At 42.4% G+C, this 115,044-nt stretch overlaps 3 protein-coding genes across 3 annotated transcripts; 2 read left to right on the top strand and 1 right to left on the bottom strand.

Moving 5' to 3' along the window:
* The first annotated feature begins 4,809 nt into the window (after window positions 1-4,809).
* zgc:171971 (uncharacterized protein LOC569690 homolog) lies at window positions 4,810-34,700 on the top strand. The gene is made up of 9 exons (XM_060939570.1): window positions 4,810-4,895; window positions 12,165-12,333; window positions 12,912-12,958; window positions 16,802-16,950; window positions 17,041-17,165; window positions 28,082-28,184; window positions 31,629-31,885; window positions 31,972-32,124; window positions 34,370-34,700. The coding sequence occupies exons 2-9, from the start codon at window positions 12,166-12,168 to the stop codon at window positions 34,514-34,516; spliced, it is 1,149 nt and encodes a 382-aa protein (XP_060795553.1). The 5' UTR covers window positions 4,810-4,895; window position 12,165; the 3' UTR covers window positions 34,517-34,700.
* Window positions 34,701-41,466: 6,766 nt separating this feature from the next.
* tfam (transcription factor A, mitochondrial) lies at window positions 41,467-78,332 on the bottom strand. The gene is made up of 7 exons (XM_060939571.1): window positions 78,097-78,332; window positions 76,837-76,964; window positions 64,996-65,066; window positions 58,318-58,467; window positions 43,296-43,391; window positions 41,918-41,974; window positions 41,467-41,828 (listed from the first exon to the last, which is right to left on the bottom strand). The coding sequence occupies exons 1-7, from the start codon at window positions 78,177-78,179 to the stop codon at window positions 41,571-41,573; spliced, it is 843 nt and encodes a 280-aa protein (XP_060795554.1). The 5' UTR covers window positions 78,180-78,332; the 3' UTR covers window positions 41,467-41,570.
* Window positions 78,333-79,101: 769 nt separating this feature from the next.
* On the top strand, window positions 79,102-97,181 carry ube2d1b (ubiquitin-conjugating enzyme E2D 1b). The gene is made up of 7 exons (XM_060939569.1): window positions 79,102-79,335; window positions 87,490-87,553; window positions 87,660-87,691; window positions 88,928-89,005; window positions 89,093-89,198; window positions 92,731-92,824; window positions 96,700-97,181. The coding sequence occupies exons 1-7, from the start codon at window positions 79,312-79,314 to the stop codon at window positions 96,743-96,745; spliced, it is 444 nt and encodes a 147-aa protein (XP_060795552.1). The 5' UTR covers window positions 79,102-79,311; the 3' UTR covers window positions 96,746-97,181.
* Window positions 97,182-115,044: the final 17,863 nt, after the last annotated feature.

Genomic DNA, 115,044 nt, shown 5'->3' with positions numbered 1-115,044 from the left:
CCAGCACCTTATTGGTGATGTACTATTTAACCCATAGCTGGAACCCAGGCAGGTGCTACGACTCCAGGTCCAAGCAGACCTGGGAGCAATGGTGATTAAGGGCAATGGTAACACCTCTTTCCCCAATACTCAAGTCCTCCTGGACCTGAGACTCCCCACTGGTTGCACTTTAAAGTCATACCCAGGATGACTATATCACCTGAACCTAGGATAATACTAAAGCTGTACACCAAAATTCATCCAAATCTGTTCACTACTTTTTGAGTTGCGTAAGGAACAGGAAAACAAATTCTGGCTCTACACACATATCTGGATTTGCATCAAAATCTAATCAGTTGTTCTTTGGCCCATGGCTCACCTTTCCTCAGAATTTCATCAAAATTTGTCCAATACTTTTTGAGTTACATTGGGAACAGACAAACAAACAAATGGAGACAAAAACGTAACCTCCAACAAAATTGATAGACTTAATAACAAACACAATCTTTGCCTCATAGATACACAAAATGAACATGTTGCGACCGACAGAGAAATACTGACATCTCTTGGTGTCCGATGGTAAAAGAGCACTGCTTTAATAACAGTATGAGTGCTGAAGTAAAATGAATGACCCCGAAACAGTAGTTCATGTTCTTAATGATGAGTTGCCTATAATGGACACATTTAGCTAGCAAACCTTCAGCTAACAAATCAGCTTATGGCATCTGGCTCAGCAGCACCTGGGCTTTCCATGCTACATCATATGATGTCCTCAATGTTGTAATTGTAAAACATCCAACAATCTTGAACAAACAACAAATTTGTAAGACTCATGAGACTTGTATGGGTTTGAGTTCCCTTTGTAAGCATTCTAAGTAATACATATTATATAGACACGAGTGCTTTACTGGGAAATACGCTACTCGTATTTTTCATACGAGCTACAGCCGGGACACTGAGAACGACAACCATGACATATTTTTCAGTATCCTCACTCCAGGGGAAATCAGTGAATTGTTTTGATAAATTTGGGTACTTTTTGTTTCTGAAGGTGTCTGTATAATAAAGAGAAAAATCACACATTGGCTTGAAGATATGAAGTTTATCTTCTCGTGTTGAAAAATTTGCATTTTTCATACGAAATATGTCGCAGATCTGAGTGACATACTTCCTAATATTTCACTCCAATGACGTCACTCCCAGTGTTTTTCCTCTGACTTGACACGCATTCTCAAAATGGTGAACCGGTTCAAAATTAAAATTACTTTGATTAACTTGCATTTTTTTGGTAGATGTGTCCATATAATATAAAGAATATTATACGGCGGTGCAAAGATACTAAGTTTATCTTCTCGTGTTGTAAACTGGTTGAATTGACAAAGTATGATGTAGGAATGGGGTGGCACGGTGGTGTAGTGGTTAGCACTGTTGCCTCACAGCAAGAAGGTTCTGGGTTTGAGCCCAGTGGCCAACGAGGGCCTTTCTGTGTGGAGTTTGCATGTTCTCCCCGTGTCTGCCCAGGCTTTGTCTGGGTGCTCCGTTTTCCCCCACAGTCCAAAGACATGCAGGTTAGGCTAACTGGTGACTCTAAATTGACCGTAGGTGTGAATGATTGTTTGTCTCTATGTGTCAGCCCTGCGATGACCTGGCGACTTGTCCAGGGTGTACCCTGCCTCTCGTCCATAGTCAGCTGGGATAGGCTCCAGCTTGCCTGCGACCCTGCACAGGATAAGCGGTTACGGATAATGGATGGATGATGTAGGAATGTAGACTGTTTGCTATCTAGGAGATTGTGCCTCACGGATCAATCCGGGAGCAAACTGACACAGACACAGCTGTTCAGAGATGTCATCTCATCTCATTATCTCTAGCCGCTTTATCCTGTTCTGCAGGGTCGCAGGCAAGCTGGAGCCTATCCCAGCTGACTACGGGCGAGAGGCGGGGTACACCCTGGACAAGTCGCCAGGTCATCACAGGGCTGACACATAGACACAGACAACCATTCACACTCACATTCACACCTACGCTCAATTTAGAGTCACCAGTTAACCTAACCTGCATGTCTTTGGACTGTGGGGGAAAATGGAGCACCCAGAGGAAACCCACGCGGACAACATGCAAACTCCGCACAGAAAGGCCCTCGTCGGCCACGGGGCTCGAACCCGGACCTTCTTACCGTGAGGCGACAGCGCTAACCACTACACCACCATGCCACCCTGTTCAGAGATGTTTCTCAGTTTATTGTAGGACAAACATGAATATATATCCACAATCAAGAATGTGTTGTAGCTTTGTGATTGGATGATGATGATGATGATGTGATTGATGATGCTAAGTTATCTATGTATGACAAGGTAACGTAAATGAAGCATTACACCACTGGTTTGGACTACACTACTGTCTTTAAGAAGAGAGACATTATGTGCCATTACATCACCCGTCAGGGTCATAATCTTATGAAAGAAAAAAGACAATACTGGTCAATATAACCTTCATTAAGCAGAGAGCAGAATGTGTGAGCAAAGATAAAGCTCAAGGATTTAACTAACCAAAACAAGTAGCAATCAGAACAGCCTGTTCCAGTTTCAAGCATGCCAAACATATATTTCTATCAAGTAATGCTTGATGGGTGGTGCAGTGGTTAGCACTGCTGCCTCATAGCAAGAAGGTTCCGGGTTCGAACCTCATGGCCGACGGGGCCCTTTCTGTGTGGAATTTGCATGTTCTCACCATGTGGGTTTCCTCATGGTGCTCCGGTTTCCCCCAAAGACATGCTACTCTGAACTGTCCATACCATAAGTGGCTAGCTGGCTGTACTGATTGAGCCAAGGGACTCAACTTCTGGATGGATGTCATTTCTCTTTACTCAGCTAAGCGGTTCTTGACATAATATGGATTACTACAGTTGTGGAATAGGGCTATTTACTGTATTTTTTTATTATTGACTGTTTACCGTTTGATCTCAAATGCATTATGAAGGCAAGAAATTACACTAATTACCTTTTGACGGGGCACCTGTTAATTGAAAAGCATTCCAGGTGACGACCTCATGAAGCTGGTTAAGATGATGCGAATAGTGTGCAAAGCGTCATTAAGGTAAACAGTGGCTATTTTGAATAATCTAAAATATGAAACTTTTTTAAGCACTTTTTTGTTTACTACATAATTCCAGATATGTTCCAGATGTTATTTCATAGTTTGGATGTCTTCAGTATTGTTCTACAATGTAGAAAAGAGCCAAAAATACAGAAACACCAATGAATGAGTAGCGGTGTCCGGTCATTGCTACCAGCTAGTGGCCTAGTGGTTAGTGTGTCCACTTCTCGATTGTGAGCTCGTGAGTTCTATTCACAGTTGGGTCATACCAAAGACCATCATAAAAATAGTACCTACTACTATCTGGCAAGGCACGCTGCAATACAAATGTGAGTGGGGAGTTAAACTCTCGTGGTTACCATAGGACTAGCCCCCTACTGTAACCATAACTATGTGAAAGGCTGAGGGAAACGGAGATCGGTGCCGCTACATGGCGCGGGAAGGACTTTGACTTTTTTTTGTCCAGTCATTGCAGGCTAGGTCAATGCTTAGCATCATTTTAGCCATGGACAGAGCGCAAAGCCATAACGATCCTCGAGTTACACCACTGGAAGTGTTAGTATGACCCTATCTTTTAGCGTTAATCCATAAAAAATAAATCATCAGTCAAATTCTGACCAAGTAGTGTCAGGTCAATCGTCTTTTTTTTTTTCAAATTTTTTGCTGAAATTCTTTTCGGGGCGGCACGGAGGTGTAGTGGTTAGCGCTGTTGCCTCACAGCAAGAAGGTCCGGGTTCGAGCCCTGTGGCCGACGAGGGCCTTTCTGTGCGGAGTTTGCATGTTCTCCCCGTGTCCGCATGGGTTTCCTCCGGGTGCTCCGGTTTCCCCCACAGTCCAAAGACATGCAGGTTAGGTTAACTCATCTCATTACTGTATCTCTCGCCGCTTTATCCTGTTCTACAGGGTCGCAGGCGAGCTGGAGCCTATCCCAGCTGACTACAGGTGAAAGGCGGGGTACACCCTGGACAAGTCGCCAGGTCATCACAGGGCTGACACATAGACACAGACAACCATTCACACTCACAGTCAATTTAGAGTCACCAGTTAACCTAACCTGCATGTCTTTGGACTGTGGGGGAAACCGGAGCACCCAGAGGAAACCCACACGGACACGGGGAGAACATGCAAACTCCACACAGAAAGGCCCTCGCCGGCCATGGGGCTCGAACCCGGACCTTCTTGCTGTGAGGCGACAGCGCTAACCACTACACCAGGTTAGGTTAACTGGTGACTCTAAATTGACCGTAGGTGTGAATGTGAGTGTGAATGGTTGTCTGTGTCTATGTGTCAGCCCTGTGATGACCTGGCGACTTGTCCAGGGTGTACCCCGCCTTTCGCCCGTAGTCAGCTGGGATAGGCTCCAGCTTGCCTGCGACCCTGTAGACCAGGATAAAGCGGCTAGAGATAATGAGATGAGATGAGATATATCATTACACTGATATAATATATTTTTATGAGATGGCCTTGTTGAAGGTTTGCCTAGAAACATTTCATTTTTAGTCACAGTTCAGGCAGTACTCAGTGTACAGTAACCTAAATAAAAATGTTGACATATGATCTATGTAAAGCATACAAATCGATTATGTATACACAATCATCTTATAAACGATTAATATTATAATTCGTGAACGTTGAAAAATAACTGCTGTCCATCATCACAACAGCTCTCAAGAACAAACCGTGTTCCCATAGCCATACAAACTAGCCAATAGGAGCTCGTTAAATCTGGTCACATGATCAAGGATTGGCAAATCTGCGCATGCTAGGAAGTTGTGAGAGCTCAGCCGTCAGAAAGATGTCGTAAACATAGCAACAAATATGTAAGTTTTAATATGTTAAGCAAAAAATGTTTTTTTTTTTTATTAATTACGAGCATTTTATGCCGTGGGTGTTTATTTGTTTGTACTTAAAAGAGAACACCAGTGTTTTTGTTTAGCAGTGCTCGTATAGCCTTTTGCTAACGAAAATGAAGGCTGGCGCGCACACTTCCAAATCCACAACGGCTCCCCTTTGGAGCTGTAGTGCACTACATGGAACGGAGAAGGCAGGAGGTCATGACGTATGTAGTGGACTTATCGAGGGAACACGGGACGCATTTGGGATTCAGCCTGGAAAGTAACGCCCACTCTTTGCACAGCTATAGATAGAGCTTGAGGACTTCCAGTGTGTGTATTTAATATAAGCTGGTGTTATTATTGTTTTTGTTTGTTTTTCTTCATGAAAAGACCAAACACGCTGTAATTTACCCCATACTCTAGAAAATAGTCCCACAATACAGCTACATTTTATGTATTTTATAATAACTCCCACTTTTCTGCGAAGGCTTTCCACTAGATTTTATAGAATAGAATGCCTTTGTCACTATACACATGTACAATGAGATTAAAGCATCTCCAATAACAGTGCAAACAGCGTGGAGAGAGAGAGAGAGAGAGAAAGGGGGAGAGGGAAAAAAAAGGGGGTGGTGTAGGGGGGATAAGGTGCACAGTCCTGAGGCGTATGTGCTGTGTTACACATTATGGAGTGAGGTATTGCACATATAAAGTATTGCACAGAGACAGTCACATTATAAAATAAAATATTACACATTATGAATTATTGCAAGGTAAGGTAAGGTGCACAGTCCTGAGGTGTACGTGTTGTGTGTAAGGCTGGGCATACACTGTGCGATTTTTGGCCCGATTTTGACACGATTTTCACTCGTGCGACTATTTTGGAGATCGGGCCGATTTTGGGCTCAATCGTGCGTCTCGAATCGTGTAGTATACATGGGGTAACGACAAGCGATTAACACCTCACGACCTCCTCCCGATCGATCGGATGAAAATCAAACCTGTTTGAAATCCTGGTCGCCCGTCGTGAGGCTATCGCACTGTTGAAGCAGTGTCACGAGCCGATTTACCTCAACCTGTCACACTACACATGCGCGAACACAGATACGGAAGAGAAAACAAACACTGAGCAGCACTTCCGGTCTCCTCTTCTTCTTCACGTAATATTAGAGATGGGATTTATGGCTCTTTGATGGGATCCGCATCTTTGTGATCCGTTCTTTGAAAAGAGCCGTTCAAAAGACTGGCTCATTTGGCTCTTTTAAAAAATATTTATTCAGTTTTAAGAAGACAGCGTCTAAAGAAGCCACATCCCTCTGCTTAGACAGTGACATCAATATTTCTGGACATACCTTTTATATAAAGCAACCTAGACTTAGGCCAAGTTTACATTAGACCGTATCTGTCTCGTTTTCTTCGCGGATGCACTGTCCGTTTACATTAAAACGCCGGGAAACGGGAATCCGCCAGGGTCCACGTATTCAATCCAGATCGTGTCAGCTCCGGTGCTGTGTAAACATTGAGAATACGCGGATACGCTGTGCTGAGCTCTAGCTGGCGTCGTCATTGGACAACGTCACTGTGACATCCACCTTCCTGATTCGCTGGCGTTGGTCATGTGACGCGACTGCTGAAAAACGGCGCGGACTTCTGCCTTGTATCACCTTTCATTAGAGTATAAAAGTATGAAAATACTGCAAATACTGATGCAAATACTGCCCATTGTGTAGTTATGATTGTCTTTAGGCTTGCCATCCTTCCACTTGCAAGTGGTAAGTGATATGCGCTGGGATCACACACACAGCGGCTCAGTCCCGAATCACTGCTCGTGCGCTTCACTCGCGTGCTCTGTGAGCTGCGCAGGGCCGGAGTGCGCACCCTCCAGAGGGCACTCGCTGTTCAGGGCGGAGTGATTTGGAGCGCAGGATGCCTGCGGAGCCGAGCGTATCCGTGTATTGGCGTTGCTATGTGCACGTGAATCGTGTATTGGCGTTGCTGTGTGGACACTAATCGTTTTAAAAACGTTAATCTGATGATACGGTCTAATGTAAACCCCACCTTACATTATTGTAACCCCTAAACGCTCATAAATAACCATTAAAAAACAATGAGGGCTTCAATGAATGTCCATGCAGAACGGCTTTTCTGTAAAAAAAAAAAAAAAAGAACCCACTCAAGAACATAGTTATCAAGAACGCAAGAATATTTTATAGAAAAACACTTGTTTTACAAAAATATTTAAGTCTGAGATACAAAATAGATACAACTAGACAAACAGATAAATAAATAAAATACACAAAAATAGAACAAACAAAATGACGATAGAATAAATTAAATGAACGTCCGTGCAAAGTAGTTTTCCCACAATATTATCATTAATATCACACAACATTATAAACTATCTGAAACACAGTACAGAAAAAGAACGACAGAAAGAACGGCTCCCCCAGCTCGAGACTCGGTTCTCATCGTTCATGCCTAGGAGCCGTTCAAAAGAATCGGTTCGTTCGCGAACGTCACAACACTATTCACGTTGCAGTTCCGGATACAAGAATCTGGAAGTATGGAAGTACAGTGTGAGCAGTCAGATCGCATCCGAGCATCGGATCGTATAGTGTGAGAACAGGAATCGTAAGCTGCGTGCTGTTTACCCCTGCGATTCACTTGTACAGTGTGAGCAGCAGCTAAATACCGCGATTGAAAAAATCACACAGTGTCTGCCCAGCCTAAGGTGAACAGTCCTGAGGTGTATGTGTTGCGTTTCACATTATTGAGTGAGGTATTGCACATCTATAGATAGAGCTTGAGGACTTCCAGTGTGTGTATTTAATATAAGCTGGGGTTATTATTGTTTTTGTTTGTTTTTCTTCATGAAAAGACCAAACACGCTGTAATTTACCCCATACTCTAGAAAATAGTCCCACAATACAGCTACATTTTATGTATTTTATAATAACTCCCACTTTTCTGCGAAGGCTTTCCACTAGATTTTATAGAATAGAATGCCTTTATTGTCACTATACACATGTACAATGAGATTAAAGCATCTCCAATAACAGTGCAAACAGCGTGGAGAGAGAGAGAGAGAGAGAGAGAGAAAAAGGGGGAGAGGAAAAAAAAAGGGGGGTGTAGGGGGGATAAGGTGCACAGTCCTGAGGTGTATGTGCTGTGTTACACATTATGGAGTGAGGTATTGCACATATAAAGTATTGCACAGAGACAGTCACATTATAAATTATTGCACGAGAGAGTCACATTATAAAATAAAATATTACACATTATGAAGTGGCGGCATGGTGGTGTAGTGGTTAGCGCTGTCGCCTCACAGCAAGAAGGTCCTGGGTTTGAGCCCCGTGGCCGGTGAGGGCCTTTCTGTGTGGAGTTTGCATGTTCTCCCCGTGTCCGCGTGGGTTTCCTCCGGGTGCTCCGGTTTCCCCCACAGTCCAAAGACATGCAGGTTAGGTTAACTGGTGACTCTAAATTGACCGTAGGTGTGAATGTGAGTGTGAATGGTTGTCTGTGTCTATGTGTCAGCCCTGTGATGACCTGGCGACTTGTCCAGGGTGTACCCCGCCTTTCGCCCGTAGTCAGCTGGGATAGGCTCCAGCTTGCCTGCGACCCTGTAGAAGGATAAAGCGGCTAGAGATAATGAGATGAGATGAGACATTATGAAGTATTGCAAGGTAAAGCTGGGCATACACTGTGCGATTTTTTTTCAATCGTGGTATTCAGCTGCTGCTCACACTGTACGAGTGAATCGCAGGGGTAAACAGCACGCAGCTTACGATTCCTGTTCTCACACTATACGATCCGATGCTCAGGATTTCAAACAGGTTTGATTTTCATCCGATCGATCGGGAGGAGGTCATGAGGTGTTAATCGCCTGTTGTTACCCCATGTACCGGTATACTACACGATCCGAGACGCACGATTGAGCCAAAACTCGGCCCGATCTCCAAAATAGTCGCACGAGTGAAAATCGTGTTAAAACCGGGCCAAAAATCGCCCAGTGTCTGCCCAGCCTAAGGTAAGGTGCACAGATTTGAGGTGTATGTGTTGTATGTAAGGTGCACAGTCCTGAGGTGAAAATGTGTTGCGTTTCACATTATGGAGTGAGGTATTGCACATTATAAAAGTATTGCATAGAGAGAGTCACCTTATAAAGTACTGCACATTATAAATGAGTAAATAGTAAAACAGTAAAGTAAATAGACTATAAAGTCAGAGCATATCCGAGTTCAGGGCAGTTATGGCTTTTGGAAAGAAGCTGTTGTTTAATCGATTTTGGAGTGTGACTGGATGGATCTGTGTTCCTAAGAGGAAGTGAGGTCAGGTATTGATGTTGGCTGAGGAGGCCAGAGGTCAGTCAGCATTCCAGTTCATCCCAAAGGTGTTGAGGTTAGGGCTCTGTGCAGGACACTCATCTCATCTCATCATCTCTAGCCGCTTTATCCTGTTCTACAGGGTCGCAGGCGAGCTGGAGCCTATCCCAGCTGACTACGGGCGAAAGGCGGGGTACACCCTGGACAAGTCGCCAGGTCATCACAGGGCTGACACATAGACACAGACAACCATTCACACTCACATTCACACCTACGGTCAATTTAGAGTCACCAGTTAACCTAACCTGCATGTCTTTGGACTGTGGGGGAAACCGGAGCGCCCGGAGGAAACCCACGCGGACACGGGGAGAACATGCAAACTCCGCACAGAAAGGCCCTCGCCGGCCACAGGGCTCGAACCCGGACCTTCTTGCTGTGAGGCGACAGCGCTAACCACTACACCACCGTGCCGCCCTGTAGGACACTCGAGTTCTTCCAATCCAACCTTGTCAAAACATGTCTTCATTGGAATTTGCTTTGTGCACAGGAGCATTGTCATGCTGGAACAGGTTTGAGCCTCTTCGTTCCGGTGCAGGGAAATTGTAAAGCTTCAGAATACAAAGACATCCAGTACAACTTTGTGGCAACAGTTTGGAGAATATGGGTATGATGGCCAGGTGTCCACAAACTTTTGACCATATAGTGGCTGAAGCTTAAAAAAAGGCCACATTTAGAAGTTTGTTGATCGCATTTATGGTGTTCGTTCAGTCATCTTCAATAAATGATTTATGGTTTAAATGACTCATTTGTGGACAAATTGGTAAACAAATAAAATAGGTTAATTAGGAAAGGTTGCAGGCGAGTAGAAACTTTGGGATGTAGGATTAAAGAAGTCCGGCAGATGAGCAAAGTGAGATAACTGTATTAGATACGTCGACTAATCAGCGTCACCACCGATCTCTTCTACCCATCAAGCCATCTGTTTGTTTTTCTTCATAATTTCACTTTAGATGTTTAATAAGCGATCAGCAAAATAAGCAAAGGTTGTATATGAGAGGACAAGATGACAGAAAGAATCACAGCTATACGTTTTTATGCCCACACATTTTCTGTATAAGTACAGACCGTGCCAATTGATGATGTAAGCAGAATGTGGTACTGTACTTTTCTGGAAGTGTCGTATTATTCTTAGATGAGTTTCATATAATAATAATAGTGGCTCATACAAGTATTGGTAGGTAGGAGTAGTAAATGTAGCACAGGTCTATTAAACATCCATTTATCATTTTCTAGTAATATCCTCTAAACAAATGAGTTAAGGTATCCATTTTGGCATTGAGTGGAATCTCTATGATGATTATTTTAAGATATTTTTGGGGCTTTTTTCACCTTTATTGGATAGGACAGCGTAGAGACAGGAAATGAGCGGGAGAGAGACGGGGAGGGATCGGGAAATGACCTTGGGCCGGAATCGAACCCGGGTCCCCGGATTTATGGTATGGTGCCTTATCCACCTGAGCCACGATGCCCCTGATGATGATGATGATGATGATGATGATGATGATTATTATTATGCACCACCACCACCACCACGGAATTATCTCCAGGATACTGTGTATTATTCTTTCCACGTTCACTGGATATGAGCAACAACATGCTCTGATTGGCTACTGTACTACTCGGCTATCAGCTCATATACTATGAGTAGAGAAAAACAAAACGGCAGAACGTGTTGCTGAACCGACCGAGGACGAAATAAAAACTCTACTCGAAAACAAAACCCCAAAAAATACAAAAAAAAAAGGACAACAAAATATGGAATGAAAGTATTTGATGGTAGGAACGTACACTACCGTTCAAAAGTTTGGGGTCACTTTGAAATGTCCTTATTTTTGAAAGAAAAGCACTGTTCTTTTCAATGCAGATCACTTTAAACTAATCAGAAATGCACTCTATACATTGCTAATGTGGTAAATGACTATTCTAGCTGCAAATGTCTGGTTTTTGGTGCAATATCTCCATAGGTGTATAGAGGCCCATTTCCAGCAACTCTCACTCCAGTGTTCTAATGGTACAATGTGTTTGCTCATTGCCTCAGAAGGCTAATGGATGATTAGAAAACCCTTGTACAATCATGTTAGCACAGCTGAAAACAGTTGAGCTCTTTAGAGAAGCTATAAAACTGACCTTCCTTTGAGCAGATTGAGTTTCTGGAGCATCACATTTGTGGGGTCGATTAAATGCTCAAAATGGCCAGAAGAATGTCTTGACTATATTTTCTATTCATTTTACAACTTATGGTGGGAAATAAAAGTGTGACTTTTCATGGAAAACACAAAATTGTCTGGGTGACCCCAAACTTTTGAATGGTAGTGTATCTTTTATTTTATTTATTTTTCAATAATTATAATTATAGCATTTTTCAAAAATTGCTCCTGTCATTTTGCCAGTTTGTTTACATTCTTTATCTTTAAGCATTAAAATTTGTTGAATTTTTTTTTTTTTTAAGACTGGTTCAAAAGCTCAAAGAAGTTTGAAGATGACAGAACTGAAATGTCCAGTTAAATAAATGTCTAAAGCTATTCTATACCTCGGCACGACAGCAAGACGGCACTTTCTACAAAAAACAACACTAAAGTTAGTTTGTGCAACCACTTTTTAAGAAGTCCGGCGAAGCAGAAATGATTTTGTCGGACATTTTGTATAAAGTTTTTATTTATCGAAGTTGCAAAAAATAAAAATGCTCCATTTCTCAAAATCCAGTGAATGTGGATAGAATAAAACAATTATTTCACTCAATCTCGTTGTACATGGCTTATAGCCGACTCGGTGCTACGCGCCTCGTCGGCTATCAGCTCATGTACGACTCGAGTTCGTGGAATAACTGTTAAAGTAGCTAAGTACTCTCATTGGAAAATAAGTATTTGATTTACAGAATGGCAGAAGGTGGTGACGGAGAACCTGTGGCCAGTTCATCTGGGACTCTGCGCCCGGCATTCTCTTTGGGAAGAGGGCTGGCAGGACGCTCGCTACTGAATCCTCCACCTCCAGGCAGACTCACATCCCTACGCTCCAGAGACCTGACACTCGGGGGATATAAAAAGGTCACCCACACTCACTTATTCACATACAATTAACATGCCTCTATGTTATATTATTACATTACAGGCATTTAACAGACGCTCTTATCCAGAGCGACATACAGCATGCCCAGAGCAGCCTGGGGAGCAGTTGGAGGTTAGGTACCTCGCTCTAGGGCACTTCAGCCATTCCTGCTGGTCCAGGAAATCAAATCAGTGACATTTTATAGTCCCAAAGCTGCTTCTGTAACCATTAGACCATGGCTTCCCCCATTCTTCATTATATGAAATATACATTGGTGACCTGTTGCCAAAGCTGATTATTGGAAACTTTAATCATTGGGTTTCAAGCACAGACCTTCTTACTGTTGTTCCATGCAGTCAAATGAAATTTAAATGATCTTGCACATTTTTTAATGAAAATATTTTAATTTCTTAAATGCATTTATTCAAAGTGATCACACTGCATCGACCGAAAGCAGGATTTGAACAAACACCCTTATGGAAGCTCTTCCTGATGCGTCCAGGCGACCAGCACATACTTTATATAAAGTATACGCAGGTTTAAAATATTGACTTGAACGGTGTTCTTGTTTCTGCAGAAAACATTCGTGCCGAACGTCCACTCCATTCGTAAAAGCAAAGACGAGTAAGTATCTGCGTGAAAATAATCGTCAGCCATAGGGTTGCAAAATTCCCGGGAATTTTCAGAGTGGAAAATTTCCATGGAAATTTTGGGAATTAACGGGAATTTGGGGGAACTTTTGGGAATTTTCAAAACCAACTTTACTTAAAAATTGATACAAAAAAAATAAGGTCCTTTTATTCAGATTAGGATATTTCTCTGAGGTTCTGTTCAGAAGAACATACAAGCAAAAACAAGCATGTAACTAATTAAACAACTGAGAAAATTAATAACCACCAAATGTTTTACAAAAACAATAGGGGTTTTCCCTGGTACATGTATAATGAATTAAACAATAACCTTAGACTTTGTGAGAACTTCTCTTCAAAAGCAACTTTAACTCTACTTATGATTTTGAAGACTGCTTCCTGTAACTTTCTTTTGTTGACTGATTATACTTCAACAACTTGAATTCCTTTTTCATTTTGCAACTGGTTTGTAAGCCATATCCTGTCAAGTAATTTGCTTGCAAATTATCGGATTAGAAGTAATGATTAGAGTCTACAATGCTGTTAAAACAATGACATTAAAATAGCCTTACTCCAGATTCAAAGAAAAAAGTGCTACTAATATATTTTACAAGCAGCAAAACTTATTTCAAGACTACTAGCAATTAGAAATTTTAAATTTTACATTTTTATATATATATATATATATATATATATATATATATATATATATATAAAATGTGTGTGTGTTATTTACCAGCTGGGAGGCCAGAGTGCGAAATATGGGGGGGTGCGGGGGGGTCCGACCCTCCCAATTAACCCATGAGACCCCCTGAAAGCCTCAAATGCTAAATTGTGGGGGGGTCTCAAATTTCATTAAAATAAATAAAATAAAATTATAATAGTACATATTATTGTTACTAATGGTCATTAAAATGTTTTCTAAGCTCACAATGCCATAGGCCTATTCAGAATTCAATCACTGGCCAAGCGAGCCAGCTGTCTAGTGCCCGTATGTAAATTAGCCATGCGCTGAGGTGCACACGCCAAACAGACGATAGAGGTAATAGAGTTGAGTTGAGTACCGTATTGAAAATGGCTAGCAAGCGAAAGCAAGAAGTTGAGCCAAGGCATATTTGGTCTATTCTAACTTAAGGTAAGAGGCTAATTTTCAATCTTTGCAGTGACTGAACTGTGATAGATCTGATTGTGGGCCTTGTGGTTGGTTGAAGCAGCTTAGCCTTGTAGTTGAAGTGGGGTGGTTGTGCATTGGCCTATGTGTGTGCGTTGGCCTGTGTGTGTGCGTGAGTGTGTGTGTGTGCGCGAGAGAGAGAGAGAGAGGAGAGAGAAAGAGCGCACCCGCCGTGGTGCTGTGTGGCTTGTTGTAGGCTGTCTGTAGCATCCACTGTGGTGTTTTTTTTTTTTCACCTTGAGTTTGTATTTGCACAAAGACGTATCTTTCTAAATGATCGTAATCGCTAAATGGATGGTTAAATAGTGTCATACAATTGGTCACACTGCAGGCTTTCAGGTGCACCGGTTGCGTGACGAAACCTTTATCATTTATTCAGTCGCTTTTGTAAACGCGCCAGATAGGTAGCATTTGTTATTGCGTCTGCACTGTAATATAGGCCTACAACTTTGCATTGAAGAAAAAATTTTTTGCGCAGAAATTCGGAGATGGGGACCCCCCGAATATCGATGGGTATTTCGCACACTGTGGGAGGCCCATATCGTGAAATACCGTGACCGAGGTCTTGAAAGTACTGAGCGAGGCCCTCTGGGCCGAGGTCACGGTATTTCACCATACGGACCGACCTTAAGCTGGTAAATAATAGATTTATTTTTTTCTTTATCAAATTCTAACAGAAAACGAGAGCACCCGAAAGGGAAACCCAAGCCGAAACGCCACTTTGAATCCTCATTCACGGCTGTAATGCAAATGGCTTCCTCCTCGGTATACAAGTGCACTTCCATGGCAGGAAAAAAAACTACATTTTGCCATCTATGTAGTCCCCTATTTATACAAAATTGAGTCATTCAGGATTCAGCCATGTTTTTGCTCAGCGTTAGCAAGTTAGAGGTTTTTAGCTTTCTCCTGAAATGTTTTCTTTTATTTCTTCTTCCTCAGGGTAGTAAAACTCGCTTTCGCTGTGAACACTGTCGTTATCGCTATCCATGCTGTAAAATTAATGCTATTCTCCTGAGAAATGCTGGCAAAAATTTATATGATTTTTGATAATCTTATAAATAAATCTTATAAAAAAAAGAGAAATGTTGACAAAAAATGCTACTGGGCAATTCCATGTAAATATCAACCTCACCATGCAAAAATAAAGCAACATGTAATACATCAAAACCACTCCCAGAGATATCACCTAGGCCTGTATTTTACAGATGTGAATAAGCTGAACCAATTTGTAACCAACCTAATGTGTCACTGTCAGTCTTTCTTTCTTATAATGTAAAACCCAAGCTAAAATCAACTTTGATCATGTGCAATTCTATATTATTGGCACAAGCCACAGAAATGTATGCTAAAATCCACAAAACAGCAAAACAATAGCCATCCTAAATATTATTTAAGAACTTTGATAGTTTTAGCTGATATTTAGAGAGTTTTTCAAAGGGTTATGGTGGTTAATGCTGATTTTTTAAACATATGCCATGTCTATTTCAGACGCGTCACATCCATAACGGAATTTCGTCACATCCATAACGCTGACTTTTCCTTCCGAAAATCTGCATGAAATACAAAATATTTTAAACAAAGATTTTTTAATATTCACCTTGGACCCCTCTATCAAACGGATATCTCCATTTCGACATTAGGTTTACAATTTCACAGAGTTTGATAAAAATGTACAGTCACCCAAGAAAAGTGATACTTTTTCTGTCACATCCATAACGCATCTTTTATTGGCGTTTTCTGGCATGCCCTAGATGTACTATGGGAATTGTTCTTGTTCTATCACTTCTCCAGTATGGTACAGCCTTAAAATATGCAACACCTGTTTAAATACTGGGAGACAATAAAACATGCACTGGGTCATTTGTTGTCATTTTGAGTTCAAGTGTCCCGTCCATAACGCTGGAATTGCTCTACTATATTTGTTGTTGTGAATGAGCGAGTTGCCAGAGGTCCATAACCGGGGTCTGTAACTGGGGTCCGTATCATAGGATACGGACCCGCTCACCAGCCAATCAGAGTGCAGGATTTGATGGAAACCACATCGCGAAATAAATAATCCCTGTTATTTTATGATGTGATACCTTTGTGATTAAATCTGTAGACAAGTCAAGTTTTGTAAAATTTTGTAATAAAAATGGTCAAAATTGAGTTTTTGCAAGATTTTTAGAAATCACTACTTGTTATGCAGATGAGTGAGATTTCCAGTCAATTCTTACCGAAGGGTACTGTTGTTATATTAAATGTTATTATATTTAGCGTCTTGGAATTTCCCACAAAATGTAAGAATGGCAAGATGCTTTATTTGAAGAAAAATCCCTAATTGAGATTGAGAAGAATAATTTTTCACTGAAAAATCTGAATATAATATTAATATTGAAAAACTAAAAGCCTTTTATTAATTGGTCTTTAGCAATATGTCCTTAATTAGCACAAAACAGTACATAATTGAAAGAAAGGCCTAACATGGGTTTTAATTAGTTTTTCTGGGTGATGAAATGTTTTAAAATGTTTAAAACTTAATAAATGCCAAAATTGAAAATTCCCGAAAATTCCCAATATTCCCAGGCCCTTCAAAATTCCCGGAAACTTTCCACCCCTTCGCAGCTCTAGTCAGCCATATTTAACATATTCAGTGTTCAGCCAACTGAGCCCTTTCGTTTCATGCAGGTTAAAAGAGGAGCCTCGTACCACGCCGAAGAAGGAGAGAAGAGAAAGGGAAGACCGGCAGAGAGAGCGCAGGCGCAGAGAGAGACCTCAGACTATTCAGTCACACTCTATTTTTGAGCAGGGTCCTGCAGACACCTTCAGGAAAACAGGTAAAGCATGCAAATTATTTCACACCAAAATCAATCAAGAGTGCAGGAATAGTACTCCGTGATGGTAGCAGTGGCACTTTTATTTTGCAGGAAGTTGGGGGACCACAAATCTCAGCGACTATGATCCTTCAGTTGTTACGAGGAGTATTAAAAAGGAGAGGAAAGTTCCAGAGGACGATGACGACGGAATTTTAGAAAAACTTCAACGAGATGATGTAAGTTGTAATCATTTTTAAAAAAATTATTTCAGGGTTCCTGTGGCAGCCGCATGGAATAGACGCAACATACACGTGCTCCTGCTCGTTTCAAACTTTTTCACTCCTTCAACCATTTATTTCACAACCAAAGTATTTGCCTCGGTCACAACCGGCTGTACGTGCTCCTACAGCCGGTCTACGTGCAAAAAACGCAAGAAACGCACGGAGGGCGCGTGTGTGATGTGCTGATTTTCGAGCCATAGACCGGCCGCAGAGGTTCTTTGTCATGTCAAACAAACTGTACGGGCGCTTACGTTTTTTTCAGGTTGCAAGACAAACTTACGGCCAACGTGCGTCTTTCTCCACGAACAAAAAAAACCGCAGCGATTTGGGAAACGCCAAAAATCGCACGGCCAAAAAATCGTACGTCCGGTTGTGACCTAGGCTATTGAAGAATTTGCGCAATTATTTTATTTCACAGGCGGCACGGTGGTGTAGTGGTTAGCGCTGTCCCCTCACAGCAAGAAGGTCCGGGTTCGAGCCCCGTGGCCGGCGAGGGCCTTTCTGTGTGGAGTTTGCATGTTTTCCCCGTGTCCGCGTGGGTTTCCTCCGGGTGCTCCGGTTTCCCCCACAGTCCAAAGACATGCAGGTTAGGTTAACTGGTGACTCTAAATTGACCGTAGGTGTGAATGTGAGTGTGAATGGTTGTCTGTGTCTATGTGTCAGCCCTGTGATGACCTGGCGACTTGTCCAGGGTGTACCCCGCCTTTCGCCCGTAGTCAGCTGGGATAGGCTCCAGCTTGCCTGCGACCCTGTAGAACAGGATAAAGCGGCTACAGATAATGAGATGAGATGAGATTTTATTTCACTCGCACCTACTTTAAAATGGCTTCAAAGAGTGGCAAAGGCGGAAAAAAGGACGATTTGTCGACTAGCTTAACGATGGAGGCTCTCTCGACACTACTGAACCAGCACCGCGAGGCATTAGCTACAGACTTCAGGTCCTCTTTCAGCTTGCTGGAAACGAAATTCGACCAAGTTCGGTCCACTGTAGAAGAACATGGCCAGCGTCTGAGTTCACTCAAGCTTGTTTCTGAGGACCTAAGCCAGCACGTCAGTGAGCTGGAAAATGTCTGCTCCAGCCTCCGTGAAAGCAACTCCAAGCTAACCACTCAAGTCGTCGATCTGGAAGGACGGAACAGACGGCAAAACCTACGCATCCTTGGCCTAGCGGAGACTACTGAAGGAGGGCGACCCACGGAATTCTTCTCTGATCTGCTGTGTGAGGTTTTTGGGAAGGAGATGCTTTCCTCCCTGCCGGAGATCGATAGAGCCCACCGTTCACTGGCACCCAAACCGGCCCCGGGACAGAGACCGCGGCCGGTCATTCTTCGGTTTCACCGTTACCAGATAGAAGATCTTCTGATTCGTGAGGCTAGACAGAGGGGGAAACTGGACTACCGCGGCCAGCAGATCCGTATTGTGGAGGATTACTGCCCAGAAGTTTTGAGCCAGCGTGCCGAATACAGGGAAGTAATGACGGAGCTTTACAACCGAGGACTCAAGCCCTCACTACTGTACCCCGCTCGGCTCCGTATCACACTTTCCAGCGGGGAGAGGAAGTGGCTGCGATCGGCGGATGAGGCACGGAGATACAGTGGTGCTTGAAAGTTTGTGAACCCTTTAGAATTTTCTATATTTTTGCATAAATATGGCCTAAAACATCATCAGATTTTCACCCAAGTCCTAAAAGTAGATAAAGAGAACCCAGTTAAACAAATGAGACAACAGTATTCTACTTGGTCATTTATTTATTGAGGAAAATGATCCAATATTACACATCTGTGAGTGGCAGAAGTATGTGAACCTCGAGGATTAGCAGTTAATTTGAAGGTGAAATTAGAGTCAGGTATTTTCAATCAATGGGATGACAATCAGGTGTGAGTGGGCACCCTGTTTTATTTAAAGAACAGGGATCTATCAAAGTCTGTTCTTCACAGCACATGTTTGTGGAAGTGTATCATGGCACGAACATAGGAGATCTCTGAGGACCTCAGAAAAAGCGTTGTTGATCCTCATCAGGCTGGAAAAGGTTACAAAACCATCTCTAAAGAGTTTGGACTCCACCAATCGACAGTCAGACAGATTGTGTACAAATGGAGGAAATTCAAGACCATTGTTACCCTCCCCAGGAGTGGTCGACCAACAAAGATCACTCCAAGAGCAAGGCGTGTAATAGTCGGCAAGGTCACAAAGGACCCCAAGGTAAATTCTAAGCAACTGAAGGCCTCTCTCACATTGGCTAATGTTAATGTTCATGAGTCCACCATCAGGAGAAGACTGAACAACAATGGTGTGCATGGCAGGGTTGCAAGGAGAAAGCCACTGCTCTCCAAAAAGAACATTGCTGCTCATCTGCAGTTTGCTAAAGATCACGTGGACAAGCCAGAAGGCTATTGGAAAAATGTTTTGTGGACAGATGAGACCAGAATAGAACTTTTTGGTTTAAATGAGAAGCGTTATGTTTGGAGAAAGGAAAACACTGCATTAGAGCATAAGAACCTTATCCCATCTGTGAAACATGGTGGTGGTAGTATCATGGTTTGGGCCTGTTTTGCTGCATCTGGGCCAGGACGGCTTGCCATCATTGATGGAACAATGAATTCTGAATTATGAAAGTGAATTCTAAAGGAAAATGTCAGGACATCTGTCCATGAACTGAGTCTCAAGAGCAGGTGGGTCATGCAGCAAGACAACGACCCTAAGCACACAAGTCGTTCTACCAAAGAATGGTTAAAGAAGAATAAAGTTAATGTTTTGGAATGGCCAAGTCAAAGTCCTGACCTTAATCCAATCGAAATGTTGTGGAAGGACCTGAAGCGAGCAGTTCATGTAAGGAAACCTACCAACATCCCAGAGTTGAAGCTGTTCTGTACGGAGGAATGGGCTAAAATTCCTTCAAGTCGGTGTGCAGGACTGATCAACAGTTACCGGAAACGTTTAGTTGCAGTTATTGCTGCACAAGAGGGTCACACCAGATACTGAAAGCAAAGGTTCACATACTTTTGCCATTCACAGATATGTAATATTGGATCGTTTTCCTCAATAAATAAATGACCAAGTATAATATTTTTGTCTCCATTTGTTTAACTGGGTTCTCTTTATCTACTTTTAGGACTTGTGTGAAAATCTGATGATGTTTTAGGTCATATTTATGCAGAAATATAGAAAATTCTAAAGGGTTCACAAACTTTCAAGCACCACTGTATGTCGACGGCCTCCCAAGTGTTTCGCGCACATCATAAAGGACTGCTTAGTGACTGTGGCTGACGGATTATTGTGGTTCTTAACTACTTTGTTTGGCCGCTGTCATACTTTGTTTTTCCCCTTATCTCTGGCGGCGAGGTCCTTCCGCCTCCGCCGTCAGAGTCAAGGTTACCATGACAACTAAAGCAGCGGCGGTGTGAGTATTTTCCTCTTCTTTAAACTTAACAGACTATTCTATCGTGGTAGGAATAACACTAAGTTCACTGGTATTTTTTTTTTAAAGTAACCATTTATGTGTGTAGTCTTCTGTACATTATTCAAGGCCACATATGAGACCCATTGGGGCGCTGCTTTTCCTCCTGTAGGGTTGTGTTCTTAAAAAGAGCTGTTGACATAGGAGTGTAGTTTATGTTCTGAATAATAATGCGGGAGCTGAAGATGGTACTACAGGAAGAATTCTGTTAGGTGGATAATGGGAGTTTTGAAGAGCTTGCTGCTATGTTCTTTGGCAGCTGTCTTGTTGTGGGGGGGGGGGGGGGGGGGGGTCAGAACCTACACTGTTTTGGAAGCCTGTAAAAGCCCTGGCCGCACACATACTTTGTGTTCTTTTGAGTTTATTATGTTATCTTGGGACCGATACCTGGAGTATTGATACCACCTGTGCTTACCTACTAGGGCTGTAACAATATGCGTATCGAAATCGCGATACGCAGAGCCACGATCCGTGTCGCGATACAAGAAGGCAGAAGCGCGGTACACCCTTTCAAACTTCTCCTCAGCCCAAAAACAGAGGTGCTTCCAAACTTCAATTTATGAATACTTTTTTATTTAAATTACATTTTAAACTTACTTAAATTACTTTTTTTTTTAATATCTATTAGTAAGTCGTTTTTTCGCCGACCTGCGACAATCTTCTGCGAGTCACGCAACATCCACACTCGCCACTGGCAGAGCATTCATTTCTTTTAAGCGGTCGCCATTCTGGTTGCGACGCGGGGAGCGAATCTGTAAACAAGCAGCTCATTGGCTGGCTAGGTGTGCCACAAGCCAATCACAATCACTTGACCGGAAAGGCATGCAGTGTTGCCAGATTGGGCAGGTTTAGGTGCTTTTTGGCTGGTTTTGAACATATTTTGGGGTGGAAAACGTTAGCAATATCTGGCAACACTGAAGGCATGTCTGCTTGGGCGGAAGCCTTCTGCGGCAGTTACACTTTGACACGCGAGCAATGTTTCACCATAAAAATTCCATAATTTCCATCTGTTTTCCGCGATCACAGAAAATCATTGGTCCTATGAGAGTGAGACAGTGAGAGAGCCACCCCCCCCCAAAAAAAAATCTTAATGGATTTACACGATTTGGAAAAATGACTTTTTCAGAACCGAAAAAAAACAGAGCTTCCGGCTCAACAGTATTATTTTGAGAAATAAAACAATCTTTGGATATACATTTGTTCATTTTTGCATACATATTACTCATTCTCTGCAGTGGTCTGAATTATTTGTTATTAAATAGTTAATGTAAGTAAGTAAATGTTAATAAGTCAAATTTACTACTTTAAAAAAACATTTAAAAAAAAATCGTGGGTGTATCGAATCGTGGGTCAAAAATCGCGATACGAATCGAATCGTGAGTTGGGTGTATCGTTACAGCCCTATTACCTACCCATCTTCTCTGTTAAGCCTAGGTCACAACTGGCCGTACGTGCTCCTACGGCCGGTCTACGTGCAAGAAACGCACAGAGGGCGCGCGTGTGACGTGCTGATTTTCGAGCCGTAGACTGGCCCAGAGCCTAATCTGGGGCGCGTAATACGCGCTTTTTATCTGTCGCACATCCACTTTTTGGGCGCGAGAGTGATATCGCGTATCTATTCATTTTGTCGCGCATTTATAAGTAGAGAGCATGTAGTCGCGTTTTACTGAATCTTGTGCGTATCAATTTGTCAGCACCAGCTAGCAAGCACTGCGGTAAATACAGCGTTGTTTACACACCAATCGGAAAATATCGGAAAGGACCGAAGTATTCCGAATGGTTTATTTAGCGGGTAAAACAGTTTTGTGAACTATTATATCATTGGTCACTGAACCGGAAGACAGTGTATCTCAGCCAATCGTGTGAAGTGTTTTAAACATACCCAAAAGCACATGGCATATCATTCTATCTCATCCAAACATAATGTCAAAACGCGTGGTCACGTTGAAAGACCTTTGGACGAAAATAAGGAAACAAAACGAAGACACAGAAGTGACACAGGAGTGGGTATTATGTTATTAATCATATTCAAATAGTAAAGGTGCTTAGTTGATATATAAGACATATATAAGTTTGTGTACAAATTAGTGCTGTCAAGCGATTAAAATATTTAATCGCGATTAATGTCGCGACTGTCATAGTTAACTCGCGATTAATCGCAATTTAATCACACATTTTTGTCACATGAAAAACCATTGTAATTCTCTTATCAGCATAAAAATGTGAATGGGCTTGCTTTGTACCAATGTTTTTTTTATTGCAAAGCATAACGCGTCTTGACACAGCCACTGCAAAGTGAAACCTAAGCCGAGCACCGGGGCTAGCAAGAGAACCATGAGTGAAGTGATCTACTGCTTGAGTTAGTTTATAACTCTAATCAGAGAGACAGGTTACACAGTGATGGTAGGCTTGACATGCTTGATTATAATATAAAGTACACTATTATATTAACTTGAAGTTGTTCGTTGATAAATATTGCATTGAATCTGATCTTTACTGTTTCAGCTCACTTAACACATTTTGTACTTTTACACTTTCTGTCTGTTGATGCGTCGCGCTGTCCAATCAGAGGCGGCCAAATTTGCATATTACAGGAAGGATTTCTGGGATAGCATTGAGTTTACAGTTCAGAGGGATCTGGCTTCTTTCGACGCTGTCTTCTTAAAACTGAATAAATATTTAAAAAGAGCCAAATGAGCCAGTCTTTTGAACGGCTCTTTTCAAAGAACGGATCACAAAGATGCGGATCCCATCAAAGAGCCATAAATCCCATCTCTACTATCGCGCCCTGCCCGCGCTGGTTTTTTGGGGAGGGCAGAGGACTCTGGCTGTGCGGGGCATTACAGTCTAGCTGCTATCGTTTTTCTAAGCAAAGTCTCTGTTCCAAGTTCCTGGCAGTTTCAAAAGCTTATGAAAAACCTACATCATGTCACAGAGCGTTAATCTCGCGATAAAAAAATAATCACCGTTAAAATTGAGTCAAGTTAACGCGTTAACGTGACATTTTTGACAGCACTAGTACAAATATGATCTTAGAGTAATTATATGACAGTGTGAAGACATACTAAGTCATTTGATTCTGATTGATAATGGTTTTTGAAGTTTTAATTTGATATTATTTTCCTAATGCCAATATACAATTAGTTTGATAATGTTTGGTATTATGTAAGTTTTATTTAAAAATATTATGAAATATATTTAATCTGTTCTTGTGTAATTGTAGGTACTGTAAGATTGTAAATGATCGAGATTATATACTTTTTAGGAAGTCTGAATTTTGAGATTATCTCCAGTCATTTATGTCAAAATCTAGTTTAAACATGGGTAGATTGTTTAATGTTTTTCACTTTCATGAAAGGTGGTCTGAACAAAACAAATATGATAGCATTTTTAAATATTTGATAGTGATTTTATTTTATTCAGAAAGTCAGATTTTTCATCTTATTATTAAAGGGGAACCGAGGGCAATATAGAGAGTAAATATAACAATAAAACACACATTGATGAACCTTATTCAAGACTTACAAAAGTTTTTTGTTCTAAGGTTGGAAAGTTAGTGTTTTTGAAAGTAGCTCGAGCAAACTATTTCCGCAGTTTGAACAACCCGCCATGATATTAATTTTGTCCAATCAGAATGCACGTTCACTTTCTCTGCGTAACACTCATGACGTATGTATGTGCCCAGTTGTGTTGGCTCATTGAGGTTGGGAATAGCACATGTGAAATACCTGTTTCTGCCTCTTGCGACGATTTCGCAAGTCCACGGGTGGCGCCCATCTCATTGCAGCAAATAAATTCTGCTGGACTCGTGAGCAACTCCACGTTACGTTTTCCGCACGAGCACCACGCCGTGTCACCTGCACGCAGACGCTCTGCCCCACGCTCGCCATGCCCGTGGTCAGCATCAGTCTCATCCTCGCCGTCATCCGAGCTTTCTTCTCTTATTTCATCACCGGAGTCGAGAGTACCTCTCCTAGGTTCAAACTGGTACCCTTCTAAGCCATAGCCCGCTTGCAGTGTGTCTTGCGGGATCTCTTCGTATGATTCGACAGAGCTGTCGCTTTCACTTGATGCGCCCGATGCCATGATTACACGCTTATCTCCTCTATTTCGGAGAGTTCCGCTAGTGCAGTGGGTAGCGCTGACGTCACGGTCTTTTAAAAATGGCGACTCTTGTGCGGTTTAGCGTATAAAGTATTATATTAACAATTACCAAGATATTTCGTTGTTTTCTAGTATATAAATTTGATAGAATACTTAAGAATACGTTACTTTGTCACATCAGCAACTGTATATATTATATTTTGTACCCCTTTAATTAATAGTGGCAAGACTACATGGATTTTAGACTTAACTATATCAAATGATGTAATATTAACCTAGTCATATTTGAAATGCAACGTTATACTACTGGTGGTCAAATTGGTAAAAATAGGCTAGTCACATGATTTATAGTAAAACAGTAACCTAGTCATATAACAGAAAACTAGTCATATTTGTAAGGTTTTGCAGTATATAATTCTTCATATAGTTTTTGATCTAAAATCTTTACATTTTTAAAGTTCAGATCTGATCATAATGTTTGTGCAAAACTATAAACTGTGGATAAGTGTTTGCTGATATGGTTTTCATATCACTGCATTAAAGGATATGTATAGTGCCATAATTATATTATATATGAGTGATTCCACGCTTATGGGTACTGAAATGGGGACATGAACTTATTTTTAAAAATTCACCTAAAACCATTTCTTTTTTTACCATCAGGTCACAAAACATGTAATCTTTAATGAATGATATGTTAAAAGATAACTTTAATTTTCTGAGATGTAATAAAAACATATTTATATGCCAAAGTCAAGCCTATGAGTTCCAAAATGATGTCTGTTACATTACTTCTGTTACGATTGTCCATCTCGCGTCTGTTACAAATGAATTACAATCTAGCTATATACCATGTTAATCTTATTGAAAGAATGTGTATGTTTATTCTACTACACATGTTTATTAATTATATTTGCTAAAACATCACCTTCCTAGGTTTCAAAAAGTAATTCTACATTGTTAAAATTGAGAATCTATATGTCCACAACACTTCTGTTACGTTCTGACTTTGGCATATAAATATGTTTTTATTACATCTCAGAAAATTAAAGTTATGTTTTAACATATCATTCATTAAAGATTACATGTTTTGTGACCTGATGGTAAAAAAAAAGAAATGGTTTTAGGTGAATTTTTAAAAATAAGTTCATGTCCCCATTTCAGTACCCATAAGCGTGGAATCACTCATATATATATATATATATATATATATATATACACATCTGATATGAATGTTTGTTACATGTATTTAGTTTTATTAATAAAACTGTTCTGTTTATAGATGTACTCTTGAAAATATCTACCAATGTATTACTTCTGTCCCCACTAACTGGAACAAATGAGGGATATTTTTACCCATGTTAATATTTTCTGTCCCCTGTTTCTACAACTAGTGAGGGATCTGTCCCCCGTTTTCAAATTCCTAGATTAGGCTCTGTGGCCGCAGAGGTTCTTTGTCATGTCAAACAAACTCTACGGGCACTTGCGTTTTTTTTCAGGTTGCAAGACAAACTTACGGCCAAAGTGCGTCTTTCTCCACAAACAAAAAAAACCGCAGCAATTTGGGAAACGCCAAAAATTGCACAGCCAAAAAATCGTACGTCCGGTTGTGACCTAGGCTTTAGGGAGAATGGCTAGTCCCTTAAATTTTCTGAGCTGGAATGTCAAGGGTTTAAATCACCCTGTTAAAAGGAGAAAGGTTTTTTCACACATCAGGCAATTTGGAACAGCCGTTGCTTTTTTATAAGAAACACGCATTCGTGGTTCTGACAATTCACATCTGATGTCGCGGTGGGTGGGGCAGCATTTTCATTCTACTTTTCAGGCTAAGGCCAGAGGAGTCTCCATTCTTATTAACCACAATATTCCCTTTGAACACCATAATGTAATAGCAGATACAAATGGTCGCTATATTATTGTCTCAGGGAAATTGTATAATACTATGATAGTGTTTGCCAATATATATGCTCCGAACGTGGATGATGTGGGTTTTCTAAAAGGTTTCTTTTCCTCTCTTCCTGACCTGAGCTCATACTCTCTCATACTTGGTGGGGATTGTAACTGTTGGCTCGATCCTGTGCTCGACCGGTCTTCTTCTAACCCTGGTCTAATGAGTAAATCTGCATCACTTAAGGGGTGTTCACACGGCAACTTTTACTCCGGTGTAGCACCGGGGCTGCCCCGGTAGAGCGTTCACACGGTACAAAGTTATCCCGGTGTCGCCCCTGAAAGCTGCTTAAACCGGTGCAAATCTAACCCTGCTCGGGAGGTGGTTTAAGAAATTTACTCCGGAGTAAATGCTAGTTTGCGGGGCAGCACCGATATAAAATGGGCCGTCTGAACGCTACAGGGGTAGACTCGCTACGCGTGAGGAGAGTTGATTACATACGGGCATTGCATAATTTGCATCCTGGTATTTTGCGCTTCCAAAATGGCCAATATCAACAACAACAGAACTGCGTGTCTTCCAGTGTTGCCAGATTGGGCGGTTTTAAGTGTAACAAGTTCAGTTACACAAATTGAAACGTAGCGATTTTCTATGCTATGGAAAGTCCACACTATAATGACAGGCGTACTAACACCTTCTGCGCGCTTCAGCAGCGCATTGATACGGAGCTCAACTTGTTTCATATCACTGGTCATATAAACCTATGTAAACAGGAAAAACGCGGAAGAGTTTGGTCGCATCTAACTACAGCCCCAAAAAATACCATTGGCCATACTGAGCCTAGCTACATTGCTAACAGGAGTGACAGAGCGTCTGACTGCGTCTGACTGACTGGGAGGTCGCGCAAAGCTCGGAGAGGTACGGAGCAGCTCGTCTCAATTCAGATAAGAGCATATTTCATTATGGAAGTACGGTGGACTGTTCCTTTAAGCAAATGTTTGAAAACTCCGGATCTCCTTCCTTCATGGTGGCTGCCATATTTTTGTGCCGCACGGCACATGCGCAGAGCTGATTCGATTCTATATTCTGCGCGGAATGCGTAAATGTCAAGTTCGATTTTAGATTTACGAACCCGAAAAAAATGTCGAAAAACCGGCGTTAAAAAAAAAAATTTCAACCACACAAACGGCACTCACCCGGCCGGTGGACCGGAAACAGAACATTTTTTAATAATGGCCTAGTGGGAGGGGAGGGATGTTTATGTTAAATCACTCTGAAAAATGTACAATGTATGAGCACGTATGTATATGTGATGTATGTAAAATTCAATAAAAATATTTGAGTAAAAAAAATTATTTCAGTAAAATTCCTGTTTAATTAATTATTATTATTATTATTATTATTTTTTTTTTTGCTTTGTAGTTCATAGATGACCCTGGCCTGAAAAACGATCCCAAGCAGACACCAATAAGACTTCCACTGCACCAGTCATTCGACTACTTGGCGACAGAGAACTCGACATCTCGTAGGTTCAAAAGCTTTTATCAGAGCAGTATGAAATAAAGGAGTAGGTTGAAGTGATGAAACGCATGCAAACACCATGGTTTATACACTCACCGGCCACTTTAATAGGAACTTGTTCTCGATTCTAAGATTCCTGTTTTTGGCTGGCAGGACTGGAACCCAATGTGGTCTTCTGCTGTTGCATGCGGAGATGCTTTTCTGCTCACCACGGTTGTAAAGAGTTGCTACGAGTTACTATATCCTTCCTGGCAGCAGCTCGAACCAATCAGGGCTGGGTTTCCCAAAAGCTTCTTAACGCTAAGAGCTTCTTAACTAGGAGAGGGAGTGTTCATTGTGATGCTCGCTCTACCATTTAACGATCTTTGTGCTACGCTGCTTTTGGGAAACCCACCCCTGGCTATTTTCCTCTGACCTCTCTTATCAACAAGGCGTTTGTTTCCACCCACAGAACTGTCGCTCACGCAGTGTTTTTTGTTTTTCGCACCATTCTGTGTAAACTCTCGAGACTGTTGTGTGTGAAAACCCCAGGAGGATCAGCAGTTTCTGAAATACTCAAACCAGTCCATCTGGCTCAAACCAACACTTATGCCACAGTGAAAGAAAGTCACACTTTGAGATCACAAGTTTTCCTATTCTGATGTTTGAAGCAAGCATTAACTGAAGCTTTTGATTTGTATCTGCATGATTTGATGCACTGTGCTGCTGTCATGGGATTGGCTGATTAGAGAACTGCACGTGGGTGGGTGGGTGCTCCTAATAAAGTGGCCAGTGAGTGTATACTTCAGCAACTAACCTACTACTGACCTACCTACTGCTACTCAGAGTAAAGAACTTGCTTAGAATGACTGCTCCTCTACCACTAACCACAGAAATCGTGTGTTTAGCAGTAGTTTAGGCTTATTCATTGCAAGTGGTCGCTCTTACAAAAGGAACGGAGATTAGCAGTAATACATGAAAATCACAATGCTCAGAAGTGGTTTGACTTCATTGCCTAGTGGAGCTGGATAATGGAGCGCATACACAAACTGCATATTTACCTTACTTTTTGCTACTTGCGTTAATCTTATCAATACATGTACAAAATATCATGACTTGGTAGCACTGTCATCTCAGAGCAAGAAGATTCTGGGTTTGAACCTACCAGTTGAAAGAAAGGGGTAGAGTTTGTATTTGCACATTCTCCTCGTGCCCGCGTGGGTTTCCTCCAGCGTGTGGATTCGGTCAACTGGCGACTCCAAGTTGCCCTTACAGGTGAACACGAATGGTGTTTGTCCCCATGTGTTAGTCTTGCGATAAATTGGCGACCTGTCCAGGGTGAACGCCACCTCTCACCTGAAGTCAGCTGGGATTGGCTCCCAGGACATTCCAGCAGGACACTGACCCTAAACATACTGCTAAAGCTACACTGGAGTGGTTTAAAAGGAAACCTTTAAACATCTTGGAATGGCCTAGTCCAGGGGTTTTCAAAGTGTGGGAGAGTCAGCCCCCCCTCAGAGAGCAAATAAACAACAGCGCCCCCCCCTTACAATTTTTGCTGTTGCTATACTTAATGTTCTATTCGTATTTAAAGAAATGGTTGTTGTACACATTTTAAACATCTGCTTTTTTAAAAACATCTTGTTTTTACACATTTTAAACATCTGCTTTTTTAAAAACATCTTGTTTTTACACATTTTAAACATCTGTGCTTTTTTAAAACCTCTTTTTTTTTTACACATTTTAAACATCTGCTTTTTTTTAAAACATCTTGTTTTACACATTTTAAACATCTGCTTTTTTAAAAACATCTTGTTTTTACACATTTTAAACATCTGTACTTTTTTAAAACCTTTTTTTTTTACACATTTTAAACATCTGTGCTTTTTTAAAACCTCTTTTTTACACATTTTAAACATCTGTGCTTTTTTAAAACCTCTTTTTTACACATTTTAAACATCTGCTTTTTTTAAAACATCTTGTTTTTACACATTTTAAACATCTGTGCTTTTTTAAAACCTCTTTTTTACACATTTTAAACATCTGCTTTTTTTAAAACATCTTGTTTTTACACATTTTAAACATCTGTGCTTTTTTAAAACCTCTTTTTTTACACATTTTAAACATCTGTGCTTTTAAAACATCTTGTTTTACACATTTTAAACATCTGTGCTTTTTTTAAAAAAAAAACATCGTTTTACACATTTTAAACATCTGTGCTTTTTTAAAACCTCTTTTTTTTTACACATTTTAAACATCTGTGCTTTTTTAAAACCTTTTTTTTTTTACACATTTTAAACATCTGTGCTTTTTAAAACATCTTTTTTTACACATTTTAAACATCTGTGCTTTTTTAAAACCTTTTTTTTTACACATTTTAAACATCTGTGCTTTTAAAACATCTTGTTTTACACATTTTAAACATCTGTGCTTTTTTTTTTAAAAAAACATCTTCTTTTACACGTTTTAAACATCTCATAGCATCATTAGCTAGCACCTCATGGCAGACAACACACTGTGGCAGTGGAGCATCTTCAGATCCAGTCCATGAAAATCCAAACTTTAAATAATCGTGGTCATACTTCCTTCTTTTTTTGCTTGGCCCAGACTCTGTCTCCTCACTCACTGTAGCTTTAGGTACTAAAAATCGATCCATTTTGTCTCTGGCAAAGGCTAGCTGAAGTTCGCTAAATGTCCGCAATAGTAACTTATTCTGGTTTATTTTTCCTCACGTTGCGCCCCCCCCCGAAGAACTCTGGCGCCCCCTAGGGGAGGCGCGCCCCACACTTTGAAAAGCCCTGGCTTAGTCAAAGCCCAGACCTCAATCCAGTTGAGAATCTGTGGCATAACTTGAAGATTGCTGTACACCAACGCAACCCATCTAACTTGAAGGGGTTGGAGCAGTTTTACCTTGAGGAATGGGCAAAAATCCCAGTGGCTAGATGTGCTAAGCTAATAGAGACATACCCCAAGAGACTTGCAGCAAAAGGTGGCTCTGCAAAGTATTGACTTTGTTGGGGGGGTGAATACCTATGCACACTCCAGATTTCTGTTTTTTTTTTTCTTCTTAATTATTGTTTGTATCACAATAATAAAAAAAATTGCACCTTTAAAGTGGTAGGCATGTTGTGTAAATCAAATGGTGATAACCCCCCAAAAATCCATTTTAATTCCAGCTTGTAATGCAACAAAACAGGACAAACACCAAGGGGGATGAATACTTTTGCAAGACACTGTCCAAACAGGGCTGCTGTGGAAATCCTTTTGTAGTGTTAAACTTCAGTTTGACTTTTGAGAATGATGTATGTAAACCAGGACTTGCCACTGAGGTCGAGAGGTTTTGGGGTTAAAAACCAAATTTTGAGAAACCTCGCTAATGAGTTACATTTAATGATCTGTGTTTTGCTAGTATTAATTATTATTACACGCATGAACACCCATCCTTTATCATATAACATTATTTTCACAGTAAAGGAAGCGTCATCTGATCACACTTGTTCAAAGTCAGTAAAAACACACGAGAGGATCCCAACACAAACTTCTGCACGTCCTCAGCCTCCGAGCGTCGGAGATCTTTTCCAGCAGTTGAGCGTTTCCGAGAAGGAAGAGCTTTTATTCATCCAGCTTCCGGATACCATACCTGTCCCTGTTAAAGCTCTAAAAAGTGAAAAGTCTGTGAAAAAACGTGACGCTGAAGACAAGCGTGCCTCTCATGTCAAAGCACATGTAAGTCGAACCTTCAGGATTCGTTCTATACATTTGCTCAGAAATATTTTGAATACTCGAACGTTCGTTGTTTTGTCATGCTTTAGGATGCGGGGGAGAAAGAAGGTGCACCTGTTCTCTCAGACTTCACAGAAGGATGCATAGGAAAAATGCGCGTTCGGAAATCTGGCAAAGTGCAGCTGGTCATAGGGGATATTACAATGGACGTGTCAGAAGGAGCAGCTTTTTCTTTTCTGCAGGTGAGATTACACACTGCTGCACAGGTGGACGAGAGTGCTCCGAGAGCACAATAGCTCCCGCTGGTAACTATGCCGTAACTCTGGTAAAATGCGACTGAATTGAATGAAATTGTAATATGCAATTACATATTAATATATATATTTTTTTTATGTTTTCATTTTTCACTCTACCTTTATATTTTGCATTCCATATGCACTTATATATATTATATGAAATATAAAATACAACCCCGATTCCAAAAAAGTTGGGACAAAGTACAAATTGTAAATAAAAACGGAATGCAATGATGTGGAAGTTTCAAAATTCCATATTTTATTCAGAATAGAACATAGATGACATATCAAATGTTTAAACTGAGAAAATGTATCATTTAAAGAGAAAAATGAGGTGGTGATTTTAAATTTCATGACAACAGCACATCTCAAAGTTGGGACAAGGCCATGTTTCCCACTGTGAGACATCCCCTTTTCTCTTTACAACAGTCTGTAAACGTCTGGGGACTGAGGAGACAAGTTGCTCAAGTTTAGGGATAGGAATGTTAACCCATTCTTGTCTAATGTAGGATTCTAGTTGCTCAACTGTCTTAGGTCTTTTTTGTCGTATCTTCCGTTTTATGATGCGCCAAATGTTTTCTATGGGTGAAAGATCTGGACTGCAGGCTGGCCAGTTCAGTACCCGGACCCTTCTTCTATGCAGCCATGATGCTGTAATTGATGCAGTATGTGGTTTGGCATTGTCATGTTGGAAAATGCAAGGTCTTCCCTGAAAGAGACGTCGTCTGGATGGGAGCATATGTTGCTCTAGAACCTGGATATACCTTTCAGCATTGATGGTGTCTTTCCAGATGTGTAAGCTGCCCATGCCACACGCACTAATGCAACCCCATACCATCAGAGATGCAGGCTTCTGAACTGAGCGCTGATGACAACTTGGGTCGTCCTTCTCCTTTTTAGTCCGAATGACACGGCGTCCCTGATTTCCATAAAGAACTTCAAATTTTGATTCGTCTGACCACAGAACAGTTTTCCACTTTGCCACAGTCCATTTTAAATGAGCCTTGGCCCAGAGAAGACGTCTGCGCTTCTGGATCATGTTTAGATACGGCTTCTTCTTTGAACTATAGAGTTTTAGCTGGCAGCGGCGGATGGCACGGTGAATTGTGTTCACAGATAATGTTCTCTGGAAATATTCCTGAGCCCATTTTGTGATTTCCAATACAGAAGCATGCCTGTATGTGATGCAGTGCCGTCTAAGGGCCCGAAGATCACGGGCACCCAGTATGGTTTTCCGGCCTTGACCCTTACGCACAGAGATTCTTCCAGATTCTCTGAATCTTTTGATGATATTATGCACTGTAGATGATGAGATGTTCAAACTCTTTGCAATTTTACACTGTCGAACTCCTTTCTGATATTGCTCCACTATTTGTAGGCGCAGAATTAGGGGGATTGGTGATCCTCTTCCCGTCTTTACTTCTGAGAGCCGCTGCCACTCCAAGATGCTCTTTTTATACCCAGTCATGTTAATGACCTATTGCCAATTGACCTAATGAGTTGCAATTTGGTCCTCCGGCTGTTCCTTTTTTGTACCTTTTAACTTTTCCAGCCTCTTATTGCCCCGTCCCAACTTTTTTAAGATGTGTTGCTGTCATGAAATTTCAAATGAGCCAATATTTGGCATGAAATTTCAAAATGTCTCACTTTCGACATTTGATATGTTGTCTATGTTCTATTGTGAATACAATATCAGTTTTTGAGATTTGTAAATTATTGCATTCCGTTTTTATTTACAATTTGTACTTTGTCCCAACTTTTTTGGAATCGGGGTTGTGTGTGTGTATGTATGTGTGTATATATATTTTTTAATATATATAAAATTTACACCGGTGTAAGATATATCGCAACAAAATACATCGGTGCAGCATCGATGCAAATATGTGCCGTGTGAACACCCCTATAATCTCCCTTTGGGCCTTGTGGCCAGCAGGGGAGAAAAGCAGATGTCAAATCGTTCTACATTTCTGCTTGTCCAACACAGTGTTTCTCAATCCTGGTGCTGTAGACCACCAGGCTTTGCATTTTGGTGTTGTTCCTTCTCTACCTCAATTGAGTCTCATTAACTAGCTGTTCAAATGATGACACAGTGTCACTAGAGCACAAATATCAAGAATGGAGCGTCGAAGTAAAAAGTTTACAGAGGACACACACAGTACAATATGAACATGTGTTTGTGTGTGTTTGACAGCAACTGGTGTGCGTGCGGCTCACCGAGGGTCTGACCGGTGACATGACGGTGCTGGGGGACGTCAGACACAAGCTGGTGTGTTCCCCGGACTTCGAGGCTCTCCTAAAAGGGGTCAAGGCTCCGTCACACATCCGGCCACTCTCTTAAATACCACTCATCTAGGCTAAGCTTTCCAGACAGCCTACAAAGTCGGACATTTGTAACGATCATGACTGATTTACAGAAGATAAGTGCTCTCTGTATACATGAGAGACAGGACGTTACTGTATATATGCATGTTGTTTTGAATGTCCTTTGATTATTACGTTTTAAACTCAATTTTATGAGGTGACTGTCGAAAGTGAGCGTCTCTGAAGAAAAAGGAGAACAATTCACTCCTCACAACAGGTAATGGAGTCATTACCAGCATGTTTATTTGCACACTATGCATTAACGTATAGTCCTTTTATAGTAAGGGAAAGATGTATAAACCTGTCACTAGGGGTCGTGACCATACATGGGGTCGTCTGATTTACAAACAGGGTTGTGAGAGAAATTAATTCGTTTTAAATTAACATTACGAAATTCGAGCAAGCACCGTTTGAATGAAAATGCGTCGGCTATCGCGATACTGAAGTAAAAAAACAAAAAACAAAAATAGATCAATTTTTCAGTCCATCCGCTTTCTCTGACTCCGTGGAACAAAAGATGTCGATGAAACGGACACCGAAACGTTTAATGAATAACTGATTTACAATCATGATGGTGAAGAACGAGCAGAAACCAACATGCGTGAGCAAGTACCCAGATGTTCGTTTTCTGTGCACTGGAAGTGATCATTCACTTTGCAGTATTCCATAAGAATCTTTCACTTGGTGATAAAAGCATCAAAATTGGCATGAATAAACGTCCAGGACCGAGATTTTCAGAAAAGCCCATTAGCCACCTGAAAATCCAAGATGGCCACCGCATCTAATCTCAAAAATGTTTTTTTTTTTTTTTTTACTGTAGAACTTGAATGGTTGGATATATTCTAATTGTCAAAATATTAAGATGTATGTATTTTGATGTGACATTCAATGATGTCATTTAAAAAAAAAAAGGTCAACAAAGCTGCTAGTTTTCAAGATGGCAGCCATTTTTTGTTTATATTACACACATACTGTTCAGGGGCGGCACGGTGGTGTAGTGGTTAGCGCTGTCGCCTCACGGCAAGAAGGTCCGGGTTCGAGCCCCGTGGCCGGCGAGGGCCTTTCTGTGTGGAGTTTGCATGTTCTCCCCGTGTCCGCGTGGGTTTCCTCCAGGTGCTCCGGTTTCCCCCACAGTCCAAAGACATGCAGGTTAGGTTAACTGGTGACTCTAAATTGAGCGTAGGTGTGAATGTGAGTGTGAATGGTTGTCTGTGTCTATGTGTCAGCCCTGTGATGACCTGGCGACTTGTCCAGGGTGTACCCCGCCTTTCACCCGTAGTCAGCTGGGATAGGCTCCAGCTTGCCTGCGACCCTGTAGAAGGATAAAGCGGCTAGAGATAATGAGATGAGATGAGACATGCTGTTCAGGTCAAAGTTCCACCTAATTGGAGAAGCTTCCTCCAAGACAAGATTAGATCAGCAGAGCAAATCTGTGTTGGTGAAGGCCTGTGTGACACATTCTCACCATTGCAGTGTATGCCTTTGGGACTCTCAAGGATGCAGGCCTAGAAGAGCTGTGGATTGAATTTGGTCAAGGTCAGTCCATCAGGTGGCTGCCAGTTCGTGACATGACAAACATTCTAGGCCCTGAAAAATCCTGTGGCATCCTGCTCTTTCATGCATTCACTGGGTGTGATGTGGTGTCAGCCTTCCGTGGTAAAGGCAAAAAGACTGCTTGGCAAACATGGGAAGTGTGCCCTGAAGCGTCTGGTCTCTTCCAGAAGCTCAGTCAGTATCCACCAGTAACTGATGATGCAGATCTCAGCGTGCTTGAGAAGTTTGTTGTCACAACCTATGACAAGAGCAGCACTGCTGATGGGGTTGAGGAGGCTAGGCTTGACTTGTTTGCTCAAACACAGAGGCCCTATGGTGCCATCCCCCCTACAAAGGCATCTCTTGCACAGCACATGAAGCGTGCCACGTACCAAGCAGCATGCTGAGAGCCCTGCCAACTGGGGGTGGCAAAAACAAGGTGATGTTTGGCAAGTAGTGTGGACAACACTTCTGCCAATTGCCCAGAGTTGTCAGCAATTGACAAAACGTGGGTGCAAGACAGAACGTCACGGACGATGCAAGTGCTACCGCTTTGGCCTCAAGTGCACACAGCTGTATGCATGCAAATGTGATGATTGAAAATTAGTTCAGTTGTGCATCCACCCACTTCGTAGTCATTTTTCATGTATACATCAATCATAACACAAAGCATGGACTGAGCCAAGTCCTCTTCTGCTCAATTTGTGAAAAATCCTAAATTTTCTGTAATGCTAATGTCAATTCTTTCATGCGTATTCCATTTCAAGAATAGGTATCAATCAACATACTCCTCAGTCAAGAGTTGTGAAAGTTTATAGTGTTTAAGCATAGAATTTCGGGGGCGTCGTGGCTCAGGTGCTATACCATAAATCCGGGGACCCGGGTTCGATTCCGACCCGAGGTCATTTCCCGATCCCTCCCCGTCTCTCTCTCCCGCTCATTTCCTGTCTCTACACTGTCCTATCTAATAAAGATGGAAAAAGCCCAAAAAAATAATATTTAAAAAAATAAAAAGCATAGAATTTCAAAAATTTATACTGCTTGAGTATACGCTTCTATTATAATACTGCCTAGCTAGATACTACATCAAATTCGGAGCCGTAGGACACTATTTTTGCAATTACATTGCTTCGGTCTTCACAATTTTGACTTTTTAAATACAGAATTAACTCATCCATATTCAAAAACCTATATTTTGATGTCTCAATCATCAGAAAATGTATTAACCAGTCACTTTCCAGGTCAAAAACTGCATAAAATGGCTTTCACGGGCAGCCATCTTGAAAAAATGGCCGACCTCTTGGATTTTCCAATGGCTAACGGGCTTTTTGTAAAAAATAGGTCCCAAAGATAATTTGTGCCAAATTTGATGCTTTTATCACAAAGTGAAAGAAAGATTGTTTCATTAATCTGCAGCACTAAAGCGGTGATCAGTGTAAAGCTATTAAGTAAGGAATAATTAATAGATTTTTTTTTTTGTATGATTACTGTTCTAGGACACTAAGGCCATGTACACACGTAGCCGGGTATTTTTAAAACCGAACATTTTCCCCCCTCCGTTTATAAAAATGTTTTATCCACACCACCTCGTCTTCGAAAAAAATCCCTTCCACACATAACATCTGCGTTTTCAATCACATTCATAAGCATTCCAAACCTGTAGATGGCATTATTTCCCCAAATCCTACCCCCTAATCACATCAGAATAGCCCTCTGTTGGCGTCACTTCCGCCTAAACATAAAACATGGCGCCAAGCTCGTTCGTCTGGACAGACTCGGAGACAGAATTGCTTCTAAACACAATTTTGGAGTATAAACTTCAAAAGACGCAAGAAAACGTTGATTGGGAATCTTGTCAGTAGTTGGGCTTCTAAAATTAAACGTGTAAATAGCACCTGCACAATAATTAACGCTTTCTAGGCGCTACTCCGATCCATTACTCTGTCCATGCTTAATCTGGCTTCTGCGGTAAACAAAGGTCGCACGTTTGACGTCAGGGCAGATTTGTTGTCATTTTTTTGGCGCAGATTGTGACGTTCTAAAATGCAAACCTCCGGTTATCTCTGTCTACACGAAAAGGCATACACGGAGTTTTCAAAAATCTTCACTTTGCCCGGAGTTTTTTTTAAAATATTCGTTTTTGATGTGTTTTCATGTGGATGACCGGCCAAAACGTAGAAAAATATCTTCGATTTAGCAGATACCCGGCTACGTGTGGACGGGGTCTAAAACCCATCAGGATGGGGATGGTAACTCGGCTCCGCAGTGGGCGAGATCACCCCATCCCAGTGTGGGTTGTTTTCCTATAACAACAAAACCATGTCCTCTCACATTTTATTCCTCACCCATCATTCAAAGCTGGATATGAAAGTAGAAATGAGACATGTCCTTTCAATAATATAAATAAAAAAAACAGAAGCACAGCAAAGTCTCGCCTGCTCAGAAGCAAGCGAATATAATTTCACATTGCATTAAGACAAAAGATCAAAGTTCACATTAAAAAAAAAAACCCTGGAAGAGAAGGCCTCTTTAGGGCGGATGTTAAAATATGGTCTGGGCATGTGATCGTTTTTACTTTGGGAGATATCATGAACCGTCTAAGCTTTTCATTGAATTTGTCAGAGGTCAAAGATCGAAATTTAAAAATTCACCCCTGGGGGGAGAAGCCCTCCACATGGCGAATATACATATGCAGTACGGGCACAGGATCACCTTTACTTTTAGAGATATTTGAAAACGTTGAAGTTTTTAGACAGACGGACGTCCGGAAAAGTGACGGCTACGCAGGCGAGACAAAAACGCAAGTTCATCTTTCCCACTAGACAGCGCAAGGCATGAGGAGTCTAACAGTTATTCCACAAAATCAAGTCGTATATGAGCTGACAGTTAGAATGTATGAATGAAGTAACTGTTTTATTCTATCCACATTCACGGGATTTTGAGAAACAGCATTTTTTATTTTTTGCAAATTTGATAAATAAGAACTTTATAAAAAACGTCAGCCAAAATAATTTCCGCTTACAATGTAAACAAACTGGCAAAATGACGGTAGCAATTCGTGAAAAATGCTAATAATTCTTGAAAAAAAAATTCTTAGCATCAAAAATACTTTTATTCCATATTTTTGGGGTTTTTTTTCATCCTTGGTTGGTTCAACAACACGCTCCAGCAACACGCTTCACCATTTTGTTTTTCCTCTACTCACAGTACAGTGGGGCAAAAAAGTATTTAGTCAGTCACCAATTGTGCAAGTTCTCCCACTTAAAAAGATGAGAGAGGCCTGTAATTTTCATCATAGGTACACTTCAACTATGAGAGACAAAATGAGAAAAAAAATCCAGAAAATCACATTGTCTGATTTTTAAAGAATTTATTTGCAAATTATGGTGGAAAATAAGTATTTGGTCAATAACAAAAGTTCATCTCAATACTTTGTTATATACCCTTTGTTGGCAATGACAGAGGTCAAACGTTTTCTGTAAGTCTTCACAAGGTTTTCACACACTGTTGCTGGTATTTTGGCCCATTCCTCCATGCAGATCTCCTCTAGAGCAGTGATGTTTTGGGGCTGTCGCTGGGCAACATGGACTTTCAACTCCCTCCAAAGATTTTCTATGGGGTTGAGATCTGGAGACTGGCTAGGCCACTCCAGGACCTTGAAATGCTTCTTACAAAGCCACTCCTTCGTTGCCCGGGCGGTGTGTTTGGGATCATTGTCATGCTGAAAGACCCAGCCACGTTTCATCTTCAATGCCCTTGCTGATGGAAGGAGGTTTTCACTCAAAATCTCACGATACATGGCCCCGTTCATTCTTTCCTTTACACGGATCAGTCGTCCTGGTCCCTTTGCAGAAAAACAGCCCCAAAGCATGATGTTTCCACCCCCATGCTTCACAGTAGGTATGGTGTTCTTTGGATGCAACTCAGCATTCTTTCTCCTCCAAACACGACAAGTTGAGTTTTTACCAAAAAGTTCTATTTTGGTTTCATCTGACCATATGACATTCTCCCAATCCTCTTCGGGATCATCCAAATGCTCTCTAGCAAACTTCAGACGGGCCTGGGCATGTACTGGCTTAAGCAGGGGGACACGTCTGGCACTGCAGGATTTGAGTCCCTGGCGGCGTAGTGTGTTACTGATGGTAGCCTTTGTTACTTTGGTCCCAGCTCTCTGCAGGTCATTCACTAGGTCCCCCCGTGTGGTTCTGGGATTTTTGCTCACCGTTCTTGTGATCATTTTGACCCCACGGGGTGAGATCTTGCGTGGAGCCCCAGATCGAGGGAGATTATCAGTGGTCTTGTATGTCTTCCATTTTCTAATAATTGCTCCCACAGTTGATTTCTTCACACCAAGCTGCTTACCTATTGCAGATTCAGTCTTCCCAGCCTGGTGCAGGTCTACAATTTTGTTTCTGGTGTCCTTTGACAGCTCTTTGGTCTTGGCCATAGTGGAGTTTGGAGTGTGACTGTTTGAGGTTGTGGACAGGTGTCTTTTATACTGATAACGAGTTCAAGCAGGTGCCATTAATACAGGTAACAAGCGGAGGACAGCGGAGCCTCTTAAAGAAGAAGTTACAGGTCTGTGAGAGCCAGAAATCTTGCTTGTTTGTAGGTGACCAAATACTTATTTTACCGAGGAATTTACCAATTAATTCATTAAAAATCCTACAATGTGATTTCCTGGATTCTTTCCCCCCATTCTGTCTCTCATAGTTGAAGTGTACCTATGATGAAAATTACAGGCCTCTCATCTTTTTAAGTGGGAGAACTTGCACAATTGGTGGCTGACTAAATACTTTTTTGCCCCACTGTATATGAGCTGATAGCCTAGTAGTAGAGTAGCCAATCAATCAGAAGGTGCGACTGCTCATATCCAGTGAATGTGGAGAGAATAATCGGGGTTGTTTAGAGGAAGTGAAAATGTTTATGACCCCCCAGGTATAGTCGTTCCAGGTAGAGCGCCGCACAGTCTGTATACAAAATTACATTTTTATATTATACAGGTCAGACATTTGAATTACGTTCCCACTTGATGTCAGTTTCTATTTTAATTGTGTAATATTGTAATTATTTATTTTTTTAATGTATTACCTGTTTGAATTTGAGCAACGCTGTCTAGATACTTCATGGTGCTTGTTTCTTTAATAGAAAACGTAGGTATTTATTAAGTAAAGATATGATACAAAACACGACTGCTAGGACTTGTGAGCGTGAAACAAACGGATGTGTTCTACAAAGCAGAAAAAAAAACAACTAAGTATTGCAGTTACTGATAGCTTCATAATAAACAAAGGTAAATGCAGTAGTCGTATAAACTCAGTCGATACCTGATGATTAACGGCTGGTTTTCACAGTACCCAATGTTGACTGCTGTTAACACCAGGGACAAGCAGCACTAATCAGGGAAGTGTGCACCCCTCCAAAGCGGTTTTATTAAGGACGGCACAACCCTTTTCTTAACGCACACCTTCCCACTAGTACACACAGCACTCGCTCACTCATTTCTTAGTGCTACTCGTTGGAGTTTTTCTTTCAGCGGTAGCAGTCTTTTTATTTGCTGCTTTCTTGGCAGGTGCTTTGGTCTTTATCACTTTCACTCTAGATTTCTTTTTGCCGCCTTTAGCCGCCGCCTTCTTACGTCTTGACTCTTTCCGTCGAACGAGATCCTCCCTCCCAAGTTCAGTCATGTGCTCCTCCCATGCCTTCATCTCATTTTTATAACGTATTTTATCATCCTCTGCAAGCTGCACATATATCTAAACACACACACGCGCAAAAAGCAAGCAGTTAGATGTAGATCAACTTAAGCACATCTCGAACTAAATTGCAATGAAATAGCACTTGCTTGTTTCTGTGGTGAGGACAGACTCGTCCACTCCTCAAAGAGAGACTTCATTTTGCCCTGGAAACAGAGGAAATAGCTTTAAATATACTGTATTACAATACCATACCGTATACATTTTAGCTAGGGCTGTGCTCGTTTGCCATCAGTTGCTCACGATATCGTACCATATATATCGCGATATATCGAGTTAAACAAGTGTCTTTTAATGTATTGTAAGCAGAGGACGTGAATACGCTTGGCGCCAAAATTATTCAATCAATGAGTCTCGAGACGGGGCGGCACGGTGGTGTAGTGGTTAGCGCTGTCGCCTCACAGCAAGAAGGTCCGGGTTCGAGCCCCGCGGCCGGCGAGGGCCTTTCTGTGCGGAGTTTGCATGTTCTCCCTGTGTCCGCGTGGGTTTCCTCCGGGTGCTCCGGTTTCCCCCACAGTCCAAAGACATGCAGGTTAGGCTAACTGGTGACTCTAAATTGAGCGTAGGTGTGAATGTGAGTGTGAATGGTTGTCTGTGTCTATGTGTCAGCCCTGTGATGACCTGGCGACTTATCCAGGGTGTACCCCGCCTTTCACCTGTAGTCAGCTGGGATAGGCTCCAGCTTGCCTGCGACCCTGTAGAACAGGATAAAGCGGCTAGAGATGATGAGATGAGTCTCGAGACGAGGCCATGGAGACATGGGGGACGCAATTAGCGGCTTGCAGCGTCTGTAGCAGAGTGCATTGAAACTTAATCTACTGATAACAACATACCGATTGAGCCACTTCCAGTTGATATTATCCAAGCAAACTTCAGATTTGGGTCACCAAATGTCTAAAGATATCATCTACTTCGTCATTTGTTGTGTTTCAATAACAAAAGTCAGACAATAAAGGCACAAATGAGAGATATTGGATACTAATTAGACAACAACCAACCATTACGGCATGCTGCTGCCTTAAGACACTGGTTCTGATTGGCTGGCTTATAATACACCAGCCAATCAGAATGAGGGTTTCAAAAAGTAGTTTGGATCGAAAAAAGGCTCATTTCTAGTGCGCATGCCCTGAGTAACTGGAAGCGCCATTTGTAAATAAAAACGTTTTTGGTTGGAACAGGTTGCAAGCATGAATTTCTGCCGATTTCTGGCATGAAACCTGCTTTAAATCAAGTGAAAATTGATGACAACCTGCTACAGAACCGAGAGATATGCGTGAAATGTGTCATATATGGGATTTTCGATTTTCAAGTGAGTAAACAATATCGTATCGTACCCCCGAAAATCGTGCATGATCGAGTATCGCGAGCTGTGAGCACAGCCCTAATTTTAGCTGCACGAGGCAAATCATTAAATCACCCTTGTATGATTTATACTGATAAATGTTGCATCCAAAGATGGCTCTTTACCGGCATAGTACTTCCTTTTGCTTCTTCAAAATGCTCTGCCATGAAAATGTTGAAGGCTGTCCTGGGGCGCTTGGGCTTGCCGAGACTGTTCAGTTCCTATACTTGGAACAAAACAATTCTGTAAATGTTATGTGCAAAAAAAAAAAAAAACACACACCGAGAAAGCTAATCAGAGAGCACACACCAACAAGGACAAGAGTCAACTTTTCTATGAACTGCAAATCTATAACTGCAGCCATTTATGTTTGGATATATTTCCAAAACTATTAGAATTATGTGCTTACATGTGTATCCCAGAAGATTACTGGTACCTGTGAATGTGGATCGTGATCTGCCCTGTGTCCGAAATCACTCACTATATACAGTAGAGAGTTCGCCATTTTGTAGTGTTTTCCGAATGTATAGTGAGAATTATTACACCCTATATAGCGCACTCAAAGTATCCCACAATGCATCGTGAAAAGTAGTGAACAACCGATGGTCACTAACCAAACAATATATCCCATCGTGCATTGTGGTCACACTTTATAAAAAAAAAAGTGTGTTGGGTGACTGGATGGAGGAAGACACATTATAAACAGACATTCAACTACAATTTAAAAAAAAAAAAAAAGAGAATAGAAGATGAGCTAAAATAGAATAAGACATAAAATACAAGAATGAAAGAGTGCAGAGCGAGGAGTTAATCAAAAGCCTCAAATTTGATTTAATAAAAGGCAGCAGCAAAGAAGAAAGTATTCAGCCTATTCTGGACCGATTTCGGGGTTTTTTGTTTTTTTTAATATGAAAGCATGTCCCTTTACACACTCCTCCAGAAGGGTAATTTTGCACAAGGCTGTCTGTCTACAGCAGAAAAAAATAAAACAACAAAACGCGTCTGGAAAAATCCCAAGGGAGTCTGGAGCCAGATTCGTGACGTCACCTGCGGAAGCGCCAGCAGGCTGCGCGAGCTTTGCGCGGTTTCAGTGCACAGCCTGTGTAGACCAAGCGCTCCCATTTCTCTCTCATTGTCCGGCCTTTTGGGAAACGATGAGTACTAATCCCATCAGGATTGGTGTTGCTACACCATCCTACGATACATCTGTTAACCATTTTAATAATTACGCGATAACGTTGAAGAAATTTGCAGAAAACCACCAGGTCGTTTTCTCATAAACAAACCAGCGCTGACGTAGGATTCAGAGGGAGGCGTCCCGCACGCGACGGCACGAAAATCAATGTTTGCCGGGAAATCCAAATGCCAAGTTTTTTCAGAGGCGGACCAATTCGCCTCAAATGGCTTGATTTCAACTGAATTTTTCTGGTATTGCGCAAGGTAAAAAAATTGCACAAAATGTGACAGATATTTGACCAAAGTTTAATATAAAAGAGGAGAATTACATTGATCTTGCTCCTGAATTTACCCGTGATATGCACTTTAAAAGAACTGAAAGATGCAGCAGACACAAAATACTTTGTATTGATTAATGTGGGAAATATGCTCAGTATAATATGGATTTATCACAAAAAATACATGCACATGTATTATTTTGAAAACCCACCAGCCGACTGATCTGGCACATTTTAATCGTGCGACAGTAATGACTTAAATAGCGCGACGGAGTAGCGTTCGAAAGTTTTTTCATTTTACCAGTGAGCTCACTATCCTTGACTTGCAAATGACGTCAAAGCAAAATAGAAATCTGGATGTCGGCCATGTTGGTGGAGAGACAAATGTGGGGTCAAACGACATTCTATACACAATCACGTGTGCGCGACTCTGTTTTTCCACTGCTTTAAGCGTTCTTTTAGCTATGCCATATCTTTGTGCTGTATATGGCTGTAGTCACAACAGTACTTGTGACCGTTGCATGTTCCGATTTTTTAAGAATTGCATCCATGATTCGGAAAAAGCGTAAGGAAACTCTGAGGCTTAGTACGGAGAGGAGACGAGCACGGCTGAACAACATCGGCTCAAACCAAAACAGCTCGTGTTTGCAGTGATCATTTTATCTCGGGTGAGATTCAAAAGCTTTCTCGATAATATCATGGAAGAATTTTATTTCGTGTTGCTCGAATTTTGCTATAAAATGAGCGCTCTCTTGTCGTGGTTCACTCGGTCATTGTTATAATTTTAACACGTGTATTACCATTTCGCTTCTAGGAGCGCCGGCAAAAATATACGATAGAAACAATCCAGACTGGGCACCCGCTCAGAACATGCGCTATGCTTCGTCCAAGGTCGGACTCGATTCTTTGGCGGCCGAACCAGATAGAACGCAATACTGTATATCTGGGTACCCGATGGTCGGTAGAAGTGTCTTATCTTCAGAAAAGTCTGACTTTTTAAAATAATATGGGTCAAAACCACACATATCTATCTTCTCTTTGTATCGAATCTTCGCTCGAGTGTTCAAATCATGGTAATACTGAAAAAATCCAGCGTTGTTTACAGACACGCTTTCAGCGGCTGCCATCCTAGTTGCTTTGTATATCCACCATCACAGCGGACGCTAACGATGTAGCACATTTTGATCACGTGGTTGCAAGTCATCTATGGACCCTTTTCACGTGACGTCACAACAAACGCGGCCGCCATTTTGGACATGTACTACCAGTAGTTTACCACAGCCAACATTGAGGAACGGCAGCAAAGAAAGTTTTTACTTTCAGCAAGACTTCCATCATGCCACTATATTGTTGTGCACCTGGATGTAGTAACCATCAACAAACAAGGCAAGGGTTATCATTTTATCGGATCCCGACGGAGAAGATGGATAGCGGCCATTAACGGGAAAGATTGGCAGCCCTCGGCATACCAACGCTTGTGTAGTGACCACTTTGTTGGAGGTAAGACGAATAAAATTAGCCAGAAAAGGCATTACATTGCTGTTAACATTCTGTGGCGGCGAGTGTGTAACCAAATAGGTTAAAATAACCCATTGTAACCTCTTTGTTCTTCTGTAGTAGCTATTGTTGACTAGCTAATGTCAACAACATATGTTACTGTAGCAATGTTTACGTTCAGTCATTTGGATGACTGTTAAAACCTTTCAGTCTCAAGTTTTTCCTTTTACTGTATTTACTAGTTTACTGTAATTATGATCCGGCGGCTATTTACACCAGATCCAGTGTAAATAGCTGCCGGAGCCAACGTCCGAGGTTCCCGAGTGCGCTCCAGCTTGCTCCCCCTCAAATTAAGCAGCGTGCTCTGGCTTGCTCCCGGAGTGCTCCAGCCGAGATTCCGGAGCGCGCTCCGGCTTGCTCCACCTCAAATTAAGCAGCGCGCTCCGGAAGCCAGAGCGCGCTGCTTAATTTGAGGGGGAGCAAGCCGGAGCGTACGTCAGTGAACAATCCTGGTGGAAGCAGGTAAATGTCGTTCTCTAAGCCTGCTAGCCTGCTATTTTATCACCTAAAAAACATTTCCAAACTAAGAGGACTTATGTCAAAACATGATCTGGAAAAACTTATACATGCCTTCATCTCTAGTAGGGTTGATTACTGCAATGGCCTTTTCACAGGCCTGCCAAAAAAGACCATCAAACGACTTCAGCTGGTTCAAAATGCAGCGGCTAGGGTTCTCACACGAACAAAAAGAACAGAGCACATTACTCCAATTCTAAGGTCCCTTCACTGGCTTCCAGTAAGCTACAGAATTGACTTTAAAGCATTGCTGCTGGTGTACAAATCTCTAAATGTACAGGGCCCAATTACCTCTCTGATATGTTGCAGTGGCCTAACCCAATCAGATCTACCAGATCGCAGCAGCAAAATTTACTATTAAAACCAGTTGTTAAAACAAAGTGTGGTGAAGCAGCTTTTAGCTACTATGCAGTACAGCTATGGAACCAACTCCCAGAGGACATCAAAAATGCTCCTGCTGCTGGCAGCTTCAAATCTAGGTTAAAGACCAAGCTGTTTTCAGATGCTTTCTGTTAAATAATTAATATTTTTACATTTTTTATAATCTTTTTCTCTGCATGTTTTAAATTTATTTTAACTTTATTCTATTTTATTCTGCTAGGTTTTTTTTCCTCTCTCTTTTTCTCCTTTTTCTTTTTGGCATTTTAATATTTTATTTCTACTATTGTTTAATTCTTATTATTTTCTTTTAATTCTTTTAATTCTTTTAATTAATTATTTTAGAATAAAGAAAATTATTTTATGTAATTTTATTTCTCTATTGTTTACTGTTTTTGTTTTTACTTCTGTAAAGCACATTGAACTGCCATTGTGTATGAAATGTGCTATATAAATAAACTTGCCTTGCCTTGCTAACCTCAATTTTTGCAAATACCTCTCCCTCTGCTCGCCCTGTAAATGCCCTACGTCGCTGGATAGTGAAGGTGTTTTCTGCATCTCGCTCCTTTTTCTTTTATGTTTTTCGTTTGTCGCCTTCCTCGCATTCAAACTGATTCGAGCCGAAGTCCACTACATGTCCAAAATGGTGGTCGCGTTTACGAAGGTCATGTGACTGAAAAGGGTCTATAAAAGCCTCCATATAGTAATTCCCTAGATAGTGAGTAGTGAACAAGTGAGTGGGTTCAGACACAGGGATGGAGTCATCTTATTTCTACATTGGCTATATTTTTTGTCACTACTGAATTTTACTGCCAACTACGGTTGAGTGCAGACTTCCATGAAGGCCAAATGCTGTATCTCACTATGTTGGTCAAAGGAAAACTAAAGTCGTGGATCCAGCCCGTCTGTCAGATCCACTTCAAAATTTAATAGGTTCTTCCTTAGCCCATGCTACACATTTCCACCAAGTTTCATGGAAATTGGGTCAGGTGCTTTTGCACAATCCTGTTTACAGTCAGGTCAGACAGACCGCCCGAAAACACAACTTCCTTGATGGTGGTAAAATATTAACATCGTCCGTTTATATAACACACAGCACTGTGCAAAAGTCTCAGGCACCGTATACACACTTTGTGACAGAAATCTATTTCTACATTATCGAGTCGGTACAAAACCATTTTAGAGTTCCAAACGTTCGTTTTCCAGCACAAAATTAAACGTTACAGAAACAATGTTTGTATCTGAGCGACATATTCCATAACAGAGCACTTTTCAGATTAAGAAAGAAAACATAATGAAGGCTGCTGGGTTTTGGTGCAAAATGAAGAAGAGAGTGTGATGGTCAAAGTGTCCAGAAGAACTGTAACTGGTTCTGGAAGATGCTCAGTAAAACCTACAGCTCGTTTCCGCATAAAACTGCACTCACTGTTAGCCTGGGCCCGCCCATCCTAAGTGTGACACAACACGAGGGCCTGTTGTGAGCTTAGTCTGGCAAGGCAAGCTATCTCCAGCTCTTCCAAGCTCCTGAAAAATCGGGAGCCAATCAACTTTGAGCATCTCCAACGGCCCTGGGTAGAGGCGTGTTCAAGGCAGTGACGTAGCAGAACTGCGACCGGAAGCCATATATTGTTTACAGAATCTATGCCGGAAGCGCTTCATTCACTAGAAACATTACGAACATGGAGCAGCGGCAAGCCTTTCACACGGCGGTAGATGCTGTATTGAAAGCATTCAACGGGAAGTTCTCATTGAAAACGGAGCAAAGAGCAGCCCTGGGGGTATTTATCTTCTTCCTGTTACTCAAGCAGTTTCCGTCGCGCCACATACGTCAGAGGAAAGAGTGATGTGATTGGTTTAAGCTTCGTCACAGCCTTTTCTGGCTTCGACCAGTAGCAAACTGAGGCATTTCAGGGAGGCGGGTCAACCACGCCTTTGGGAAACGGTTGGGCTTAATATCTTTGCCAGACCAAATGCTCGCAGAGCTTTGAAGTCGCGTTAGCCAGGCTAACTCACTGTACCTGAGACTACTTTTTGTATTTTTTTTTTTTAAAGCAAAGGGTCATCTCACACCAAATATTGACTCTGTTTCATTTATTATGGCTTACTTTACTATGGTTTATAGTATCTTTTTTAAATGTTGAAACATTTCATTTCCTTTAAGCCATTTTTGGTCGACAGCATTTCTTTCCATGCGCCTCAGACTTTCGCACAGAGCTGTGTGCGTAATGTATGTTAGAGATGAAAGTGGAGCAAGGAAAAAAAAAAAAAAAAACAACTTTTGAAAGTCAAACTAAGATGGGGGGGGCAACGTCCCCCGAAAATATTTTAATAACAACACGCAAAACCCTGCATTCTAGTACTTATTTTCACTAAGGCCACTTATTTTCACTAAGTACTAAAGTGTTTTTCACAGGACTGTGTTCCTCCGATAACAGAAACAAAGCTCCAGCTCTCTCTGCTCTTAATCTGTTCCGTCAGGATTTATTGCACGTCACTCCTTGTTGAGTTTTTTATGCCCGAGCTGTTTGAAACCAATCTGTTTTCTGTGTCGAATAAGGAAGCGGCTTCGCCTGTAAGAAAATCAAACGCTTTCATGAAGCTGCTAATTCAAATGCGAACAGAAGAGGGAAAACAAACAAACAAACAAAAAACCTGAGATTCTTAAGCTAACTCTTCCATCCTCACTTCTGACTTTCTTTTTGTAAAATACATTTTAAAGGTCCCATGGCATGAAATTTTCACTTTGAGGTTTTTTAACATTAAAATGAGTTCCTCTGACCTTCTGAAGTCACCCCAGTGGCTAGAAATTTCATAATGTGTAAACCAAACTATGCCCAACATTTGAGAATGGCGCGTCAAAACGGCGCGTTGATAAACTCTTCCCTTGCCTACGTCAGCAAGGGAGATGATCCCCACTCCCCCCTCTGGATTCCCACCCACTGTATGAATTGCCCGCCCAGTTGTAGTGAGGAGACCATAGAGGACACAACATGGCATCACCTAAGCGAGCGAAACATGGAAGTTGCGCTGTACATGGATGTGACAACACAGAAAAGAGTCTGTTTTTACTGCCGACGGGAGAGCCCCTGAAGACGCAGTGGCTTAATTTTATTTACTTCAATAATACGCCGTCGAGTCTACCTAAGACGGTGTATGTTTGTCGAAAGCATTTTCCTGATGAATGTTTCCACAACTTGGGACAGTACAGGGCAGGTTTTGCACATCAACTGTCACTGAAGCCTGGGTCCGTACCAAGCATCCCTGCCGCATCAGCCTCAAACACCGAACAAGTAAGTGTATAACTGTTAAGTCGTTTTGCCGTGTTTTAAAATCGGTGCCACGTTAGCCTTGCAATGGCTACATTAGCTGTGCAGCTAACCGCTTCCTGCAGTTAGCCAGGTACTCTGCGCTACAAAACCAAAAAGCATGCAGCATGCTCTGTTATAATAGCCAATCAAAACAGTTTTTACAAAGACACCCACATTCTTTTTTTAAGGTCACTCGTTCATTTTATTTGTTTGTTTGTTCAGTAAAAACCCAAACATTTGTTGAATTTATTTTATTTCCTCGCGTCGCACCTTAATGACGTCAGCGCGCGGTATTTTTCCCTTCGCGGTTTGTTCCTTCTCTCTCGCCATAGTAAGACACCCACATCCGCTTGTTCTGACCCACTGGAGGTAGCGGCACAGTGCTGTTAGCCAATCAGAGGTAACACGTTTACATGTCATGAATGTTAATGATAAGACCCGCCCCCACCCTCTACCCTTCCCCGCCTCCTGCTTCTCATTAGCAAAACGACGCACTGGGAAAAGCGCTGAAATGGGGCTTTCTCCCAGGAGGCTATATCTACGTGCCGAGGGTTCATTTCGAGAAAGGCTGCGGATATAACATCCGGAAACCTCCACGAGCCCGTTTAAAGCATCAACAAACCACCATGCCATGGGTCCTTTAAATGCAATCGTGAATTTCTCTGGAGTTTTCAGGCTGAGCTCCTCTCTTCGTATTCTTTAACCACTCATTTCCCTGTTGTTCTTTAAGCATTTGCTTCCATTTGTTATGGAGATGAAAGTGGAGCAAAGGAAAAAACCCTGAAATGGCGGGGCAACGTCCCCCGAAAATATTTTAATAACATAACACGCAAAACCCTGCATTCTAGTGCATTTTAGTACTTATTTTCACTAAGGCCACTCATTTTTTATTTTCTGGTTGACGGATTTTTCAGGTCAAATTGTGTGATGTAGGGCGAAATAAGAAAAAAAAATAAGGCTACAAGATTGAAAAAATATTTTCTTTAAATGAAAAAAAAAAAAAAATGTGTCGAGGAAAAAATAATAATAATGCACTTAATTTTTGGCTGTATTGTTGAAATTAATTAACCCAAAATATATGTACTAGTCTACCAAAAGAAGTTTCCAGTTGAAATATTGACGTGTTCATATTAATGAAACAAATATTAATTTAAGTTCAGCCATTTGTCATGCCTTTTTGCGGGCAAGGAGGCCATCCTTAAAAAAAAAAATCCGTTTCCTGTCCACCGGGTGAGCAAAAAAATTTTCAGTCGGGATGGAGGGATTTTTTTTTTTTAAATATATGGATGGATAAGAAATCGCAATGCTGTGTTTGCTTTTTCTTTCAGTACTTTTTTATTACAAAAGCAGACACATTTAATAAAATGACAGTTTAATCAACTGAAACTTGTACAAAAACTAAGTTAGCATTTTAAATGCTGACTGCAACATTTGCAAAACTTTTACAAAGGTACTTAAAATGTCCGACACACGGACTTTTTGTAGTTCTAAATCGAGCGTTAGGCCGAGTTCGGATGAAATTACACTATTAAAATCATCACTGAATGATTTGTTTTTCTGAATCTTTACTATTTTGTTGTTCGCTAGAATACCATTTTGCGATTTCACACTTAAGCAAAATTTAAAACTCCGGATCTCCTTCCTTCATGGTGGCTGCCATTTTTTTGTGCCGCACGGCGCATGCGCAGAGCTGATTCAGTTCAGAGTGCGCGCGCACTCGGCGGAGGCAGTAGTGTGTCGGAAGGAACAGAAGCAGAGATAATGCTTATTTTGTCTCCGGTAAACCAGTCTTCTCTCGTTCAATTACGTGCTGGCATCAAAAGGCACCGTTGGTTGTAAATGAAGCCAAACTGAGTGGTTGGAGTGCATTTTCATACACAAATGGAGAAATGTTGGCTGAGTGTGTAATTGTGTAGCCCCACTGCAGACCGTTGTCGTTGTTAATTCATAGCATACTCAGCTGCGTGAATGTGTCATGCACCGAAAATAAGAGATTTAGTACAAGCCAGGAACACCTCATGACGCAATACACAAGAAAAGAAAGAAGATTTACTGCCATTTTACTTTGTATTTGAGTAAAGTGAATAAATAAATGGTCTGTGGAAAATACATTTAATCCTGGGAACTGCGTGCACAGGAGTTTATTTTGTGTTTACTCCCCCCGGCTGGCTACTTATTTGTCATGGCTGGCTAGTATGAGCCTTAGTGGAAAGCCCTGGGAATGCAGAAATGTCGTCAAGTTCGATTTTAGATTTACGAACCCGAAAAAAATGTCGAAAAACCGGCGTTAAAAAAAAATTTCAACCGCACAAACGGCACTCACCCGGCCGGTGGACCGGAAACAGAACATTTTTTAAATGATGGCCGGATGTGTACTTTCGTTGGACATTCATGAGGACATCAAATGCTGATGGGCAACTGTCACTTTTTTTTTTTTTAATCTGTTGCAACTGGATCGGTCCTCATGTCCGCTGTAAAAAATTTGTAGCCAAATTCGTCCACTACAACTGTCATGGGCATCTGTAGGTCGGCTTGTGTCGAATCTGCTCGATGACCATTGTTGCCGATTCTAACGGTCAGGATATCGGCCGGAGCACAGTCTGCCACGCGCATAATAAACTCGCCGACAGGTTCTCCTTTGGCAGACTGCATAAATGCAGCTTGACCCCATTTAAACGAACCTGCACGAACGAAGTCATTGTGATTTGTTATTCGATTCTTCTCACACGGCATGAACACGCTTCCTGGACGCCGCCATTATTCGCAATGCACTTTGGGAACTCTCGAGACACGAGACGCAAATACAGTGGGGTCAATACAGTGACCGAAAAAATGGCAAGTTGTATCGCGAGGTATCAAATGGTCATGATAAAGATGCGATTTAACGTTTAATTTAGATCAAATAAAATTATTTTCACATCGGCATCTTTTGAGAGCTCAGCGGGGGAAAAATAAAAAATAAAAGTTGAATTTTTTTTTCAAGCGGCACTTTTCTCAGCACTTCGGCGGATCCGCCAACCAGATAATATAAAATGAGCGGCCTAAAACAAGTTATAACTTTTAAGCCTTTTTCTTTCATGTACATTAATGATTAACATGTCAAAAATATCAAATTTAATTCCCCTAGTTAATGAGCGATTTTCAGGAGTGCGTTTAGAAAACGCGGTGATTTTCCTGCTACACAGTTCATTACTTTGGAAAAAAAAAAAAAAAAGACAGCTGAAGGTAAACTCAGCAAAATCCCAAAACAGTCCTGTTAAAAAATAAAGGTCTGTTATGCCGCTTTTCCACTACAAACGCGGTTGAGTCGGGCTGAGCCGTGCTGAGTTGGGCTGAGTCGAGCTGAGTGGGGCTGTTGGAGTTGCATTTCGACTACAACCGCGCTGAACCGTGCTGGCTGGAAGTGGGTGGACACATTGGGTGGAGTTAGCGAAAGTGGGTGGACGTCACGTGATGTCGTTAGGCGGCGCAAACAGTGACATCAGTGACCTTTTAAGCGGTAGTCTCACGACCCGGATAGTAAACAATAAACATGGAGTCGTTAGTGTTGCTGGTCTTGGTGCTGTGGCTTGTTGTCACCGACAACGCCAACAGATACTGGCAAGAGCGTATAGATGAGGCGAGGCGCATAAGGCTTCAGAAATTCTCGTAATTCTTCTTCTTCCGGGTTTACAGATCCCAGCGTGCTCGCAGGGCGTGTGTGGGCATGTGAGGACACTCCTCCTCACCAATCAGTGCACAGGGGAGTGTCTGCTCACGCCCCTAGCCCCACTCGGCTCGGTTTGGCTCGCTTCAGCCCCACTCCAAAACCGTGCGAGTTTTGGGTGCTGAGCAGGGCTGAAGCGAGCTGAGTCGTGCTGCTCTGAGGTAGTCGAAACGCGAGCCGTGTCGGGCTGAAGTGAGCTGAAGCGAGCTGAAAAAGGGTAGTGGAAAAGGGCCATTAGAGTTTCTAAAGCTTTCAGGTTTCAATGTTGGACATCGAGCCTCGTTTATCAATCTTTCAGTAGAGTTGTGCGTTTGCAGAAGCTAAAGTGAACTAAACATTTCCAATTCATATTTATGCGAGTTGAAGCCAATTGTTTACATTAGTTCATATTGTCTGTAAATTTAAACATGCCAATGAAGACCAAATTTCTCATGTAAATCAGGGGCGTAGCTAGGAATTTTCGGAGGGGGGGCACACACTGACTGGCAGCCTGAGTGCATTATGTAACAAAAAATAATTACCATTGCTAGTTTTAGGCCGAATCCCATTTCACCCCTTGGACCAACCCCTTGGCCCTTCCCCTCCATTTTGCGCGTTCACGTGAAGGGGTAGGGGTATCCCAATCCCAGTTAACGCGGAGGGGTAGGGGAAGGGGTAGGGCTTCTGTACCCCTCCAAACGGAGATTTTCCTGGAGCTGACTCCGAACGAAGGGGTTTGAGTGATTTCCCACAATGCCATGTGGATTTCAGCGAGATTTCATGCGGATTTCAGAAAGATGGCGGTTCCCGCGGCGAAAGATTGTCATAAATGTATTTTCTCCATTATTTACGTGTTTTAAGTTGTTATCCAGAGGAAACACGCCGCTTGATTCGCTTTCGAGCTGAGAATGAGCAGCGATTTCTGAAATCCAAGCTGCTGCTAAAAAGCTTTGGGAGTGAGTATTGTTTTCGGTTGCTTTACTGCGTACGTTTTGTTCTGTTATTCTCGCTTTTATTGTTTACATGAGTGTTCTGACACCTCATTCTGTCGGATGTGGTGCACGAAGCGCCAAAGATATCCCATTCAGTGGTGTTAGTTAACAAATCACACCCTGCCAGCAGAGATTTCTGGTTCTGGCTCTGACTGTAGCGGCTGGTCGCAGCCAATGATGCATTTGGTCGCGTTTTGCTAACGTAAACGCTGACGGAGGTACGCGATGACGTATGCGATCGTTGAAGGGCTATCCCAATACGTAAGGGTTGAATTTCAAGCCCTATCCCTTGTAGCTCAGTTTCAAGGGGAAGGCGGAGGGGAAGGGGGAGGGGTAGGGGTAGAAATTAGAATTGGGATTGGGCCTTCGGCAGCTTAGAAACCGGCTCTTCCATTATTGCTGTTTCTTCCACATTTTCTTGATGTTGTGTTCTAGAAACGGCACTAAAACAGCTTCAAAACCACAAAATGCAACTTTGATGGAAAAAAAAAAAATATATATATATATATATATATATATATATATATATATATATATATATATATATAATAAATTGCTTACCTCTCTTCATGTCGAAAGAAGGAGGAATGTTTTGCTTGTTTTGACGGTGAATTATTAACACAAGGAAATATTTGTAATTTGCAACTAAAAACACTGCAGCTACACTGGCAGCTTGAACATGCTTTCTAGTGCGATTGTGTTGCGCTTGTGCAGAACGATGTCAGGCGCGCGCGCGCCGTTAACAAAGAACACCTGTCTTTAATCAATGAACTATGTTTGGGCTAGTTAAGGACCGCGCCCATGCAAGGATGATGCGAAGGATTACGCCACGTCTAGGAACGCGAAAAATCCGAAAAATAAATTTCTCCACTCGGAAAACCGGACATTTTCAAGAGTTTTGTCAAATATCTGGATTTCCGGGTAAATCCGGAAGACTTTCATCCCTGGTACGTTGATTGTCGGAGAAACCACAAAAACACTTCCCCGTGGCTGATATCCTTTGCTGTTGATCTGCTGCTCAAACAGGAGAGTTAAAACAACTGAATCTCATTGGTTAAATATAAATACGAATAAAATTATTTGTAAAGTGTTAGTTTTGACATCGTTCTCGGACTATTTATATATTGATAGATATTAGTTCACATTACTGAACTCAAAACATTTTCACGGAGTTGAGACAAGAGCAATGGCCAAAATATTAGATTACAGATGTGAGGGGCGGAGCTTCCAGGAGATTGTTCATATCGGAGAGTACAAAACGCCTCTGCAATTGTCAATCACCAGATTCACTGGCAGAAAATGAAGACTGTTCAGCAGCTCGAGACTTCAGTTCCTAATAAAGTGGCCTGAGAGTGCATATGGCTTCACTGTGAAACATAATTCTATTTCTGGTCATGTTACAGTTTGTTAATAATGTGTCCATACTGCAGGGATGAGAGTGGCTCGTGATGAAAAAATCAGAAAAATTAGCCGGGGGTCTGGGGGGCCGCAGCCCCCGGGAGCTCATGGATTTTAGAAATTTTTTACCCTAAAAACTATTTATTTTATCAAAATTTTACAAATGTTGTTGAAATACCATACCCTGTTTGCTTACAAAATTGACACTTATACAAAAGTAGAACTCTCTTTCAAGTACATACATTACTTAAACTTTCATTTGATAAAGATCAACTACACCTATGTAAAGGAAACATTGACATAGGCCTTTTGTGATAAATTTTGCATATACATTCCAGGTGAGCACCAGCAGGATACTTCAAATTTGCTGCTCTAAATCCAAACTAAGGTAACACATTCACTGCTATATTAAATAATGGTTTATATGATTTATGAATGGGGCGGTACGGTGGTGTAGTGGTTAGCACTGTCGCCTCACAGCAAGAAGGTTCTGGGTTCGAGCCCCGTGGCCGGCGAGGGCCTTTCTGTGCGGAGTTTGCATGTTCTCCCCGTGTCCGCGTGGGTTTCCTCCGGGTGCTCCGGTTTCCCCCACAGTCCAAAGACATGCAGGTTAGGTTAACTGGTGACTCTAAATTGACCGTAGGTGTGAATGTGAGTGTGAATGGTTGTCTGTCTATGTGTCAGCCCTGTGATGACCTGGCGACTTGTCCAGGGTGTACCCCGCCTTTCTCCCGTAGTCAGCTGGGATAGGCTCCAGCTTGCTTGCGACCCTGTAGAACAGGATAAAGCGGCTACAGATAATGAGATGAGATGATTTATGAATATATTTTTCCTTTGGTTCTATAAAGTGTTTATTTACAATATATACAACTATTTACAGTTTCATGGTGCAGAAAATTTATTTCTTCTTTATTTTGAGCTTTTTAGCAAGAGCTAAAAGCTTCTTGGTCCTCTCCCTCTTTTTAGCCAACTCCTCTTGATTTTTCACATGCTCCAGCCTTGCTTTCTTTTGCTCCCTTTTGAGTTTAAACAGGGATGCAAACGGCGCGCCTTTTAGCGGATGCCGCCTTTTTCACGGCTGAATCGTGCAAAGATCCGATTTTTTTTTTTTAGGGGGGGCGTTGGAGTGTCTGAATAATTTCATCAGAGTAAATTCTGTATGCTCAAAGGAAAGCAATCGGATCTGCACGATTCAGCCGTGAAAAAGTCGACATCTGCGCCTTTAGTTTGTGTGGAGAGATATGATCTGCAATAACATGCATTGTTGGCTACAGACCGAAACATACTTTCAGAATGCACTGGCCAAGGCAGGACTAAACTCGATGTGCCTTCTAATAATAATTAAAAAAAAACAAACCAGAATAGTAATTTGTAAGCTAAAAAGCCTGTGTCTACACTTTTTTTCTTTCGCCGAGTGGCAGCTGTGTTCAACTAGGGCGGGACATGACTGAATGGGTGTTTCTGATTCGTCAGCTGTCGTCCTTACACCGCATGGCACGCCCCAAGCGTTTACAACACAGAATTCCAAGTCCTCCGCTCCAAAATCAACCACCGGTCAAACGGTCATCGGTTAACATCCCTATACCCTACCCCCCTATAATTTTCTCAACGGATTTGCAACAATATAAAAAAGGTCCATTTTGACTGCCAAAAAGCGGAAAACTCTCATCCCTGATACTGATGGAATTTGGAAACAGAATAATTATCCAGGATCATATCTCGGATAGTGTAACTATTTGGTACGCAGCATATGGGCACTTCTACAGTTCCTTATTTGGTGACAACAAGTTAATCAATTACGGTGATATGAAAACGTAATATCGAAGTGTAGTAGGCATTACTGAGGAGCCTGGACTCACCCTCTTCCTCCTGATTGCTCTTCTTTTCGCCATCTTCTGCCTTTTCTCCTCTGCGATAGCTGCAGACTGTGCCGGTGTCAGCTGATCCTGGTACACTTTCATGTCAACTTTGTACTGCTGCCTGGCTGCTATGGACGCTTCTTCGAAAGGCTGGTCACAGAGACCGACGACACATTAGTTTTAAACAATACGTTTAAGTGTCTGCAAGAATCAAGTGTTCTGTTCTAGGAAAATAATCAATCAACCAACGCTGGGATGATGAGATGGGTACCATTCCAAAGTTGATCGATTTCCCTTATAACAGCACATACTGAATGTTTTATTTCACTTACACAACAGCAATTCGGGGGCGGCACGGTGGTGTAGTGGTTAGCGCTGTCGCCTCACAGCAAGAAGGTCCTGGGTTCGAGCCCCGGGGCCGGCAAGGGCCTTTCTGTGTGGAGTTTGCATGTTCTCCCCGTGTCCGCGTGGGTTTCCTCCGGGTGCTCCGGTTTCCCCCACAGTCCAAAGACATGCAGGTTAGGTTAACTGGTGACTCTAAATTGACCGTAGGTATGAATGTGAGTGTGAATGGTTGTCTGTGTCTATGTGTCAGCCCTGTGATGACCTGGCGACTTGTCCAGGGTGTACCCCGCCTTTCGCCCGTAGTCAGCTGGGATAGGCTCCAGCTTGCCTGCGACCCTGTAGAAGGATAAAGCGGCTAGAGATAATGAATGAATGAATGAACAGCAATTCGCCAATTACTGCATTACTTACGACTATTAATTAAAAGAACATCATACTTTTTTTCTAAAAATCCCTTTAGCTCCATTTAACTTCGTGGAAAGTCCACGAAACAACTTACTTCCTGCAAAGCGTAAACTCCTCGTTCCTGAAGAGGAAAATTTACTATAAAAGTCTTAACACTGGAGACTTCCTTCCTTAAACATTAAACACACACTTCCTTACAGAAAGCTTCACTGTATCGATTATTCTACGCTTTCCTTCGTTTAAACCTCCAGATTTTTCAAAAATCGGGCGCAGGTTACATGGCGCATCCACTGTTCAAGTCGGCGAATCAGATGCTCGCTGGCTGTGCTGTGAAAACTGTGCATGCAGACGCTTATCGAAGTTTCCAAATCCGTCACTGCTTAACTCTCAAATATTTTCTATCATTAAAAAGCTTATACAGTGGCGCTTGAAAGTTTGTGAACCCTTTAAACTGTGGGTGGTAAAAGAGAGCAACTGGATGTGCTTGAAGATTCTTGAAGACGTTTCACCTCTCATCCGAAAGGCTTCTTCAGTTCTGTCTGACTAATAGGGAGCATCAGGTATTTATCCTCTCATGGATGAAAAGCAATCCTAAGGTGTCGTTGAGTCATCCTGTTGGTTTGGATCACTGGGGCTGGGTGTGAACGGCCTCGAGAGTCGTTGGGGTGATCAATGGTTGTTGGTTCTCTCTTACCCCTTTTCCACCAAATCAGTTCCAGGGCTGGTTCGGGGCCAGTGCTGGTTCACAACTCGTTCAACTTGCGAGCCAGCTGAGAACCAGTTTGCTTTTCCATCGCTCGCGGTGCTAAGAGAAGACACGTCATTACGTTGCTGTATACGTCAGTTACGTCGCTATGTTTGCATAAACCTTGGCGCGAATATTGAAGCAAAAACAACATGGAAGAAGCAGCAACAACAACAATAATAATAATAGATGACTTCGCGTTTGTACAGCTGCTGCTTCTCGTCGCTTAAAAATGGCGATCTTTCGTGGTCTTGTTATTGTTGTCGGTCTTAACAACTCCGCCCCCCGCTGACGTAAGCGGTTCTTTCCTCTGGCCCAGCAGAGAGTTGGTGCTAGCCTGGAAGTGGTTTTTCTGGCCCCAGAGCCAGTTCTTTGTCAGTGGAAACAGAAAACCCAGTTCCAAACTAAGCACTGGCCCTGAACCAGCCCTGGAACTGCTTTGGTGGAAAAAGGGCATCTGTCCTGCTTTTCATCCATGAGAGGATAAATACCTGATACTCCCCATTATACCCCTTTTCCACCAAATCAGTTCCAGGGCTGGTTCGAGGCCGGTGCTGGTGCACAACTCGTTCAACTTGCGAGCCAGCGGAGAACCAATTTGCTTTTCCATAGCTCGTGGTGCTAAGGGAAGACGCGTCATTACATCGCTGTATATGTCAGTCACGTCGCTACATTTGCATAAACCTTGGCGCGAATATCGAAGCAAAAACAACACGGAAGAAGCAGCAGCAACAACAACAAATGACTTCGCGTTTGTACAGCTGCTGCTTCTCGTCGCTTAAAAATGGCGATCTTTCGCGGTCTTCTTATTGTTGTTGGTCTTAACAACTCCGCCCCCCCCGCTGACGTAAGTGGTTCTTTCCTCTGGCCCAGCAGAGAGTTGGTGCTAGCCTGGAACCGGTTTTTCTGGCCCCAGAGCCAGTTCTTTGTCAGTGGAAACAGAAAACCCGGTTCCAAACTAAGCACTGGCCCTGAACCAGCCCTGGAACCGATTTGGTGGAAAAGGGGCGTTAGTCAGACAGAACTGAAGAAGCCTTTCAGATGAGGGGTGAAACGTCTTCAAGAATCTTCAAGCAAGTCCAGTTGCTCTCTTTTACCACCCACAGTTTACCATGACCTGGATGACAGAATCTTCACAGACATGTGAACCCTTTAGAATTTTCTATATTTCTGCATAAATATGACCTAAAACATTATCAGATTTTCACACAAGTCCTAAAAGTAGATAAAGAGAACCCAGTTAAACAAATGAGACAAAAATATTATACTCGGTCATTTATTTATTGAGGAAAATGATCCAATATTACATATCTGTCAGTGGCAAAAGTATGTGAACCTTTGCTTTCAGTATCTGGTGTGACCCCCTTGTGCAGCAATAACTGCAACTAAACGTTTGTGGTAACTGTTGATCAGTCCTGCACACCGGCTTGGAGGAATTTTAGCCCATTCCTCCATACAGAACAGCTTCAACTCTGGGATGTTGGTGGGTTTCCTCACATGAACTGCTCGCTTCAGGTCCTTCCACAACATTTCGACTGGATTAAGGTCAGGACTTTGACTTGGCCATTCCAAAACATTAACTTTATTCTTCTTTAACCATTCTTTGGTAGAACGACTTGTGTGCTTTGGGTCGTTGTCTTGCTGCATGACCCACCTTCTCTTGAAATTCAGTTCATGGACAGATGTCCTGACATTTTCCTTTAGAATTTGCTGATATAATTCAGAATTCATTGTTCCATCAATGATGGCAAGCCGTCCTGGCCCAGATGCAGCAAAACAGGTCCAAACCATGATACTACCACCACCATGTTTCACAGATGGGATAAGGTTCTTATGCCGGAATGCAGCGTTTTCCTTTCTCCAAACATAATGCTTCTCATTTAAACCAAAAAGTTCTACTTTGGTCTCATCCGTCCACAAAACATTTTTCCAATAGCCTTCTGGCTTGTCCACGTGATCTTTAGCAAACTGCAGATGAGCAGCAATGTTCTTTTTGGAGAGCAGTGGCTTTCTCCTTGCAACCCTGCCATGCACACCATTATTGTTCAGTGTCCTCCTAATGGTGGACTCATGAACATTAACGTTAGCCAATGTGAGTGAGGCCTTCAGTTGCTTAGAAGTTACCCTGGGGTCCTTTGTGACCTCGCCGATTATTACACGCTTTGCTCTTGGAGTGATCTTTGTTGGTCGACCACTGCTGGGGAGGGTAACAATGGTCTTGAATTTCCTCCATTTGTACATAATCTGTCTGACTGTGGATTGGTGGAGTCCAAACTCTTTAGAGATGGTCTTGTAACCTTTTCCAGCCTGATGAGCATCAACAACGCTTTTTCTGAGGTCCTCAGAAGTCTCCTTTGTTTGTGCCATGATGCACTTCCACAAATATGTGTTGTGAAGATCAGACTTTGATAGATCCCTGTTCTTTAAATAAAACGGTGCCCACTCACACCTGATTGTCATCCCATTGATTGAAAACACCTGACTCTAATTTCACCTTCAAATTAACTGCTAATCCTAGAGGGTCACATACTTTTGCCACTCACAGATATGTAATATCTGATCATTTTCCTCAATAAATAAATGACCATGTATAATATTCTTGTCTCATTTGTTTAACTGGGTTCTCTTTATCTACTTTTAGGACTTGTGTGAAAATCTGATGTTGTTTTAGGTCATATTTATGCAGAAATATAGAAAATTCTAAAGGGTTCACAAACTTTCAAGCACCACTGTAATTTCTGCTTTCCAAATAAATTTCTCGTTAAGATCTGTTCAGTACTTTGGCAGCAGCGGCAGGTTGAAGTTGGTACAACAGAGTAAAAACTCTCTCCTCGCGTGACGTCAGGAAACTACCGGTGCTTTCTGAGTCATGGGAAAGCACTCAGGCTCTCTCTCTCTTCTGATCAGTTTCCAACTGGATTACTTGTGAACATCAATCATATAACTTTTACAGGGATGTTCTCTTGCTCTCACTGTTTCTGATGAAGTATTCAGCAAAACTTTCCATCTGCTAGTTCTGATGTTATGATTCACGGGAGACTTTGAAGTGAGTTTTCATAGCTTTACCTACTTATTTTTTCAAGTCAAAATGATTCATGTAAATAAATAACTTAAAATATAACTAGTGGTTTTGATAAAAAATAGAGATATTAGTGATTGGAATGATATTCAAAAAAATGGAAGTCAGAAACACGAGTGCCAATTTCAGTTAATTGGGATTGTTTATTGGATGTGGCTCACAGTTTTTTCAAGGTTCGCCTTGAAAGCTGCGAATATAATCATTTATATTCTTTAATATTACAAACACTACTCGGCCCTACTTTTGAGGAATACAAAGGCCTACAGAGCACAAAGAGGGTATTAGAAATAATCTGTTATTACTTTTTTATTGAGTGTACCAATTTAACAGTTTTACATAATTAATACTAATGAAATACTAATTTGCATAATATGTTTTTACTATTTTTTCTAATTTTTTATTCAGTATACAACTATCTATATGCCTGCCAATTTCCATGTAAATATCTTAACAAAATAGAAAAAGTTATTAAAGGGAGAAAAAAAAAAAAAAGTTGATCTCATTGGTTAATGAGGCCCATTTTGGACCATGTGATCCTCAAACAGAATATTACGGAAGTTTTCTAAAAATTAAGCCATTTTCCAATCTTTGATGGGTAATATCTCAAGAACGAGTAAACACATTTTAATTCTGTAAAACGCAAGTTGTTCTGCATTCAATTCTGAATTCAACGAGAGCAGTTTCAAGCAGAGCTTTGAACCAGAATTTTTTTCCTATTGGTTCGTTCCGAACAGAAACGGAATTTTAACGTTTCCGGTTTTGGGTTCCACCATTAAATAGACGTTCCCGAACCGGTTAGAACAAAAAAATTTCGTTCCCGGAACGGTTAATTACGTTCACTGTCAGCTGTTTAACAAATGGCTATAAAATTATATCTCTGTCTCATCCAGCTTAAGCCAAATGTAGGCTAATTCTATTACAACCTTCATTAAATAAGACAAGAAATAATTCAAAACAATTATTTCAAATGTTGGCGATTTGGATTCTCAGTGTGTCTTCCCATCTACACAAACAGAAAAAGTGCCAAAAATGAAAGATAATTTGTTTAGTGTGTTACCAAAGGCTAGTCAGGCCCTATACAGGGCTTTCCACAAGCGCGGGCTGCCGGCCATACAGCCGGCACACAATTAAGTCCAGCCGGCTACTTTAATGACTATTATTTTTGTAGCCCACAGGCTCTAAATATTAATTTTCGATTTTAATAAAATTAAATGTTTATCTAACGGACTGACAATGTCAAACTGAACCGCACTCATTTAAGTTGTGATTCGCGCTGTTTGTACCGATAATAACCACAAATTTCCCCGCCGACTTCGCTGATCCGCGGCCCCGACATGCGGTGTGCGCGCGCGCGCGCTCGGCGGAGTTTGTGTTTAACACCCCCCCCGGGCTGGCTACTTATTTGTCATGGCTGGCTAGTATGGAAAGCCCTGTATGCATTGATAGGCTAACAGAGGTTAACGTCATTTAATGTTCGCGAGCCTCTCATTAACGTGGACAAATATATTGATATGTTTGAAATTGACGTTTTTGAATAACGATAGACTGCAATATTTACCTCTTATTTAAGATGTGGAGACGTGATAGTAGTCCACCCTCCCGCTCTCTCCATTCAGTCAGCGAACGTCACACAGGAAGTGAACCCCAGCGGGTCATAGAAACTTGCGCAGGAGAAGAATGACTTTTTTTATTTGTAGGCTACGGAAACTTTGGGGAACGAAATAAAAACCAGTATTAACCGGTTACCATTATTTTTAATAAGCGTTTCTGTTCCGGAACATAAAAAATAAAGTTTCTGGTTTTGTTTCTGTTCCATGTGAAATAGAAAAAGTTCCCGGTTTTCGTTCCTTGAACCGGTTCAAAGCCCTGGTTTCAAGCAATTTGGATTGAATGTGAATTTTCACCTGATGTGCCTAGTTCAAGCCTCGCCAACTTTCTATTTTATTTCTGAAACATCACAACCTACACAGTGTGAGGAAATATTTCTGATTCAGACTGGAGAAAGCAGAAAGGATATTTCTTGGAGCATTTCACCACATGATTGTTTCCTTCAGCTTATATTTGTCAAAGGACACAATAAGCAAGCAAGCAAGCACTTACTCACCTGTTTTTCCTCTGGTGTCAGGGTTCGCCACTGCTGTGCTATCTTTCGGACAACGTCCACAACTCTGATATCTGGAGGTTTGATGGAAATGACGGTTTGGTTTTAGTCCCGAGTTACACACAAGCAGGCTACAGCAAATATTAATATACCCACATACTCATCAAATCCATACTAGAAATGGAACAGTGATGAAACACAAGTTTCTACATTTGGAGATCATCTGGACACATGATACAAAGCTTTTGAACATTTAGTTTTTGCTTTAACGGTCAGATTTTCTCGCCTCGCAGCAAGAAGGTCCTGGGTTCGAACCCAGCGGCCGGCGAGGGCCTTTCTGTGCGGAGTTTGCATGTTCTCCCCGTGTCTGCGTGGGTTTCCTCCGGCTGCTCCGGTTTCCCCCACAGTCCAAAGACATGCAGGTAGGGCTGCACAATATATCGAAAAAGTATCGATATCGCGATATCATAGTTTGCGATACACATACCGCAAAAATTACTTAAATTTCGATAAAAGGCACATTTTTCTGTGCCGTCCAATCACATTTGAATGTCAACAAGCGCCGCGGGATAACTCCGCCCCCTATTGCAAAACAAGTAAAAGCCTCGTGGTGATGGCGGAAGGCGGGAGCAAGTATGGTGAGACAAACTTGTGTGAGGAGGAACTGGTTTCCAAAAAAAAAAAAAAAATGCACGTCTGCTATTTGGAAGTACTTTGGATTCAGGAGGGGTGATGTACTGCAAACTCAGGTACTTTGCAAGACATGTAAAACAGTGGTGGGGCGGCTCACTGGGACAAACACTGCTGTACAGAAGCATAAAAACATTATGCTTTCTCGCGCTCTCTCTCACACACACACACACACACTACCTCTCACACACACACACTACCGCTCGCTCGCTCACTCACACACACACACACACACACCCACCACTGCTCTCTCACCCGCATGTGTTATTAACAGATTGTGTTTGAGTTTATGGTGAATCTGTGTCGCTCACCTTCATCTCCCGGGAGCCGCTGAAATTGCCATTTTGAATGCTTTATGTTAATGTAATGTAGTTTTCAGTTTTTTGTTTACTTCAGCTTAAGACATTTTCTGCTGCGCTCACAAAAATTAAGAGATTTAAAGATGATTGATGGACACCATTGCAGGTGTAGCAATGTTTTTCCAATAAAAAATAATGTTGGAATGGAAGCGATGCATTGGGTGTTTTTTTTTTTTAAATGCTAGATACAGGGCAGAACGGCGAGTAGAGGTAAGAAAAACATTATATATTTAATTATCGTGATACATATCGATATCGAGATATTCAGTCATGTTATCGAATATCGCATATTTTTCTGATATCGTGCAGCCCTACATGCAGGTTAGGTTAATACGGGACGGCCTTGGGCTGAGGTGCCCTTGAGCGAGGCACCAAACTCCCAACTGCTCCCTGGGCGCTGTTAGCATGGCTGCCCACTGCTCTGGGTGTATATGTGTGTGTGCTCATTGCTCATGTGTGTGTGCGCAAGTGTGAGTTCACTGCTTCAGATGGGTTAAATGCAGAGAGGAAATTTCACAAGTGTGTGATGAATAAAGTTGTGCTTTCTTTCTAGGTACGTAGACACAACAAACACATTGACTGAAGAATTGCATTTTACAATTTGGAAATGAAAGCATTTGTCTAGAAATCGGTGTGAACTTGCATTACATCATCATCATTACACCATGCAACGATTTACATTTCCGTAAAATGACAGCACCAGCGCTCACTTCCTCAAGCTGTTCACATTAAAAGGTGCTGACTGGGGGGGCGTCGTGGTTCAGGTGGCTAAGGCGCCATACCATAAATCTGGGGACCCGGGTTCGATTCCGACCCGAGGTCATTTCCCGATCCCTCCCCGTCTCTCTCTCCCGATCATTTCCTGTCCTGTCTCTACACTGTCCTATCCAGTAAAGGTGAAAATAGCCCAAAAAAAATCTTAAAAAAAAAAAAAGGTGCTGACTGCAAAGTAATCTGAAATTTTCTTCATTTTTTTATTGCGCATGGCATTTTCCGATGTCCCGCAAGTACAATATTATGCAGAAGAGATGCGATCCTTTTGATGTGCTGAGGGTCACTTTTCGGTTTTGGGATCGAATATCCTCCCTCTTGTGGTAAACAGTTCGGCTGTTTCCGTCGAGCTGTACGCGAGGAACTTGAACTCATTAGCATAACTATGGAACCGCGTCACACCAAGATGGCGACGTGAGGAAACCATCGTGACTCTGCATCGACCTCGGAGAGTTCCGAGTCGCAGGGAAGTAATTTGTGATTGACATTGTTTCACAGATCTATTCGTGAAAGACGAATATAGATCTTTTCTCTGTTCCTGCTTTTGTATTCTCGTTTCTTTCTCTGGAAGATCAAAATGATGCATGTTCATCAGATTTCGTGCTCGTTTCATCCTCCAGTCGATCTGTCCCTTCACGAAAATTCTCACGGACAACCTTTTGGTTTCCATCACGTTTCTGGCGCGCTTTCTAGCTGATTCGCTTTCATATTTTCCTTTTCTTTTCCACTGGCAGGAGAGCCACGTCCGCCATGTTTGCCCACGCCGACTTGTTTTGGTTAAAAGTAGGTCAAACACAGCCCACGATGGTCATGTGATATTGCTGCTCGCTTGCTTCAGCAATCTCCGGAATCATAAAACGCAGGACGCTTTTTATCTCGGCAAAACACTTACACAAAGGATACTCGCTGTGCGCGCGCGCATGTGGAGCAGCCCAACTCCTCAATTTCATCTCAAAACAGCAACAGAAATAGAACATTTTTACCCAGAATTCAACTTTGCAGTCAGCACCTTTAATTAATAGTGCGTGAAGGAAGCTTTGCTGATTACACCCTAACAATTCTTGTTACGCCGTATCCTGTTCTGTCGCGTAAGCTGTCGTGAATGTCGCCAATACGCAGCCTGTGTTTCAACAAGCCAGTCACTGATCACCATCGTTCCCACTGTTCTCCAGATGTGAGTTTGATCACTAAGGAGACACGTAAAAAGTCAGCACAGATGCCCCCCGATAAACGAATCCCATCTGAATAGGGGTGCAGAAAATCTTGGCACGTCGTTGAACTTTTTTCAATATGCAAAAGATCCTGATGGTTCAATGAATAATCAGGGGTGCGAGAAGGAGGCTTGGGGGGGATCTGGGGGCATGCTAGCCTGGAAAAGTTTAAAAAAAAAAAAAAAAAAAAAAAAAACTTAGGTTCCCCCCTTACATTTCCTGCATTTTAGCATACACATTTGTGTCCGGACTCCTTCAGTGTTAGGGCCTCTGCATGCTCTTGCGACAAGGCTTTCACAGATAGCTTTTCGCAGACAGTTGTAATTTATCGTTTAGCGGGGAGTAACAGGCGTGCGTGATGTTATTCACCGCCACAACGCAAGGGGGCGCGAAATCGCTAGGAGTAGTTGGTGGGTGTGGTTAGTGGAGTGTTTATCCTCCGGTTACTTATAATGACTAGAACTGGAGTCGTATAGATGTACGTACTTCCTCACTTCCTCGATCAACCGCTCTTCGTGCTGCTCCATCTTCGCTCGTGTTTTTAAAAATGGCGGTCGTGAAAACAAAACAAACCGGGAAAGTAGGGAAGCGGAAGTGCGTGTACAGCGGATGTAGAGTGGACCAATCAGAGCCCTCTTGTCTGCGAGGCTTCTGCGGTGGTCACAATTTTTGGGAGGTGCGCGCAGAGCGTCTGCGAAGGTGGGGGGGCTACGCAGACGCTATCTGCAAGGACTGGGTTGTCAGCATAAATTGGCCTTTAGTCAACAGCACGATCACATGGTCTTCTTCCTCTTGGACACAACACTAGTCTCACGAAGCTAAATGGACTTGTCCACATCTGACTGCAGAGTCTCCTGAAACTTCCTCTTTGATGGAGGAACAACTGTAGGAATTGTCACACCACGAGACTTGAGTTTTTGACTTTCCCACAACTTCCTTGCTGATCCTGTATGCTTTATGCACGTTTCTGCAGACAGCCGTGTCCACTTTGGCATATTTTGGATCAGCATGGAACTGCATCTGCACTGATGTCACAGGGCTCGACACTAACTTTTAAACCCACTTGCCCTGGGGGGCAAGTGGGGGTAAATTTCCACTTGCCCCCAGTATTAAATCACTCGCCCCCTATTTTGCGAGTACTATTTTTTATTTTTTTTAAAGGAAAACCATAGAATAGTTGTGAACTGCAACATAAAATGATCACACATTAAGTTGAAGTTTGGTTGTTGGTTACTTTTTACTTGTAACAGACAATAACAATTTTATCCAAAATAGTTTTTCCTGCCTTAGTCGATTTATTTTCATTTCACATGCATGCAGCTGTTGTAAAGTTCGGCGTGTTTGTGTAGAACTCTCTCGGACTGTAGGTTCATTACTCGATAATGTAGAAATCAAAATAGAAATCTAAAACAAAAGTTTGTATGAAGAAAACAATAGGGTGCCAAGACTTGAACAGTACGGTGTTTGAGAATATTTATTTATTTTTGTTGTCGTATCATCCATCTCTAGGTTTTTTTTTTTTTTTTTTAAATGCCGCGTAATGACAGATAGGATAATGTTCGAGTTTAAAATTGTTTACCTGGTAGGGGTGGGCGATATGGGCAAAAAAAATAATATCTCGATATTTTTTAGGATTTTAACGATAACGATATTTTGACGATATTTAAAAAAAAAAACACTTGCTTAAAGATTACAATAATTACAATGACTAAAAGAATCATTGCAGTGACAAGCATTTAAGGAAAAGCCATATTTATTTTCTTAAACAACTTTAAATTAATAAAAATGAATAATTCAATTGACAGTTCGTAACGGCAGCAAACATTCTAATCAACCGTCTCTGACGGCAGTACGGGTCTGCAAATATCCCGCCTGTTCCGCTGCCAACAACCAATCATATGTCGATCTGAACCAACAGCTTTCCAATCATCTTGCAGCTTCGTGCTCCGCTGTCCCTCTCCTGCCGTTACAGAAGTACTGCGCCTGCGCAGTGTCAAAATAATCCACGAGAAAAGTGGATTTTAAAGCTTTTTCTGAGTCATGAGAACCAACCTAACACTCAAGTATAATCAACTTTTCATGGCGATTTCAATCATATGCTCTTCGCGACCGTTAGTTTTCACAGAGTCCAGCATTGATATCTCCCCATTCATGTTCAGAGGGTCTGGTCTCACTAATCCGAAAAAGATGCCTGAAAGTGGCCGGCGAGTGACAGCACTTGGCCTGATAGGAGCCCGTCACAGCTTCTTCTTTGTTTTTTTTTTCCCCCTCAAAAAAAAAAACGTAAACTACAAGTCAAAGTTTTTCAGTATAACAATAATAAAGAAAAATGTGCTCAATTTAAAATGTATTGAAACTATTCGAAATCGGCTGATCGGTTCATTCATTATTATCCGTGAGTACAGAAACACTAGTAATAATTTCTGGATCATTGCTATAAACGTGGACTAATATTTCTTGGGAACCAATGGGTTAATGACATGGAATGAACCAACCGACCAATCGCATTTTTTCTTCAGATGGTATCTGGGTAAATGAGCAGCTGTCTCAGCCAATCACATTTTATTGCTGGACGGGATCATATCACGACATATTCCAGTAGATACCCGAAATCAGCTTTGTGCGTTGTGAGGCCAGCGGAGCAAAAAAAAAAAAAACTTTTAATATGCTGAGCAATGTTTGATACATTTTGGAAAGTTGTTTTGGTTGCTTTATAGGTTTCTTAGAATATTTAACTCGTCACGTCTGTGCTGCTCTCCTGGGTTGCTAGAAACAGTTGTGTTGCCCTGGCTTGGCGTATAAAATGTGTGCCCCCCCCCCAAAGCAATTCAAGGCCCATCCGTCAGTCCGTGTTTGGCGCCGGGTCTGCTCCGCTCTGTATTGATTTTTGGCGGCTTAATTAAAAAAACTCGATAATGCAAAATTACACATCGTCAAAACAACATTCACGATGACATCGCAGACGATACATATCGCCCACCCCTATTACCTGGCAACCTGTAACTGAATCAGTGCAGCCGGTCTGTCATGACACAGAGCTTTTTTTTTTTAATAAACCTAGAGGTGGATGATTTTAAAAAAATAATAATAATAAAATGTTTTTCACAGGACTGTGTTCCTCCGATAACAGAAACAAAGCTCCAGCTCTCTCTGCTCTTAATCTGTTCCGTCAGGATTTATTGCACGTCACTCCTTGTTGAGTTTTTTATGCCCGAGCTGTTTGAAACCAATCTGTTTTCTGTGTCGAATAAGGAAGCGGCTTCGCCTGTAAGAAAATCAAACGCTTTCATGAAGCTGCTAATTCAAATGCGAACAGAAGAGGGAAAACAAACAAACAAAAAACCTGAGATTCTTAAGCTAACTCTTCCATCCTCACTTCCGACTTTCTTTTTGTAAAATACATTTTAAATGCAATCGTGAATTTCTCTGGAGTTTTCAGGCTGAGCTCCTCTCTTCGTATTCTTTAACCGCTCATTTCCCCGTTGTTCTTTAAGCATTTGCTTCCATTTGTGATAGAGATGAAAGTGGAGCAAAGGAAAAAACCCTGAAATGGCGGGGCAACGTCCCCCGAAAATATTTTAATAACATAACACGCAAAACCCTGCATTCTAGTGCATTTTAGTACTTATTTTCACTAAAACAAGTTATAAATTTTAAGCCTTTTTCTTTCATGTGCATTAATGATTAACATGCCAAAACTATCAAAATTTAATTCTCCGAGTTAATGAGTAATTTTCAGGAGTGCATTTAGAAAACGCGGCGATTTTCCTGCTACACAGTTCATTACTTTGAAAAAAATCAGACAGTTGAAGGTAAACTCAGCAAAATCCCAAAACAGTGCTGTTAAAAAGTAAAGGTCTGTTAGAGTTTCTAAAGCTTTCAGGTTTCAGTGTTGGGGACGTTGAGCCTCGTTTATCAATCTTTCAGTAGAGTTGTGCGTTTGCAGAAGCTAAAGTGAACTAAACATTTCCAATTCATATTTACGCGAGCTGAAGCCAATTGTTGACATTAGTTTGTATTGTCTGTAAATTTAAACACGCCAATGAAGACCAAATTTCTCATGTAAATCAGGGGCGTAGCTAGGACCGACCGACTTAGCAACTTTGTGACCTATAAGTTCAGTAGGGACTAAATACGTTTTTTGTGTGTGTTATTGTATTGTATTTGGCCTCCCTTGTAATTTAGTGTTATCACTACCAAAGGGTTAAATAAACTGAAATAAATAAAAGAAATAAAAAGGATTTTTCGGGGGTCTGTCACACACTGACTGGCAGCCTGAGTACATTATGTAACAAAAAATAATTACCATTGCTAGTTTTAGGCCGCATTGGCCCTTTTCCACTACCCTTTTTCAGCTCGCTTCAGCCCGACACGGCTCGCGTTTCGACTACCAAAAAACAGCACGACTCGTCTCGCTTCGGCCTTGCTTAGCCCCTAAAACTCGCACGGTTTTGGAGTGGGGCTGAAGCGAGCCAAACCGAGCCGAGTGGGGCTAGGGGCGTGAGCAGACACTCCCCTGTGCACTGATTGGTGAGGAGGAGTGTCCTCACATGCCCACACACACCCCGCGAGCGCGCTGGGATCTGTAAACACCGCAAACCCGGAAGAAGAAGAATTACGAATTACGAGAATTTCTGAAGCCTTATGCGCCTCGCCTCATCTATACGCTCTTGCCAGTATCTGTTGGCGTTGTCGGTGACAACAAGCCACAGCACCAAGACCAGCAACACTAACGACTCCATGTTTATTGTTTACTATCCGGGTTGTGAGACTACCGCTTAAAAGGTCACTGATGTCACTGTTTGCGCTGCTTAACGACATCACGTGACGTCCACCCACTTTCGCTAACTCCACCCAATGTGTCCACCCACTTCCAGCCAGCACGGTTCAGCGCGGTTGTAGTCGAAATGCAACTCCAACAGCCCCACTCAGCTCGACTCAGCACGGCATGGCTCAGCCCGACTCAGCCGCGTTGGTAGTGGAAAAGTGGCAAACCGGCTCTTCCATTATTGCTTTCTTCCACGTTTTCTTGATGTCGTGTTCTAGAAACGGCACTAAAACTTAGCTTCGAAACCACAAAATGCAACTTTGATGGGGAAAAAAAAAAAATTATAAATTGCTTACCTCTTCACGTCGAAAGAAGGAGGAAAGTTTTGCTTGTTTTGACTTGGCGAATTAACACGAGAAAATACTCGTAATTTGCAACTAAAAAGACTGCAGCTACACTGGCAGCTTGAACATGCTTTCTAGTGCGCTTGCGCAGAACGGTGTCAGTCCTGCGTGCCTTAGCACGTGCACCTGAAGGCACTGGCGCGTGCGCCTAACGAGCTCCGGCACACGCGCCGTTATCAAAGAACACCTGTCTTTAATCAGTGAACTACATTTAGGCTATTTAAGGACGGCGCCCATGCAAGGACGATGCGAAGTATTATGCCACGTCTAGGAATGCGAAAAATCTGAAAAATAAATTTCTCCAGTCGAAAAACCGGAGATTTTCAAGAGTTTTGTCAAATATCCAGATTTCCGGGTCATTAGCAGAAAAAATCCGGCAGAAAAATCTAAAAACCCATAATTCCGGGAAATCCTGGAACACTTTCATCACTATTGTTAATATTTTTCTTGATAGCGGGAGACGGTAATGCCTTTTATCTATTTCTCTGTTTGAACGAGCAAAAACAGCACAAAAATTAACCATATTGAAGACAGATTAAGCCTTGCTTGCATGAAAGACAGTGTCTGTCTGACCCCAGCTGTAATTATCACGTGATGTGTGACATCATGCACAAGGGGTCTATAAACAGTACGCGTACCATACTACAACAGCGGGGTATATAAAATAACTTGTGAAGCAGTAAAAGAAACCGAGACTAAGAAAACAGCCAAGACATAATGGCGGATACGTAGTGAGGGACACTTTTAGGAACTGAAATAAAAGATCACAAAGCCTAATTTTTGTGGTGCTAGTTCGTAGTATATGCTCATTTCAACTTGCTCGGTTGGGCACATCGGGGACATATCCCACTTGCCCGAATGCATATTTCACTTGCCCTGGGCAATCAGGCAGTCCTTAATGTCGATCCCTGTGTTTGCACAGCACTGTAGGTCTCGATTTTCACGCTGCCTGAATAATCTTCTAAAATGTCCCCCATAATGCTGAATGTCCCTTCAACCATGGAAGCATGACAAAAGAGCTTTCACCATCTTTAATGACAAAGGATATCTTCCACACTTCCTGACTTTTGCCCACCAGAGATCCACTGTTACCCCTTTTCCACCAAATCAGTTCCAGAGCTGGTTCGGGGCCGGTGCTGGTGCTGGTTCACAACTCATTCAACTCGCGAGCCAGCTGAGAACCAGTTTGCTTTTCCATCGCTCGCGGTGCTAAGAGGAGACACGTCATTACATCGCTGTATACATCAGTTACGTCACCGTATACGTCATTACGTCGCTGTATACGTCAGTTACGTCGCTACGTTTGCATAAACCTTGGCGCGAATATCGAAGCAAAAACAACACGGAAGCAGCAGCGGCAGCAACAACAACAATAATAATAAATGACTTTGCGTTTGTACAGCTGCTGCTTCTCGTCGCTTAAAAATGGCAATCTTTCGCGGTCTTCTTATTGTTGTTGGTCTTAACAACTCCGCCCCCCCACTGACGTAAGCGGTTCTTTCCTCTGGCCCAGCAGAGAGTTGGTGCTAGCCTGGAACGGTTTTTCTGGCCCCAGAGCCAGTTCTTTGTCAGTGGAAACAGAAAACCCGGTTCCAAACTAAGCACTGGCCCCGAACCAGCCCTGGAGCTGCTTTGGTGGAAAAGGGGCAATTTTCATCTTGGTATGCTAGTGGCCCTGGAGGATGACCATCTATGGTGTAAGCTCTCACTCAAAGCCATCAAAAGCACCACCACCAAATCCTCCCAAGCACAGAAACATGACCGAAAATGATCCCTATTTTTACAGGAAGTTGTCAAAAAGAGTACTGAGACCACTGAGCTCTAGCACCGGACCTTTTCCGCGAAATAAGAGTTTGGGTCATGGCGACAGCGTGTGTATGTCAGCCTCAGTTCTGAGGTTTCAGTTTCGAAAACCGTAAGAGGTAAGAGTAGAATAATATAAAGTACAGACACTTGGTATACTTTACTTCTGTGATTTTTTAAAAAAATTGTTCATTTTTGGATTACACTTCATTTTTGTGCCTACTGCCTCATAGAGTAAATATATGAGCTATATTTACTGTGTGGACATGGGATCAGAAAACAATTTTATTTATAAGCAGGAACCACATGGACCCATAGGGTACCTCATCTCATTATCTCTAGCCGCTTTATCCTGTTCTACAGGGTCGCAGGCAAGCTGGAGCCTATCCCAGCTGACTATGGGCGAAAGGCGGGGTACACCCTGGACAAGTCGCCAGGTCATCACAGGGCTGACACATAGACACAGACAACCATTCACACTCACACCTACGGTCAATTTAGAGTCACCAGTTAACCTAACCTGCATGTCTTTGGACTGTGGGGGAAACCGGAGCACCCGGAGGAAACCCACGCGGACACGGGGAGAACATGCAAACTCTGCACAGAAAGGCCCTCGCCGGCCACGGGGCTCGAACCCAGGACCTTCTTGCTGTGAGGCGACAGCACTAACCACTACACCACCGTGCCACCCCTGGTTCTGCTTGATTCCTGCTAATTCCAAATAAGTGTGACAGGGCCTTAAACTGCATATCACGGGTAAATTCAGGAGCAAGATCAATGTAATTCTCCTATTTTATATTAAACTTTGGTCAAATATCTGTAACATTCTGCATTCTCTGCAATTTTTTTACCTTGCGCAATACCAGAAAAATTCAGTTGAAATCAAGCCATTTGAAGCGAATTGGTCCGCCTCTGAAAAAACTTGGCATTTGGATTTCCCGGCAAACACTGATTTTCGTGACGTCGCGTGCGGGACGCCTCCCTCTGAATCCTACGTCAGCGCTGGTTTGTTTATGAGAAAACGACCTGGTGGTTTTCTGCAAATTTCTTCAACGTTATCACGTAATTATTAAAATGGTTAACAGATGTATTGTAGGAGGGTGTAGCAACACCAATCTTGATGGGATTAGTCCTCATCGTTTCCCAAAAGACCGGACAATGAGAGAGAAATGGGAGCGCTTGGTCTACACAGGCTGTGCACTGAAACCATGCAAAGCTCGCGCAGCCTGCTGGCGCTTCCGCAGGTGACGTCACGAATCTGGCTCCAGACTCCCTTGGGATTTTTCCAGACGCGTTTTGTTATTTTATTTTTTTTCTGCTGTAGACAGATGGCCTTGTGCAAAATTACCCTTCTGGAGGAGTGTGTAAAGGGACATGCTTTCATATAAAAAAAAAAAAAAAACACCTGAAATTGGTCCAGAATATGCACTTTAAGGTTTGCGATGGGAGTGATGAGGTTGGACAGGATAAGGAACGAGCACATCAGAGGGACAGCACATGTAGAGAGCTTGGGGATTAAGCTAAGAGAGGTGAGACTGAGATGGTACGGGCACATCCTGAGAAGAGATGCAGAGTATCTTGAGGATGGAGCTGCCAGGCACATGAAAATGAGGAAGGTCAAAGAAGAGATACATGGATATGGTGAGAGAGGACATGAAAGTGGTAGAGAAGGATGTGGAGGACAGAGAGCAATGGAGACGAAAGATCCGCTGTGGCGACCTCTAATTGGGAGCGGCCAAAAGAAGAAGACTGACTACTTTCTCCTGAAAAGATCTTTTCGGGGTGGGCGGAGTTATTAGAGATACAGGATTTATAACACACAGTATGGACAGGATTACCTGGGTTCTGTTTGACCACGATGGGCTGCTGTTCCTTCACGTATCGCATGTACGCAGTCAGAGGCCTTTTTGGAGGACCACCAGCTGTAGTGCTGAAGTGTTTTAACGCTGGAGCGACACAAGTGCACCTGCAAGCCGAGATCACACACACACTACTATATTAAAAGAAAGCTCTTCATGCTACATGCAAGTAAACAGATCAAGGAGTCCACATCTATCCATCCATCCATCTATCTCACACACTATATTAAAAGAAAGCTCTTCATGCTACATGCAAGTAAACAGATCAAGGAGTCCACATCTATCTATCTATCTATCTCACACACTATATTAAAAGAAAGCTCTTCATGATGCTACATGCAAGTAAACAGCTCAGGAAGGAGTCCACATCCATCCATCCATCCATCCATCCATCCATCTATCTATCACACACTACTATATTAAAAGAAAGCTCTTCATGCTACATGCAAGTAAACAGTTCAGGAAGGAGTCCACATCTATCTATCTATCTATCTATCTATCTATCTATCTATCACACACTACTATATTAAAAGAAAGCTCTTCATGATGCTACATGCAAGTAAACAGCTCAGGAAGGAGTCCACATCTATCTATCTATCTATCTATCTATCTATCTATCTATCTATCTATCTATCACACACTACTATATTAAAAGAAAGCTCTTCATGATGCTACATGCAAGTAAACAGCTCAGGAAGGAGTCCACATCTATCTATCTATCTATCTATCTATCTATCTATCTATCTATCTATCTATCTATCTATCACACACTACTATATTAAAAGAAAGCTCTTCATGCTACATGCAAGTAAACAGCTCAGGAAGGAGTCCACATCTATCTATCTATCTATCTATCTATCTATCTATCACACACTACTATATTAAAAGAAAGCTCTTCATGCTACATGCAAGTAAACAGCTCAGGAAGGAGTCCACATCTATCTATCTATCTATCTATCTATCTATCACACACTACTATATTAAAAGAAAGCTCTTCATGCTACATGCAAGTAAACAGTTCAGGAAGGAGTCCACATCTATCTATCTATCTATCTATCTATCTATCTATCTATCTATCTATCTATCTATCTATCTATCAATCAATCAATCACACACTACTATATTAAAAGAAAGCTCTTCATGATGCTACATGCAAGTAAACAGCTCAGGAAGGAGTCCACATCTATCTATCTATCTATCTATCTATCTCACAGAGAGAGAGAGCGAGCGGAGTTTTACCTTACAGTAACTGCACTTGAAAACAGACCCCAAGATTTGGCCAAAAGATTAGCGCCCACTGTCATTAAGCTAAATGGAGCCATACTGGAAATTTCTTTCTCTCTCTCTCTCTCTTATTTCTGACAAAATAAAAGAAGTTGCTATAATTTGCGAAGTTGTTATTATTATTTGTCCTGTTAGCTACAGGAAGCTCCTCTGCAGCAGCATGGAAAGCGCCTTTTGCAGCCCAGGTGCATTGTGGGATCACAACAAACTAGTCTGAAATTCACAGCGGCACATTCGCTATGTTTATACCCAGAGTTACGCGTTATTGTGATAAACAAAATAAACCGAGCTGGGAAGAATGCCATGCTTAAACATTTTCAAATGGATGTAAATCAGAGAGTGTGCTGAAATGCAAAATCAAATCAAATTAAATAAGGGATTGAGAATGTGCTGATTTATCTTTATTGATAAAACATTTTTGCAGTATGTACTGACAAGGCGTTTGTTCTCAAGCGTTATAGGAACTGTCTTCTTTGTGTTAATTTTTTAAATAGTTAAACAAGTAAGTTATGTTTACGAGTTAATGAATGAAGGGATAAAGCGGTGTATAAATTAAATGAACAAACAAACACTGTATATAATAACGCTTTTGTTAACTTATATTAAATAATGAGTCCCGGGATTGTTTGGTTAGTTGTGTTAATGTAATCGTTTGAACTTTTAATTTAAATAAAAAGTTTTCCAAAATCAAAAGTGAAACTCGATAATGAACAAATAAATGAAGCATGTTTTCTTGTATTATTTAAATATTGTTTATCTAAGTAGTGGTGTGTGTGTGTGTGTGTCCATTCCGGTTACATCGAATCGGCGAATCTACGACTAATAAATAAACACCTTGTTCACAAATCAACTCGCTTCTGACGTAAGACTTTTATTTTGACGTTGGCAAACAGCTCCAGCTCGATCCGAACCCGCGCGCTATTTAACACGCAGTGCACTAGATAGGCTCGCTCCACCTCGCTGTGTGCGGTAGTGGCCTGTGTAAGTGTGCACGGGGTGCTGAGGCGTTTGTAATTGAACCCCTCGATCCAGGAAGGAGAAGTTTCTGGCGCTTCGGTCCCATCATCGCTTCTCTCAGGGAAATAGAAAGTATTGTTAGCTTTTCTATAGCAATAAACTCGGACACGTTATCATCGGCACGCTTCTGGAGCTCACACACACACAGGCGCTATGGCGTTAAAAAGAATACAGAAGGTAAGAAGTGAATCTCCGGGAGGAAGTTGAGAATCATAACAGAGACCGGAGGGTGAAGTTTCCTCCAGCACACAGGCTACATGTATTTATTTACCTGTCAGTGTTTGTGTCTCTCTCACAGTGTATGATGTGTAAAAACTGTTTGATTTCTGTTGATCTCTGTGAATGTAGTGTAACTAATATTCCAGATGAATATACTAAAGATTATCTAGTAATGTGAACGGTTTAGTTAATTCCCTGCATTATTTTTAGCTCCTGTGTTGTAATTATATCCTGTTATAAATATTCATATCCTCCAGGTAAACATCAGTGTGTGTGTGAGATCATCACTGGACAGACTTTCAGTTCGAGCTGAGAGATTCACTGGCTGAGGTTCACTCCTGTAGTGTGTGTGTGTGTGTGTGTGTTTGTTAGCTTTAGCTCGGGTTAACTAGCCGTTAGAAAGCTAGTTTTGGGTTTGTTATCCGTTTCAAATGCTAACAGGGGAAAATTATTTGGAAAGATTATTTCTGGAACTTGTTTGACTTGTTTTGTTTTTGCTGTGTTTGCACAGTGAGAGTTTGGGGAAAGGCCCGGGCTGAATAAAGCTGTGAATAAAACTCGCTTCGCTGCTCTTCACCTGCGGCACAACAATCAGTCGCCCGGCGTTTTGTTTACACTCGGATTCACACTTTGTTTTTCTTTCTCTGTGAGTCGGTTGTCATTGTGCGAGTAAACAACACCATTCAGGAGTGTTCTGGTGTTGGACTAAACTCTCTCTTCTCTTCAATTCTCTTCTCATTAATTTCGCTCCTCCTCTCCCCTTGTCTCCTCCCCTTCTCTCCCCTTGTCCTCTCCCCTTGTCTCCTCCTCTCCTCTCCCCTTGTCCTCTCCCCTTGTCTCCTCCTCTCCTCTCCCCTTGTCCTCTCCCCTTGTCTCCTCCTCTTCTCTCCCCTTGTCCTCTCCCCTTGTCTCCTCCTCTCCTCTTCTCTTCCCTTGTCTCCTCCTCTCCTCTTCTCTTCCCTTGTCTCCTCCTCTTCTCTTCCCTTGTCTCCTCCTCTTCTCTCCCCTTGTCCTCTCCCCTTGTCTCCTCCTCTTCTCTCCCCTTGTCCTCTCCCCTTGTCTCCTCCTCTCCTCTCCCCTTGTCCTCTCCCCTTGTCTCCTCCTCTCCTCTCCCCTTGTCTCCTCCTCTTCTCTTCCCTTGTCTCCTCCTCTTCTCTTCCCTTGTCCTCTCCCCTTGTCTCCTCCTCTCCTCTCCCCTTGTCCTCTCCCCTTGTCTCCTCCTCTTCTCTCCCCTTGTCCTCTCCCCTTGTCTCCTCCTCTCCTCTCCCCTTGTCTCCTCCTCTTCTCTCCCCTTGTCCTCTCCCCTTGTCCTCTCCTCTTCTCTCCTCTCCCCTTGTCCTCTCCTCTCCCCTTCTCTTGTCCTCTCCTCTTCCCTTCTCTTGTCCTCCTCTGTCCTCCTCTCCTCTCCCCTTGTCCTCTCCTCTCCCCTTGTCCTCATCTCTTCTCCTCTTGTCTCCTCTTCTCTCCCCTTGTTCTCTCCCCTTATCCTCTCCTCTTCCCTTCTCTTGTCCTCATCTCTTCTCCTCTCCTCTTGTCTCCTCCTCTCCTCTTGTCTCCTCCTCTCCTCTTCTTCTCTCCCCTTGTCTCCTCTTCTTCTCTCCCCTTGTCTCCTCCTCTCCTCTCCCCTTGTCTTGTCCTCTCCCCTTGTCCTCTCTTCTCTTCGCCTCCCTTGTCCGGCATAGTGGTGTAGTGGTTAGCGCTGTCGCCTCACAGCAAGAAGGTTCCGGGTTCGAGCCCATTGGCCATGGGGGCCTTTCTGTGTGGAGTTTGCATGTTCTCCCTGTGTCCGCATGGGTTTCCTCCAGGTGCTCCGGTTTCCTCCACAGTCCAAAGACATGCAGTTAGGTTGACGTGGGGCGGCCTTGGGCTGAGGTGCCCTTGAGCAAGGTACCGGACCCCTGACTGCTCCCCGGGCGCTCTGGTGTGGCTGCCCACTGCTCTGGGTGTGTGCGCGTGTGTTCACTGCTTCAGGCGGGTTAAATGCAGAGGATGAATTTCACTGTGCTTGAAGTGTGCATGTGACAAAGGTTTCTTCTTCGTGTCCCTTCCCTTGTCCTCTGTCTTTCCTTCCCTTCCCTTGTCTTCTCTGCTTTTTTTACACTGTAGAAGTGACTCTGATGTTGATCAAAATATGACTTCAGAGGTTGCCAAGCAACCTCCCTGTGGGGGAAAAAGGGCAATAACTGTCATTCAGTATTGAGTAGTTTGATGGTATGTACAGTGTATACATACTGTACATCACTAACTTTCAGCTCATGCTGGGATCAGACTACATCCCTTTTTTTTTTCTTCCCTTTCAGGATGGTCATATCAGTTTAAGCAATCCTAGGGCCATAAATCCTTGCTATGTTTTGGTCATGAGACTGGAAACAAGTTTGGTGGCAACCAGTCATTGTTCACATCCTTGTGTGTCGTTGGGGATGATTAAATCAAGGAAGATGCCAGGATTCATCAAACTAGGCGAAAAAATTCTGACATGCTAGACTTTTTGTCAGGGTGTCATGGGACGTCCCAGATGCCACGTTGTTGTTGGATTACGTTGCACTATAAGTCTTTCCTGATGTTCGTATTTGGGCCTGACACTGGAAATCTGTCAGCCATGACAAAGTGGATTGTATGAAAATCAGGATGAATTTGTGAAGTCTGATCCCAGCACAAGTCAAATAAAACGCAGGCCAAGCTGGTAGACCAGGTGTGATGACTGGTAGGCGTGTGCAATTTTTATTTTATTTTTTAAATATTTTTAATTCATCCAGTTCCATATTAATCTGTACAATTTAATAAATCGATCATTTTTGATACATGGTTTTCTAGGTTAATTACTGCTATGATTAAAAATAGCCAGAGAATTAAATAGACAGGCTCTGACTAGTATTAAAGGCATTTACTTGTCCCCCTCCTTTAGAGGTCACTCTTTCGGTGAACAGTTGCTTATAGTATGTCGTATCTCATTCGTATTTTATTGATATCAAATCAGGGTAGCCCTAGTAGCTGTAGTGAAACCTTGTATGATGCACTAAATGGCAAAAAGTTTGGACACCTTACCATTACATCCATTTGTGTTCCTTCCACAAACTGTAGCTACAAAGTTGTACTGGATGTTTTTATATCCTGTAGCATTACAGTTTGCCACCACTGGAGCTAAGAGACCCAGATCTGTTTCAGCATGACAGTGCACCTGTGCATAAAGCAAAATTCATGAAGACATGGTTTGACAAGGTGGTATAGAAGAACTTGAGTGTCCTGTATAGGCATCTGATCTCAACCCTGCTGAACACTTTTGGGAACACGTTTCTCACCTGACATCAGTGTCTGACCTCGCTAATGCTGTTATGATTGAATGATCACAAATCCTCACAACCATGCTCCCAAATTAAGTGGAAAGACTTCGTGGAAGACTGGAGGTTATTACAACACCAGAGAGGGAACATCTTTGTTAATGCTCATAGTTTTGGAATGGGCAGATAAGGGTGTTTTTGGTAAGGTGTCTGTATACTTTTGGGCATATAGTGCATCAAGAAATTAACATTAGCCTGAAATGATCAGCCCTGCTACTTTTCTGAGAATAACATATGTGGATTGGAATATTAGACACCTTGAAACTAGCATTTATAAAAATGGTGTCTTGCAAGAGTATTCATCCCCCTTGGTGTTTGTCTTGTTTTGTCGCATTACAAGCTGGAATTAAAATGGATTTTGGGGGTTCGCTCCATTTGATTTACACAACACGCTTACCACTTTTTTTAAAGGTGCGCTTTTTTTTTTTTTTTTAAATTGTAACAAGAATTAAGATGAGGAGGAAAAAAAAATCTGGAGTGTGCATAGGTATTCTCTCCCACCCCCCACCCCCCCAAGTCAATACTTTGTAGAGCCACCTTTTGTTGCAATTACAGCTGCAAGTCTCTATTAGCTTAGCACATCTAGCCACTGGGATTTTTGCCCATTCCTCAAGGCAAAACTGCTCCAGCTCCTTCAAGTTAGATGGGTTGCGTTGGTGTATAGCAATCTTCAAGTTATGCCACAGATTCTCAATTGGATTGAAGTCTGGGCTTTGACTAGGCCATTCCAAGATATTTAAATGTTTCCCTTTAAAGCACTCCAGTGTAGCTTTAGCAGTATGTTTAGGGTCATTGTCCTGCTGTAATGTGAACCTTTGTCCCAGTCTCAAACCTCTGGCTGACTCAAACAGGTTTTCCTCCAGAATTGCCCCGTATTTAGTGCCATCCATCTTTCCTTCAGTCCTGACCAGCTTTCCTGTCCCTGCAGATGAAAAATATCCCCACAGCATGATCCTGCCACCACCATGCTTCACTGTAGGAATGGTGTTCTCAGGGTGTTGGGTTTGCGCCACACATGGTGTTTCCCATGATAGCCAAAAAGATAAATTTTAGTCTCATCTGACCAGAGAATCTTCTTCCATGTGTTTGGGGAGTCTGCCACATGCTGCTGGGCAAACTCCAAACGTGTTTTCTGAAGCAGTGGCTTTTTTTTTTTTTTCTGGCCACTCTTCCATAAAGCCCCACTCTGTGGAGTGTACAGCTTAAAGTGGTCCTATGGACAGATACTCCCATCTCTGCTGTGGATCTTTGCAGCTCCTTCAGTGTTCTCTTTGGTGTCTTTGTTGCATCTCTGATTAATGCCCTCCTTGCCCGGTCTGTGAGTTTTGGTGGATGGCCTTCTCTTGTCAGGTTTGTTGTGGTGCCATATTCTTTCCATTTTGCTATAATGGATTTAATGGTGCTCCATGAGATATTCAAAGTTTGGGATATGTTTTTATAACCCAACCCTGATCTATACTTCTCCACAACTTTGTCTCTGACCTGTTGGGAGGCTCCTTGGTTTCCATTTTGCTTGTTTAGTAGTGTAGCAGAGTCAGGGTTCTAACAGAACAGGTTGAGTTCTACAGATATCATGTGACAGATCACGTGACTCTTTGATTGCACACAGGTCTCAGGCCGTGTCACAAGAAATGGTCAGAAACTGAACTGCCCCAAAACAAGAACAAACCGATACAGCAACTCTCCTATTCCGTACATGTGCAACCTGCTCAATAAGTCTGGGGAATAATTTCCATCAGCAGCAAGCCGCAAATATTTTCCATGTCGTTAACACTTCTCTGTTCTCAGACGATTGAAAAATTAAGTGCAATCGATGTATACATATTTTAAGTTATGTGAATTTTATGAATGTGTTAATCATTGTGTGTAAGGGGTATAGTGTAAGACTCTTGCTACTTTTAATCACGAATGTTATGAGATGTGCAATATTGTTAGTCGTATCAGTTTTTAACCTTTAAGTCTGTAAACTGAAAGCAATTCAGTGGCGACTTCACTGCGGATTTCAATAAAGATATCTTGAAGGTGGATCTTAATCAACTAATTATGTGACTTATGAAGTGAATTGGTTGGACCAGGTCTTATTTAGGGGGTGAATACCTATGCACACTCCAGATTTCTGTTTTTTTTCATCTTGTCACAATAAAAAAAAAATGCACCTTTTAAAGTGGTAGGCATGTTGTGTAAATCAAATGGTGCTAACCCACCAACAATCCATTTTAATTCCAGCTTGTAATGTGACAAAACAGGACAAACACCCAGGGGGATGAATACTTTTGCAAGACACTGTAAATTCCTGATCAAGAGCAATCATTAGCTGGGCCATATAGTTAATGATTCTCATTTTATAATCACTACAATAACTTCCTGCATTCCTGGATGTTTAATGAGTAAGGCTTAAAACAAACAAACACAAAATCTGCAACGACAGACTCTTGTTCCTTCAAACTGCTCTCCGTAGATCTTCTGTAACTCCTCCCAACACATCTGAATCAGTCAGTCAGAGCAGTGAAGCCCACGCAAGGTGGTTTACCTCATCCCAAAAATACCTGAGGCTGTATTTTTACAAAGAATGCTAAAAATAGCTCTGAATTTGTATTCGAGACGCTTAATCACCAAACCTCCAGCACTCCGGTTACATAATTCCGACATCCTGGCTCTCGGTATAGACCCTTTTCACTCACGTGACCTTCGTAAACGCGACCGCCATTTTGGACGTGAAGAAATAACGGTTTATGGCACAGACCCTTTCGGTTCTCGCTCATCTAGCTGCTACAATGACTGCTTAGACTGCAACAATAATACCTAACACACATTTGAGGTGGGGTTTACATTAGACCGTATCAGCGGATCATCAGATTAACGTTTTTAAAAACGACTAGCGTGCACACAGCAACGCCAATACACGGATACGCTAATCACATGACTAATTCGGCACGCAAGTTGAAATGTGTCAGTGCAGCTCATCGCTTCCTCCTCAGCGGCTGCGCTCCAAATCACTCCGCCCTGAACAGCGAGTGCCCTCTGGAGGGTGCGCACTCCGGCCCTGCGCAGCTCACAGAGCGTGCGAGTGTAGTGCACGAGCAGTGATTCGGGACTGAGCCGCTGTGCGCAAGTCACTTACCACTTGCAAGTGGAAGGATGGCAAGCCTAAAGACCATCATAACTACACAATGGGCAGTATTTGCATCAGTATTTGCAGTATTTTCATACTTTTATACTCTTTAATGAAAGGTGATACAAGGCGGAAGTCCGCGCCGTTTTTCAGCAGTCGCGTCACATGACCAACGCCAGCGAATCAGGAAGGTGGATGTCACAGTGAAGTTGTCCAATGACGACGCCAGCTAGAGCTCAGCACAGCGTATCTGCGTATTCTGAATGTTTACACAGCACCGGAGCTGATACGATCTGGATTGAATACGTGGACCCTGGCGGATTCCCGTTTCCTGGCGTTTTAATGTAAACGGACAGTGCATCCGCGAAGAAAACGAGACAGATACTTGGCCTAAGTGTCCGTCGTAAAGATGTGACGAGTGTGTTCATTGATAAGCTAACACAATCTAAAAGTAGACATACCATCACACTGCCCTGGCGCTGTGTACAGTTTACCTTCTATGGTTTGTGCACTCACTATTTGCCATTACTTTCTCCAACCCAGTGTTCGAACTATGCCGATATTTTCGGGGGGTCTCCTTTTTTTTTTTTTTTTCCCTTGGGGGGGTGCTTGCGCTTGTCTCAGAGCGCGGATCTCCAAACACATGAAGCCTATCTTACGCACATATCACGCGGACTCCACACCTCCACACACGCATCGCGTCTGAAGTCGTAACTCATCAGGGGAAATCGTGTCCGCATTGGCATGTTCAAAAAACAACCTCGCGTCAACAATGATACCACACACAAGAAAAAAAAAAACAGTCAGGCTACTCAACACATCTGATCCACAGCAGCACCAAAGCATCACTGGAAATCATGTCAACAACCAATCTTCCATTTCAACACGCGTCAACAAACAAATGGCACCACAAACGTGAACGAATCGGTCAGGCTACCGATTCCAAACCCACAGCAGACGAATAATTAAATGCATCTTACCTTAAAGCAGAATCGACCACAGAGGAAGTCTGTTGGCACACTTCCTTTCTACTAGTTTGTGTCCCCAACCTGGCAGCAGCAGTCGTTGTCATATCGGTTTATTTTATCTTTGATGTAAACACAACACTTCGGATATGCAAATGCTTCCCATTACACACGATTGCTATATCAATAAACATTTTGCCAATATTTTAGAGACCATCCATCTTCTCCGTCGGTCAGCATCTGTCGGGATCCGATAAAATGATAAATCTTGCCTTGTGCGTTGATGGTTACTACATCCAGGTGCACAACAATATAATGGCATGATGGAAGTCTTGCTGAAAGTAAAAACTTTCTTTGATGGCTATATTCCTTTCGATGCTTCGCCGTCGTTCCTCGTTGTTGGCTGTGGTAGACTACTGGTAGTTCATGTCCAAAATGGCGGCCGCGTTTGTCGTGACGTCACGTGGGAAGGGTCTATACCTGAATGCTGAATAACCGGTACTCATTACACCTAAATGGCAAAACTTGATACTTTAAACTAAATGTTTGTAATAAATATCTGGCACTCAGGACTATGTGACGCAACAGTTCTTTTTTGTCACAAGACTTTATGGTGTATACTTGTTCAAGTTGTGAGCACTGCATTCCAGGTTCCTCAATCATTTAGTGTCTTCTTTTTGGTGTGTGTGTCATTCAGGAGCTTCAAGATTTGCAAAGGGACCCTCCTGCACAGTGTTCAGCTGGACCTGTTGGAAACGACTGTAGGTCTAATTGTTAAAACCTGTTCTTAAAGAACTTCTTTTATTAGTTATTGGTAGACAGCAGCCCTGAGATGTGTGTAATGTTCCAGTTTTCTGTGTTTTGCAGTGTTTCACTGGCAGGCAACAATAATGGGACCTGTAAGTATTTTTATTTTTTTTTTCCCCCTTTTAAGCTGACTTAGATTTTTGTCGAACACCACAATGGTTCTGCTTTATATTTCCCCAAAATGAAATCGCCAACGTGGCGGCGCGGTGGTGTAGTGGTTAGCACTGTCGCCTCACAGCAAGAAGGTCTGGGTTCGAGCCCCGTGGCCGGCGAGGGCCTTTCTGTGTGGAGTTTGCATGTTCTCCCCGTGTCCGTGTGGGTTTCCTCCGGGTGCTCCGGTTTCCCCCACAGTCCAAAGACATGCAGGTTAGGTTAACTGGTGACTCTAAATTGACCGTAGGTGTGAATGTGACTGTGAATGGTTGTCTGTGTCTATTGCCGCTTTTCCACTACCAACGCGGCTGAGTCGGGCTGAGCCGTGCCGTGCTGAGTTGGGCTGAGTCGAGCTGAGTGGGGCTGTTGGAGTTGCATTTCGACTACAACCATGCTGAACCGTGCTGGCTGGAAGTGGGTGGACACATTGGGTGGAGTTAGCGAAAGTGGGTGGACGTCACGTGATGTCGTTAGGTGGCACAAACAGTGACATCAGTGATCTTTTAAGCGGTAGTCTCACAACCCGGATAGTAAACAATAAACATGGAGGACATGGAGTCATTAGTGTTGCTGGTCTTGGTGCTGTGGCTTGTTGTCACCGACAACGCCAACAGATACTGGCAAGAGCGTATAGATGAGGCGAGGCGCATAAGGCTTCAGAAATTCTCGTAATTTGTAATTCTTCTTCTTCCGGGTTTACGGTGTTTACAGATCGCAGCGTGCTCGCGGGGCGTGTGTGGGCATGTGAGGACACTCCTCCTCACCAATCAGTGCACAGGGGAGTGTCTGCTCACGCCCCCAGCCTCACTCAGCTCGGTTTGGCTCGCTTCAGCCCTACTCCAAAACCGTGCGAGTTTTGGGTGCTAAGCAGGGCTGAAGCGAGCTGAGTCGTGCTGCTCTGAGGTAGTCGAAACGTGAGCTGTGTCGGGCTGAAGTGAGCTGAAAAAGGGTAGTGGAAAAGGGCCGTATGTGTCAGCCCTGCGATGATCTGGCGACTTGTCCAGGGTGTACCCCGCCTTTTGCCCGTAGTCAGCTGGGATAGGCTCCAGCTTGCCTGCGACCCTGTAGGACAGGATAAAGCGGCTACAGATAATAGATGGAAATCTCCAACACAGGATGCAAAGTAAAGTGAAGACTGTGTCTTAATTTTCCTTTTTTTTTTTTCCCTCAAACAGACTGATAGTCCATACCAAGGAGGGGTCTTCTTCCTTACTATCCACTTTCCCACAGACTATCCCTTCAAGCCTCCAAAGGTAATTCGGAACAACCCAGTCTGTCTCTACGTCCTTCCATGGTGATTTGATTTAATCAACATTTTTTTTTTTTTCTACTTTTAACAGGTAGCATTTACAACAAAGATTTATCACCCAAACATAAACAGTAATGGAAGTATTTGCTTGGACATCTTGAGGTCACAGTGGTCCCCAGCACTAACAGTTTCAAAAGGTACAGACACTTAATTTTCAGTCATGCCATGCATTAATAGATTATAATAATACCACGGCATTATTGAGTTCTTGAATCTCATTGGTCAGAAGATGTTGATTTATACCGATCAGCCATAACATTAAAACCACTGATGGATAACGTGAATAACATTGATGATCGCATTACAATGGCACCTGTCAAGGGGTGGGATATATTAGGCAGCAAGAGAACGGTCAGTTCTTGAACTTGATGTGTTGGAAGCAGGAAAAATGGGCAAGTATAAAGATCTGAGAAACTGACAAGGGCCAAATTGTGATAGCTAGATAACTGGGTCTGAGCATCTCTAAAATGGCACATCTTGTGGGGTGTTCCCAGTATGCAGTGGTTAGTACAGAACAAAAGTGGTCCAAGGAAGGACAACCAGTGAGTCAGCAATAGGGTCAAGGGTGTCGACAGCTAGCCCATATGGTCCAATCCCACAGAAGAGCTACTGTCGCACAAACTTCTGAAAAAGTTAATGCTGGCTAAAACAGAAAGGTGTTGGCTTTAACTTTTTCAGCAGTTTGTGCTACAAGCATCTTGTAGTATTTTGGTTACCAGTTTTATTTACTGTGTTTTGTTCAAAATAGTGCTGTGAACTTAGCCTGGGAAATCCCATGCTGCTTTGCACAATCGTTCCGATCTGAAAAGACAGCATGGAAACTATGGTCTAAAGGCTCGCTTGAGTTAGGGAGCCAATCAGAGAGTGGGGAGGGGTGGAAAGACGGTGACGCGTACTACTCGACAAACGGAAGCTTGTAGTTTACTTGGGACTGTTTACGGATCACGTTTAACATGGCGGCGAGTGATAAGAACCAAACTTTTGATCAAGCTTTAGACACTGTTCTGAATAGTTTAGAGTGAAAATTTGTTTTAAAAAAAGAACAGCGTTTGGCGTTAGTCTTTCGCCTCTTCGTCGCTCTAACTACGTCACCGGGTACAACTGCCATGATTGGCCATGGGCTACGTATACGCCAAATGATAGACATTCGCAACATCCAATAAACGGCCGTTGACAATCGTAAACCACACCTCCCCTACGAGAAATTCAGTAGGTGGATTCCAGACCATATTTCACTTGTGATATGGTCTGGTGTGATATGTCTGGTGTGATATGGTTTGGTGTGAACTATATCTGTTTTCAAAATGGTAAAAAAAAAAAAAAAAAAACACGTGTTCATGAATTGTCTTAGAAGCATTATTTAGTACTAATGAGCACATTTTTGTTTCACAAGTCTAGTGTAAAGACTAAAAAAAATTAAAAGCGAATTGCAAGAGTTTGATATCGGCTTTTCAATATATCTGCCAAAAAACTTGTCATTTGACCTTTCAGAAGAACCAAACAAAAGCTGTGATAATCAAAAGGTAAATTTTCTTAAAATAAACACCACTTACTTGATATCAAATCCGTAGCCTTGGTGAATTTCGTTTATTTTTTATCTGTCAATTTATCTTCCAATACTACAAAGTTCTAACAAGGTTTCTCTTATTTTGGTTCTGATTGGTTCCGAAGTTTATCAAGAAGTAGAACGGGTAATTGCACTTGATCAGGAGAAGTGCTGATTGGTTACGAAGTTTTTGCTATTGTTACACTCATTCTTACAACACGATGACACAATGGCAACTGCCTCGCTTCGCCTCCATGAGGCAGTAGCCACAGAAATGGTAATACTTGGCAAATTGCTGTGGTGTAAGAGGAATAAAACAGTTCAGGACATGCTGTTGTTGGAAAATCATCAGCCTCCAGGTGGTAAGTATCTCTGCTGTGCATTGGGCCACCACCCTGTTGTTGATTTTTATTTATTTTCATTTGACAGGACATTGTGTTTATTCCTTACATGCATTTATATAGTGGCATGCAAAAGTTTGGGCACCCCTGGTCAAAATTGCTGTTACTGTGAACAGTTAAGCAAGTTGAAGATGAAATGATCTCCAAAAGGCATGAAGTTAAAGACGACTCATTCCCTTTATATTTTAAGCAAGAACAATTTTTTTTTTATCTTTTACATTTTCAAAATGACAAAAAAGGAAAAGGGCCTGAAGCAAAAGTTTGAGCACCCTGCATGGTTATACCTAGTAACACCCCCTTTGGCAAGTATCACAGCTTGTAAACGCTTTTTGTAGCCAGCTAATAATCTTTCAGTTCTTACCTGGGGGATTTTCACACACTCGTCCTTGCAAAAGGCTTCCAGTTCTACAAGTTTCTTGGGCTGTCTTGCATGCACTGCTCTTTTGAGATCTATCCACAGATTTTCAGTGATGTTTAGGTCAGGGGACTGTGAGGGCCAGGGCAAAACCTTCAGCTTGGGCCTCTTGAGGTATTCCATTGTAGATTTTGAGGTGTGTTTTGGATTATCATCTTATTGTAGGGCCCATCCTCTTTTTAATTTCAACTTTTTTACAGATGGTGTGATGTTTGCTTCCAGACTTTGCTGGTATTTATTCGAATCCATGCTTCTCTCGACCAATGAAATGTGCCCTGTGCCACTGGCTGCAACACAACCCCAAAGCATGATCCATCCACACCCATGCTTCAGAGCTGGAGAGGTGTTCTTTTCCTGGAATTTGGCACCTTTTTTTTTTTTTTTTTTCCTCTCCAAACATACCTTTGCACATTGGCCAAAAAGTTCTATTCTGAGTTCATCAGTCCACAGGACTTGTTTCCAAAATGCATCAGGCTTATTTAGATGTTCATTTGTAAACTTCAGACGCTGAATTTTGTGGCTAGGACGCAGGAATGGTTTTCTTCTGATGACTCTTCCATGAAGGTCATATTTGTTCAGGTGTCGCTGCATAGTAGAACAGTGCACCACCACTCCAGGGTCTGCTAAACCTTTCTGAAGGTCTTTTGCAGTCAAACTTTTTTTTTTTTTTTTTATTTGCCTTTCTAGCAATCCAACGAGCAGTTCTTTCAGAAAGTTTTCTTCATCTTCCAGACCTCACCTCGATCTCCACAGTTTCTGTTAACTGCCATTTCTTAATCTGAGGAAACAGCTACCTGAAAACACTTTGCTATGTTCTTGTAGCCTTCTCCTGCTTTGAGAGCATCAATTATTTTATTATTCAGAATGCGAGGGAGTTGCTTAAAGGAGCCCATGGCTGTTGATTTTAGGGACAAGTTTGAGGAGTCAGAGAATTTATACAGCTTTGAAATCTGCATCATCTGACCTTTCCTAACGAAGAATTTGAACAAGCCACAGCTCAATAAGCCAATTAAGGTCTGGAACCTTGGTAAAAGTTACCTGAGAACTCAAATGTATTGGGGTGCCCAAACTTTCGCATGGTGTTCTTTTTCTTTTTTTTCACTCTTGAATTGTACAAAACAAAAATAATACACATCTTGCAGAAAACGCTGAAAAGAAATGTCGTCTTTACCTTTTTGCCTTTTAGTGATCAGTTCATCTTCTGCTCACTTAACTATTCACAGTAACAGACATTTTCAGTAAGGGTGCCCAAACTTTTGCATGCCCCTGTATATCCTTTCAAAGCTGCTTTTTTTCTTTTTGTACAGTTCTGTTGTCCATATGCTCCTTGCTGTGTGACCCAAATCCTGATGACCCTTTAGTCCCAGACATAGCACACCTCTACAAATCAGACAAAGAAAAGTAAGTGTATTCCTATGGCACCTGATTTTCTGTTCTTGTAGTATGTATAAACTGTGCTCTTACTGTTATCCTCCAGATCATCATTAAATCATTTTGAATATACAGTACACTCACTGAGCACTTTATTAGGAAGACCTACTTATTAATGCGCATTATCTCATCAGTCAATCGTGTGGTAGGAGTGAAATCCTACAGATGCGGACCAGTAGCCTGGGCCCGCCCATCCTAAGCGTGACGCAACACGAGGACCTGTTGCGAGCTTAGTCTGGCCAGGCAAGCTATCTCCAGCTCTTCCAAGCTCCCGAAAAATCGGGAACCAATCAACTTTGAGCATCTCCAACGGCCCTGGGTAGAGGCGTGTTCAAGGCACTGACGTAGCAGAACTGCGACCGGAAGCCATAGATTGAAGCGCTTCCGGCATAGATTCTGTAAACATTCACGCTTCCGCATCTATTACGCATAGATGCTGTATTGAAAGCATTCAACGGGAAGTTCTCATTGAAAACGGAGCAAAGAGCAGCCCTGGAGGTATTTATTGAAAGGAAGGACGTTTTCGCCTTGCTCCCGACCAGCTTCGGTAAGAGTTTAATCTACCAGTTAGCCCCGTCGCGTCTCATACGTCAGAGGAAAGAGTGATGTGATTGGTTTAAGCTTCGTCACAGCCTTTTCTGGCTTTGACCAGTAGCAAACTGGGGCATTTCAGGGAGGCGGGTCAACCACGGGCTCTGGGAAACGGTTGGGCTTAATATCTTGGCCAGACCAATAGCTCTGAGAGCTTTGAAGTCGCGTTAGCCAGGCTAGCGGACCAGGAGCTTTGGGTAATGTTCACGTCAATCATTAGAATGTGGGGGGAGAAAAAATGTGATCTCAGTGATTTTGACCATGGTATGATTGTTGGTGCCAGAAGGGCTGGTTTGAGTATTCCTACAACTGCTGCTCTCCTGGGATTTTCACCAACAGTCTCTAGCGTTTACACGGAATGGTGCGATAAAGAAAAACCATCCAGTGAGTAACAGTTCTGCAGATAGAAACACTCTGTTGATGAGAGGGTCAGTGCAGAATGGCCAGACTGGTTTGAGCTGATGGAAAAGCTACAGTAACTCATAAGCACTCTGTACAACTGTGGTGAACAGAAAAGCATCTCAGAACGCACAACATGTAGAACCTTGAGGTGGGTGGACTACAACAGCAGAAGACCACGTCAGGTTCCTCTTCTGTCAGCCAAGAACGGAAAGCTGAGGCCGCAGTGAGCACAGGCTCACCAGTACTGGACAGCTGAAGACTGGAAAACCATAGCCTGGTCTGATGAATCTCGATTTCTAATGAGGTGCACAGGTACACAGCAATTGTTGCCACCAGCATGAATCCATCGATATGTCAACAGTCCAGGCTGGTGGAGGTGGTGTAATGGTATGGGGAATGTGTTTGTTTGGGGGGGGGGGGGTTAACTGCCTGGTAATACCAGTCAGTCTTCACTTGAATGCCTGACTATTTGAGTATTGTTGCTGACCATGTTGATTTCCACTACGATAACGCACCATGTCACAAACAAGTCGCTGGATCTGAGTCCAGTAGAACCTCTTTGGAATGTGGTAGAATGGGGGATTTGCAGCACAAAAGTGTGTCTGAAAATCTCAAGGAACAGCATGATGCAATCACAGACCAGAAACTCAAAGGAATGTTTCCAACATCTTGTGAAATCCATGTCATGACGAATAGAGGCTGTTTTGAGAGCAAAGGGAGGCTCTGTTTTACTAGATAGGCGTATAGTGTTCCTAATAAAGAGCTCAGTGGGTGTAGATGTACACTATTATGAGGGGAAATGATTCTAGCTTTTCCAAACAGGATTTTTAATGGTAGTAAAACTCTCCCTTACAGAGCTCTGCATTAAACCTTCAAATGTTTCCTCTAGAGCAGGGGTTCTCAACCTTTTCTGCTTTAAGGCCCACCTATTCATGTTTGTAACAAGTCGGGGCCCGTTAGAAAAGATCTCCAATTATTTTTGGCTCATCTATTCGATTAGAATCGAATAATCTATTGTAAAGTGTATTCAGATGGGAGCCCAGGAATTAAATAAATGCAATTAAAAACAGTTTTTAATTGTAGGTATTTTAATTGTAGGTACCGAACATTCCTCCCCCCCCCCCCCCCCCCCCCCCCGTTTATAAAAACGTTTTATCCACACCACCTCATCATTGAAAAAAATCCCTTCCACACATAACCGAACATCTGCGTTTTCAATCACATTCATAAGCATTCCAAACCTGTAGATGGCATTATTTCCCCAAATCCTACCCCCTAATCACATCAGAATAGCCCTCTGTTGGCGTCACTTCCGCCTAAACATAAAACATGGCGCCAAGCTCGTTCGTCTGGACAGACTCGGAGACAGAATTGCTTCTAAACACAATTTTGGAGTATAAACTTCAAAAGACGCAAGAAAACGTTGATTGGAAATCTTATCAGTAGTTGGGCTTCTAAAATTAAACGTGTAAATAGCACCTGCACAATAATTAACACTTTCAAGGCGCTACTCCGATCCATTACTCTTTGTTCATGCTTAATCTGGCTTCTGCAGTAAACAAAGGTCGCATGTTTGACGTCAGGGCAGATTTGTTGTCATTTTTTTGGCACAGATTGTGACGTTCTAAAACGCAAACCTCTGGTTATCTCTGTCTACACGAAAAGGCATACACGGAGTTTTCAAAAATCTTCACTTTGCCTGGAGTTTTTTTTAAAAATATTCGTTTTTGATGTGTTTTCATGTGGATGACAGGCCAAAATGTAGAAAAATATCTTCGATTTAGCAGATACCCGGCTACGTGTGGACGGGGTCTCCGTCAAAAGGGCTTAATGATCTAAAAGTGGAGTCTGGTCCATTAACACAAGAACGTATTGCCATGTTTGTGTACAGCAAACAAGTTATTAAAACCAACAAACACACTCCAAAGACGTGGATATAGAAAGCACTCAATGGGATTAGGTCCTTACACGCTAATAAAATTTTTTTTTTTTTTCCCTATGAGTTGGAAAATGAGTTCCCCGACATCTCAAACTACCTGGTGCTGCAGACATCGTTCTACACGGACACACAGATGAAAACCTGGAAGAGCATAGAGGCGTACAACTTTTTATATGTGGCTGGGTTAAAGATCTGGGGATCAAGACACTACAAGACAGATGGCGGTAGACGGATCTAAGTGCAGGGAGAGTGTTTTGTTCGCAGGCGTGATATTTACAAAAGCAAAGCAGAATATTTAAACAGCGTTATGAACATGGCTAGAAACAAATGTGACCGTGATGATGCATCGCAAAGCCTCTGTGAAAACAGCTTCCGTAGCTTCCTGCGTGTGCTGATTGCACTCAAATCAGTATCGGGTGTTTCCCATAACAGTTGGGTCCCAAGCATGTGCACAACACGCTCCGTGAGCACGCACGGTCGCTGGAGCCACGCCAGACTCAAGTGCAGAAAGGTGTGACAGTCAAGTGTTCACCTACTGTGTGACCACAACTTTTATCTCGCATGTATATCGGCATCAAAATGCCTCATTTTCATCGATAACCCATCGCAAAGCATCACCAGCTTTAGTGTGATCGTAGCTTAATGAGGTGGATGTGATGTCCGATACAACCCAGCAGCTGTACCCTACTACAAGTAAAAAAATTCAACTTGAAAATATATTTGCGGCCCAGTGGTTGAGAAACACTGCCCTAGAGCCTTTTAAGTTAGCTAAATGTCACTTTTTTCTTTTCTTCCCCCTACCCACCTAAGAGTGTACTAATCTGTTAAATAGCAAGTCATAGCAGGCATGTGTGTGTTTTGTGATTTGTCATTATTTTCCCTTTTTTTTTTGTTTTGTGTTTTAAATTAACAGATACAACAGACTAGCAAGAGAATGGACCCAAAAGTATGCAATGTGAAGACTTGATGGACATTAAGTCACAGATCACTGTCAATTTTAGTATCTTCAAGTACTTAGGTTTTATTATTGAATACATTGTATTGATGACATTGACCATCTTGCAATGACTGATAAGAAGAGCTGAAGTAGTATTTCAGAGGGGAGTGTTTTCTTTGCACAAAACAAAAACGAAGCAGTTATTCACTTTGTGCGTTTACTCCCCTCATTTAGCCCCCTTCAGGCAGTGTCAGGCACTTTGCATTTTCTCTCTCATATTCTGTATCGGTTTTAAGAGTGGCATGCCGTTGTACAGCTGCAGTAACCCCGGGAGAGGGAAATTTAACAACCCATGTTTCTCATTTAATCAGATCCATTTTAGATTTTTTTTTGTTTTAATTGTATAGTTAAAATACAACTTTTTTTTTAAATTTTTCATTAAAATTTGCTTTAAAATGTTTTGCCTCTGTTTTTCTCCTTTTTATAACCTTTTAATGCTGTATCTCATCTTGATGATGAAGAAGAAACCTTTGTCACATGCACACTTCAAGCACAGTGAAATTCATCCTCTGCATTTAACCCATCTGAAGCAGTGAACACACACACACACACACACACACACACACACGTGGGCGCACACACACTCAGAGCAGTGGGCAGCCACATGAGAGCGCCCGGGGATGAGGGGAAGCTATGACCTAATGGTTAGAGATGCAGTTTTGGGACCAAAAGGTCACCGGTTTGATTCCCTGGACCAACAGGAAGTGCTCTTGCAGGTCTCGACATTAACTTTTAAACCCACTTATCCTGGAGGGCAAGTGGGGGTAAATTTTCACTTGCCCCCTATTTTGCAAGTACTACTTTTTTATTTTAGGAAAACCATAGAATAGTTGTGAATTGCAACATAAAATGAAGATCACACATTGAGTTGAAGTTTGATTATTGGCTAGTTTTTACTTGTAATGGACAATAACAATTTTATCCAAAATAGTTTTTCCTGAAAAAAAAAAAAAACGCACTGTTGGAGCCAGCTATGGGCAAATGGCCCCACTGCCTTGTGGGTTAGTCTCAGGAGAGCACAAGGCTAAGGGAGCTAACCCCAACAGAAAAACCCAGAGTGAAGCCCCGCAGACAGTTGGTCATGGACTCTGTCACCCTTCCAGCAGCTTCTGCAACCAAGTCGTCCCCAAACGTAGTGCCCTGCACTTCTTTGGACTCTGTCAATGAGGTTGAGAAGGGGGCCCTGTTGTCTAGGCAGGGCAAGGCCAACATACACTTCGCCCTGGCATGCGCCCTGGAGAGGTCACTCCAGTCTCCGACATGTGGTGAGAATACAACAAGGAAGACAGCATTTACCGGTTATAAGTCCTAGCTCAACTGGTGTAGAGTCTGATGCCAGGGGCTGTCTTCATCGGTGGGAGGGGCCATCACGTGCCACTGGTCAGCTATCGCCCACCTCAAGTCGAGCAGCCCTCGACCAGTAAGGTGCTGACCTGCCACGGTCTGCCTGCTTCAGTGGGTGCCTGGAGCTTAGAGTCTCAGTGCTCGACAAGTGGATCGTCAAACCTGCGCCAGGCAAACATCATAAAACGAAGCCTCCAGCTCTTCGTATAGCAAGCTGGAATGTCAGGACCATGCGTCCAGGACTGATGGACAATCTCGAGGTAGTGGACGACACCAGAAAGACCACGGTGATCAACATGGAGCTGCTCAGACTGAAAGTAGACATAGCAGCCCTGCAGGAAACCAGACTCCCAGACAGTGACACGCTGAAGGAGGAGCACTACACCACCTTCTGGCAAGGCAAGAGCACAGAGGAAGCCAGAGAGCACGGGACAGGCTTTGCTGTCAGAAATGCACTGCTTTCCATGATCAAGCCTCCAACAGATGGCACAGAGCGATTACTCAGCCTACGCCTGTCCACCACGCAAGACCCAGTCACCATCATCTGTGCCTATGCCCCCACTCTACAGATAGCGGTAGAGGTCAAGGACCAGTTCTACGAGTCGCTTGACACCAGGACCAGCAGTATCCCCATGCAAAAGCACATGATCCTCCTAGGTGACCTCAATGCTAGGGTTGGTGCCGACCACGAGTTTTGGCCAGCTGTACTCGGACACCATGGCATCGGGAAGATGAATGAAAACTGGCAGAAGCTCCTGGAGCTGTGCTGCTTCCACAATCTGTGTTACAAACACCTTCCACAACAAGACATGCCATAAGGTGTCCTGAAGACACCCCCAGTCAAAACATTGACCAGGTCCAGCTGGTGCCATTGTCAGGCGCGACTCTTTGAACAACATCGCCAACATCAGAGCCTATCACAGCGCTGACTGATACCGACCACACTCTAATCATCTCAAGAGTGAAGCTCAGGCCCAAGAAGCTTTACTGCTCCAAACAAAAAGGTCAGCCGAGAATTAACACCAGCAAGATGGCGTACGCCAAGAAGAGCCAAGAGTTTGTGGAACTGCTGTGTCAGACTCTCCCCAAGACATCAGCTGGCAGTGCAGAAGAAACCTGAGCCTCCCTTCGCAGTACCATCTACAGTGCCGCCATAACAACGTACGGCAAGAAGGATCTGAAGAACACTGATTTTGAGGCAAACATCGCAGAGATGGAGCTAGGGCTGTGCGATATGGGAAAAAATGAATATCCCGATACAGTTTCTCCATTTCACGAAATACGATATATATCTCGATATATTAAAATCTCCTCTAAAAGACCCCATGAAATCTAACTTTTACTCTTTACTGTTTTCACTACAATCCCTGCAGATTAAATAACATTCTTGGTTAATTTTACAGGTGGTTTTCAACAACATGTTTTTCATGTTAGTGATTAATCACAATTGAGTTGAAATAAGACTATTTTTATTCAACAAGGATGTGGCACAAACTGCAAAAACAATCTTGAAAATTGCAGCAAAGGGTCAATACAATACAGAGCTGCTCAGAGCTCAAATCAATAAAGTGCAAGCTCAACACTGAGAGACATTTAGCCTAAAAAAGAAAAGTGCTCATTCATTAAATTATTTTAAAAAATGGAGGTAGAGCTCCGGGGCGGCACGGTGGTGTAGTGGTTAGCGCTGTCGCCTCACAGCAAGAAGGTTCGGGTTCGAGCCCCGTGGCCGGCGAGGGCCTTTCTGTGCGGAGTTTGCATGTTCTCCCCGTGGGTTTCCTCCGGGTGCTCTGGTTTCCCCCACAGTCCAAAGACATGCAGGCTAGGTTAACTGTTGACTCTAAATTGACCATAGGTGTGAATGTGAGTGTGAATGGTTGTCTGTGTCTATGTGTCAGCCCTGTGATGACCTGGCGACTTGTCCATGGTGTACCCCATCTTTCGTCCGTAGTCAGCTGGGATAGGCTCCAGCTTGCCTGCGACCCTGTAGAACAGGATAAAAGCGGCTAGAGATAATGAGATGAGATGAGGTAGAGCTCCAAGCTATTAACCTGACTACTGAGAACCACTGGAACATTCACAATAGAGAGAGAGATTGAGGGAGAGAAGAGGGAGATCTGTAAAACATAATTTTTCTCTTTGCACACTTTTGAACTGAATGTTTTCTGGCTCTGCCTCTCAGATGTGTATAATTCTGGTATTGCCTTCTCTGTAAAATGTCTGCAACCAGGCAACTCATATTTGGGATCGAGTGTGTTTTTTAGTAATTTTTGGAAGCCTGGTTTTTCCACCTATACTAATTGGGATCATGTCTTCGGCAATGAAGTTAGTGATTGCATCCGTGATAGCTCTCCATCTCTGACTCGTTTTCTCATATGGGGTGGCTTTGGAGAACGAGGCCGCTATGGTCATTTGTTTAGCTTGTGTGTGTGTGGGGGGGGGGGTAGCTTGTGGGCAAGTAGTTTGGAGTCTAAGAGACTCTTCATACTGTACCGGGTGAGTTTTCAGGTGATGGAATATATTTGTAGTGCTGCTGCCTTTCGTGATGACAGTTTTTTTGCACACTTTACAAACTGGCATTTGCTGTTCCATGTCCTCCTCGCGATATCCAAAAAAATGCCAGATGACTGACCCCTTACTAGTTATTTTAGGAACCAATTTGTCTGCTTCCATTTTTAATTTGTCGCTGAAATTGACAGAGCTTACACGGTAGCCTATGCAACACCAGCGATTGCACGAACTGAGTCAGCGCTGTAAACTGAAACTAGAAAATCTTCCCGCAAGTTCCTTTCAGCACCTAGATGTTGCCCGGGATTGGTTGGCAAGTGTGTGACTTTTTTTTTTTTAACCCTTAGGCAGCCTCTCACATTACTGTCTGAGGGACCGGGAGAAAACCACCGGAAAATGTTTTAAACAAACGCACCAAACACGAAACAAACGCAAGTCGGCAGATGACCATAAAATACTCAATAGTTAAGATATAATAATTTTATGTATCTCACACAGAATTTTCGGAGATATATCGAATATACTCGATATATCGCACAGCCCTAGATGGAGCCTGTAATCGAGTCCAAGTGGACTGCTTTGATTACAAATGCAACCTTGGCCAGAAAAACCTGCAGGCACTAAGATTCGCCCGCAATAAGGCCCAGCAGACAGCACGCCGGTGTGCCAACGATTACTGGCAGCACCTCTGTTCCTCCATCCAGATTGCCTCTGACACTGGCAACGTCCGACGCATGTATGAGGGAATCAAACAAGCCATAGCGTACCCATAAAGAAGACCGCTCAGCTGAAGACCAAGACCGGGGAAGTCATCACGGACCAGGAAAAGCAGATGGGGAGATGGGTTGAAGGAGCTCTACTCCAGAGAAAACTCTCTCCCAGAAAGCCCTGGATGCCATAGAAGACTTGCCGGTCTTAGAGGAGCTGGATGCAGAACCCACTGTTGAAGAACTGAGCAAGGCCATCAATGCTCTCAGCAGCGGCAAAGCACCAGGTGAGGATGCCATCCCCCCTGAAGTCATCAAGAGCAGGAAGCCAGTGCTGCTGAAGCCACTCCATGAGCTCTTGTGTCAGTGCTGGAAGGAGGGCAAGGTACCCCAAGACATGCGTGATGCCAAGATCGTCACCCTGTACAAAAACCAAAGGTGATCGTAGCGACTGCAACAATTACTGTGACATCTCGCTGTTGATCATCATGGGAAAGGTTTTTGCCTGAGTGGTACTGGCCTGATTGCAAACCCTGGCTGAACGCATCTATCCTGAATCCTAGAATGGATTCAGAGCAGAGAGATCAACCGTGGACATGAGCTTTGCTGTCCCCCAGCTACAGGAGAAGTGCCGTGAGCAGCAGATGCCCTTGTACTTGGCCTTTATAGACCTCACCAAGGCCTTTGACCTGGTGGGCAGACGCAGCCTCTTCCAGCTGCTAGGCAAGATTGGCTGCCCCCCAAAACTGCTCAGCATCATAACCTCATTCCACGAAGGCATGAAAGGCACAGTCTCCAACGGATCAACCTCTGAGCCTTTTGAGATCTGCAGCGGAGTGAAGCAGGGCTGCGTCCTTGCTCCAACTCTGTTCAGAATCATTATCTCCCTGCTGCTGGCATATGCATTCAGCGACTCAGAGGACAGAGTCCATCTACACACAAGAAGTGACGGAAAGCTGTCCAACCTAGCCCGCCTTAAAGCCAAGACCAAAGTCCGGCACGTTCTGATCAAGGAACTTCTTTTTGCTAATGTAGTGCTGACCTCCCACACACAGGAACAGCTTCAGAGACTGATCGACCGCTTTGTGAAGGCCTGTCATGAGTTTGGGCTGACCATCAGCATCAAGAAGAAAAAGGTGATTGGTCAAGATACCAACGATCCTCCAGTCATTAACATCGGTGATGGAGCTTGACACCACTGACAGTTTCACCTACCTGGGCTCGACCATCTCCAGCAACCTCTCTCTGGATGCGGAAATCGACAAACGTATCGCCAAGGCCGCTGCTGTGTTGTCCAAGCTGAGAAAGTGGGTGTGGAGCAACAAGCATCTCACAGAGAACACCAAGCTCAAAGTGTACCAGGCATGTGTCCTGAGCACCCTGCTCTATGGCAGTGAATCATGGACAACATATGCCAGGCAGGAGAACCAGCTCAAGAGCTTCCACCTTCAATGTCTTAGGCGAATCCTCAACATCTCCTGGCAGGACTGAGTTCCCAACACTGAGGTCCTGGACAGAGCAGGTCTCTTTAGCATGCACCTTATGCTGAGCCAGAGGCGTCTTCGATGGCTTGGCCACATCCATCGAATGGAGGGTGGCCACATCCCAAAAGACCTTCTCTATGGTGCTTTGGCTAAGGAATCCCGCCCTGCTGGCAGACTGCAGCTCCGGTACAAGGATGTGTGTAAGCGTGACCTGAAGCTTGCTGGTATCAACATCCAAACTTGGGAGTCCCTTGCAGATGACCGAAGCCATTGGTGGAGTGCTGTCACGAAAGCAGTGAAGAGTGGTGATGAAAGACGTGCCTGCCAGTTGGAGGAGAAAAGAGCAATAAGGAAACGGACAACAAAGCCAGCAGCAACCTACAGATTTCATCTGCAACAAGTGCGGAAAGGACTGCCACAACAGAATAGGGCTCCTTGGCCACTCCAGATGCTGCTTATAAACCCAGAAAATTACCTTCCATGGCGCTATCCACAGTCTCGAGACCGAAGGCTGCCTAAGGAGGAGGGAGGGAGGAAGGAAGGAGGTTATTGGTTAGTTTTTACTTGTAATGGACAATAACAATTTTATCCAAAATAGTTTTCCCTGCCGGGCGGCACGGTGGTGTAGTGGTTAGCGCTGTTGCCTCACAGCAAGAAGGTCCTGGGTTCGAGCCCCGGGGCCGGCGAGGGCCTTTCTGTGTGGAGTTTGCATGTTCTCCCCGTGTCCGCGTGGGTTTCCTCCGGGTGCTCCGGTTTCCCCCACAGTCCAAAGACATGCAGGTCAGGTTAACTGGTGACTCTAAATTGACCGTAGGTGTGAATGTGAGTGTGAATGGTTGTCTGTGTCTATGTGTCAGCCCTGTGATGACCTGGCGACTTGTCCAGGGTGTACCCCGCCTTTCACCCGTAGTCAGCTGGGATAGGCTCCAGCTTGCCTGCGACCCTGTAGAAGGATAAAGCGGCTAGAGATAATGAGATGAGATGAGTTTTCCCTGCCTTAGTTGGTTTTTCATTCCACATGCATGCAGCTGTTGTAAGGTTCAGTGTGTTTGTGTAAAACTCTCTCAGATTGTAGGTTCATTACTTGATAATGTAGAAATCATAAAATAGAAATCTATAACAGTTTGTATGAAGAAAACAATAGGGTGCCAAGACTTTTGAACAGTACTGTGTTTTGAGAATATATTGTTGTTTTTTGTGAGATCATCCATCTCTAGGTTTAAAAAAAAAACCCTCACTGTGTCATGAGACAGGATAATGTTTGAGTTTAAAATTATAGTTTAGTGTATAGGTTGTGGGTGTTTTTATACAGACCTGGCAACCTGTAACCGAATCAGTACAGCCGGTAAGTCATGATGCAGCACAGGGTTTATTTTTTTATTTTTATTTTTTTAAATAAACCTAGAGGTGGATGATTTAAAAAAAATTAAATTATATAGAAAATATTTTATTTTTTTTTATGTATATAAAATTTTGCACTGGACTGTGTTCCTCTGAGAACAGAAACAAAGCTCCAGCTCTTTCTGCTCTTAATCTGTTCTGTTCTTTCAGGATTTATCGCGCATGTCGCTCCTTGTTGAGTTTTTTTATGTCCGAGTTGTTTGAAACCAATATGGGTTTTCTGTGTCGAATAAAGAAGCGGCTTCACCTGTAAGAAAATCGAACACTTTCATGAAGGCACTAACTCGAATGCGAGCAGAAAGAGATTTTTAAGCAAACTCTTCCACCCTCACTTCCAACTTTGTTTTTTGTAAAATACGTTTTAAATACAATAGTGATTTTCTCTGGAGTTTTCAGGCTGAGCTCTCATTGTATTCTTTAACCACTCATTTCCCCATCATTCTTTAAGCATTTGCTTCTATTTGTTAATGTTTTTCTTGATAGCGGGGAGACGGTAATTGCCTTTTTATCTATTTCTTTGTTTGAACGAGCAAAAACGGCGCTAAAATGAACCATATTGAAGACAGATTAAGCCTTGCTTGCATGAAAGACAGTGTCTGTCTGACCCCAGCTATAATTATCACGTGATGCCAGACGTCATGCACAAGGGGTCTATAAACAGTACGCGTACCATGCTACAACAGCGGGGGATATAAAATAACTTGCGAAGCAGTAAATGAAACTGAGACTAAGAAACAGCCAAGGCATAATGGCAGAGACATAGTGAGGGACACTTTTTCTTTTTTTTTTTTTTTTAGGAACTGAAATAAAAGATCACAAAGCCTAAGTTTTGTGGTGCTAGTTTGAAATATATGCTCATTTCAACTTGCTCGGTCGGGCATGTCGGGGACATATCCTACTTGCCCGAATGCATGTCTCACTTGCCCCAGGCAATCCTTAATGTCAAGCCCTGTCTTGAGCAAGGCACCTAACCCCAACTGCTCCCCAGGCTGCTGACTGCTGTGGGTATGTCAGGGTTCTGTTGTATGTCGCTATGGATAAGAGTGTCTGCTCAGTGCCTGTAATGTAATGTAAGGATGGAAAGTGGGTGGAGCTGGTGGATTTTTCAGGTGGGCCCTCATTTGAATCATGAATCACATCATTGCATCATGACTCCTGTCTGCAAATTGACAGTCCTGTTGTCTCAGTTCCATAAAGGGCTGATTGAATAAACTTCACTTGAGCTAGGTGCGATTTAAAACGGTAATGGTGCATGGGATAATGTCGGTTTTTCGATTTCAAATCTGTAGGAAGATTTGTTTCATTCACGTTATGTGAACTCGTGTTGCAGCTTCACAGCTCCAGAGTCCCTGATTCGATGCTGAGTTTGAGTTTCTGTGTGGCGTTTCACATGTTCACACAGAGTCTGCATGGCCTTCCTAAAAACATCCTGGTAGGTGAATAAATTACTCCTAGGTGTATATGTGGTTGTGACTTGCGATGGACTGGTTCCTATCCGGGATGTACAGTGTCTTGCAAAAGTATTCATCCCCCTTGGTGTTTGTCCTGTCTTGTTGCATTACAAGCTGGAATTAAAATTGATTTTTTGGGGGGGTTAGCACTATTTAATTTACACAACATACCACTTTTAAAGGTGCAAATTGTTTTATTGTGACACAAATGATGAGATGGAAAAAAAAAACAACAACCCAGAAATCTGGAGTGTGCATAGGTATTCACCCCCCAAAGTCAATACTTTGTAGAGCCACCTTTTGCTGCAATTACAGCTGCAAGTCTCTTGGGGTATATCTCTATTAGCTTAGCACATTTAGCCACTGGGATTTTTGCCCATTCCTCAAGGCAAAACTGCTCCAACTCCTTCAAGTTAAATGGGTTGCATTGGTGTACAGCAATCTTCAAGTTATGCCACAGGTTTTCAACTGGATTGAGGTCTGGGCTTTTGACTAGGCCATTCCAAGACTTTTAAATGTTTTCTCTTTAAACCACTCCAGTGTAGTTTTAGCAGTATGTTTAGGGTCATTGTCCTGCTGGAATGTGAACCTTCGTCCCAGTCTCAAACCTCTGGCTGACTCAAACAGGTTTTCCTCCAGAATTGCCCTGTATTTAGCGCCGTCCATCTTTCCTTCTGTCCTGACCAGATTTCCTGTCCCTGCAGATGAAAAATATCCCCACAGCATAATGCTGCCACCACCATGCTTCACTGTAGGAATGGTGTTCTCAGCTGTTGGGTTTGCGCCATACGTGGCATTTCCCTTGATGGCCAAAAAGATCAATTTTAGTCTCATTTGACCAGAGAATCTTTTTCCATATGTTTGGGGAGTCTGCCACATATTGCTGGACAAATTCCAAATGTGTTTTCTTAAGCAATGGCTTTTTTTCTGGCCACACTTCCATAAAGCCCCGCTCTGTGGAGTGTACGGCTTAAAGTGGTCCTATGGACAGATACTCCTATGTCCACTGTGGATCTTTGCAGCTCCTTCAGTGTTCTCTTTGGTGTCTTTTGTTGCATCTCTGCTTAATGTCCTCCTTGCCCAGTCTGTGAGTTTTGGTGGGTGGTCTTCTCTTGTCAGGTTTGTAATGGTGCCATATTCTTTCCATTTTGCTATAATGGATTTAATGGTGCTCCCTGGGATATTCAACGTTTGGGATATTTTTTTTTTATAACCCAACCCTGATCTATACTTCTCCACAGCTTTGTCTCTGACCTGTTTAGAGGCTCCTTGGTTTTCATGTTGCTTGCTTAGTAGTGTTGCAGAGTCAGGATCCTTCCAGAACAGGTTGATTTGTACAGACATCATGTGACACTTTGATTGCACACAGGTGGATCTTAACTAATTATGTGACTTATGAAGTGAATTGGTTGGACCAGCTCTTATTTAGGGGTTTCATACGAAAGGGGGTGAATACCTATGCACACTCCAGATTTTTTTCCCCCCATTTTAATTATTGTGTTACAATAAAACAACAATTTGCACCTTTTTAAAGTGGTAGGCATGTTGTGTAAATCAAATGGTGCTAACCTTCCAAAAAATCCATTTTAATTCCAGCTTGTAATGCGACAAAACAGGACAAACACCAAGGGGGATGAATACTTTTGCAAGAAACTGTCGTCCTGTCTCCTGTCTAGTGTTCTTAGGATAGACTCAGAATCCATAATTTTTTTTTTCACTCAAGATAATGAATAATTATGATCTTCACATGTCAATATAATACTTTTTGTTTTCTACTTAGTATTATAGTTTACCACTTATTATATTCCAAAATACAACACTATCTGAATTAACATCTAGACATGCGTAATACTTCACTTTCCAAATAATGTGCTCATCTTGCTCATATGGAATGTTTGGGAAAGCACTATATTTAAAAAAAAGTCATCCTGTCTCTACATCTCTTCCCAGAGGAAGGAAGTCACATAGAATTTTGTTATTCTCTACTTTGGACTGTTTGTATGCCAGATAATAACCAGTAATCATAATTAAATGATAAGAGATTTTTTCCATTGCAGTTGCTTCCTCAATTACTTACTCATTTGAGGCAATTTGTGCACCGTAGTTTTAAATCTAATGCCTGCAGGCTACAGTGCAACACATTACATTACATGATGGAAAACATTGTGAGCTCCAAAAACAGCACTATAACATGACCGGTTTGACTGAAGATGAGTGCAACAAACTATAGTCCTGGGGGGAAAAAAGGAAAGAAAAAGGGACATGCAACATAACAGTGCAGATCTCCGTCTTGTGAGACTTTCACATGGTATCCTCGAAGTAAGAAAAGGCTTTGCTTTGGCTTTCTTTGTAATCTGGGTATTAACAAGATCAGCTGTGAGCTACTGCTCACTTACGTCCCCCCCCCCCCCCTCTCGCTTATATCAGAATCCAAGAAATCAGAGGAATAGGACACTTACTATGAATGTTGACTTCAACAAATAATTCATCCTGAAACAAGTAAAGAGCAGTGTTCTCCCCAGGGATTTCAAATAGCATCCTGGTAAACTATCATTTTGAAGTAGCATTTTACTTCTTGAAATAGCGTCAAAATCCACCCTATATGTTTCGTAAGTACACTTAGTCGGTAAACAGGACGTCGATGTGGGACAGACCTGAAAACGCTATACGCGATATAGAACCCCAAGCTGAAGCTCGGTACCAAATATCAAGCGGTTGTGTTTTGTAGTTGCTGAGAAGAGTGTTACGAAAATTGTGTAAATCTACCCTATGTTTCATAATTAATACTCAGTCGGTAAACAGGAAGTCGATGTGCGACAGACCTGAAAATGGTATACAGGGTATAAAACCCCAAGCTGAAGCTCAGTACCAAATATCAAGCAGTTGTGATTTGTAGTTGCTGAGAAGAGTGTTATGAAAATTGTGTGACTCCACCCTATACGTTTCGTAAATACATTCAGTTGGTAAACAGGAAGTCGATGTGCGGCAGACCTGAAAATGGTATACAGGGTATAGAACCCCAAGCTGAAGTTTGGTACCAAGTGGCTATGATTTGTGGTTGCTGAGAAAAAGGGTGTTTCGGCTGGACAGAGGTAAACCAGTATACCCCACCTCCTTCGGAGCAGGGGTATAAAAATACCACAGCAGGACATATAACATGACTTGTAGCAGATGAGGTCATCATTGTTGCCTTGTCCCAGAACCCTGAAAAGTGAAGACTAATAGATACAAGTACTGCATCACTTTTTTTTTTTTTTTTTTTTTTAACCTTTTCTCGAAGTTTCTTGGTTAGTTTTGGCCTCGTGTATGCATTTCAGATATATTTACATTTATTGTACACATTTATTCACATCTGTCAGCTGTAAACTATATCTTACTCTCAGGAGCAAGTGATTTTGCTCTTCTTGATCTTAGCCTCTAGAGTAATTCGCTATACATTTCATGTCAGTTCAAGTCATTTATTGATTTTTTTTTTGATACATTTTTATAAATACTAGAGCAAGGAGACTTGGGACAGTTTGGATTCCCATAAATTAATTTCAATCAATCAGATTTTGGATACATCAGAAGTTATTGCCCCTTAGAGTAAACTACTTCCCTTGGAGCTATGAAGCTGGACACTGCAGTAAGGCTTGTGTAGTTCAATATTTTATCAACCAAAACTTATACTTTCTACTTTGCCTCCATCTCTATTCTATGGCATAATGTACGCTGGTGAAGTTAGGAATTAAAGTACAGAGCCTAGAGTTACCACATTATAGTATTATTTATTGAACTTAAATTCTGGTGAAAAACATTTTAAGGATATTTTTTTTCCCAAAATGGCCAAAGGGGGAGAGTTGGGACAGTTCATGTTACAGGGTTGTTGTTGTTGTTGCCCCCCCCGTGGTGTACAAATACAAACATTTTTAAACAATTTTATTAAAAATATGGACATGTCCCTGCATGAGGATTAAACTTATTTAATTCCTTCTTGAGAATGGAACTGTTTTGTCTCGTCATGTTTTGGATAAACTGACCTTTTTCTATCGCTGTACCAGCATTGTGTGTTCATACAGTTCAAGTTTGATAATAAATAAAAAATTAAACATGCAGGCCTGGGTATTTTTTTTTTCTTTCTATGTCCCAAGTCTCCCAGCACAATGTCTCATCTCTCCCCATTTATCTCATCTCATCTCATTATCTCTAGCTGCTTTATCCTGTTCTACAGGGTCACAGGCAAGCTGGAGCCTATCCCAGCTGACTACGGGCGAAAGGCGGGGTACACCCTAGACAAGTCGCCAGGTCATCACAGGGCTGACACATAGACAACCATTCACACTCACATTCACACCTACGCTCAATTTAGAGTCACCAGTTAACCTAACCTGCATGTCTTTGGACTGTGGGGGAAACCGGAGCACCCGGAGGAAACCCACGCGGACACGGGGAGAACATGCAAACTCCACACAGAAAGGCCCTCGCCGACCACGGGGCTCGAACCCGGACCTTCTTGCTGTGAGGCGACAGCGCTAACCACTACACCACCGTGCTGCCCCTTCCCCATTTATTAAAAAAAAAAAAGTCTGAAGGCCAGTATATGTGACAAGCTGAGAAACTATGGTTGTGGTAAGAGGGTATAGTAAATACTCTCTCATGCAATATGAATGTGACACTACCTGCAAAGAATTTCACACAATCTAGAAAAGCTGAAAACTTGTCCCAAGTCTCCCCACTCTGCCCTACAATTTTTAGGGCATCTGTGTCCAGGATGAATATCACCCATGTTGTTCTCAGAAAAGTAACACAATTGTTCATATAATTTGATATACACTATATGACCAAACATATGTGATTCTTCCCCAAACTTTTGCTACAAAGTTGGAATCTCACAATCTTATTGGATGTCTTTCTATGCTGTAGCTTTAAAATGTCCCTTCACTGGAACTAAACAGCCCAAACCTATTCCAGTATGATAATGCACAAAGTAAGGACCATGAATGCCATCACAGAGCATTGACCTCAACCATACTGAACACCTTTGGCATAGGCATGATGTTCCAGTGTCCGCATACAGTACCTTTGGTCATGTAGTGTATTTGTTGAAATACTAGTGCATCTCAAACAATTAGAATATCTTGAAAAAGTTCAATATTTTCCATCAGTTATTTAAGAAAGTGAAAATTTAATATATTCTATACTCATTACATGCAAACTAAAATGTTTCAAGCATTTTTTTTCTATGTTAATAATTATCGCCTACAGCGCATATACCATGTATCTCTCGGTCTAGTTCAGTACACGTAACCACAATCGTAGGGAAGACTGCTGACTTGGCAGTTGTCCAGAAGACTATCATCGACACCTTCCACGAAAAGGGTAAGCCACAGCAGGTTATTGCTGAAAAGGGTGGCTGCAGTCTTGAGAGGATTGTCAAGAAAGGTCAATTCAGGAACTTGGGAGAGCTTCACAAGGTGGGGAGTGAGGCTGGTGTCCGTGCATCAAGAGCCGCCACCACACCGATGTCTTCAGGAAAGAGGCTACAACTGTCAGATGCCTAATATCAAGCCACTCCTGAACCAGAGACAACGTCAGAAGTGTCTTACCTGGGCTAAGGAGAGAAAGAACTGGACTGTTGCTCAGTGGTCCAAAGTCCTCTTTTCAGATAAAAGTATATTTTACATTTCATTTGGAAATCAAGGTCCTAGAGTCTGGAGGAAGAGTGGAGAGGCACAGAATCCAAGGTGCTTGAAGTCCAGTGTGAAGTTTCTGCAGTCTGTGATGATCTGGGGTGTCATGTCCTGCTGGTGTTTGGTCCACTGTGTTTTTTTTTTTTTTTTAATCAAGTCCAAAGTCAATGCAGCTGTCTATCAGGAGATTTTAGAGCACTTCATGCTTCCAACCGCTGACAAGCTTTATGGAGATGCTGATTTCCTTTTCCAGTGGTCCTGTCCACAGGACCAAAACTACTACCAAATGGTTTGCTGATCATGATTTTTCTGTGCTTGATTGGCTAGCCAACTCGCCTGACCTGAACCCCAGAGAGAATCGATGGGGTATTGTCAAGAGCAAGATGAGAAAATACAGACCAGCTGAAGGCTGCTATCAAAGCAACCTGGGCTCCAATAACACCTCAGCAGTGCTACAGGCTGATTGCCTCCATGCCACAGCGTATTGATGCAGTAATTTTTAGTAAAGGAACTCCAACCAAGTACTGAGTGTATAAATGAACACACTTTTTTTTCAGAATTTGAACATTTCTGTATGGTAAATCCTTTTTTGATTGATCTTATGAAATATTCTAATAATTTGAGATACTGGAGTTCTGATTTTCACGAGCTATAAGCCATAATCATCAAAATTTAAAACAAAAAAGGCTTAAAATATTTTACTTTGTCTAACAAATATAAAATATATAGAAGTTTAGCTTTTTTAATTAAATTATGAAGGAAAAAAAAACCACAACCTTTTTCATGATAGTCTAATTGTTTGAGATGCACTCGCAGGAGTGGCACATTGTACACCGTAGGTAACATTTACAATAATGCACACATTCATCCAAGTTTACCAGGTTACTTAACCCACTTGTTCAAACATTACAAACCAATAATGAATTAGAAAGGAGAGAAACTTGACACTGGGTGGCACGGTGGTGTAGTGGTTAGCGCTGTCGCCTCACAGCAAGAAGGTCTGGGTTCGAGCCCCGTGGCTGGCGAGGGCCTTTCTGTGCGGAGTTTGCATGTTCTCCCCGTGTCCGCGTGGGTTTCCTCTGGGTGCTCCGGTTTCCCCCACAGTCCAAAGACATGCAGGTTAGGTTAACTGGTGACTCTAAATTGACCGTAGGTGTGAATGTGAGTGTGAATGGTTGTCTGTGTCTATGTGTCAGCCCTGTGATGACCTGGCGACTTGTCCAGGGTGTACCCCACCTTTCACCCGTAGTCAGCTGGGATAGGCTCCAGCTTGCCTGCGGCCCTGTAGAACAGGATAAAGCGGCTAGAGATAATGAGATGAGATGGTGAGATGAGAAACTTGAGACTGCTTAAACACACATGATGCAATGTCTTCTGAGTCATGTTCCTGGAAACAAAAACTGTTCCATAGTATTTGTGTAAAGATATGAAATTATGAAGAACCCCACACACATACACACAAACACAACCTTTTTCACGATAGTCTAATTGTTTGAGATGCACTCGCAGGAGTGGCACATTGTACACCATGAAAAACATAACAGACTTTGGATCATTGTAGGTAACATTTACGGTAATGCACACATTCATCCAAGTTCACCGAGTTACTTGACCCACTTGTTCAAACATTACAAACCAATAATGAATTAGAAAGGAGAGAAACTTGACACTGCTTAAACACAGATGATGCAATGTCTTCTGAGTCATGTTCCTTGAAACAAAAACTGTTCCATATTTGTGTAAAGATATGACAGAGTTGATACAGAAAAGGCATCCGTTAAAACTACAGTGCTCAGCATAAATGAGTCCACCCCCTTTGAAAAGTAACATTTTAAACAATATCTCAACACAATTTCCAAAATGTTGACAAGACAAAGTTTAATATAACATCTGTTTAACTTGTAACGTGAAAGTAAAGTTAATAATATAACTTAGATTACACATTTTTCAGTTTTACTCAAACTAGGGTGGTGCAAAAATGAGTACACCCCACAACAAAAACTACTACATCTAGTACTTTGTATGGCCTCCATGATTTTTAATGGCAGCACCAAGTCTTCTAGGCATGGAATGAACAAATTGGTGACATTTTGCAGCATCGATCTTTTTCCATTCTTCAACAATGACCTCTTTTAGTGACTGGATGCTGGATGGAGAGTGATGCTCAACTTGTCTCTTCAGAATTCCCCATAGGTGTTCGATTGGGTTCAGATCAGGAGACATACTTGGCCACTGAATCACTTTCACCCTGTTCTTCTTCAGAAATCCAACAGTGGCCTTAGATGTCTGTTTAGGATCATTGTCATGTTGGAAAAGCGCACGACGACCAAGGGCACAGAGTGATGGTAGCATCTTCTCTTTCGGTATAGACCAATACATCTGTGAATTCATGACGCCATCAATGAAATGCAGCTCCCCGACACCAGCAGCACTCATGCAGCCCCACATAAGGACACTGCCGCCACCATGTTTCACTGTTGGCACCATGCATTTTTCTTTGTATTCCTCACCTTTGCAACGCCATACAGTTTTGAAGCCATCAGTTCCAAAAACATTTATCTTGGTCTCATCACTCCAGAGTATAGAGTCCCAGTAGTCTTCATCTTTGTCAGCATGGGCCCTGGCAAACTCTAGGTGGGCTTTTTTTGTGCCTGGACTTTAGGAGAAGCTTCTTTCGTGGACGGCATCCATGCATGCCATTCCTCTGCAGTGTACGCCGTATTGTGTCACGGGAAATAGTCACCCCAGTTTGGCTTTCTACTTCTTTAGATAACTGCAGTGAACTTGCATGCCGATTTTCTTCAACCCTTCTCATCAGAAGACGCTCCTGTCGAGGTGTTAACTTCCGTGGACGACCTGGACGTCTCTGTGAGATGGTTGCAGTTCCAGCTTTCTTAAATTTTTGTACCACTTCTGACTGATAAGTAAAGCTTTGCTGATCTTCTTGTAGCCTTCACCTTTGTGGTGGAAAGAAATCATTTTTCTTTGGGGAATTCTGAAGAAACAAGTTGAGCATCACTCTCCATCCAGCATCCAGTCACTAAAAGAGGTCATTGTTGAAGAATGTCGCCAACTTGTTCATTCCATGCCTAGAAGACTTGGTGCCGTCATTAAAAATCATAGCGGCCATACAAAGTACTAGATGTAGTAGTTTTTGTTGTGGGGTGTACTCATTTTTGCACCACCCTAATTTGAGTAAAACTGAAAAATGTGTAATCTAAGTTATATTATTAACCTTACTTTCACGTCATAAGTTAAACAGATGTTATATTAAACTTTGTCTTGTCAACATTTTGGAAATTGTTAGTGTTCATTGAGATATTATCTCATCTCATCTCATTATCTCTAGCCGCTTTATCCTTCTACAGGGTTGCAGGCAAGCTGGAGCCTATCCCAGCTGACTACGGGCGAAAGGCGGGGTACACCCTGGACAAGTCGCCAGGTCATCACAGGGCTGACACATAGACACAGACAACCATTCACACTCACATTCACACCTACGCTCAATTTAGAGTCACCAGTTAACCTAACCTGCATGTCTTTGGACTGTGGGGGAAACCGGAGCACCCGGAGGAAACCCACGCGGACACGGGGAGAACATGCAAACTCCACACAGAAAGGCCCTCGCCGGCCCCGGGGCTCGAACCCAGGACCTTCTTGCTGTGAGGCGACAGCGCTAACCACTACACCACCGTGCCGC

Source organism: Neoarius graeffei, chromosome 14 (genome assembly GCF_027579695.1).
Source record: "Neoarius graeffei isolate fNeoGra1 chromosome 14, fNeoGra1.pri, whole genome shotgun sequence".
Classification (NCBI taxonomy): Eukaryota; Metazoa; Chordata; class Actinopteri; order Siluriformes; family Ariidae; genus Neoarius; species Neoarius graeffei.
The sequence above is the reverse complement of the archived record's forward strand: the minus strand, read 5'-3'. Positions and strand labels throughout refer to the sequence as shown.

What these genes read in the sequence shown, in the direction of transcription:
- zgc:171971 (XM_060939570.1), top strand. Translation starts at nt 12,166, where the DNA reads ATGGCAGAAGGTGGTGACGGAGAACCTGTGGCCAGTTCATCTGGGACT. An exon ending in AAAAACTTCAACGAGATGAT is followed by an intron (nt 17,166 to 28,081) that starts GTAAGTTGTAAT and finishes TTTGCTTTGTAG; the next exon opens with TTCATAGATGACCCTGGCCT. An exon ending in CCTCTCATGTCAAAGCACAT is followed by an intron (nt 31,886 to 31,971) that starts GTAAGTCGAACC and finishes GTCATGCTTTAG; the next exon opens with GATGCGGGGGAGAAAGAAGG.
- tfam (XM_060939571.1), bottom strand. Translation starts at nt 78,179, where the DNA reads ATGGCTCCATTTAGCTTAATGACAGTGGGCGCTAATCTTTTGGCCAAA. An exon ending in CGTGGTCAAACAGAACCCAG is followed by an intron (nt 65,067 to 76,836) that starts GTAATCCTGTCC and finishes TCAAACCTCCAG; the next exon opens with ATATCAGAGTTGTGGACGTT. An exon ending in TGTCCTCACCACAGAAACAA is followed by an intron (nt 41,829 to 41,917) that starts GCAAGTGCTATT and finishes GTGTGTGTTTAG; the next exon opens with ATATATGTGCAGCTTGCAGA.
- ube2d1b (XM_060939569.1), top strand. Translation starts at nt 79,312, where the DNA reads ATGGCGTTAAAAAGAATACAGAAG. An exon ending in ATCCCTTCAAGCCTCCAAAG is followed by an intron (nt 89,006 to 89,092) that starts GTAATTCGGAAC and finishes TACTTTTAACAG; the next exon opens with GTAGCATTTACAACAAAGAT. An exon ending in TACAAATCAGACAAAGAAAA is followed by an intron (nt 92,825 to 96,699) that starts GTAAGTGTATTC and finishes TTAAATTAACAG; the next exon opens with ATACAACAGACTAGCAAGAG.